The sequence below is a fragment of the Zingiber officinale genome, chromosome 1A (genome assembly GCF_018446385.1).
Source record: "Zingiber officinale cultivar Zhangliang chromosome 1A, Zo_v1.1, whole genome shotgun sequence".
Taxonomy (NCBI): Eukaryota; Viridiplantae; Streptophyta; class Magnoliopsida; order Zingiberales; family Zingiberaceae; genus Zingiber; species Zingiber officinale.
In genome coordinates, this window is record NC_055987.1 from 141,921,889 (window position 1) to 142,061,607 (window position 139,719).

Here is a 139,719-nt window from a genome sequence, read left to right on the forward strand (position 1 = left end):
CCTTTATTGTTAATTTTAGAGTAATCTCAGAGGGCTACAAAAAAAAGAGATTAGAGTTGGCAGAATGTGTTTGCCTAACCGAATTAATCAAAACTAAATAAATTAAATTTTTTTCAAACTAATTGAAATGGTCAAACTTTTTTAATAAAAATTGAACAAATCAAATCGAAAAAATATCGATTAATTCGATTAAAAATTGAATTACCCAACTTAATCACTACAAAAAAACATAAATTTGGGGACAAATATTTGGAACGAAAATTATTCGTCCCAAAATTGCGACAAATTTAGGGTCGAAAACAAATTTCGACCCAAATAACCAACGAAAATTGCAACAAAAAAAATTTGTTTCAAATTTGCAACAAGAAACAATTTCGTTGCTAAATTCGTCGCCAAATCTGGAACGAATTCAGAATTCGTCCCAGATTTTGGGACAAATACTGCATTCGTCCCAAAATCTGGGACGAATTCAGAATTTGTCCCAAAATCTGGGACGAATCCAGGATTTGTTCCAAAAATGGTATTATTTTTAAAAAAAGACAATCAAATATCGAAGGCTTATATTTTGACCTAGAGACATCAAAATTTGATGAAACAAGTTTCTATGCATTCGTATCATTAACTTGATCGTAAATATGTCACAAAACATATTTTTTTAAATAATATTTTAAGTAATTCAAATTTTTAATACCAAATTAGGTCAAATTGGAATTAAAAAATTCCAAAAAAATATATATTTGGTAAAAAATATTTTTATAGATATATTTACGATCAGGACAATGATACGAATGCATATAAATTTGTTTCATCAAATTCCGATGTCTCAAGGTCAAGATATAAGCTTTCGGTCTTTAATTTTATTTTTTAAAATTATTTTAAGTTTTGGGACGAATCCTGGATTCGTCCCAAAATTTGGGACGAATCCAAGAATTCGTCCCAAAGTTTGGGACGAATCTCTGGATTCGTCCCAAAATTTGGGACGAATCCAGAGATTCGTCCCAAAAATTTAAATATCTTTAAAAAAAAACAAAATGGGACGCCTTATATACGGACCTAGAGACATCGGAATTTGATGAAATAAATTTCTATACATTCGTATCATTGTCCTGATCGTAAATATATCCATAAAAATATTTTTTACCAAATATTTTTATTTTTGGAATTTTTTAATTCCAATTTGAACTAATTTGGTATTAAAAATTTGAATCACTTAAAATATTATTTAAAAAATATGTTTGGTGACATATTTACGATCATGGCAACGATACGAACGCATAGAAACTTGTTTCATCAAATTCGATGTCTATAGGTCAAGATATAAGCTTTCAGACACTAATTTACAACCGTTCACTACACAACACCTTTTTAGCTAATAGCAACCTATATATGTATTAAAAAATATCTACCTAGAGACATCAGAATTTGATGAAATAAATTTCTATGCGTTCGTATCATTGTCTTGATCGTAAATATATCCATAAAAATATTTTTTACCAAATATTTTTATTTTTGGAATTTTTTAATTCCAATTTGACCTAATTTGGTATTAAAAATTTGAATCACTTAAAATATTATTTAAAAAATATGTTTGGTGACATATTTACGATCAGGGCAACGATACGAACGCATAGAAACTTATTTCATCAAATTCCGATGTCTATAGGTCAAGATATAAGCTTTCAGACACTAATTTACAACCGTTCACTACACAACACCTTTTTAGCTAATAGCAACCTATATATGTATTAAAAAATATCTACCTAGAGACATCAGAATTTGATGAAATAAATTTCTATGCGTTCGTATCATTGTCTTGATCGTAAATATATCCATAAAAATATTTTTTACCAAATATTTTTATTTTTGGAATTTTTTAATTCCAATTTGACCTAATTTGGTATTAAAAATTTGAATCACTTAAAATATTATTTAAAAAATATGTTTGGTGACATATTTACGATCAGGGCAACAATACGAACGCATAGAAACTTATTTCATCAAATTCCGATGTCTATAGGTCAAGATATAAGCTTTCAGACACTAATTTACAACCGTTCACTACACAACACCTTTTTAGCTAATAGCAACCTATATATGTATTAAAAAATATCTACCTAGAGACATCAGAATTTGATGAAATAAATTTCTATGCGTTCGTATCATTGTCTTGATCGTAAATATATCCATAAAAATATTTTTTACCAAATATTTTTATTTTTGGAATTTTTTAATTCCAATTTGACCTAATTTGGTATTAAAAATTTGAATCACTTAAAATATTATTTAAAAAATATGTTTTGTGACATATTTACGATAAGGGCAATGATACGAATACATAGAAACTTGTTTCATCAAATTCCGATGTCTCTAGGTCAAGATATAAGCTTTCGGTCTTTGATTTAATTTTTTTAAAATTATTTTAAGTTTTGGGACGAATCCTGGATTCATCCCAAAATTTGGGACGAATCCAGGAATTTGTCCCAAAGTTTGGGACGAATCTCTGGATTCATCCCAAAATTTGGGACGAATCCAGAGATTTGTCCCAGAAATTTAAATATCTTTAAAAAAAAAAACAAAATGGGACGCCTTATATACGGACCTAGAGACATCGGAATTTGATGAAATAAATTTCTATGCATTCGTATCATTGTCATGATCGTAAATATATCCATAAAATATTTTTTACCAAATATTTTTATTTTTGGAATTTTTTAATTCCAATTTGAACTAATTTGGTATTAAAAATTTGAATCACTTAAAATATTATTTAAAAAATATGTTTTGTGACATATTTACGATTAGGGCAACGATACGAACGCATAGAAACATGTTTCATCAAATTCCGATGTCTATAGGTCAAGATATAAGCTTTCAGACACTAATTTACAATCGTTCACTACACAACACCTTTTTAGCTAATAGCAACCTATATATGTATTAAAAAATATCTACCTAGAGACATCAGAATTTGATAAAATAAATTTCTATGCGTTCGTATCATTGTCTTGATCGTAAATATATCCATAAAAATATTTTTTACCAAATATTTTTATTTTTGGAATTTTTTAATTCCAATTTGACCTAATTTGGTATTAAAAATTTGAATCACTTAAAATATTATTTAAAAAATATGTTTTGTGATATATTTACGATAAGGGCAATGATACGAACATATAGAAACTTGTTTCATCAAATTCCGATGTCTCTAGGTCAAGATATAAGCTTTCGGTCTTTGATTTAATTTTTTTTAAATTATTTTAAGTTTTGGGACGAATCCTGGATTCGTCCCAAAATTTGGGACGAATCCAGGAATTCGTCCCAAAGTTTGGGACGAATCTCTGGATTCATCCCAATATTTGGGACGAATCCAGAGATTTGTCCCAGAAATTTAAATATCTTTAAAAAAAAAAACAAAATGGGACGCCTTATATACAGACCTAGAGACATCGGAATTTGATGAAATAAATTTCTATGCATTCGTATCATTGTCCTGATCGTAAATATATCCATAAAATATTTTTTACCAAATATTTTTATTTTTGGAATTTTTTAATTCCAATTTGAACTAATTTGGTATTAAAAATTTGAATCACTTAAAATATTATTTAAAAAATATGTTTTGTGACATATTTACGATTAGGGCAACGATACGAACGCATAGAAACTTGTTTCATCAAATTCCGATGTCTATAGGTCAAGATATAAGCTTTCAGACACTAATTTACAACTGTTCACTACACAACACCTTTTTAGCTAATAGCAACCTATATATGTATTAAAAAATATCTACCTAGAGACATCAGAATTTGATGAAATAAATTTCTATGCGTTCGTATCATTGTCTTGATCGTAAATATATCCATAAAAATATTTTTTACCAAATATTTTTATTTTTGGAATTTTTTAATTCCAATTTGACCTAATTTGGTATTAAAAATTTGAATCACTTAAAATATTATTTAAAAAATATGTTTTGTGACATATTTATGATAAGGGAAATGATACGGACGCATAGAAACTTGTTTCATCAAATTCCGATGTCTCTAGGTCAAGATATAAGCTTTCGGTCTTTGATTTAATTTTTTTAAAATTATTTTAAGTTTTGGGACGAATCCTGGATTCGTCCCAAAATTTGGGACGAATCCAGGAATTCGTCCCAAAGTTTGGGACGAATCTCTAGACTCGTCCCAAAATTTGGGACGAATCCAGAGATTCGTCCCAAAAATTTAAATATCTTTAAAAAAAAAAACAAATGGGACGCCTTATATACGGACCTAGAGACATAGGAATTTGATGAAATAAATTTCTATGCATTCGTATTATTGTCCTGATCGTAAATATATCCATAAAAATAATTTTTACCAAATATTTTTATTTTTGGAATTTTTTAATTCCAATTTGACCTAATTTGGTATTAAAAATTTGAATCACTTAAAATATTATTTAAAAAATATGTTTGGTGACATATTTACTATCAGGGCAACAATACGAATGCATAGAAACTTGTTTTATCAAATTCCGATGTCTATAGGTCAAGATATAAGCTTTCAGACACTAATTTACAACCGTTCACTACACAACACCTTTTTAGCTAATAGCAACCTATATATGTATTAAAAAATATATACCTAGAGACATCAGAATTTGATGAAACAAATTTCTATGCGTTCGTATCATTGTCATGATCGTAAATATATCCATAAAAATATTTTTTACCAAATATTTTTATTTTTGGAATTTTTTAATTCCAATTTGACCTAATTTGGTATTAAAAATTTGAATCACTTAAAATATTATTTAAAAAATATGTTTTGTGACATATTTACGATCAGGGCAATGATACGAATGCATAGAAACTTGTTTCATCAAATTCCGATGTCTCTAGGTCAAGATATAAGCTTTCGGTCTTTGATTTAATTTTTTTTAATTATTTTAAGTTTTGGGACGAATCCTGGATTCGTCCCAAAATTTGGGACGAATCCAGGAATTCGTCCCAAAGTTTGGCACGAATCTCTGGATTCGTCTCAAAATTTGGGACGAATCCAGAGATTCGTCCCAAAAATTTAAATATCTTTTTAAAAAAAACCAAATGGGACGCCTTATATACGGACCTAGAGACATCGGAATTTGATGAAATAAATTTCTATGCATTCGTATCATTGTCCTGATCATAAATATATCCATAAAAATAATTTTTACCAAATATTTTTATTTTTGTAATTTTTTAATTCCAATTTGACCTAACTTGGTATTAAAAATTTGAATCACTTAAAATATTATTTAAAAAATATGTTTGGTGACATATTTATGATCAGGGCAATGATACGAACGCATAGAAACTTGTTTCATCAAATTCCAATGTCTATAGGTCAAGATATAAGCTTTCAGACACTAATTTACAACCGTTCACTACACAACACCTTTTTAGTTAATAGCAACCTATATATGTATTAAAAAATATATACCTAGAGACATCAGAATTTGATGAAACAAATTTCTATGCGTTCATATCATTGTCATGATCGTAAATATATCCATAAAAATATTTTTTACCAAATATTTTTATTTTTGGAATTTTTTAATTCCAATTTGACCTAATTTGGTATTAAAAATTTGAATCACTTAAAATATTATTTAAAAAATATGTTTTGTGACATATTTACGATCAGGGCAATGATACGAACGCATAGAAATTTGTTTCATCAAATTCCGATGTCTCTAGGTCAAGATATAAGCTTTCGGTCTTTGATTTAATTTTTTAAAATTATTTTAAGTTTTGGGACGAATCCTGGATTCGTCCCAAAATTTGGGACGAATCCAGGAATTTGTCCCAAAGTTTGAGACGAATCTCTGGATTCGTCCCAAAAGTTTAAATATCTTTTAAAAAAAAAACCAAATGGGACGCCTTATATACGGACCTAGAGACATCGGAATTTGATGAAATAAATTTCTATGCATTCGTATCATTGTCCTGATCGTAAATATATCTATAAAAATAATTTTTACCAAATATTTTTATTTTTGGAATTTTTTAATTCCAATTTGACCTAATTTGGTATTAAAAATTTGAATCACTTAAAATATTATTTAAAAAATATGTTTGGTGACATATTTACGATCAGGGCAACGATACGAACGCATAGAAACTTGTTTCATCAAATTCCGATGTCTATAGGTCAAGATATAAGCTTTCAGACACTAATTTACAACCGTTCACTACACAACACCTTTTTAGCTAATAGCAACCTATATATGTATTAAAAAATATATACCTAGAGACATCAGAATTTGATGAAACAAATTTCTATGCGTTCGTATCATTGTCATGATCGTAAATATATCCATAAAAATATTTTTTACCAAATATTTTTATTTTTGGAATTTTTTAATTCCAATTTGACCTAATTTGGTATTAAAAATTTGAATCACTTAAAATATTATTTAAAAAATATGTTTTGTGACATATTTACGATCAGGGCAATGATACAAACGCATAGAAACTTGTTTCATCAAATTTTGATGTCTCTAGGTCAAGATATAAGCTTTCGATCTTTGATTTAATTTTTTTAAATTATTTTAAGTTTTGGGACGAATCCTGGATTCGTCCCAAAATTTGGGACGAATCTAGAGATTCGTCCCAAAAATTTAAATATCTTTTAAAAAAAAAACCAAATGGGACGCCTTATATACGGACCTAGAGATATCGGAATTTGATGAAATAAATTTCTATGCATTCGTATCATTGTCCTGATCGTAAATATATCCATAAAAATATTTTTACCAAATATTTTTATTTTTGGAATTTTTTAATTCCAATTTGACCTAATTTGGTATTAAAAATTTGAATCAATTAAAATATTATTTAAAAAATATGTTTGGTGACATATTTACGATCAGGGCAACGATACGAACGCATAGAAACTTGTTTCATCAAATTCCGATATCTATAGGTCAAGATATAAGCTTTCAGACACTAATTTACAACCGTTCACTACACAACACCTTTTTAGTTAATAGCAACCTATATATGTATTAAAAAATATATACCTAGAGACATCAGAATTTGATGAAACAAATTTCTATGCGTTCGTATCATTGTCCTGATCGTAAATATATCCATAAAAATATTTTTTACCAAATATTTTTATTTTTGGAATTTTTTAATTCCAATTTGACCTAATTTGGTATTAAAAATTTGAATCACTTAAAATATTATTTAAAAAATATGTTTTGTGATATATTTACGTTCAGGGAAACGATACGAACGCATAGAAACTTGTTTCATCAAATTCCGATATCTCTAGGTCAAGATATAAGCTTTTGGTCTTTGATTTAATTTATTTTAAATTAATTTAAGTTTTGGGACGAATCTTGGATTCGTCCCAAAATTTGGGACGAATCCAGAAATTCGTCCAAATTTTAGGGACGAAATTGGGAACAAAAAATATTTGTTCCTAAAAACCCTAGATCTAATTCCCAACCCGATTCTTTTTCCCTTCTCTCTTTTCTTTCCTCTCTCTCCCCCGTTCCCCTTCTTCCCATCTGCGATTTCCAGGTTTCGGCCACATCTCCGACCGATGACGGCGTGATCTACGACGATCGGCGGTGGAAGGTTTTCGTTTGGTATGCAAAACGCTCTCAGATCTCTCTCTCTCGTCGCCGCCGGTCCCCGGCCGCCGCCATCGCCGCCGGTCCCCGGCCGCCGCCGCCGGTTGTCGGTTGTCGGTCTCCTCCCGTCGGTAGCCTCTGCCTGGCCTCCGGCAGTCCGCTGCCTGGCCGGCGTGTGGCTGCCCGCTGCCAGGCGATGGCTGGACGGCGTATGGCTACCGCTGTGCACCATTTTGGCAGTTGGCTGGACTGTTTATGGCTGCCGGAATTTGACCATTTTATCAGTTGTTTAAGTTAATATTCAAATATTACTGTCTGAATTGATAATGTTCTTTTGTGCAGGTCTCATTTTGGCGTGATCTCAGTGTAGTTGAAGACATATTTGTTGACTTCTTTTCGGTATTCTTAAGTTCTTTATTATGCATTTACTTTATATATAAAGTTAGCTTTAAATAATTTTATTATAGTTGATTAATTGCGTTCCGTCTTTTTGATTAGCTGTTGTTTTTTGTTTTGTCCTCAATGATAAGATTTATCTATAGTAACTTTTAATAATGTTTAACTAAACAGTTGAATTCAGGTAAAATGCAGAATGAGCGAAGTTGGATGTATAACAAAAATTTGTCTAATTGTCAGGGGTTAACTCCTGAGTTTATCACTGGATTGAGGTAATTTTTAAATTTTGCATCTACTCAAGTTATTCATATGAAATTGTCAACTAGTTAACACAATGAAATGAACAATTATTTTAAACATCCTTTAGTTTACATTAAATATCAACCAAAGACAAAACTATAAATTCAGCAAATTAAAATGAAAAATAAAGTTAACTAAGTGAGAAAATTTAAACCCTAATATCATACTTCACAATATCTCTCTCTCTTTTTCTCTATATGATGTGTCAATTATATTAGGTTGTATCGTAGTTACGATACATGTACTTAGCTTCAAAATAATTCTTATAATTTTATTTACCGTTGTTATGACATGGATGATTCATATCGTTGGTAAATATGACTTTTATTATAATTAGGGCTTTTATTAGAATGTTTAAGGAATTTCATATTTATGTTTTGTTTCCAATTATTCTTTTTACATGGCCATATCGTATAATATTTACAATCTTTCTTGTTAGACATGATCTAGTTTATTTGTTTGTTGTTATGTAGGCAAAGGAGATTTGATGGGGATCAAAGATTTTGTGGCACATGAAGATGACTATATGTATTCTTAGTGTTGTTGGTTGGATGATGGATTTATAAAACATTGGGTTGTTGAACTTTGTATCATATTTTCTAGTAGCTTGAACAAGATGGATATTGTAAACTTTGTTGCAAACTTTATACTTCTTGAATTATGAGTTGATCGATGTGTTGAATGTTAAATTTGTATGTGTTGAATGTTAAATTAGGATGTGTTGAATGCATATTATTTGTTATTTGAATTTGGTTTGTATGTATTTGGATTGTATTGTAGAAAGAAAATGAAGCTGGGAAAAATTATTTGAAATAGGGACTAATTTGGCAACGAAAATTATTTGTCCCAATTCTATCGTAATTTGGGACAAAATTATTTTCGTCCCAGAATTCGTCCCAGATTTTGGGACGAATTTTGGGACGAATCCACAAAATTCGTCCCAAATTTCGTCCCAGAATCTGGGACGAATTTGGATTCGTCCAAGAATCTGGGACGAATCCACAAATTTCGTCCCAGAATTTGGGACGAATTCTGGGACGAAAATTTATCTTGTGTGCAAGGAACTTGGCAAGTTTTTGTTGCGAAATTCGTTGCCAGTTTTGCAACAAATTTATTATTCGTTGCAAAATTAGGAACAAAGATGGCAACAAAAATAATTTTGTCACCGAATTTGTCCCCAAATTCGTTGTAATATTAGGGACAAACTTGGCAACAAAATATAATTTGTCACCGAATTCGTCCCCAAATTTGTTGCAAAAATCAAGACAATTTTGGCGGAAAATTTATGTAAATTCGTCCCTAAATTTGTTCTTAGGTTTGCAACAAAAACAGTTTTCGTTGCAAATTTCTATACTTTTTTGCAACGAATTTGGGGACGAAAATTTTTTTCGTCCCCAAATTTGCAACAATCCATAATTCGTTCCAAAAGTTGGCATCAACCATTTTGGGACGAAAAAATTTTCGTCCCAAATTTTGTCGCAAAAATTTTTGCAACGAATTTTTTTTCAAAATTCGTCCCCAATTTTGTCCCGAAATCCTTTATTTTTTGTAGTGAATTTAAATTTTCTAATTAGGGAGCTGAATTTTAATGAATTTTTCTAATCAAAATTTATCAAAATCACAGTATTTATGATTATAATTTTATCGATTTTTATTTTGATTTATTCGATTTAAAGGATTTTAAAATTTAACTTTAACCGAATTTACCCTATTTTTTTAGAAAAAAATTAAAATTCTAAAACAATTAAACTAAATTTTTAATTTTCATCAATTTGGTCCGTTTGTTCTATTTAACTAAATTTTTATTTTACCAGAGAAAAAATAGGGAGAAATAATATTAATAAATTAAAAAAATTAAATTTAAAATATTAAAATAATATAAATTTATAATTATCTAATAAATTTCTTTCTTGTTTATAAACATTTAAAACGGATTTTTTTTTGTGTAAAATTTTATAAATAGATTTTTTTGATAAATATAATTTCCTCTCATATTTTATTTATTATTTATAGTTATTTTTTTAAAAATTATTTATAAATTTATCTCAAATTTATTTTAAATTCCATCTTACTATATATATATATATATATATATATATATATATATAATGGATTAGTAATTTCTAACAAATTCGTCATTGATTTATCTGTTAGTATTAGCCCTAGTATCAATTATGAGATGATTACAAATGACTCATTTTATATCATATATCATTATTAATAAAAAGCAAAGTTGGTTATTATATTTATTTCAGTTGGGTGCCAATTGAATAAGTATAATAATGTCCTTAGCTAGTAGGTTCTTATCTACAACATATCAATTGGTTGAATTGATAATGAGATATTGTAGATATACATGGAACACTACTCTTAACTATTCCTAGCCAAGCATTAATATACAAGGACAATATTAATACGTTGAGACTAGCATGTAGGTCAACGGATAACTTAATCTCACAAGTCATGGATATAAGATATCAGGTTGACACATGGGTATATATTAGAGAATATATACTGAATGACCCGCCATGAGAATGTTTCATGGATTGTTATATGAATGTCATAAACATTCTTATGTGACTATTAGTATGAATAGTCCTTAGACCTGAAGTCACTATGGCTCCCTACATAAGGAGTTCTGTACTTTGGTATCGGCAAACGTCACTTGTAACAAGGTGGACAATAAAGTCGATCACTGGGTATGTAATGAATTATGCGGAGGGATGTGAGTGATGTAGATGGGATCTATCCCTTCCATATGACGGAAGCGATATATGTGGGCTCCTTGATTAGTAGAGCACAATAATGCATGACCATGCTTAAATGAGTCAATATGAGATATTGAGCTTATTTGATTGAGTGTGTATACTTAGAGATCAAGAAACACAAAGATTGATAAGAGGATGACATGTTCTATGCCTCATTGATCAATCTAGATATCAAAGATAGAAGGATTGAGTCATACAAGATAATAGACACGGAAAGGTTAGGTCAGATCTCGATATTCTTGTCACTTGGGTAGCAATGATGCATTGCTAGATGTCACTCATTGCTTATGTTTCTAAAATGGTTTTAGATACATTGTCAACGTTACGAGAGCCTATTGGGTCACACACAAAGAACATGTTGATTTGGAGATGGATTATGGGGTTAAGTTTAATCCAAATTATACATATTGAGTTAGACTCGAATGAATTCAGATTAGACTTATTGAGTAATAGGTTAGACTCATTGGTTTATTGGGTTAATGGCTTATTGGGTTAATAGTTAATCTAATATTCTAAATCCAACTCGTTAAGATTAATGAATATTAATAGAGATTAATATATCATTAATTAAAAGGAAGATCAAGAGACAAAAATATTTTGTATTCATTGGATGAATACAAAAGTCATTTATAAAAGTAACCTTTAGGTGAAGTAACATTTTTGGTAAAATAACCTTTTTGGTGAAGTAATCTATTTGGTAAAGTAACCTTTTTATGAAGTCACCTTATATAGATGAAGTGACATTTTGGGTGATTATGCTCTTCTTGGTTTTTGCTCTTCTTCCTTCTTCCTTCTTCCGCTCTTAGCCAAAAAACTTCCACAAGAGGTTGCTAGCACAACCTTTGGTTGTTTCTTTCTCCATTTCGTGAGTTCGTGAGACGGACGGAGAACGTGTTCGTGTGGATACCATAGAGGTGCGGACGTGTTGATCGTGCTAAGACCTACATCCTAAAGAAACATTGTTATCAGGATTGTGAAGGGCATACAGCAAAGGTATATATGTTTTAACAAAACTTAGTATATGGTTTCCTTAGCATGAATCTTCTGGATAGGAGAATATTTTTCCACTGCACTTTTTGGCGTGTTTAGCGCTATAGTTCCTTACATTATCAAACTTTACATATATTTTAATTCCATCTTATAAATCAAGTCTTATTTCCTTATATGAAGTATACTAAAAAAATATACAACATTTTATCGAACCTTAGATAAGTTTTCAATAGTTTCAAAATTACCAAATTATATATCCATTTTTCATTTTATCCCTATCAATTGACTGATTTTTTATCAGTCGAATCGATTTTACTTTGTACCGAAACGTCAAAATTTTAAGAAAATCAAACAATTGTTTTTTTTTATCAAAATCAATTTTAGGCAAAATCAGTTGATAGAGCAAACGATCTCAGATTGACATGAAACTAGTTCCTATGTGTTCGGCTACCTCTTCTAATTATATTTATATCCTCAAACGTCGATTTGACTTAATATATTAAGAATGGTGATTTTTTAAACACAAATATATTTGAAAAAAAATCATTTATGTTCAAAAAATCATTGCTCTCAATATATTATATCAAATTAATATTTGAGAGTATGGATATAATTAAGAGAGGTAGACAAACATATAGAAACTAGTTTCATATTAATCCGAGATCATTTAGTCCATCAGTCAGTTTTGTCAAAAACTGGCTGATGGATCAAATAACCAAATTGACATAAAACTAGATTCTATGTGTTTGTCTACTTCTTCTGATTATATTTATGCCTTCAAATACTAGTTTGACCCAAAATCGACTGATGGACTAAATGACTTTGAATTAACATGAAACTAGTTCCTATGTGTTCGTCTACTTCTCCTAATTATATCCAATTCCTCAACATCATTTTGACTCAATATATTGAGAGCAATGATTTTTTTAAAACATGAATATATTTAAAAAATTTAATTCATGTTTAAAAAATTATTTCTCTCAGTATATCAATATATTGGGTCAAATTGATGTTTGAGGATATGGATATAATCAGAAGAGGTAGATGAACACATGGAACTAGTTTCATATCAATCTGAGATCATTTGGTCCATCAATCAGTTTTGGGCAAAATTAATTGATGGACCAAATAACCTCGGATCGACATGAAACTAGTTCATATATGTTCGTCTACTTCTCTTAATTATATTCATACCCTCAAATATCAATTTAATCCAATATATTGAGAGTAATAATTTTTTTTACATAAATTAAATTTTTCAAATATTTTTATGTTCAAAAAATCATTGCTCTTAATATATTAGGTCAAATTAATGTTTAAGATCATGGATATAATCAAGAGAGATAGACGATACTTCAAACTGAAATTTGAGGGAATGGATATAATCAAGAGAGGTAGATGAACATATAGGAACTAGTTTCATATCTATCCTAGGTTATTTGGTCCATCAACCAATTTTGGACAAAATCAACTAATGACCTCGGATTGACATGAAACTAGTTCTTATGTATTTGTCTACCTCTCTTGATTATATCTATGTCCTCAAATACTAAATTGACCCAAAATATTGAGAGCAATAATTTTTTGTACATGAATTAAATTTTTTAAACATATTCATGTTCAAAAAATCACTGCTCTTAATATATTGAGTCAAATTAATGTTTGAAAGCATGGATATAATCAGAAGAGGTAGCCGAACCATAGAAACTAGTTTCGTATCAATTCCAGGTCATTTGGTTTATCAACCAATTCTATCTAAATTTGACTTTGATTTGAAGGAAAAAAAGTAAATCAGTCGACTAATAAAAAAATTTGTCACAAAATTGATTTGACTGATAAAAAATCACATCTGGAGGTGTCACATGATTCACCTGGATTTGCGCACCCACGCGTAAGAGATAGACTCTCCCCATGCGTTTACTCACATCCTCAATGCATATGAATCAATATAAACCAACCTATTTGCCTTGGAGCTCTCAATGTGGGACAAAAGTCTCATTCACAATGGAGCTCCATGCCTCTTCCACCTCTTCTCCATTCACAAATCTCCAACACAAAGCAACAATTTTACCATTGCACCAAGGCTCCCCTTCAATTTGGTTATTTTAGAAAATTATTTTTTAAAAAAAATATTAATTATTTCAGATAATTTGATTCGATTTTTGTTGTAGAAATCTTAATTCGATTAATCTGAATAAATCGGATTGAACCGGAGCTACACCATTGTGGTATTGATTTTTGAAAACTAATATCACAGTTTGGTTAATTCTGTTTTCGACCGAATTAATTGATGTTCTATTAGTTTGATTTTTTTTTTATTTTTGTTAAAAAGATCAGTTAGTTGGATTAGTTCAAAAAAAAAATTTGGTTTGTTCTGTTTGGATTTAACGGTTTGGTCGGTTCAATTTTGAATTGATTCCTCGACCCTAGCTATGGTTTCGTAGTTGATATAATAGTTATAATAGTTACAATATAAATATTATTGAATAAGAAAAATATGTGTTGTAGCAGTTATAAAATCGTAATTGCTTTAATAGTGTAGCAAGTTTCGTAGCTACTATAATATAATAAATTGATATCCAAATGTGAATAAAAATTTGTGTTATAATAATTATGAAACCCTATAATATTATAGTAGCTATGCATTTGTAGCTGCTATAAATATTATTCAACATGTCAAATTTAAATCTATCTCTAATACTATTTTAATGTGGGTGGCAGAGAGATATTGAGGATAACTTTATCATTTGTAAGGGAGCCATGAGTGGATAACTTTGGCAAAGTGTCATACAATAATTTCATGATCATGTCCATTGGTGACGACCATTACTCATCATCAATTACTATAAGGTAGAAATTTACGATGATAAAAGGTGATTTGTTCGTCTAGCATCTCTATCAATTTATTTTTAAATCAACACGGAAGAGATAAATTACGAATGATTATTAGGACCTCGCATGGTGGGAGCTTTGTGCATCGGGCTGTCTTTTTTTTTTTATTAGCCTTGGATAATTGAATAACACATGGGGAGACGAACATCCGATTACTAGCCGGGATTTGATCCCCAGATCTTATGATGACCACACCACCATTTACTAGTCAATTGTCCATCCTGAGGGACGGTAAGATGGAAATTCGTTGCACAACATGTGGAGGTGGAGCTACTACTTGGCATCTCCACAACACACCAAACCACTCCTTGTGGTGGTCGTTCATCCATCAACATCTTCAAAAAAGGGAGCCTTCCTACTTTCCAAATCCTCTCACACTTGCTACTTGTCTCCTTCCATCCATTCATCTTGAGATACAAGACTTGCAGCAGAACCAAACAGACAATAATCAGGCCTGAAAACGAGCTTGTTCCCAGTAAATAGATATTCATTGATTTTCAATTAAGTATTGAGTTTCAGTACTATTGTTCTTTTCTTTAGTAAGTAAACATGAGTTCTCATGAAATGATTAACAAAGATAAGGGAAGATCAAGGGCAATCAGATGCGGCCTTACTGGTTCTCCATGCAGGAAACAATGAGAGCCCACCAACTCCAAGAAAAGTTGGTAGGTAAATCATGATTGGTGTACTATATTGTCTTATTATCACCTTATCTTCCAATATAGAATATGATGCCCCTCAAACCTTCATGGATAAGTCAAATGATGTGGCTTCCTATCCACCATTTACTGAATTTGTGTTTTATCTTTCCTTGGTTTCAAAATCTTTTCAGGATATCAAATAAAAATTCTCCTTTTGCCAGTTTATAGTTCAGTTCCGCTATAGTTTTGTGAACAAATATTAGTCATTTTTTGATAAGCACTCTCACAGTTCAGTGACTTTTTGATCCAATCGCAAGAATATTGCAACAGTAGTAGAAAAAGTTTGAGCAAAATAGGTTCTTTGTAACTATACATAAATATAGGAACTCTGAGATCATCAACAACAAAAATAAGTTCCCTCGATAATTTTCCACACAAACAATACTACTTATCATTTCAAAAAATGAAAAAGGAAAAACATTCATCTCCTTATCTGCAAGTATTGAATTAATCTAAAAGATCCAAAGGGGCCTTGTGTCAGTAACACTGACTAAGCTTCCATCTTTGTTGCAGTTTGCAGCATTCATGAAAATCCATTTAAGTAACTCTTATGGTACCAAAACATAGATTTCCAGTTGATGAGTTCTTCTGGTTCAACTTTGAGCTGGAAATTCTAAGCTCCAAATCGATATTTGAGAGCTGCCCATTGACCCTTTCAATCAGGCCAGCAGATGAGGGCAGATGGTCTGTTTCCTGCTCTTGGATCGATGAACTCAGATCTACTTTTGCAGTCTCAGAAGCATTTTGTTTTGCCATGGTAAGAGATAACAAGACTGGCTTGTAAGGATCAGTGTGTAGAACTGCCTTCTCACAAGTTGCAACCTGAAATGTAATGAGATGAAGAGTTGGATTGTAACTAGAACATGGCAAATGCAACGAAAAGCATAGATTGGTTGCATTACCACATCGAAGAGACTCGATCGGCGCTTCTTTTTGTTGAGGCTGTTTTGTCTCAGGAAGTACTTTTGAGCATGGCTTGCCACTTGTGTGGGAGTTCTTGTGTTGACAAAATTCCTCGAGATGCCTCTCCAATCTCCTTTTCCAAGCTTCTCAAGTCCTACAAGAAACTGCCTGTGCTCTTCCTCAGTCCATGAAACTCCTATCCATCACAAACACTGTTCTATGACAGTTGAAGATCACTAGCAATTCAAGCTCAAACAAAAACAATAATGGCTCACCCTTCTTCCTTTCTTGTTTTCTGAAACCAAGACCATCAGACAGATACCCATTAGTCGTCTTCTCAGTGGTTTCATCGACTGGGCCAAGAGAAGATGCGGATGAAGAAAACGAAGAGGAAGGAGCAAAAGGATGAGAGCAGGAGAGACACTCCATGCTGAAGCTTTTCTTGAGTGGCGAAGAAGCCATATGAAGCTGAACCCCAAATAGCTTCACTCCACCTCCTCCAGCCATGCCTCTTTGCCCATACAAGTCCTAGAGTTGTGGCCATATATATTATATAAACCTAATGCTTGTTGTTTGGTCTAATGGGAGCATTGATGGTAAAATTATTGTCATGTGATCCGGTGACACGGATTCGAATTGTAAAAATAGATTTTTACCATGCAGAATAAGATTACATGTAATAAATCTTTTCTTGACAGTATTAATGAGAGTTTCATGCCCTAAAGATATAAAAGAGGTTGTATTTGAAATGTTGTTTTGCTTTTGTCAATCATCTTTCTCAAGTGTTTTTCTTTTGATAATCCAAGTATCTAAAGTTTATAATCTGACTAATCCTCGAGCTGACTGATCTGGCCCGATGGAAGTTTTTCAGCGTCCATCAAAATAAATCGGAAAGTACAGATGAGTAGTGAAAGGTCTAACGTCATAATTTTTTCAAACTCCCCAAATATAATATGTCATAAGTGAAATTTGAACTCTCATTGCCTAGAGAGCTTATCCCATGAACCCATCTTTTGCCATCGCATCCTATCCCTGGGGGCTGATTCTCAAGTGCTTTGATATCGTAATGATTTGGATAAATCTATTTGGTGCCATTAGGTTAATTGCTTCCATTAGCACCAACATTAATGCTTAACACTTTCCTATGATAATACGAATCAAACATGCCCCCGTAGGTTAAAGTGGATCTATTTGATTTAACTAATGAATTTAGTAGAACTTCATCCAGTTCAATTACCAATTTAATTTTATCTTATGATAAAATTAAACTTATTAAATCTTCAACACGATAAAACATAGATAAAATTTCCTTTAAAATTCGAAGATATCACACACTTTAATAAACCTTAACCAAAATAAATGAATATATAAATCTAGCTAAAACTAGATCAAAATTTAAAAGTTGGATCAATTTAATTCAGTTTGAACGCTGAATTTGTCTTCAAATGTTAATTTCTAAATATTATTCGTAAAATATGAGTTTTGGGGGAAATGTATTTAAAAATAATATGCTAAAGAAAATCGTTATAATGTATACTTGCCCAACATAATTCTCAATAGTATACGATTTACCATTAAGAAATCAGCTTGCTTTAAATTGTTCCAGAATGAAATTTACTGTATTATGCTTAGTGACAGCAGAAAGAGATCACTGATCGCCCTGGAGATGGTTTGGCAGTATCAATGAAAGCTCATGAAAAGTGGTTATGAGAACTCAGTATCAAAAAATAAAGGTTCTTTGTTCAATGATAAAGGAAACAGAATTCTTTAAATGGAATTAAAATTTTTATGTGGTTATGAGAGCTCAGGATTAGGATTAATCTCTTCTTCCAGTTGTTTCTGTTTAGTTGTACACGGGATGGTAAAGCTTAAGCCAACTCAAAACATTCTTCACAAAGAAAATAACAACTACAACAAAAGATTGACCTTTCAGAAAACGTTCATACTCCAAACTCCAAAACATTAGCTAGCTGCAGCTGGTACGTACCAGCCATGATGAATTTCCACTGCTTTCTTCCGCCTTGAAAGCCTAGACTTGCGACGATCCCCAGTATTTCTGTGTAAAGTGCCTACCCTAACAGCTTTGTCGATCACAGAAAAGGCCTCTGCGATGAGTTTTTCAATTGGGAGTAGCTCCTCGGATTGTGCATCACTTTTCTTCCTCAGCTCATCGAGGGATTCCAGCACCTAAAAAAGAAAAAAGAAATCAATTTTTTTGAGTTATAATTGTTTCTCCTCACTGTATGCAATGACAATTTACATGAGATGGCCACTACGTGCAAAAGAACACTGAATGATTTACAATTTACCGTCCAAAGCTAAAAGTTACAGCACCGAATAATCAAACTGTAAACGATGCCAAATACCTTCTCTATTAGTCAATTACATGAGACAGCATCGACTGATTCGATGGTGGTGTTGCACCTAGGTGATCATTTTTGTCAGTGTTTATAATGGCATGCATTTACCGTATCACCTATAATTTCAGTGACACTGAAAATTACGCCTGCAAGATGCCCACCAAAGTCAGAATCGAGTCTGAAATAAGTCCAGACACAAGGTACCCAAACCACATTTAACAAGCACGTATCCTTAGTGAAGATCAGATTAAGGGTTTTAACGGGACACATACAGAAAATGTTTAGTAGTATTACAAGATGGCAACAGATTCACTATGCAACTGTTTCTTTTTGTTTGTTTGGTATAGTGTTGCTTTATTAAGCCAACGCATACATTCAGAACATTTTTTTAGTTATCTGATCTTTGAGATAATTAATTCTTGAAAGTTAAAATACATCTCACAACTTTGATGGTTTCAAAAGTTTTGTACTGCAAATAATACTAATATACAATGCATTGACCTGCCCTGACTCAAAAATGGTAAATTAATGTTTCAACAGGCAAACATTTTCCCAATCCCACTAGTTATATTACATATTTTAGACAATCAGCTGAACAATTGCCCTGCACATTGGCATAAAATTATCCCCACAAATTTTATGTTCCACTAAGATATTAATGGCTAACTTGTCACCAGATGATCATCAACTGATGCTCTAACCAGTTAATGCCTTTATAATTCATAAATTAGGGTTTACTATGTCTTTGAATGTTGATTAGTGATTATTATGAGAAAGGGCAAGGCAAGCATGAAGAGAGGTATTGAAAGAATATGTTTTCACTACTTAAGAATAATGATACAAGGTGTATTTATATATATCATAAAGAGATAAAGATAAGGAAACATATACAAATAAGCCCCCTCAAGATGGTGGGCTCATAGAGACACCAATCTTGGAACAAAGGAGACGAAGTCGAGCACTAGGAAGTGGTTTCATCAACGCATCAGCCAACTGGTCAGACGACGAGACATGAGAGACACGAACTTTACCACTCTTAACCAGTTCACGAACAAAATGATAATCCAAAGCAATGTGCTTCATGTGTGAGTGAAACACTAGATTTGCACAGAGATACGTAGCTCCAATGTTATCGCAATAGATAGAGGCTGCAAAGGCCACAGTGTCCACACCAAGTTCATTAAGAAAAGATCGAACCCATTGTAGTTCTGCAGTAGTAGAGGCAATGACACGATATTCAGCCTCAATAGACGACCGAGCAATAAAACCCTGCTTTTTGGAGCTCCAAGAAATTGGGTTGGAACCTAGGAACACAATAGAAGTACCAATGGACGTGCGATCATCAATATCACCAGCCCAATCTGCATCACAGTAGGCATGCAAAGAGGGAGAGGAGTGTCGCCGAAGAATCAGATTATAAGAGTGTGTACCATTAAGATAGCGCAGCAGACGCTTAACAGCCCAGTGAAGAGATGAGGGAGCATGCATAAACTGAAACAGTTTATTAACAGCAAAGGCAATATCTGGTTAAGTAAAAGAGAGATATTGCAGATTACTAATTGTTTGGCGATATAAAGTAGCGTCCGTAGGAGGGGAGCCATCAGAGAGGTGCAGAGATGCGGACATGGCCATAGGCGTTTGAACAGGTTTCGAATTCGCCATGTCGGTTTTAGTAAGAATATCAAGCAGATATTTCTTCTAAGAGAGACAAAAGCCCCCTGGAGAGGAAACAACTTCAACACCTAGAAAATAAGATAAAGTTCCCATATCTTTAATAGAGAACCGAACACCCAGCTGATTAATGAATCCCTGAAGGGCATCAGCATTATTCCCTGTAAGAATCAGATCATCGACATAGGCAAGTAGATACACAGTGATACCTCCAGAGTAGAAAATAAATAACGACGTATCAGCAAGAGAGGTCGTGAAGCCAACACTAATTAAAAATGATGAAGTGCAGTGTACCAAGTGTGTGGTGCCTGCTTAAGACCATAACTTGCTTTGTTCAATTTGCAAAATAAGATGGAAAATTAGAGTCAACAAACCTGAGCGGCTGAGTCATATAAACACAGTCACCTAACTGACCCTGAAGAAATGCATTATTCACATCCATCTAACAAAGAGCCCACCCTTTGAAAACAGCAAGGGACAAGAGAAAGCGGACAATAGTGGGTTTTGCCACAGGACTGAAAGTGTCAGTGTAATCAAGACTTGGGCGCTGATGGAATCCCTTAGCAACTAGACGAGCCTTGTAGCGGTCAACAGAGCCATCAAACTTTCGCTTAAGCCAAAACACCCACTTACAACCAATGACATTCTGATTGATATCAGACGGAACAAGATCCCAAGTTCCATTACGAAGGAGAGCATCGAACTCCTCAGACATGGCCGCACACCAGCGGGGATCCTTGAGAGCCACAGTATGTGTTGTAGGTTCAGACAGAGTAGTGTCAATGATAGCGGTGAGACCAAAGCGAGGATGAGGCTTGAAGACATTGTTTTTGGAATGTATCACCATAGGATGGGTGTTAGTGCTAGGAGCGGGCTGAATTGGAGGAGTAGGTGCGGGTGGAGCTATTGCTGCGGCTGGCACGGCAGGCGAAGGTTTAGCAAGGAGAGGTTCAGCAGTTGGAGATTCGGTAGGGACTGGCCGGTGAACAACCGGTGATACGAGGCATGGGTTAAAGGAGGAAATAGGTGAAGAATCAGCAACACGGGAATCCTCCAGAGGCATACTATGCAGTGCTTCAGGAAAGAGTCCAGCACTAAAACCACCACTAGCAAAAGGAAACTCAGACTCGACAAAAATCACATTACGAGAGATAAATTTTTCCAAAAGAGAAGTCATAGCACAAATAGACACTGCGTAAGAGAGTAACCAAGGAAGACACAGGGTGAAGAACGGTGTGCAAATTTATGTTTAGAGAAGCATAGGGACAAGGCTAGGGGTAACAGAGACAACCAAAAATACGTAAGTTTGGAGAGATTTGGCATGGAGGCAAAGAGACACTCAAAGGAAGATTTATAGGAAAGATTGTGTTTAGGTAATCGATTAATAAGATAGGTGGCAGTGGCAAAGGCAAAAGGCCAGAACTGAGTAGGAACAGATGTCTGATGAAGAAGCGCAAGACTGGTTTTGACAATATGGCAATGACCGCGTTCAGAGAAACCATTGTGTTCAGGAGTACGAGGAGTGGTCAGGTGAGAGATTCCGTGCAAACTAAGAAATTCTTTGAGTGCAAGAAACTCTCCACCATTATCAGTATATAAGGTGAGGATAGGACGATTAAACCATTTCTCAACAAGAGACTTAAAACATCATAATACAAAAAGGACATCCGATTTGCATTTTAAGGGATATAACCAAATACATTTACTATGATGATCAACAAATATAACATAATATTTATATCCATCACATGAGAGAACCGGAGAAGTCCAAACATCAGAAAATATTAGATCAAGCGGAAATTGCGAAGAGAGCAATGAGTCATGAAAAGGTAATTTATGACTCTTATTGCATTGACAAGAATTACAATAAAAATGACGAACTGAAGAAGCAGAGCAAGACAACGATTTAGACACGACTAACTGACGTAAGACTTGAGCAGACGGATGACCCAGACGACTATGCCAAACAGGAAGAGAAATGACAGAAGAAGAAAGCGCCAGTGGTAGAGAGAAATGGACGCAGACCAAAAATAGACATTGTCTTTAAGTTAGACCTTGATGGAGAATAGCCCCCATACGAGGATCCTTCACCTGAAAACCAGAGGAAGAGAAAATAACAATGACATCATTAGTTTTACAGAGTTGGGAGACGGACAAAAGGTTCTTATTAATTGATGGAACACAAAGGGCATTGGGAAACTTCAAAGAAGGGGTAGAGGGTGGTAAGAGACAACCTGTGTGAGTAATAGGAAGTCCAACGCCATCACCAACAACAACACCATCAGAACCAACATATGGAGCATGCAGAGAGAGGTTTGAGAGGTCAAAAGTCACATGATGGGTAGCGCCAAAGTCAATGATCCAATCAGACGAAGAGGGTGATGTCATAGTGTATGCAGCTGCCAACGAAGTAGACGGTCCATCGATAGCACGATATGAGCCAGTGAGAGGCATAGGGGTGGGAGCAGGTTGATACAAAAAATCAGGGCAGCGTCGAGCAGAATGACCTTGATGACTACACAACTGACAACGTCCAAGATAGGGACGTGAGACACACTGAACAACGCCCTACGTTAGAGAGTGCGGCTGCTGCTGCAGTTGAGAGGACCATGGACCAATGGGATGAGCACCATTGGGTGGATGAGCCGCAACAGGTGGATAAGGTTGTCCGCGTGAAGAGGGCGAAACAGGGTGAGCGGTTGCCAGGAGAGTGATTTGTGTATCCCTACGAGCAGCAAGATGAGCTTCATGATTGAGGAGCTTCTCATGGAGTTCCTCAAACAAGATTGCAGTGTCTCGAGAATGGCATGTGCGAGTTCCTTATAGTCATCATCAAGACCATGAAGAACTTTGATGGTGAGATCTTCAATGTCAAGAGGAGCATTCATGAGCGCCAATTCATCAAACTTAGATTTGATAAACTACATAAATTCAGTGATAGATTGAGAGCCTTTAACTGGATTGCGAAATTGTGTTTTGAGTTGTGTAATACGACCATGAGAGGGTGTGCCATAAGTGAAAGCAAGAGTGTTCCAGGCATCACAAGATGTGCGAGCAGCAATGAACGGAATTAAGGATGGAGAAAGAGATCCAATAATAACATTTGGTATAAGTTGATCTTGACAGATCCAAGCATGATATGCAAGATTAGGAGTCTGAATACCGTCGACGGTATGTAGTTTGTCTGGACAGGGGTGAGAACCATCAACAAAGCCAGGTAGATCATGACCAGTGAGGAGGGTCGTGAACTGTAGATGCCATGAAAGATAGTTGGATGAAGTCAGCTTCAAGGGCGCATGAGCAGCAACATTGAAGGAGATCGGGGCAGTCGCAGGTGCAGCCATAGTAGCAATTGCTTGAGAGAGAGGGTAGGCGGCAACAACGGAGACGGCGACGGAGATGACAACTACTACTAGGCGTGGATAGAGTTAGGGTTTGTGGCGTAGGCCTGAGGCTCTGATACCATGAAGAGAGGTATTGAAAGAATATGTTTTCACTACTTAAGAATAATGATACAAGGTGTATTTATATACATCATAAAGAGATAAAGATAAGGAAACATATACAAAGATAAGGAAACATATAAAAAGATATCCTAATATTTATGCACCATATATTCCAAGATATCCTAATAATTGCAAGATATCCATATATTCCAAGATATCCATATAAAGCAATCCAACCCCTTCCATAGTTTTCTCTAGTGAGTTAGCATTCAAATATGTCAGAGATTTGAGTAAGAAATGGAAAAGACAGTCAGTGTTTGATGAGTTCATTTTGCTGCAATGTGAAACTATTAACTGCAAGTAGTGAAATTTGCCTCAAGAAACCTTTCCGAGGAAGTACACAGGCCCTTAAACATGCAACATTCTATGACCAAGCTAACAGAGAGCATCATCAAAAATGGATTAATCCAAGAAAACATACGGCAATATGAGGAGAGCATCCAAGGAAAAAAAAAACTGCGAACGAGGGAACTGTAGTAGCAAGCTAAATTAGAAGTAAAGAAAACGAATATAGTCGCAGTAATACGATCCTTCATTCAATGTCGGATTTCATTGAAAACAGCACATAAAGTAAACAACACCATTCAAGTAAAGCAACAGATGGACCTTTTTCATTCGAGTCCGGATCTCGGATTTTCGGGCCTTGTTGTAGATCCGGCGCTTCTCGCCCTGACGAGCCCTCTTGGTCGCGGAGTCGTATTTCTTAGGCACCGCCTCGCAGACAACAGTGGGCCTCCCCGGCGGAGGCGCCCTGCGTTTCTCCACCGCGCTCAGAAGGCCTTGGGGACGATCACCGCAACCCTAAAAACCGTCAATCTCACTCGAACAAAGAAATACCAGAGATTCAGTGTAGCAAGGCGAAGAGAAAAAAGTTACCGGGAGGGAAAGCGGCGAGGGAGAGAGTAGAGGCGAAGGCGAGGGGGCACTTGGAGCGGCGTATAGACGTGCCGGCGCTTCTGCTGGTGATTAGGAAGGAGGAAGGGCAGGGTTGGAGCTTGTAAGGAAGAATAAGGCACGAAGAAGAAGCAGCAGCAGCCACCGCGGCCATGGCTTTCGTTCTGCTTTGCTTCCCTTACCAAAACGTCCCCTTGGTATCTTATTCTCTTATCTATCTACAAATTGCAGCATTTCATGTGGATAAAGAGGCACAAGAACACAATCAATCGCACCCGTCCAATCTGGAGATCGTGGCCAATGGACGACAGTGTTTTAAACCCGAATCTGCAAATGAACCAAGGATTCCGCCGGTTCGTGATTTTAATCATCTTACGTTGTGTTTACTCACCAAATAAAATAAAAATAAAATGGTTAATATTTATAATTCCGCCTTTAATTTTTCCCATTTATTTTGGCTGGGAAATAAAGAAAATATAATGTAAAATATCTAATAACCATAAGCAAACAATTAATATTTGATTCCATGCATGTAAATCAGAAAAAAAAAATTAAAAAAAAATCATTTACATATTATTTATTCATAAGACTAGCACGCGGCAATCAACCGTTCCAAATGCTTATTTATTCTCAAGATGTAACGGAGTTATCATATGCACACTTTCAAAGCAGTAGAGAATGTTCTGGAATACCATTAACTCCAAAAGAGCATCAAAGCCAAATAAAAGAAGAAAATGAAGGCAAGAAGAAAATACTAACAGTCATTACTTGATCAACGCAATTTGAAACTTGGGTCGTCATAATACTCACTGGCAACGGTACCGAATGCCAAGACACTTGGACATCACATGCATTTGACAAACGAAATAGAAGATGAACAACTACATGCAGCATATTACACACCCTCCTCGTAGACTTCTGATCACAGGTTGGATGCTGCTGGGCTGGGCATCCGTTATTTTTTGCCTCGGAGTTTTGTCCCGAGCACCCTTTCCAGTTTGGTAATGATCTGTTGATTTGGAATAGCCTTCCCGGACTCATAGTCTTGGATAATTTGGGGTTTCTCATTGATTAGCTGACACAAATAGGAATGACTCAGTTAGAAATGATAGAAACATTAAACTGATGTTTTGCATCGGTTCTAACCTGCCTTTGTAGAAATGGTGGCTTGCTTCGCAAAGAGAGCATACCTGTGCAAGTTGAGCCTGGGTCAACTTCTTGGCCAGACGAGCTTGCATGATGTTCTTCTTCAGTTCAGTCGACACACGCTCATCTTGTTGAATAGGAAAAAAAAGGTCAGGAGCCGGAATTGGGTCATGACAATAACAGTAGAATTCAATAATGTAACAGAATGAATGAGGAATCACTAACAAATCTCCACATGAAAAACCAACCAACTACTGACTTGAGACTAGATTTCTGGAATGTCATTATTACTCATATTTACTTTTTTATTTAGAAACAAAACTATTATCGAACGAATGAAGATCTCACAGATACAGACTGAAACGTTGTGCAGTAGCGCATCTTACATCTATAATGGATTGTTTACTTGGGTGAACTGAATGAATTAATAGAATAAGGAAAAGAAACACAGTAAAGCTCATAGGAGGTCATTTTTATATCCAAAGCCTATCAAACTAAGTAAACAAGCAATATACATTCATCCAAATCTTGTCAGCGACCCATTTGAATTTCAATGAGGACCAATATAAATCAACTTCCGGAACAATTTCACTAATCCAGGATGATCATTTTTCTTTGTATATGATAAATCAACTTCCGGAGCAATTTCACTAATCCAGGATGATCATTTTTCTTTGTATATGATAAATCAACTTCTGGTACAATTTGACTATCTGGGAAACCCCATATGTGTGTATAAAGTACATAAGCCACAGGAAAAAGCAAGCATATAATGAAATTATACCAGAAAAAAGTGGAATGCCTATTATTGAAAACATTGGTTAGCCACTAACAGTATAGAAAATCCCTGACAAACTGTATGTGTTTTATAGGAGGATCTAATGCTGATAGCAAACAAAGGAAGTGGGAAAACTTAATGGAAGTCAAGCTTATATGCTGTGACCAGCTATTGTTCGCATGATCCATACACTACCATGATGATCCAACAACTTAGGTTAACCCTAATCATTGCATGGACACAATGCCACACTTTAGTTGACTTACAGAATGAATGAAAACACAAAAAGTTAAGTTTCATGTGGAACTGAAGCATGCCTTTGAAACTAGTACAAGACTATTCAAAATGTTTTTAAGGTGGTGAATCAACATGAAAGTCCATTGATAGAAGAAAAAAAAGGAAGAAAAAAAATCAAAACCAAGATAAAGAATTAATGATTGTTTGATGTTAAAAATTTTACTTAGCTAAATACTCCTAAGCTGTAACTATGCAATTAAAACTTGCAAGTTTATGGGTTAGAAGAACAGACGAATGGTGCTGCCAAAAAGTTGCTTGTAAGTTTCAATTAGAGACTTAGAACCTGACAAATTCAAAATTATAATATCATGTCCGATTACATAAACTTTATAACCAATAATGACATGTTTGAAAATTTTAATCATTTCCACTATCCACGCATGCATCCAATTGTAAATCAGGAAATGAATTACTTGAATGGCTAAAAAGATGAAAAGAGGTCATCCACAGTTTAGATTCTACCCTTGAAAAATATCTTTAACTTCTATGTTACATACTGACTAGAATTTATGATTGAGGTTCCTCTAATAGAGGAAGGAAATGGATATGATTAATCAAACACAAATTAAACGCAAAAAAGTGAAGCGTACATGGGACAGTTGAGATTTTATTGCGCAGAACAAAGAACTTGAAGATTTCTCTTCCATAATCTAGAAAATGATCTTGAACATTACATTCATTCATGCTTATATGCTGTGGCCAGCTATGGCTCGCATGATCCTTTGACAGAGAAGACCAATATCTCTGCCCATTCAGGGCTTGGATTGCTTGACAAAGCTTGTAAAGATGCTAAATGACAATGGAAAGTTTGAAAAGCGAAACGAGTGCACAGTGAACCAAGACGAAACAAAAAAGAAATTGACAATCAGTATGGTTCCCCCACAATCTAATAAACTGCAGTCGATTATGTCCATCCAAGCCCAATTCTCGAGAGACCGACAACTATGGAAAGCTGGTTTCCAGCTACCAACGAAATCCTAATTATCCAACTTATAAATGAAGAAAAACATAAAAACCAGAATAAAAACAAGCCACTTCCGAAGACAAAGATCAAACATTAAAAACTCACGAGAAAGATTCTCTGTTTCATCGTCAAGTTTCCTCGTGTTCAGGGACGTGCCGCTAGAAGCAGCTTTGTTCGTACCAGCATTAGCTGCAAAATAACGTCCAAAAAAATTACCAAAACTCAAAAAAACCAATTAGTAAGGTCAGATGGATCTCAGCATCTCGTTCCCGCGAAGGGAAGCATACACTTCTTGACGGTCTCGATCTCAGCACCGCTTCGACGGGCGGCGTTGACGGCCTTCTCGTCCTTCTTTGCCGCAGCGGTGGGAGCCTTCTTGCGAATCACGACGGGCTCCCAATCCTGGGTGAACGGTCCAGTCCCGGACATCGATCCAATCTTCGCTCTTGCGAGCTCCTGAGAATGATTAGGGTGGAGCGGAAAAGGCAGGAAGGGTCGACGAAAAGGCGACTCGTAAAGATTCTAGGAATGGATACGTTCTTATCGTCCCGTGACTTATTGGTCTTGGATATTTATTGGGCCTCCGATAAATAACGCAGGGCCCAGAACAGACTTTCTTTCACCCCGCCATTTCTCTCCTGCGCCGACTCCGCCGACGCCGACGTCTCCCCCTGATCCACCAAACTCCGCTCCCCGTCCCATCCAGGCGTTTCTTTGATCCCCACTCCACCCTCCTGCTTTGCTTCTTAATTATCTATAAGATCCAAATTTTCATTCATAAACATTTCGATTCATCCAGTTTTTCAAACTACTATTCTTTCTCCTCGAAGCTCTGTTTTCAATCGATATCGAATCAGCTTTCGAAACATCAAGCTGCAAAAATAAAATTACACAAGGAAAAGCATTCCAGTGATACAAAACGAGATGTTATCGCACACCAAACCAAAGAGGCTCGAGTTCGAGATAATACAGAAATCTCCAGAAAAAATATAAAATAATAATAATATTTGAAACCTATTTCCCTAGTATCTTTCGAGCACGTTGATTAGCTCCTTTCACTCGAGAATTGAGCTCATCCACATCATCCTGCAACCCATCCAAAGCCTTGTTTTGTCTGTGTCATGCACACTCCATTAGCAAACAAAAGCTTGGGACAGGAAGAAGAAGAAGAAGACAAACTCTGAAATATATCTCTAACCTTTCGATCTCAGAACCCATGTCGACAGCCATGCCCTTCAGCTGCCCCAGGACATCGCTTAGATCATCAAGCCCATCGTCTTGTTTAGACTTTTCAATCTACAACAAAGACAGGCCTATTAATCCAACAGCGTTCCACGGCTGGAGAGCCACTTTCATGTGGAAATTGGAATCGAGTGAAACCACAAACCTGAACTTTGTCCATTGCCGATGTGGGTTCAGCATACTCTCGTGGTTTTGATTGTCCCTTTCCATTGGAAGACAAGCCTAACTTGTCCCGTTGTTCCTTGGTCGCCTTCGATGAATTATCTGAGCATTGAACTGACAACTTAAGAGCAAAGATCGAATGAAAGAATTCAAAGTCGAGTGCTGAATTAAGTACCTGCTGTGACTGCAGGGCCCTTGATCTCTTTGGTCTTTTTTGGCTTCCATGGCATCGAGAAAAAGCCCCCAAGGCTCCCTAGCAGTGACTCGCCCTACAAAACAAACATTCAAACAGTCTGTCTTAAGGCGGGAAATAGAAGTGTATGGTGATTGATGGCAATGCGAAGCAAAGAGGATACTCGACTAAGATCCTTATCGATGGTGACACAAATTTCATGCGTTCGGTTGATCTGATCTCCTTGTTGATGCAGCATAGTGAGCGTGTTGGACGCATCTTCCTTTATGATCTCCGCAATCTTGAGACAATCGTTAACTTTGCTTGTTGTTTCTTCGGCCTTGTAAGCGGCATACTTCTCGAGTTCCTGCACGGATTGGTTCTCGAACCCGCCGGTGTCGCTGAAGTCATTCTTGTACTTGTTTCTAGCATCCTTGGAAGGAGGTTTATAAAGTTCAGTATCTGAATCGGAATCAAAAGGATCGGCTGCGCGACCTTGCTTTGGAACTTTAGAGACTGGCATTTTGATCGGGTTGAATTTGAGAAAATTCGATATAAAAGAGGAGTAAGAAAAAAAATAGAATGTGGTGGAAAAAGAGGTCTTGCCTCCTCCCCTCTTCCACTTTATCCTCTTCCTCTGGCAATTGGATTTATAACAGAGAAGAAGGAAGAAGCATTGACTTGTTCAAGCCATTTTTTATGGAGGAAGAGTAAAATAGATGGCAAAATTGGGTATCAACTAATAAGAGACGTTGACAAAGTCGTAACAAATGGATTTGGTTTCCGTAAAATTTATGGATAAAATAGATTAATGCATCTTCCATATCCAATTGGTTTACTTCAATAATATGGGTTGGTGTAGTTGATATTTGCTTGAATATTTATTTTAAAAGGTTTTGAAGTTAATCTTCAGCATGTACAAAATGGCATAATACTTAATCGCTTAAGATGGGTGATATCACTTTTACTCTAAATTTTATTTTTCTTCCACTATTATTATTTTTTCTCTAGTATAACACGATATTTTTATCATTAGTCAAAGAGATGCAATACAGTTTTGCTCAATTTTGATTCATGCAATTGAACAAGTTAATTTGCTTAAACTATGCTGAACATATTTAGTTGGCTTCACAGATTCTATTCCTCGGATGAAAAATCTTGAGTGTTAACTGCCGTGCGAGAAGTTGAAGTTCCTCGCACTTCAATGTATCTTAAAAATTTTAATAAGATGATTGATCCTATTCGAAAGTCGATGAGATGAAAAATTGAGGATGTGACACTCTTATTAATCATCTGTTGATTCCACTCAGACCTGCAATACAGATTATGTCAGTGCTGATCCAGGAAAGGAGTCCCCAACGTTGGCCCTCCAACGCTCAAATCAGTCACCGGCGATGAAGTAGAAAGCGGAACAAAATGAACAATAGCGAAAAGTGTCTATTGCGGCTTGCATACCTCTGCCGATGCTTGGACCCCTTTTATATTGATCTCCTATAGCATGTGTGCACGCTTCCCGAGATGAGCACACTTCCCAAAGTTTTTCTGAAAAGACTTGTCAGTAAAGTGTCTCTGACACAGTACCCTAATGGGCCGAGCATATCTCTGAAGTAACAGTGGAAGTTTCCGTCGTACGATCTTCTGGTTGCCCATGCCCGATGTCAGCGGCACTTGTTGGAACCCCAAGGTTGTTTTAATGTGATCAACCAAGTTAGGTTAAGTCCTGTGGTGTGTTAACCTTGTGTCTAAGTGTGCAGGAGCTTAGGAACACAAGAAGTCGAGCAAAAGACGCAGCTAGCGAGAAAGACGGCACGGGAGAGAGCCGACGGGCTCGGTACGTCCGAGGGATGAGGTGCTGCGGAAGAATACGCAGGCGGACGAGAAGTAAGCGTGCGACGTTTCCGAGGGACGAGAAGCTGGAGCGGAAGGTTGCTCGAGAAGGCCGAATTTGGGTTTGGGTGAGCCTTATTTCGGTTGGTCGAAATCACCCAAGCGAGCGAAACTGGAGCGGAAGATCCGGACCAAGGCGAGCTAAACCGGAGCAAAAGGCCCGGACTAAAAAGGTCATTGGGGTTGACTTTGAGGTCCTAGCGCTCAGATCCATTCCGAGCACCCAGAAGTTCGGACGCCTGGAACCCTTCCGGGCGCTCGGAATGTGACTTTGACCAGATCGCTTTTGACCGCGATCCGTTGCGAAGAGGATAAAACTTTATCCTCCTCTAGGCGCCAGGTACCCTTCCAGGCGCCCCGACCAAGGCTATAAATACAGTCTTAGTCCAGAATCTTTTCAATCAACAGGCAATTATAATACAACACTTGTGCGCTCTTCATTATTAGTTTAGCTTCTCATTTTGTGCTTTCACTACTGTAAAAGGCTTCTCCGCCTAAAGGAGATACTTAGTGTGTTTACTTTCTTAGATTAACAACCTCCCCAGTTGTAACCAAGTAAAAGTTGTGAGTCTCTTCTTTTAGCTTATTTCTTTATTTCAATTTATGCAAGTGTTCTTTTAAAAAGTCCAAGAAGGGTGTTTTTTTTTTATTATGCAGGGTTATTCAACCCCTCTTCTAGCCGGCCAAATGATCCCAACAAGTGGTATCAGAGCCAGGACACTTCAGGAGGACTAACCGCCGATCAAAGCAAAAATGATGGTCGGACCAAGCATATACTCGCCGAAGTTCAAGGGGGAGTTTGCTAGCTGGAAAAAACGAATGTAGGTATTTTTTAAAACTGATTTCGATTTACTTTTAATAATGGAATTCAGTCTTATAGCACCGGAAGGTAAAGAAAATTACCAGTGGACGAAAAAGGAGCATGTCGACTACGTGGCAAACGGCAAAGCAGAGTTCCATCTGCTAAGCGTCCTTCCGCCACAAGAAGTCAACCGGATCGGCAATTATGACTCAGCAAAGGAGCTTTAGGAGAAGTTTCTTTAGCCACACGAAGGGATGTCCGAAGCCAAGCTCGCGAGACGGGACTTACTTCGCAACTAGCTCACCAACCTGCGATTTGAAGAAGACGAAATGATTGTACACCTTCATCCGAGAATCAAGGAGCTTATCACTGGACTTTCGAATCTCGGAGAAAAGGTAAATAACCGAGATTCGCTAAGATACACACTCAATGCATTCCCTAGGAATACAAAATGGGCATCACTAGTAGATGTCTTCTATATCTCTAAGGAATTCGAATCTATTACCTTAGAAGAATTGTTTTCAACACTTGAAGTGCATGAATCGAGATGTGCAGGTACGAAGGAGTCAAAGCACAACATCGCCCTCAAGGCATTGAGAGATGAACATGAGTCAAAATCTTCTCTCGACGACGAGAAAATGATAATGATGGTAAGACACTTTAAAAAATTATTTAAATCAAGAAAATCTAACCATCCGTAGGGTAGAAAGAAAATGACGATCAGATGTTATCACTGTAACGAAGAAGGGTACGTTAAAGACAACTGCCCCAAGCTAAGGAACAAGGACAAAGGAAAGAAGCATGTCCAAACAAACAAGTTAAAGATACTAAAAGCGACGTGGGACGATACGTCGTCCGAATTGAAAGTTGAGACCTTCTTTGGACTTGCATTAATGGCAAGTCATTAAGACGAGAACTACGATTCAAGCTCGTTGGAAATGAGCATCGAGAGCATCGATGAAGGGCTCCACGGATAACGAGATCGACAATGTAAGTCAGGTACGATCTTTTTCCTCCTGATAAATTATTTAAATTTGTTAAACTATTAACTAAAGATTACTGCAAATTGGGAAAAAAATTGAAATTTGAAAATAATTCTAGCAAATATTATCCATTAGAAGAATTTGACAAAATAAAAGCAGAAAATGAGATTTTACAAAAAGAAATAAATAACTTAAAAATTCATGTGTGCTCATCTAATACAAGTTTTAGAAAATTTAATAATCTAAATTGGTATTTTAGATATCACAATGGACAAATTAGAAATATTTCAAGGAAATATGTCCCTAAAAAATATCTAATTAATCAAGTTGGTTGGAACCTATATTGGGTTCCGAAGTCTTGTTTTGTAACACCCCACCCTCCTCACTACTGGACTGTGAGGGCGGAGCGCTACTGGACTACTAACTTTCCTTAACTATCCTTGTTCACATGTTGATAGAAATTCCTAAAACTCTCCGAGAACTCAAAACATACAATTAACTAGCAGCGGAAGACTAAATGGCTCATCTAATACATTCTACTCAACTCTTTGTTAATAAATTCTTATGCTAAATCCCAAGGCTTCTATAGTCCAGGCATCACACATCCATCCGCACCTCCTTGTCGCCTTCCTTTACTATAGTTTTTCCTTTCCTTTATCTGCAGTAAGAGGAAATGCATCTATAAGCAAAACTACTTAGTAAGCGCTATCTAACTCACAAAACTTGAGTATGCATGTAAGCTGAAAGAAATCTAGAAACTGAATGCGCATCTAATAGCAAATGAAACATAGCATACTGAAATACTAAACATGTAAGCAAATCTAAACAACATGTCAGTATATAAGAAAGCTAAACTTGCTGAATTTTAAACTTATGTGAAGCTTATTTCTTTTGTTTGAAAACTTATACTTTAATACTTCAAAAAATAATAATCAACTTTCTTCTTGGGCCCGGCAACTGTACTTGCTATACGCGCATCCCTAACTAGACCCGAGATAGCTGGTCCCGAATCTAGTAGGGTTTACTAGGTTATCTAAACCTAGGAACGACTATGGGAGCCCAGCCCAAGGACAACTGAGAGTCCTGCATACTAGGTTATCTAAACCTAGGGACGACTATGGGAGCCCAACCCAAGGACAACTGAGAGTCCAGTACAGTGTCACTGATAAAAGTAAAATACTTGTTATCTTTTAATACTTCTAATATATAATTGATCCGGTAGTAAGAGCGGGCCCCCCCCCTGCAAAGTCAACGTCAAGGGGAAGTCACCGGAGCAGCCGCCCATCCGGGGGAGAGTGTGGTCCGACCGGACGGACGGCCGTAGACGGTCGGTCCGACCGGACTGCCTGCGGGCTCGCACTTATGGTTGGAAGGCACCCTGTCAAATCGGGGTTCCGACGCTCAGTTCAAAAGGTCATGGACCGAGCTGACCTTTTGACCGACCAAAGTCATAAAGCACCCCTGTTTATTAGTCTCCACAAAGCACAAGTAAACCACTGCGGATGTCCGGCCGGATGTTGAGGGAGCTGTCCGCCCGGACGACAAGTTTGGAGCAAGGGAAAAGGACAGGGGACTCCTTTCTCTGACAACCGGTAGGTTTCACGTGTGTGCCATGCTCCAAATCTTGTGACAGGGGATTCTGCTGTCCCATCAAGGGCATGCTTTGACTGTAGCGATATGGGTCAGGTAAGCTTTCTGACGGACAGATGACACGTACGCACCTCGGTACACGTGCCCAAACCCTTCACAGCTCTATATAAAGAGCCTCAGACTTCGCTGGAGGGAGATTTTTCGAGAGGTATTCTGAGACTTTGGGAGCCACCTTGTTCATCGTAATTTACCTGACTTGAGCGTCGGAGGGTCGCCGCCGGGAACCCCCTTCCCGACCCGACTTCTGTGCAGGTTAGCCGGAGCATCGCGCCACCGGTTGGAGATCTACATCAGCGAGCCGGAGAGCGCCACGTGCCCAGCGTCTGTTGACTTCTGGTTCGGACAGGATCAATAATGCCTCGACATTTTAACGAGCACCTTGTGTGTCAAAATCCCTAAAGTCTTGACTTTGGGATCTACTTAAGGTCTTGGCCTTTTTCTTTCTTTTCTTTATCTTTCTTATACTTGTTAATACCTCTAATAAAAGAATGCTTCTTTAAAAACTGAAATGTTTAAACAAATTCTAACTTTGAAATGCATAAACAAAAATCTGCATACTATGCTAATCAAAATTCTGCATATTATTCTAATCAAGATTCTGCATTCTATGATACACTATTTCTGCATACTATGCAAACATAAAATCTGCACTATAAGCTTAATTAAAATCTGCACTATAAGCTTAATTAAAATCTGTACTATAGACTTAATTAAAAATCTACACTATAAGCGCTTAATTAAAATCTGCAACATAAGCTCTACATAAAAATTTGCATTATAAACTTAATTAAAATCTGCACTATAGGCTTAATTAAAAATCTGCACTATAAGCGCTTAATTAAAATCTGCATTATAAGCTTAATTAAAATCTGTACTATAGGCTTAATTAAAAATCTGCATTATAAGCACTTCTCATGCTTCGAATTCAAGAAGAACAAAGGTTCGAAACTACTCCTACTGCAGGTGAGAAGCACTTACTTTGCTTCTTGGACTCACAACCGAACAAAAAGGGCTTCTAGGACCTTGGGCGGCCGCCGGAGATGATGCCCTAACTCCCTTTCGTTTTCTGCCCGAGCTCCACCATCGTACGCAGAAGAGAAGGAGAGAATGGTTTAAGTCACGGGAAAACAAAGCATCAACTTATCCCTTTTTATAACTTAATATTTCTGTTAACTCCTTAAATAAATTCGCTACCTTTTCTAAACAAACAAATCCAACATCAACTTATCCCTTGTATAATCCAATATTCTGTTAACTTATCTTAAATAAATTCGCTACCTTTTCTAAACAAACAAATCCAACATCAACTTATCCCTTTTATAATATTCTGTTAACTATCTTAAATAAATTCGCTACCTTTTCTAAACAAACAAATTCAAGATCAACTTATCCCTTTTATAATCCAATATTCTGTTAGCTATCTTAAATAAATTCGCTACCTTTTCTAAATAGAAAAATCTGTTTGCCCACTTGGTCAGTTGGGTTTTGACCGAGTCAAAGGTCGTGGGTTCAATTCTCGGCTTGGATAATTTTTTGTTAAAACTTCCTTCGTTTAGTAAAAATACCAAACGACCTCCAAAAATTACATAAAAATACTCTAAAAATCTCTAAAATATTTCTAAAATATTTATAAATATTTTTAAGAACTTTTAGAACTCCTAATGAGGAAAATTGGGTCGTTACGTGTTTAACTTGAACCTTAATTTAGATTTAGCGCTTTCAGCAAAAAAATTAAACGTTTAATTTTTGTATGAGGCTTTGTCTAAAAGTGGTTGATGATCCAATAACCAAGAAGACCTAGTGCCTCGCCACAGCTTGGAAGCCAAAATATTGAAATAAAAATGTTTAATTGACTGACTAATAAAGCATTAAATTCGAATTAGTTAATGTTTTAAAAAAATTCAATATTTTTCTTACTTGAAAATGTCTCAAAAATATTTTACAAAATATCTAACTTAGATTTTTTTCCTCTTAGAAAATTCTCAAAAATATTTTTTTTTGCTTGCAAAAACTTAGCAAAATTTCTCAAATTTTTTTGGATTTAAATAATTAGTCAAAAAAATATTTTTCTGCTTGAAATTTCTTACTTAGAAATTTTTACAAATTTTTCAGAATTTTCAAAGTTTTCAAAATTTAATAAAGGTATTTCAAAAATTTATTACCCTTAGATTTTTTGGTACCTCATTTTTATGTGATCTAAGGAGGAGAAGAAAAAGATTAAGTCCAAGAGGAGGTTGATTCAAATTTTTTTATTTTTGCACTTTATTGCAGAATTTATTATTTTAACTTTATGTCTCTTTACTCTAACTTAATTTGGGTTGCTCACATCAAAAAAGAGGAGATTGTTGGAATCCCAAGGTTGTTTTGATATGATCAACCAAGTTAGGTTAGGTCCTGTGGTATTTTAACCTTGTGTCTAAGTGTACAGGAGCTTAGGAACACAAGAAGTCGAGCAAAAGACGCAGCTAACGAGAAGGACGACACGGGAGAGAGCTGACAAGCTCGGTACGTTCGAGGGACGAAGTGCTGCGGAAGAGTACGCGGGCAGACGAGAACGAAGCGCGCAGTATTTCCGAGGGACGAGAAGCTGGAGCGAAAGGTTACTCGAGAAGGTCGAAATTGGGTTCAGGTGAACCTTATTTTGGTTGGCCGAAATCACCCAAGCGAGCGGAGCTGGAGCGGAAGATTCGGACCGAGGCGAGTTGAACCGGAGCAGAAGGCCCGGACCGAAAAAGGTCAACGGGGTTGACTTTGAGGTCCAGATGCTCGAACCCCTTTTGAGCGCCCGGAATGTGACTTTGACCGGATCGCGTTTGACCACGATCCGTTGCGAAGGGGATAAAACTTTATCCCCCTCTAGGCGCCTAGAACCCCTCTAGGCGCCTAGAACCCCTCTAGGCGCCTGGAACCCTTCTAGGCGCCCTGACCAAAGCTATAAATACAATCTTGGTCCAAAAGCTTTTCAATCAACAAGCAATTGTAATACAACACTTGTGCGCTCTTGATTATTTGTTTAACTTCTCATTTTGTGCTTTTACTGCTGTAAGAGGCTTCTTCACCTAAAGGAGATATTTAGTGTGTTTACTTTCTTGGATTAACAACCTCCCCAATTGTAACCAAGTAAAAATTATGAGCCTCTTCTTTTAGCTTATTTCTTTATTTCAATTTATGCAAGTGTTCTTTTAAAAAGTCTGAGAAGGGTATTTATTTTTATATTGTGCAGGGCTATTCAACACCCCTTCTAGCCAGCCCAACGATCCCAACAACACTAATTCCAAAAAAGATGTCGATGGATACCAGAGAGAGTATGCTGCTAGGCCGAGCGAGTTGGCCGCTTGGCCGGAGCTTTGTTGTTCCTATGTCCCGTCCGCTCGGTCGGAACTCCACTATGTTTGTCGCGTCCGATCGGCCGGAATTCCATGGTACTTGTGTCACGTCCACTCGGCCGAAGTTCCGCTCTGTCAATGTCGAGTCCTACTACCTGGTCAAGCGGGTCACTCGACCAGTCGGGTAGCCGCTCGGCCCGACTTTTGCTCATCGTCTCCTCCGTCCAACGTCTGATACTTTATTGAGTCGATCATTTGATACCTCCCCGTGTCGAAGGCGGGGTCGAACCGGGACCTTCTCCTCCCCCGATCGGGACATGCTCGCTCGATCGGCCGTACTATCTGCACGTTGACCGCATTGACTTTGACATCTATCGTAACAGCTATCCTCCGTGGATGACCTTTACTCATCACCGCATCGATGATTGTCTTTGGGATTAAATGAAAATTTATAATAAGATGATTATATTCCGGATTAATTGGTTCGAGAAGAGCTGAATATATGAATTTAAAAAAAAAAAAAAAAAACCCTATTCCTCCATCTCCCCTATTGATTCTCTGACGGAATTGAGGATTTTGTTGGTGGATTTCCAACTGCATCAAAAGTAATGGCGTAGTCAGGACTTGGCGCCCAGTGCTGTCCAGCAATTTCATCACGAGTGTAGTCCAACCATTGCATCATTTTTATGATGAAAAAAAGGAGTTCACAGGTGAACCGACTAAGGCTGCACTGGCCTCTTTGTTCCTTTTTCTTTGGCTGAGAAGTACGGTGTTTATTGGCGCTAATTGCCTTGAGGTCTTTTCAACGCCAACTATGAACTATTCATAATTTAGCCAAGATAGTTGAAAAGCCTAACTGTGTCATTGTTCAAAACTGCACAAGGAGTCTGAATCCAGTGGATCTTGTCGTAGAGACTTAGATTCTTACATATAGGGATTTGTGTGACTCCTATAACACCACATCAATATAAAATAAAAAATTTCACTCATCTCTCAATTATAAAAAAATCTTTCAACCACTTTTTTTTTAATTTATATTTTACATTATATATATAGATAATATATTATTTATATTTTAGGTAGAATATGCATTTAGTATATTATTATTTAGATTTATATATATTTTTAAAAATAATAATTGATAAAATATAATTAAAATATTATAAAATTTTAAAAGAATGAATAGAGCGTTAAGCAGCAATGAATTCTTACAAATTATTAATACAACCTAACCTAACCTAACCTAAGATAATTAAATATATCCAAATTAATAATTTTTTATATTTTATTATTATTTTAAGAAAAGTCATTATCAAATTATAAAATAAATAAGATAATTAAATATATCAAAATTAATAAATTTTATATTTTATTATTATTTAAAAAAGTCATTATCAAATTATAAAATAAATTTATTAAAAAAAACATGGGTAAATTAGCAAAGGTAAGTTTCTGAAGTATCTAAATTTCGTATTTTAATTTTAAAATCATTAAATCACGTATTCAATATTAAATTTTGCCTCTGTTATTATTTCCCACTCGATTCAGGATATTACAGTAACATTCCTAATGTAGCAATCAATTAAAAAAATGTATTTTGTATTGAAAAAAAAAATCACTCTTATTATAATATGTCAAATTAATATTTATAGATATAGATATAATCAAAAGAGCTAAACGATCACATAGGATCTGATTTCATATCATTTCGAGTTTTCTATATTTATTAGTCGATTTTGACTCAAATTTAGTTGAGATTGACTGATTGATCTAAAGAGTGCGGAATAACATAGAATCAAATCTTATGTGTTCATCTAATTCTTTTGATTATGTTCATATCCTTGAATATTAATTTGACACATTATATTAGTATGAGTGCTTTTTTAAATACGAATTAAAATTTTTAATCATTAAAAAAATTATAGCAATAGATTAAAATCTATCTATAAAAAAATTAAACGGTAGACATTTATATAATTAGGAGAATTGACAAATATAAATTTGCTTCTATCTTATTATGAGTTCTGATTATATTTATATTCTTAAATATTAATTTGATGGAGAGTAATTTTTTTTAACACAAATCATGTTTTTAAGTAGGGTTATAAACAAGTCAAGCCGAGTCGAGCTTTGGGATGCTCAAGCTGTTGGTGCAATTGACCTCTAAGGTCTCGATGTTTGACAATATGACCAAGGGTTGACCCAAACAGGACTTGATATTTGGGAGAAAGAAGTCTAGTCAGAACTAAATGACTAGCAAAGGTAAGTCCTAACCAAAGCTTAGGCATAGTAAAAGTCCCAGTGAGTGAAGTCAGACCCTAGTGAGTGAAGCTAGGTGGTGGAAGTTCTGGTGAGTGAAGTCAGGCCCTAGTGAGTGAAGCTAGGTGGTGGAAGTCCCGGTGAGTGAAGCTAGGCCCTAGTGAGTGAAGCTAGGTGGAGGAAGTCCTGGTGAGTGAAGTCAGACCCTAGTGAGTGAAGCTAGGTGGAGGAAGTCTTGGTGAGTGAAGTCAGGCAATGGAAATCCTAGTGAGTGAAGCTAGACAACCCTAGGTTATACTTGAATTCTGTTAATATTATGCTAACTCAGTGTTGCAGGGAAGCTCAACAAGGTCGACGGGCTGACCAGGTAGCTTACACGAAATCTAATTACTACTCTATTCTTTAACTGTGCTAACACTTTATTTTACAGGGTAGTTTGCATTTTGCCTCAGACTAACTCTTTTTTGCAGGTTGATGAAAAGTGGAGGTCTGGGCGCCCGAAATGTAAAATCTATCCCCAACGAGCTTCGCCATGTGGAGCGCCCTGGTTGGCTCGGCTACATCATATTCAGGGCGCCCGAAGGGATCCAGATGCTCGAAGGGATCCAGGTGCCCCGAACCTCCTATATAAGGAGGGTAAAGGCTGGAGTCAAAGTACAACTACAACAAGATCCTTCAACGCTAGCCGTAGTGCTCTGTTATGCTCCTGCGACTCCACGACCGACAGAGTGCTTTTCCGTTTCCTTATTTACATTGTCGGTATTATTTTTTTTGCATTCCTGTAATTTAATTTGTAATCAATCTTCCGAATTGCTAGTGGATTGCCCAACAAAAGCAGTCGACGAGTGCGGGCCTTGGAGTAGGAGTCGTCGAAGGCTCCGAACCAAGTAAAAAATACTTGTGTTAGCATTGTTATGTTTTTCGCTTATTCCGCTGTGTGCTTATGTAAACGACCACCCTCCTTACTACTACTCTCTAAGGGTGGACGCTACTTAACTACTCATTCTACTTAACTGATATTGCTTACTCTAAAGATAGTAACACTTAACCCCCTTTAACTGATCCGGAAAATAAGAACAGAACATGTAACTTACAGTAACTAATGCATGCAATTCAAGTGTAATGACTGTATCATATTAAAATTTTCAGGCAACCTTAGCTAACAATAAGGAAAATAGTTAACCCATCAATGAATCCCCTAGCAGCACGAAATAGAAAATCCGATTCCAAAATTTTCTTATCAACTTAAATAAGGAATTAATCTTAATAAATTCTTTAGCAAGGTCCTAAGGCTTCCATAGTTCAGACATCACACATCCATCCCACACCTCCTTGTCGCCTTCCTTCACTGTAGCTTTCCTTTTCCTTTATCTGCAGTAAGAGGAAATGCAACTATAAGCGGATGCTTAGTAAGCGCTATCTAACTCGCAAAACTGGGATATGCACATGTACAAAAAGGAATCTAGAAACTAAATGCTTTAAAAGAAAAGCTGCTCATGCTCATCTAATAGCAAAGGAACCGAAATCAAAGAAATCAATACTACAAAACTAAAGGACCGGCTGGTCATACCTGTCAAGCTAACAGAGGAATCAAAACAGACTGAAATGTTAAACATGTAAGGCTGCTCATGCTTGCAAATAACAGTAAGAAAGTCTAAACAGCATGCTAGAATAAAAGAGCTAAACTTCATGGTTTTTAAACCTATGTGAAGCTTATTTCATTTATTCCCAAACTTATACTCTTATATTTCAAAATAATAATCTCTTGGGCCCAGGCTTAGTACTATTGCGCGCTCCCTAATAGAAACCGAGGTAGCGAGCTACCAGTCCTAGGAGGGTAAAGACCTCGGTCTTACCAGGGCCAAGACCTCGGAATTGGTCAACTGGATTTATTTAACGATAACCTCGGAAGTCAGGTACTAGCCTTTTCAAATAAAATACATATTATCTTTAAATACTCCTAAAATGAAGTGCCTCGGCATTTCTTCAAACACTTGGTGTACGTTTGATCTCAAATTCTGGAATTTGGGATTAAATTAAATCCTTGGTCTTTTCTTAATTATAACTACTCAAATATGTGATCTGTTCATGCTCAATAACTCAACACGAACTAAAAACAAGCAAACTGAGATGCTAAAGGAACATCTAAAACACAGGTTCAAGCAAACTACATGCTGGAGCGTAGGTAAGGCCGTCCGTACTAATTGAAAAGCAGAAAAGGTCTAAACGACATGGTTCAAGTAAAACTGTTCTTATTCATTGCAGTAACAGAGCAAACCAACATGGTATATTTAAAACACAGGTTGTTCATACTCCCTAAATCAGTAACAAAACTAAAAACTGAAATACTAACATGCACAATCAAGAAAGCAAGGAAACTCAACTAACGTGCTAAGGGTAAGGGGTTGTTCGTACCCCATAAATAGCAAAAGAAAATCTAAACTTGCTGGAATTAGACTTCTATTAATTGTCTGTTGAAAAACTCAAACTAAAGAAGGAAACAAAGATCCGAAAACTACTCCTACTGCAGGCGAGAGCACTTACCTATGTGTTCTTGAACTTACAGCCGAGAAGAGAAGCTTCTAGGGTTTCAGAGGGCTTGAAATCTCGGCCTCTTCTTTGTGCCTACGAGTTCTCCTCGACGAGAGAGTCTCGAATCTGTGAAGATCTCACGGAATTACCCCTTGGTCGTCCGCCGGAGACGAAGCCCTAGCTTCGGCTTCGTTTTCGCCCGAGCAGCGCCGTCGCACGCGAGAGAGGAGAGGATGAGAGGGTTTTGGTCGTGAGGAAATAACCCGATTCCTTTTTATACCAATAGGTATTCTCGGTTTCAGTTATTACTTAAATTTATTTCGCCATTACTTTAATCACGAAACACCTGCTTGAGCACTTGGCTATTGCGCGCTTAAGTTATGGATCGAGTCGCAGGTCGGGTTCGAATCTCTTTATTTTTTGCAACTTCTTTCTTTTGGTAAAAATACCAAACGAACTCCGAAAATTTCATAAAAATACTCTAAAAATTCCTAAAAATCTCTAGAATATTCCTAAAGCATTTCTAAACATTTATAAGCACTTTTAGAACTCCAAACAATGAAATTTGGGGTGTTACAACTTACTCGATAGTTTTTTAAAAAAAATCGATATTCATCCCCCTCTAGCGAAACTCATCGATCCAACACAAGCTTGTTTGATAAGGTAACCAAGCCGAGTTGAACCGAGCTTAAAATGAACCAAGTTTTTGAAATGAGTGTTCAAGCTTGGCTTGATTTATTTTTTTTTACGAGTTTGAGCTTGTTTGAAGCTTGGCTTAAGCTTGATTCGTTTAGATGTTATCAAGCTCTCAATTCAAAATGGTAGATCCACTACCTTAGCGGCCCCCCTAGTGTCGGCCCCACGGATACGGAGGGAGGTTCATGCAGGTACACAAGCCATAGGCGTATTGCAGGGTAAACCCCAGGTCGTCAGTTCCCGAGAATCGACCCCTGGCCATTACGCCAGAGATACCATGCGCCCACAGTCTGTGCTACGCCCTGGGGCATCAAACTCTCAATTCAAGCTTGGCTTGAGCTTGGTTCGTTTAGATGTTATCAAACTCTCAATTCAACCTTGTTTGATTGTTTGAAACTTTTAGTTGTTTAAATAGTTATTGAGTTTGATAATTTAAATTTATTTATTTTATTTTATTATTTATTTAACATATTGAAAAGAGTTTTATTAATAAATATGATTTGTAAACATTGTTCACGAACATTAACAAGCTGAACACATATGTGTTCAAATTTATTTGTTTAGATTAACGAGTTGTTCAAGTTTGTTTGTTTAATTAATCTTCTGTATATTGAATGAACATAAATAAGTTCTTATTAAAGCGAATATCAAACTTGTTCACGAACGCTTGATTCATTTATAACCTTATTTTTAAGCAATAGCATAGTGTAACAATCTATTAGGATGTATTATGCTGTAAATAGGGTAAAAATGATATTGGGTATGATAATTTAAAAATTAAGGTGATTTGAATATTTTAAAATTTTAGCTACACCGTAATTTACCTACAAATGTAAATAAAAAGGAGTGGCCCCATGTTAATCAATGACTTTGTAATTCGGAGGTACATGTAACAGATAACTTTTTTACCTTTCGTATCTCCGTTAATTCGCCCTAGATTAATATAAAGAAGATAAATAACTATTAATTATTAATATAAATGACCAAAGTACAAAGAAAAACTCGGACACGTCAAATTTCAATCCAACATCTCATAATTTGGAGACATGACAGTAGGACCGCGTGGCCAGTCATGTACAGGTCCTCGATGTCTTTATACTACTGGCAGCAAAACACGAAAGCGCACCATCTCTCGATTCCCACTTCCGCCATTTCCCCTTCAGAGAAGCTAGCCATGGAGAATCGCAGTCTCAGCCAGTCGAGGATTTCCAAGGCCGCACGCTGCACATCTTGCTTCGCTTCTCCATTTGATCGTTCTATATATTTCTGCAATCTGTTGGATGAGCCATGACTGTTAACTGATCTGTGCAGAGGTAAGCAGCATGGAGTGGGAGTTCATCGACATGTCAGAGCAAGAGAAAGACCTCGTTCACAGGATGTATAGACTCGTCGGAGACAGGTAAAGATCTCGGCTACCTCGTCATCGAGTTCATCGACTGTTTTTTTTTAGTTATGATACTAAATCATGGATCCTCGGTTTCTTTCTCTTTTATTTATCGCATTGATTTTTCCCATTCAAACTGCATGAATATCAGGAGCACGCAATTCCGATGCCTGTAAAAACAAAGATATATATATCATTCTACAAAGACCATTCTCTTACTGCATTCAGGCATGTTAAAATATTGAGCACCCGAAGCTCTTGGCAGATCGCTTAAATGCCCGGTGATTGTGTGTAGGTGGTCACTGATAGCCGCTCGAATCCCCGGGCGTACGCCTGAAGCAATAGAACGGTTCTGGAAAATGGCTTACGATGCTTGTTTCGCTGAAAGGAGGCTAAAGAGAAGAACGAGAACGTCAAGCGACCATGGAAATGGAGACGCAAGGCAGACAGATGCCCCACCTGAAACGAATGTTCAGCTACCACTGAATAACATTAAATAAGAGGGACCAAACTCATTAACGCACTGGGAGGAGGTGAAGGAAGGAGTAAGAAATTTGAAATATTGTTTGGGAAGGAGTGAGTTAAGTAAAAGAAAGGTTAACCTTATTTACCTATCAAATAAAAGAATTTCTAACATACCGTTTTGGATGTAAGTAAAGGCAAGAAGAATTAAAAAATATATATATATTCTAATTTTACTCGTATTTTATTATATTAATTATAAAAAGTTATTATTTTAGATATTCTATGTGTCACGATTAAAAAATTGCTCGCACCACTCGGTTCTCATCGTCCGATGCTCACATTATGTCGTCGTCGACGTGGACATTGACGTTGACATTGACACAGATTTTGACATCGACTTTAATACCGACTTTGATGTCGATGTCGATTTTAACATTGACATCGACTTCGATGCCGATATTGACATTGACGTCAACTTTAATAAATGACCTACAAATATTTTAATATATAAATTTTAATCAATAAATACATACAAGATACATTAGATTCTTGAACGCATAAATTTTTAATAAAAATAAAAATATTTTAAAATTTTATATATTTAATTTTCATTATCCTTATTTTCCTTTTAAATACAGTGAAATAAAAAAAAAAAAGATAAATACTTCATATCCTCTCTCTTTTCCTTCCTAATAATAAATCTTTACTTAGGGTTAAGATGCTATTTTTTAAAAAATATTTTACAAACAAAGGCAACTGCCCAAATGCTTGAATCGAGCGAAAGGTTTTTATTTTGTCTTTTATTCCAATGGCAATTCCCCACTTAACACTTCAGTTATAATTATTGTAATAATGATAATTTCCGTGTAATTTGAATACCCTATTAAATCATTTTTATATATTAATTTTTTTCAAACTCACTAATTTAATTAATCTATTTTTTAATTATATATATTTTTAATATAATATTTATTTTTGTTGAAATGATAATTAGAAGGAGAGGAGATGTTTAAGAGCATCTACCGTGGTTTGACCTCTTTCAGAGTTTTTTCATTATTATATTCATGTCACATCAAAAATAAAAATTCACACATATATCTCCCCACTGTATATAAAAAAAAAAACTTCTGAATAATTTTTTTTATGAATTCCATTTTTTTTTTAAACTTCAACATCATATATCTTTTTTCTAATTAAAAAATAGTTTTAGTATTATATTTAAATTTAAAAATTATATTAACTAAAAAATAAAAAGTGAATGAGTCATTGTTGATTTTTTTTTTTTAAGCTGCCAGTTAACAATGGATTGTTCTAATATATGTAGATGCTCTAATAAAAGTGGCATGACACTGGCACACGGTTGTTTTGGCCGAGTGAACGTAGCAAGAGTGTAGAGTAGTTCCGGTCGAGCAGACGCACACAACGAAGTCCTGATCGAGCAGACGGGACATAAGGACAGAGGAGTCCCGATCGAGCGGCCTGCCCGCTCAGCCGAACAACATACTCTCTCTGTTATCCATCGACCTCCTTTTAGGAGTAAGTGACACTTACACCTGACATGGTCAATTGTCACTTCAGAGATATGCTCGGCCTATTAAGGTACTGTGTGAGGAACACTTTAATGACAAGTCTTTTCAGAGGAAATTTTGAGAAGCGTGCTCACCTTGGGGAGCGTGCACACGTGCTACAAGAGCTCTATATAAAGGGGGTCCAAGCATCAGCGGAGGTATGCAATATTCACTATTTGCGCTACAGTTCTTGTTACTCTGCCTTATACTTCATCGTCGGTGACTGACTTGAGCGTCGGAGGGTCAATGCTGGAGACCCCTTCCCTTGCTCGGTACTGACATCATCTGTGTTGTAGGTCGGAGCGGAGTTTACAAATGGTCAGCAGGAACGCCTAGGGCTGTAAATGAACCAAGCGTTCGTGAATAAGTTTGGTGTTCGGCTTGGTAAGAGTTTGTTTATGTTCATTCAATATACATAAGATTAATTAAACAAACAAGCTTGAACAGCTCGTTAAACTAAACAAATAAGCTTGAACACATATGTGTTCAGCTCGTTAACGTTCGTGAACAATATTCACGAACTATATTTATTAATAAAACCTTTTTCAATATGCTAAATAAATAATAAAATAAAATAAATAAATTTAAATTATCAATCTTAATAACCAATCAAACAATTAAAAGTTTCAAACAATCAAACAAGCTTGAATTGAGAGCATGATAACATCTAAATGAATCAAGCTCAAGTCAAGCTCGAACCAAGCTCAAGCCAAGCTTGAATTGACAACTTGATAACATCTAAAGGAACTAAGCTCAAGCCAAGCTTGAATTGACAGCTTGATAACATCTAAACGAACCAAGCTCAAGTCAAGCTCCAAACAAGCTCAAGCTCATAAAAAATAAACCAAGCCAAGCTTGAACACTCATTTTAAAAGTTTGGTTCATTTTAAGCTCGGCTCGGCTCAGTTCGGTTATTTTATCAAACAAGTTGAACACCCCAAACGCAGCTAGCGAGAAGGATGACACGGGAAAGAGTCGACAGGCTCGGTGCGTCTGAGGGACGAGGTGCTATGAAAGAGTACGCGGACAAACGAGAAGGAGGCACACAACGTTTCCGAAGGCGCGAGAAACCAGGAGCAGAAGTTTGCTTGACAAGGCCAGAAGTTGGGTTCGGGTGAGTGTTATTTCAAATGGCCGAGATCACCAAAGCAAGAGAAACCGGAGTGGAAGACCCGGACCGAGGCGAGCGAAACCAGAGCGGAAGGCCTAGATTGGAAAAAGTCAACTTGGTTGACTTTCCTGAGTCTGGTCAGTTCGAGCGCCTGGACTCCTGGCGCCTGGAACCCTTCCGGGCGCTCGGAAGCGGATTTTATCTGAATCACGTTTAACCGTGATTCATTGCGAAGAGGATAAAATTTTATCCCCCTCCAAGCTCCTGGAACTCTTTCAGGCGCCCCGAGCAGGGCTATATAAGTAGCCCTGCTCCCAAAGCTAAAGCACAACCAGAAATATCCAAACAACACTTGTGCGCTTTTCTTTTTCTGTTTTAGCTTTGTCGTATTGTGCGTTCATTACTGTAAAGAAGCTTCTCCGCCTGAAGGAGATTTTTTTAATGCGCTTTAACTTTCTTGGATTAACAACCTCCTTGGTTGTAACCAAGTAACTTCTCGGTACCTCTTTCTTTTTAATTTCTTTATTACTCTTTTATGCAAGTGTTATATTAAGTCATAAGTTCGAGGAAAGTATTTTTTGTTTGTTGTTGTGCCGGGGCTATTCACTTCCCTCTAGCCGGCCGCCAAGGGTCCTAACAGGTGATATCAAAGCAAGGATGTTTCAGGAATCGAATCGATGGCCGGACCGAGCATATACCCATTGAAGTTCGAGGGGGAATTCACGAGCTGGAAAAAGAGAATGCAGCTATTCTTTAAAATCAATTTTGAATTGCTTTTAATAATGAAGTTAGTTTTGTAGCGCCCGAAGGAAAGGAAGAATACCAGTGGATGAAGAAAGAGCAGGCTGACTACATGGTAAACGATAAAGCAGAGTTCTATCTGCTGAGCGTCCTTCTATCACAAAAAGTCAACTGGATCGGCGCCTACGACTCAGCAAAGGAGCTTTGGGAGAAATTTCTTGAGCTACACAAAGGGACGTCCGAAACTAAGCTCGTAAGACGGGATCTGCTAAGCAACCAGTTAAGTAACATCAAATTGGAAGCAGAAGAAACCGTTGCACATCTTCACTCGAGAATGAATAAACTCATCACCAGACTCACAAATCTCGGAGAAAATGTAAGCAACTGAGATTCGCTAAGGTACGCGCTTAATGCATTTCCTAAAACTACAGAGTGGACATCATTAATAGATGCTTACTATATATCTAAAGATTTAGAATCTATTACCTTAGAAGAAATGTTTTTAATATTTGAAGTCCATGAAATGAGATGTGTAAATCCGAAGGAGCCAAAGCACAACGTTGACTTTAAGGCAAGGATGGACGAACAAGATTCAGAATCCTCTCTTGACGACGAAGAAACGATGATGATGGTAAGGCGATTTAAAAAATTAGTTAAATTAGAAAAACTAACAATTTGCAGGGTAGAAAGAAAAGACGATCAGATGCTACCACTGCAATGAAAAAGAGTATGTTAAAGACAACTGCCCTACGTTAAAGATCAAGGACAAGGACAAAGGAAATAACAAAAAGCCTATCCAATCCAACAAATACAAGATTCTAAAGGCGACGTGGGACGAACGTCGTCCGAATTGTAAATTGAAGCCATCGTCGGACTTGCGTTAGTGGCAAGTCATCAAGAAGATGAAAACAAAGCAAGCTCGTTTGAAATGACCATCGAGAGTATCGATGAAGGAGGAGCGACATCGAAAGAAAGCAGTAGTTCGGGGAGCTACGGATAACGAGATCGACAAGGTAAGTCAGGTACGATCTCTTCCTCCCGATAAGTTATTTAAATTTGTTAAATTATTATCTAAAGACAGTGCCAAAATAGAAAAAGAAAATAAAAAAATAAAATTAATTCTAGTCAAATCTTGTCCATTAGAAGAATATGATAAATTAAAAATAGAAAATGATAAAATGAAAGTACAAATAGAAAACTTGAAAAATTGTGCATGCTTAAATGTTAAAAATCAAAATAATAGAAAATATAGTTTGAACTGGTATTTTAATTACCACAAGGTACAAATTAGAAAAATTTCTCAGAAATATATTTTTAAGAGATTTTTAATTAATCCAATTGGAAGGAACTTATATTGGGTTCCAAAATCTTATATAAGTTAAAATTATAATTGGAATTAACGCTTTCAGCGAGAAAATTAAATGTTTGATTTCCTTAAGAGACTTTGTCTAGAAAGTGGTTGTTGCTCCAATAACACAGTCTGTAAGCCAATTAATGAAATAAAATATTTAACTGACTAATTGACAAAAACATTTAAATGTAATTAAATAATGCTTTAAATAGTTACTCAAACATTTTGCAGTGTTTTTAACTTTGGATTTCTTTTTGAAAATTTTTATTTTTTTGCAAAACTTAAAGTTTTTTCTAAAATTATTACAAATTTTTCTAAGTGATGTCAAAATAATTTTCAATATTTTTTAAAGTTTTTTAAAAAAGAGTTACCCTTAGATTTTTTTTTGGGTACTCTATTTTTTATGCGATCAAAGGGGAGAAGGGAAGATTAAGTCTAGGGGGGTAGTTTAACCTTTTTCAAATTTTTGCACTTTTATTGCAAAATTTATCTCTTTTACTTTATGTTAGTTTACCCTAGCTTAACTTGAGTTGTTCACATAAAAAAAAAAGGAGTTTGATAGTATCCCAAGGTTATTTTGATGTGATCAAATAAATTAGGTTGTGTCCTGCTGTGTTTAATCCTGTGTTTAAGTGTGCAGAAACTTAGGAGCACAGGATGTTGAGCAAAAGACGCAGCTAGCAAGAAGGACGACACAGGAGAGAGCTGACGGGCTTGGTGCGTCTGAGGGACGAGGTGCTGTGGAAGAGTACGCAGGCGAACGAGAAGGAGGCGCACAGTATTTCCAAGAGACGAGAAACTAAAAACGGCAGCTTGCTCGAGAAGGCCGGAAGTTGGGTTCGGATGAGCCCTATTCTGGGTGGCCGAGATCGCCTAAGCAAGAGGAACCGGAGCGAAGTCTCGGACCAAGACGAGTGAAACCGGAGCGGAAGGCTCGGATTGGAAAAAGTCAACTTGGTTGACTTTCCTGAGTTCGGTCAGTCCGGGCGCCCGAACTCCTGGCGCCTGGAACCCTTCCGAGCGCTCGGAAGCGAATTTTATCTGGATCACATTTGACCATGATCCGTTGTGTAGGGGATACAATTTTATTCTCCTCTAGGCGTCTGGAATCCTTCCAGACACCCTGAATAGGACTATATAAACAACCCTACTCTCAAAACTAAAACACAACAAGAAATATCCAAAGGCATTCAAAGCTTTGAAGCTCTTTCTCATATTAAAGGATACTGTCTTCCTGATAATTGAATCAAACCAAGCAGCATTTCATGTGGGGATGAGTTGGCTGATTTTGTCTACTGGGCTTGCAACAATTCAATACCAGTATTTGATAATATTTTAGACGAGATGAATAAATCAGAAGTAAACATTGTTCGATTGCTAGATTGCTAGAGATGTGGTGAAGTGTAAAAAATATTGGAGTTGGAGTGACTCTAATGTCAATGGAAGTATTGGAAGAGTTTGTGAATGTTGTTCATTTATGCTAAAGACCTGTATGAACTCTAGATTTATCTTATAATGCTGTAAATATCTGTAAAAAAATTAGTTGAATAACCTCTTAATCTTGCCTCACACAATAAATTGTTACAGTCCATTTATACTAGGTGAGACCATTACATTCTTATTCATTAGGTACACTGGATCAATCATTATGTTTTTCTTTTGGATCAGACATTGTTCATGCAATCACACTTATAAGAACATCCACACCAGTTTTTCTATTACTATATGATCATGTCCGAGCGCTGAGTCGACGGACACTTAGGACGTGGCACTCTCCGCTGTCTTCGACTGGTGGTATGGATCTACGACGGACCTGCAAAGAAGCCGAGCCGAGAGGGGTTTCCCGGCGACGACCCTCCGACGCTCACGTCAGGCAACGAAGAAGAAGAAGAACAAGGCAATGTTACTGTGGCTACAGTGATGAGAATTCCATACCTCCGTCGAAGTCTAGGGGTCCTTATATAGGACCCCGGGGAGGCGCGGGCACGCTTCTCAATGCGTGCACGCTTATCAATACGTGCACGCTTCCCCAAACATACCTCGGTAGGGTTGTGTCAGAAAAGCATGTCTGACGTCATTCCGTAATCGTCTGAGCATATATATCCCGGATGTGACGGTGGAAACTTCCACCGTACTATACTCTATCCGCTCCGGCCACCGACCATGCTGTTTGTCGGCGGCAGATGTCTCGAGGACGAAGTTACCAGTTGTCCTTTTTGTCTCCTAGCGCTCTTGTCTGTTCCCGGGCCGAGCGTACTAGTCGCTCGACGCTCATGGCCTCCGGGAATGTGCATACCTCGGCCCGGGCGGGGAAGTCCTGCTCATGTGCTCGGATGGAATTGCACCTTATCGTCCTGCGGCCCGGCCGAGCGGCCTATCCGCTCGGCCCATAGACTCTTTTTACCTGAGCATCGGGAACCCGACCCCTGGTAGGGCTGTCTTTCGTCCGGTCCGGGAAACCCCTAGCCGAATGTCCGGTCGGCTAGACCTTTGTCCGTTCGGCACGACCTTGGAGTTGACCTTCTTGACCATTGACCTCCACGTGTCGTTGACCTCCCGCCAAGGAGCGTCCCCCGTCCTTACCACCGGATCACTATATCTAAAATTTATAATAAATGACTCACTTTATTAAATTTAGATAATTACTTTTCATTACACATTCCATCAAATACCCTAAAATTTTCATCATCCTTAATTTTTTTTTATTATTTTCTTCTCTTTCTTCTATTTTTTATTATTATATTTATAAAATGAGTGGAAGGAGAGAGATTGAAAAGATTGAGTGGAAGGAGCGAGATTAAAAGAAATATTATTTTATTTTTAGGGTAGAGGATTCATTCCCTAAATTTAGAGAATCACTATTCATCAAATCTAAATTTAGGGAATAAATAGGGTAACTGATGCAGAGAGTTTTTAGTTACTTTATCCAAAATTTAAGAAAAAATCTTTGGATAGGGTAGCTGATATGAATGTTCTAAATTGTTACGTAGCATAACCTGATTCATTAAATTAACTGGTTTTACTAACTTATCTCCAATTATTGAGTCATCTTTGTAGCAGAAAGGATCATATTACCTTCATTTGGCTCAAAGATTTTTTTGATCTGAGCTCAATAGTTTGTTTACTACTTTACTTCAGACTGATAATGGTGAATTTCTACAGGATGAAACTTGCATGACACTTGTTCAGATTCCAGGCATATTATGGGTTGATATTCAAGCCCTTATTCTTCACAGTGCTAGGAGTACAAAGTAATGCATCAACCTATAGTGAGAACAACTTGCTTTGCGGAGGAACTTTTGTATTTATTGGTGATGCCCTTGGCACACTCGATTCATAATAGCTTACCAGTGAGTGATACTTAACCAATTCTCTCTTGATGTTATTTTTCTTGATATTTGATATCGCGGTTCCTTCCTAATTACTTTGCCTTTAGGCAAAAAAATTTCTGTCTTCCAGAATATTTTCTATAAATTTCCATTTATAGGGCGAACTGTATCAGATAGATTAGATTACTGGGGGCAAAGGCCATATTCCTTCAGATATCTACTTTTCTTGGTGCTCTCGACTCTTGATCTCTATTAGCTGTGTAAGATATTTTTTGGTTTAATATTCAGGAGAACTCTTGTAGTTGCCTTGCTTTGAAACTTTAGAGACTGGCATTTTGATCGTGTTGAATTTGAGAAAATTCTATAAAAAAGAGGAGTAAAAAAAAAAATAGAATGTGGGTCTTGCCTCCTCCCTTCTTCCACTTAATCCTCTTCGTCTTCCTCTGACAATTGGATTTATAACAGAGAAGGAAGAAGCATTGACTTGTTCAAGTCCTTTTTCATGGAGGAAGAGGAAAATAGATGGCAAAATTGGGTATCAACTAATAAGAGACGTTGGCGAAGTCGTATCAAATGGATCTTGAAGGAGGTTTCCATAAAATTTATGGATACAGTAGATTAATGCAATAATATAAATTGTATATGATATTATATAAAATAATAGTTCTAGGGAAACCTTATTTTTCTTCTACTATTAATTGTCCGTCAATATAACTCTATCAATTTTATACGGTAAATTAGAAAAAAATCCCCAATGGTAATCATAACTTTGCATGCAATCTCCATGTCTAAAAAACTTTGTTTCCACTCCCTACATGCAAAGTATTACTTGTTTCAACTCCCTCATGCAAATATTGATATCTAAATTGCCCCTCAGATTTTTTAGGTACAAAAAATCCAAAACTGAGTACAAAAAGTCTGAAAACGAGTATATTTTTTCTTAAAGTCAGTACTTTATATTAAAAATCGAGTATATTTTCTATCAAAATTATCTCTCTTATTTTTTAGATATCAAAAGTCTAAAAATAAGTATAATTCCTGTTAAATTCAGCACTTTACACTATAATCCAGCACTCTATACTAGGATCAAGTATATTTTTCTATTGAAATTAACCCATATTTTTTAGGTACAAAAAGTCAAAAATTGAGTACAAAAAGTCCGAAAATGAGTATAATACTTCTTAAAATCAGTACTTTATATTAAAAATCGAGTATATTTTCTATTAAATTTAGCACATTAAATTAAAATCGAGTATATTTTGAGGTGAAAAAAGAACCGTACTCAATTTAATAGAAAATATACTAGATTTTAATTTAATATACTGAATTTAAGAGGATTTATACTGATTTTTAGATTTTTTTGTACATAAAAATATCATGGGCAATTAGATAAATATGTTTGACTGGGGAGTAAAAAAAAAATTTTTCATGGATGAGAACTATATGTAAAATTGTATTTATCAATGGAGAGTGCATACAAATTTATCCAATTTTATATGGCTTTCACAAATTCTATTCCTCCCAGCTCCCATATTGATTCTCTGACCATACTGAGGACTTTGTAGGTGGATTTCCAGACAAAATCTTTAAAAAATACAGATAAGGACATTAGGGCGAGCAAATCCTCACAGGGAGCCGGACCCGGAGTCCAAGTGTGATCCACGCTAGATCTTGTGTAGATTCTTACGCGTACAAGTTCGTAATTTTGATATCTGATAGTAGGCCCACGTGGGCCGAATCATGTACGGGTCTCGATGTCTGACATACTGGTAGCTAAACACGAATGCCCACCATCTCTATTCTTTATTCCCACCCCCGCCACTTCCCCTTTCAGAGAAGCTAGCCATGGAGAAGCGCAGTCTCAGCGAGTTGAGGACTTTGGACGACGATTTCCAAGGTCGCACGCGACACATCTTGCTTCGCTTCTCCATTTGATCGTTCTATATGCAAGACTGTTAAATTGATCTGTGCAGAGGTGAGCAGCACGGAGTGGGAGTTCATCGACATGTCAGAGCAAGAGGAAGACCTTGTTCGCAGGATGTATAGACTCGTCGGAGACAGGTAAAGATCTCTCCTATACCTCGTCATCAAGCTGATTCGAGTTAATTTTCTACACGCACTCAGCTGTTTTAATTTGTTAGTAATGATACTAAAAAAATCATCCATCCTCGGGTTCTTTCTCTTTTTATTATCCCATTCAAAAGAATCAGCGACGGGTGCTCTACCATCAGAAGCACTCAATTCCAATGCCTGTAAAAACACAAAGATCACATTAAAGGAGGAGAAGATGGTTGATTGGGCACGATCTTCCATGTCAAAAGGAGTATTAGTAAGTGGCTCAAGAAAAGAGTTTTAATGTTGGTACTCGGACATTCAAGTAAATTAACAGTACCAACTACCAGTAGTATAGTTGTATTGTTCTCCCTTATCTGCTGCATTCATTGGTTAAATATTGAGCAGGTCAGGCTGTTGCCAGATCATTGAATACACGTTGAATGTCTGCAGGTGGGCGCTGATAGCCGCTCGAATCCCTGGGCGCACGCCCGAAGCAATCGAAAGGTTCTGGAAAATGGCTTACGATCCTTGTTTCGCGGAAAGGAGGCTGAAGAGAAGAAAGAGAACTTCAAGCAATCATGGAAATGGAGACGCAAGGCAACAGCAGATGCCTACTGAATAACATTAAATAAGAAGGACCAAACTCATTAAATAAGATGCCACTTTTTTAATTATATTTTCAGAGAGAACAATCGTGTGAAAGGAGTGTTGATGTTGGATTGGCAAAGAATAATCTCGATCGCGTGACGTGTCCGAATCTTGTGTAAAGGAGTCTGCCGCTCTTGGAATGGTAAGGAACATGTTGTTTATTATGTGGCTGAGATTAATGCTAAGAAAGCTTCCCTTCAATTAGAGGGGAGGTGAGGTGATGGGAGGGTCCTTTGATAATTACTGAAATAGAAACTCTGGTTTATGGATTTTTTTTTCAACAATTTTATTCGGTGTTATCAATTCTAAGTACTTAACTTTTATAATTTAAAAAACAGGTAGCATATTTTTATTATTTTCATGGAAAGGAGGGGTATAACGAGAACGTCTGGTGTTTTTAGAATTATGAAAATTAATTATGTGAAAATGGATCCCTATTTTTAGTAGTTAGTATCTAACTACTAACTATGAATTAGAAGCTCTTAATTATTAGGATCTTGCAACAAAAAAAATGTCTTTTTAAAAAATATATATTTTTTTATTTAGAATAAAGGAGCATTCAGTAATCTAGAATACTAGAGTTTAACATAAAAAGTTTCCGTTAATATAAAAATATACGAAGGGCAATTATATATATGATTGTAAATAAACTAAGTATTTATAAATAAGTTTGGTGTTTAATTGGGTAAAGTTTTATTTTCGTTCAATATATATAAGATTAATTAAATAAATAAATTTTAATAATTCGTTAAATTAAATAAACAAGTTTGAACGTATATGTGTTCAACTTACTAACGTTTGTGAATAATATTTATTAGCAATGTTTGTGAACATATTTATAAATCATATTTATTAATTAATTTTTATTAATATATTAAATAAATAATAAAAAAATAAAATAAAAATAAATAAATAACTTTAAATTAACAAATTCAATTTTCAATCGAACAATTAAACAAGCTTAAATTAAGAACTCGATAATATCTAAATGAACCAAGTTCGAATCAAACTTAAGTCAAGCTTAAATTGAGAGCTCAATAATATCTAAACGAACCAAGTTTAATAGTTCATAAAAAAAAAAATTAAGCTAAACTTGATCAATCATTTCAAAGTCTTAGTTTATTTTAAACTCATTTCGACTTGACTCGATTACCTTATTAAATAAATTTAAACACTTTAAAATTCAACCTAATTATACGTAGTGTTACTGTTTTACAAGTGATCGTTTTCAAAGACTTCAACCTGTGATTTTTAAATCACATAAAATAATTTTACCACTCTAAGGCTCAACTTAATTAAATGATTTTAATTAAGTTGATAAAAATACTTTTAATATATAATTTTTATATATAATATTTTTAATTAAATTAAATCGATTTATTTTAATGTGTCATGTTAAGATGCTGTTTTAAGGTTTTTTTTTTTTAAAGCAAACGGTGCCCAGAAATAACTTTGCGTATTAGGTTTATCGAGGGCGGATCTTCTGGACCCATTTTTAAAGCCCTAGCCTCTCTCGACGAGAAAAAGCCCTAGCCTCCCTCCAGCTACCTCCACCGTCGCCTGCGACACCTCCCTCCGACGTTGTGTCCCTCCAGCGTCGCCGACCTTCCGCGGCGACATCCCTCCCGCGGCCTCCTCCTCCAACGTCGTCTCCCTCCCTGCTGCGTCGCCGACCTCCAGGGACCTCCAGGGACCTCCAACGACTTCCCTCACCTCCAGTCGCGTCCCTCCCGCGGCCTCCTCCTCCAACGTCGTCTCCCTCCCTGCTGTGTCGCCGACCTCCAGTGGCTCCAGCATCGCGCCGACCTCCCTCGTGCGACCTCCAGCCGCCTCCCTCCGACTTCCCTCACCTCCAGCCGCCCCCTCCCTGGACTAGGTAATAGTGGCTGAAAACTTCTCATATCAGTTAATTGCAAACCTGAATTTTGTTTGCTTGGATGAAACTGTCTCCCTCCCGGGGCCAATTTAATGAATTTTTTGATGAAGCTGTCCAAATCTTTCACTCTATCTCGGAGACAAGTACTAAGCCCGGCCCAATTTGTCTGGCCCGTTAAAAGGGATGGTTCGAGACTTGAATCATCGATGTGACGGTTGACACTCGAAGGTCTCACAGCGGCGGCATCCAATCCGGCGACGACTGTGGCGACCTTTCCCCGTCCTCTCTGCTGTTTCGCCTGATAATATTTATGGCCATCAATCGGCCCAGGAGGCGAGGTCGGCCACAGACCGTCCTTCCTCTTCATAGCAGCTCTACCCGTAGCGGCGTCTCCTGCTGGTATAGTCACTCTTTTTTGTCTCGCCTTCGGTTTGCTACGCGTGCGTCAGTTGTTTCTTGCCTTGTTAATATATTTCCTAGTACTCTTTTTTTTTTTCTAGAACAATTTGTTTAGTGCTCTGCGACATGCGCTTTACCTTATGACGTATTACTTGCCCATGGTATCTAGGTATTGCGATTTCAAGATTCATACATTCAATGAGGCATTGTTTTCTCTTGGTCGTCGGTACTCCAGGTATGACTGATTTGTTAGTCATGTCTGAGTTTCGACTTTGTTTTCCTCTCACGGCCGTATGAACTGATTACTGGAGTATCAAACCCTGAGCTGATCCTTGTTGTTTAAAGGCCCTGGGTGAAACTATTAATAATGCCCTAATTTTATCCTTCCATCAACCTAAATAATAATTATTTTAATCTATAAAATTTTGTTTCGTGAAATGGGATAAGGAATCTTTTTAATTGTAAGATGATTTTTTACATAAGATGGTTGTTCCTTTTTTATTTATGTATAAATTTCTACCATTCTAACATAGAAATGAAGAATGAAGCACCAATTCCAAAACTATGGATATAAATTCTTTTTCCATTCCTACACTATTAGATTATCCAAGAATAATAATTTTATTTGTAATCAATTTTATTCAGAATGCAAGAGGTATTTACAAAAAAACAATTACTTGAATTCTTAGTAAAAGAACACTAACGGAGAGAAAAATTTGTAATCAATTTTTATCAGTCTCAGTTCAAATCATTTACCTTTTTTTCCTTGGGTCAAAGAAGAAAAAAAAAGGATAGTCTGAAAGAGTTGCGTCACCAATTCCTTCATAACACTGGTTTCAAGTTACAACTTCAACTAATCAATTGAAACAACTCATAGATTCAAATGTAAACAAATAAGGACGTGATATAAATGAAACACGAAAGAATGAAAGCTACTTAAAACTTTCTTTTAACTCAAAAGCATTTTATTATTTGGCCCAATTAATGTATATACTTGCCACATATGATATCCTACAAAAGGATAAGTGCCACCAAATGGCACTCATTTACCATAAAATCAAATTTGAGTTGCACGATCTCAATATGGTGTTGAAATAAGTGAGTAACTAATCATAGATCTTCTGCTTATATAGATTAAAGATTTGTGATCTAACACGATCAAGTAGAATATTTGGTTTCAGAATTAACAAAACCACCAGACAAGATGATGTTAACGACATCACAAAGGTCTAACTAACATAAGAGTAAAGAATTGCAGTATTGATCCAAAATTAATAATGTTTAGATGAGGCAACAACCCGTAATAGGTAAATAAAATTGTTACCATAGCAAATTAATTTCCCGTTAGAAGTGAACAGGACAGTATTCTGTTGACATGGAGTTCTGTTCTGAAAATTAGCAAAATCGAACAATTCACACCTGAAACAATAAAGATCAAACGCAAACAAGGTCAAAAGGCTTGCATGATACATATGCGACAACTCTACATTGTGACCTTCATCAAATATTTAGTAGCTTACAGGTGAGAGTAGTTGGAGTTGGTTGAAAATTATGAGATGAATCTATAAACCACAGCTTTTGAATTACGTTCCACATCCAATCACTTTCTCTCTTTTTATATATTCATCTAAATGAACTACTGCACACTCTCTGATCTAAAAAATACTGAACCTAGAGTGAAATTATCAATTTCCCTCAAATTACAGACATTAACTAAGTAGCAAGAACACTAGGCAGCACAGGATCTGAAGTTCATAGCACGCAAGCAAAGGGCTCGAATAATCTTCTAAAATGCAAATTTTTAAAAATTGAAAATACTCAGATGTCATATCCCAGATCAAAATAAGTAATTGAAAAGGCGTTAGAGTTCTTACGTAATATTATTTACTCAAACACTGCAACCAAATCCCTAATCTGGAGCAACAATAAGAGAAACGATGGAAAAAGAATAGTAAAAATTGATGCAATAACTGGATTAATATGGTGAAAATTGATCGCTTAAAGTGACCAATTGAATGAAAAGGGCCAATTAAGACCTAAAAACGAGTGGAACAAAAACTACCAATTTGTGTAGAAACAAAACATGATTAACAAGAAAATAAAAAGCATGAGCATTACCGACAACGACAAGGGAGCTTCGTCGTGGCAAGGGAGGGTCGGGCACAGCGGGGAAAATCAACAACAGAAGAGAGAGTCTTGTCTCATCGATGTAGGGCGCCTTTGAGAGAGGGCTCATAGTTATCGTGGTGAGGGAGGGAAGGCGCGGCGAGGGAAGGCTTCAACAAGGAGAATCACGAGGGCGAGAGAGCTGGGGCTTCGCCGCTTCGGCAAGGGGCGAGGGGAGGGCTTTGGCGAAGAGAATCGCGAGAGCGAGAGAGAAGGGCTTCGCCGAGGAAAAGAGAAAAAGTTGATTTTAGAAAAAAAAATGTTTATATATATATATATATATATATATATATATATATATTAAAAATGGGTCCTGAGTATTTTTGGGCCTTGGACAGGAGCCCTAATAGCCTTGGCCTAGGGCCGGCTCTAATCGAGCCGATGGTTGACTTCGTCAGATTTTTGTTTCTTTCCGACTTATTGTTCTTAATTAATGGAACTGAGAATTATCGCGTTAATAATCTAAAGAAGAGTTGGCTTTTTTAACAGTTATTGAATGAGATGCTTTTGCTGTTATAGTACATTGTAACATGCTGACTGGTTTTTCTCCTAAACAGTTTGTTTTTTCATCAATGACAAATCTCTGGTTCTAGATTCTAATGCTAACTTATGGTTGTACAGATTCATAAAGATGTGGTTTACAGTGGGCGCTGCTTTCAGTTTGGTCACTCTGACTGGAGTTTCATTGGTCTGTAAAGTTCCATATTTTTCTAAAATGAATGTAAAAGTGTGGGTGTTATCTGTTATATGGAGTTGTTATTTGCAATGGATCTGTATGTTTTAATCTTCTACAGTTGGGGTGTCATTACAGATTATTAAGATTTTAGTGATATGAGATCTTAGGAGGTTGGCCTTATAAGAAACTTATAAATCTTAAATTGCCTGCTTTCTATCAAATTATTTATGTCACTGTAGTCCTTGGAATTGCTACTTTTTTGATCCTACATTTTAATAGTTGAAATCCTACTACTATAGACAGCAGTAGAATGGATGATAACTACAACTGATTTGGTAAGCTCTGGAGTCCATCACACTATTAATAGGATGCCAAAGGTTAACAGTTAGAGATTTAGATTTTAAGGTTTCCACTAAAGTCTAGCGTATCCAAGAACGAATATTTGAACTTCCTATCTTATTTGACCTTGCTTCTATTGTTTTATATTTGTTGCTTATCAGATGTTTTGTTCCTTTTGCAATTACTATGTTGTTCATTTGGATTCATTCTTAATTTGTATCATCAGATTTTTTTTTTGATTTTTTTTATTTCATTATTCTCTCATTATCACATATTGGCTATTTGACATTTCATATATCTGTTCTTGTATGACCAGATGCTTTTGTGGGATTCAACCGATGCTCTCACTCTTCCTCTAAGGACTTCTGGAGTTAATGGTCTTTTGCAGAGATGGTTGTTTGGAACCACTTTTTTGGTTAGTGTTACTTTGATAAAAAATTTCCTAGCAAATGGATAGATGAATGATTGTTAAAAATATATATGAATGTAGTTTCCTCGGAGTGTATCAATCCTTGATGCTAGCTCTATGATCATTTCAACAATGTTGTCAGTTGGTGTTCATGAATTTGGACATGGAATTGCTGCTGCAAGGTCAGTATCAAGTGACATTTTATTGACATTTCAACAATGTTACTTGGTGCTACTCATCGTTCATTACTCCATTTATGCAGCTGCAATTATAGAATATTGGCCTTTAGAGCACATTTAAAGTTTAAGATTATGTTTTTATGATAGCTTAGCTAGTCAAACACAACCTATATTTGTTGATCAGCAGTTGCCCGATTTGCAAGATACCACCATTTATGTTCAAAGTAACTTATTTTAGAATCATTTTGTTGGAATAATAGTTTAAGATGAATTTCATAATATACTCTGAATGCTGAGTTAGATGTAGCTGTGGCAGATGATAAAATGATGGGAAAATAGGTAAACACAATACAACACATGTTCAAGGATGATCTTTAAATTCCATTACACGAGTTGATTTTATTAAAGTTAGTGTGAAGGTGAAGAGACAAAAGAAACTCCATTATAACAAGCCATGAATTTTGACTCATTAGGGGGTTGTTGGTTAAAATTGATCTCATCATTGAATTTTTTGCAAGACTGTATCTCATATTTAGCTTTTTAAATCACTTGTAAATATGATAAATAGAATGACTTTTCTGATCACTATATTCCTCTCATCTTCTAGTTGGTTCATCTTGTGAAATTATAGAATCTGTTTGTTGTCTATGAACATATTCATACCATCTTAATACATTTTTGATTTTTTACAATTTAATTATATTGAAGTTACATCTAATTTCTATCAGATAATAATATTTTCATTTTATCTTTTCTTGTATCTACTTTTATTGTCCTGTCTTATATCCTAACTGCTTCTGGGCAATCTGAATATTGGCCATTGCACTCTCGTCTTAGAAATTTATTATACATGTTCTTTCCTTCTTATCCAACACTTTGTCTCATAAAGTATTGATAATTATAACACAATCTTATAAAAGTTTTCTTTTTGTCTGAATTGTCAGTAGGTGATCACAGATGACTTCAAAAGCTTGTTTCAATGTTAACAACTTTTTCCTTTTCATATTAATGATATATTCATCAATATCTCCTTGTTGAATAATAGATCCCATATGTCTAAGACTCTTTCATGAATTTCTTCTTCATCCGTCTCCGTGGTTTATGTTGGGGCCTTGATCATCGGCTAAACAGGGTTTGGGGGGGGGGGGGGGGGTTGAATAGATGGTCACTCACTTCATTTGCTTTCCTATACTTAGCGCAGCGGAAATACACAACCAAATATGAAAGCTAACCCTAGAGACAAGAAGAAAGAAAACAAATCCTAACACGTTTGTTTACGTGGTTTGAAGATGATGCTCTTATTCCACGACTGTTCGTAGGGTGGACGATCCCTCAATCCGTCGGTGGATTAGTCCCCGGAACTTCGGTTAGCTCAATCCTCCCTGTCAATGGAGAAAACTTACCACAAACTCGATCAAGAACTCTTGGATTGCTCTGAGCTTAGAGGCTCTATTAGGGGTTAACCACCTCTAATTTGGTCACCAAAGTTAGCCTATCTGAGTGCCATTATATAGAGTTTGGGAGGAAACACTTAAGCTGTGTTTTCACCACCAATCGATTGACATACTTACCAATCAACTAGCCTATGTGGAATTCGACCGTTACAAGCTAATGACTCGACTCCAGTCGACTGATCACCATGGATCAGTCAGGCTGTTTCTGTTCACTTTCAATTGACTGCCCAGTCAATTGCACTAGTTGAATTGTAACCCCACAAATCTTGAAATTTCATTCCGGATTTGCTGGTTCTCAACCACCAGTCAAATATATACCGGTCGATTGGTAAACCTTAACTTAGGGTTTTATCCCCGAGTACAATTATTCATGCACTTGTCCTCGTCCGCATAACCTTGACTTGCCTTTTAACCTCCTCCATCTGCCTTGCATCATTCGGATGCTTCTCCATCCTTTATGTCTTGCCTTCAAGAGCTTTTTCGGTCTTGTTCTTGTTGCCGGGTCTTCCTTTGCTAAGTGTCTCGGTCTTCATCCTTGTCAAGAAGCTCCTCGCTCTCGAAACTTCACTTGCTAAGAGCTTCTCACTCCGGGACTTCATCCTTGCCAAGAGCCACTCGCTCTAGGTCTTCACCTTGCCAAGTCACACTTGGACTTACACAGTCAAGCCTCAAGCTTGGACTTACACCACCAAGACTCCCATGATTGGATTCCACCTTTGTCAAGATCACACTTGGACTTTCCTTTGCACCTGCCACCTGCACACTCAATAGCGCATATCAAATACAAATGAAAACCCTAACTTAAACCCTTTGCCAAAATATCAAAACCGAAGGGTACACCGATTGCTCCAACAGTTTATTTCACTTCTTTTCTTATCATTCAAACGAATTCTATGTTTGTAATTTAGTTTTATTTAAAATATCTAAAATTTTAAAATTTCTTCCCATAACATAAGTGTCAAGTTTATTTTATTCACATCCATTGTCTGTCTTCAGCTCATAAAAATAAATTTGAGGGATATGTTCAGCATTACATAGATTGTGTCAGAATTCCTGGGCATGAATCTTACAATTCAACATTATATAATTAGAAGTGATGTGAAAGAATTAAGTTTTTTAAATGTTGAAGAGTCCAGAGGTGGATAATTTCGTATGGCTGACCCTAAATGGTTGGGAACTTGGGAGCCATGGCCTGTGATTGTTGCATTTGGTCTCCATTGAATTTGTTTAGGATTTTCTGTGGACATTTCATATGGTTAACTTGTATTCAATTTAGTTCAATTTAATTAAAAAAGCATCAATGCAAGCACCAGACTGTGAAGGAAAAGGTTAACATATGCAAATCTTAACATGGATCTTAAAGAGACTCAAGAAACACCATGTAACATATTTAAATTACAAATATTACAAGCTATATAGATTCCCATGTATGGTAAATAAGATATCAATAAAAATTCATGTTGAATTTTTTATTTAGTTCTACACCGAGTTTATTACTATGATGACAGTGAAGGCCTGCGAATTGAGTATATTGCAGTATTTCTAGCCATCTGTTTTCCTGGAGCCTTGGTTGCATTCGACTATGATTGGTTGCAAAGTTTGCCTCAATCTTCTGCCCTACGGATATACTGCGCTGGCATATGGCATAATATTACAGTAAGCTATATGTCAATTTAAATTTCCAGTAAGAGTGTGCACTTTTTTTGGGCGATATAGAAGTAAATTTGGGTTCTACTGGTTTAAGTTAGTTAGATCAATTGAGTTTCAAGATATATTTTGTGACATCTTGCAAGTTATCTATATACAAATTTATATATTGGGGGCTTTCTAGAGAATGTCTTTATTGCTATGTACTACAAACCACTTGTGCTAATACACCTTCATCTTTCAGTTTTCTGCAGCATGTTTCTTGACATTGATCTCACTTCCAGTGATCTTGCATCCCTTTTACCTATATGGTCAAGGTCCTCTTGTAAGTGTTTATGAAATTCCACAATGTGATTATGAATCATCTGATCTTCCTTTTTAATTTTTAAGTATTGAGCAGGTATTAGCGGTGCCTAAAGTATCTCCCTTATATGGGTATTTATCTCCTTATGATGTTATTGTGTCAGTCGATGGATCAAATATAAAAAGCCCTCATGAATGGATCAATATCATGGCCAATTATGACTCGCAAATTCTTCCTGAACCTTCTGTAACAAAAGGTATTCAAACCTTTGAAGCTCTTTCTCATATTAAAGGATACTGTGTTCCTGATAATTGGATCAAAGCAAGCAGCACTTCATGTGGGGATGAGTTGGCTGATTTTGTCTACTGGCCTTGCAACAATTCAAGACCAGTATTTGATAATATTAGAGATGAGATGAATAAATCAGAAAGTAAACATTGTTTGATTGCTAGAGATGTGGTGAAGTGTAAAAAATGTTGGAGTCGGAGTGACTCTAATTTCAATGGAAGTATTGGAAGAGTTTGTGATTGTTTGGAGGTATGAAATTCTTTCCTGTGTTCATTTATGCTGTAGACCTGTATGAACTCTAGATTCATCTTATAATGCTGTAGATATCTGTAAAAAATATAGTTGAATAACCTCTTAATCTTGCCTCACGCAGTAAATTGTTACAGTCCATATATACTTGGTGAGACCATTGCATTCTTGTTCATTAGGTACACTGAATCAATCATTATGTTTTTCTTTTGGATCAAACATTGTTCATGCAATCACACTTATAAATTGTTACATTGCATAACCTGATTCGTTAAATAACTGGTTTTACTCACTTTTCTCCAATTATTGAGTCATCTTTGTAGCAGAAAACGTCATATTACCTTCATTTGGCTGAAAGATTTTTTGATCTTAGTTCAATAGTTTGTTTACTACTTTACTTCAGACTGTTATGGTTAATTTCTACAGGATGAAACTTGCATGACACCTGTTCAAATTCCAGGCATGTCATGGGTTGAAGTTACATATTCAAGCCCTTATTCTTCACAGTGCTCTGAGTACAGAAGTAATGCATCAACGTATAGTGAGAATTTTGGTTTTGATTCAACGTTTTGTGGAGGGACTTTTGTATTTATTGGTGATGCCCTTTCCTTGGCACACTCAATTCATTTGTCTGCATATCAGCCCCGATGGATATTTACAGCTTACATGGCACATATGCCAGATGTGCTTGAAAAGTTTCTAGCTTGTTGTTTTCGCATTTCTGCTTCATTGGCTTTAGTTAATAGCTTACCGGTGAGTGATACTTAACCAATTCTCTCTTGATGTTCTGTTTCTTGATATTTGATATTGAGTTTCCTTCCTACTTTACCTTTTGGCTATTTTTTTTGTCTTCCAGAATATTTTCTATAAATTTCCATTTATATGGGCAATTGTATCAAATAAGATTAGATAACTGGTGGCAATGGTCATATTCTTTCAGATATCTATCTTCTGTAGACATTATGACAATTTTCAGACATTTATTCTGTAATGAAGAGGTTGCCCAACGATTTAGCATTGTGTATATAAATCTTGGTGCTCTTGATTCTTGATCTCTATTAGCTCTGTGTAAGATAATTTTTGGTTTAATATTCAGGAGATCTCTTTTAGTTGAACTAAGAGTTTCCATATACTGCATTTGAGAAATATTTAATTCTTCTTTACTCTTTCTGAGCACTTAGTAATATCAACTCAGATGCTTTAACAAAAAACATTTATAATTTCTATTGTCTGCAAATACTGTATTTTATCTTTGGTCTCCTGTTTGAAATTGCTATCTTTTGTAGGTATTCTTTCTGGATGGTGAATCTATCTTAGAAATTGTTCTTTGCTATTTCACCTTTCTTAAACGAAGGCCACGACTTAGATTCTTGCGGTTTTGCCTTGTCGGAGGAACAATCTTGTCCATCATTTCCTTTTCCCGACTACTCTACTTCATGATAGTAGCCCGCGAATAGCATTTATTCACAACTTGTCTATTCTGTAAGTATCAATGTGATTATCAAAGACTAAATTAGCAATTATGGGCTCAATTATGTGTGAGAACCTATTTTTGGAATATGGACAAGTGAAAATTCAGTGTGATGATGCCAATATAATGAAGACTCCACCTCAAGAACATAAGGCTTTCAGTAAGTGTACCTCCAAAGGTTTTGGTATTCTTATAATGCAATCTGCTTTGTATACAGTTTCCCTCGAATAAAAGTTTTGAGCGTGCCCTAGCTTTTTCTGGCTCTGTCAATACACTGATATCATTATGACTTTTTGTTTTATTTGGCAGCTTCGGCTAATTCATTAAGCCAACAACTTCGATCTTGTTACCATCAAGGTTAGAGACAGGCACCTCCGGTTCATCACAAATCAGTAATGAAATTTGGCATCTGAAGGATTTATTCATCGTCTTCAGGCTTGCTTGAATTCTTTATATGGTGTCAGAATCAGAATACAGTTCAAATTTGATCATCAGAAGAGAAATGTTCATACTTTTAAGAGGTTCACGAGCTCTTACATCAGTGCTCTGTGACATCTGATATATTAACAGCTACCGAATCTGCTTCTTCCATGCTCAGGCATTCCCACTGTAAAGATTAGGATGTCCATAGGGACGATAGCATCAGGTGAGAAGACGAATTGGAGACAAGGTTAGAGGATCTTCCAGCAATGATGATTCATGGTGAGTTCTAGTGGATTGTATGAATCCGGTCAATTTAATTTGTTCTAGATGTAAATTCCTTAAAATGATATCATAACTTTGATCAACAAAGTATTTTTATATCTCCATACGAAGGGTGTTGTGTTAGGATAAAATATTTTAGTGATTTATCTATTCATATCTTGTCGTGGGACCGATGATATTGGACTGTTTGGGATTAGCGATATTCCTTTTTTCTCCAACAAAGTATTTTTATAGCCTCATGGCTAAGGTGAGATGGATTCCAAATCTCACTCAAGGCCTATTACATTCAGGGAGTTTGAAAAACTTGTGACGTTTGACTGTTCATATTTATTTTTTAAATTTATCCTGGTTATTGGGAAATTTTTGTAGGATTGGGTTGGACATCTTCAGGTTTATACATATCAAGAGTTTCCTGCTTGAACTATCCTAGTATAATGAAGACGTGGTCTTTCATTTTTACTTTGTTTGGTTTTTTAGTTAGTATTTGGTATTCAGTTGTTTGAATTGATTAATTTTGAGATTATTTGTTTGATTCTATAAAAGTTTTTTATTAGGACTGAGTTATATTACTCTTTTCTCTAACAAAGTATTTTTATAGTCCCATGGCTAAGGTGCGATGGTAAAGGATGTGGACTCCAAATCTCACCCAATGCCTATTACAGTAAGAGAGTTTTAAAACACTTGTGACGTGTGATCGTCTGTTAGGATCCATTTGTTTTTTTTAATTTATCTTGATGGTTGGAAAAGTTTTGTAGAATTGGGTTGGATATCTTTCGAATCGTCTCTCTTTTTATTTATATATATATATATATTTTGAATGGTCATAGTTTAAATGAAGACGTGGTCTTTCATTCTATGAAGTGATTAATTCTGATATTCGATTTTATAAAAGTTTTTTTTAATCTGAGTATTTGGTTAAAATTAAATTAAACAATTTAAAAAATAAATAAATTTATTTTTTAAAAAAATAATTAAATTAATTAAATTTTCTTATTAAATTTGAATAAATTGAATTAATTAAATATTGATTAATTTGATTTTCGATTTTTAACTGAATTATCTAAAATTTAAAAATAAATTTATTAAATTTAAATTTTATTTAATTAATTATATTCTTAAATAAAAAATAATTAAATTAATATTTTTATTCAATTTAATTGAATTATATTAATTTTTAAATTTGATATGATTTTACAGAATTTTTGCTTGTCAAGATACATATAAACACAACATTATTGATATTGGGTAAAAATGTAAAATATAGTCATGAAAAAATTTAAGATAAATTTGGTTGCAACATGACATCGCTTAGTTTACTCTTTTAATTGTTAAATTTAATAATTTTTTTGAGTACATTCTATTTTATAACAGAGTTAACATCTTATTAGTCTAATATATCATGTAATACTAAAATTAATTAATAGAAATATTAATAGATCAATATGTTAATTGGTATAAACAAGTTTTGTATATTGTGTTGGTTTTATAACTAAATATTAGTCTTGAATTAATATAAGTATTTCAATAACATTTATATGCATATTAAAGATATAATAAAAAAATCATTTTTTATTAATTTAAATCTAATTTATAAAATGTTTAAAAATTATAAATTTTATTGAGTTTGTATAATAATATCTAATTTCTGGAATTTTGTATTCAATTTTATAAAAAATAATTTTTTATCGATAAAATATATTTATTTAATTTATTAAAAGATTTTATATTTTTCTGATAGTTATACATGAAAGAGAAAGTAAATAAAGTTGTTATTAAGATGTTAAAAGTATTTTTTTTTTTGAAAAATCTGCATTATAATTAATAAAAAAAACGAGAACCTTGATATTTTTAGTGGTTCAGCGTTGCAAAATATTAAAGCCTTCAATCCTCAGCATATTTAACGCAAGGTATTTTTAACGCCTCTTTGCATTATAATCTCTCTTGTTCTACTCTGGAGTTAGGGTTTTGCGCCGCTCCCAAGCGAGGCGATTGATCCATGGATCCTTCCTCCAAGAAGCGCAAGGCCGACGAGAACGGCAACCTCGCTACCACAATCCCTCTAGCGGATCTCTCTCACGACGACGGCCGTAAGATCATCGACGCCTTCTCTCTAGAACAGCTCCGTGACATCGTCGCTGCCGCTGTGTGCCGTGGTGAACCCGGGGTCCTTGCCGATGTGCGCACAATCGCCGACCGCGACCAAAGCCAGCGCAAACTCTTCATCCGCGGCCTCGGCCTGGATACCACCACTGACGTTGTCCGCTCCCTCTTCTCCGCCTACGGCGAGATCGAGGAGGCCGCTGTCATAGTCGATAGAGTCAGTGGGAAGAGCAGGGGCTATGGATTCATCACCTTCCGTCACGTCGACGGTGCTCTTCTCGCCCTCAAGGAGCCCTCGAAGAAAATTGACGGCCGAATGACCGTCACCCAGCTCGCTTCTGCTGGGAACACGGGATCCGGTGCCGCTACTTCTGTTGACGTCTCTCTTCGCAAGATCTACGTGGCGAACGTTCCTGTTGAAATGCCCTCGGATCGCTTGCTCGCTCATTTTTCCCAATATGGAGAGATCGAGGAGGGGCCATTAGGGTTTGACAAGATGACTGGGAAATTCAAGGGCTTTGCTCTTTTTGTTTACAAGACGGCAGATGGAGCAAGGAATTCTCTTTTGGAGCCTAACAAAAACGTTGATGGGCATAACTTGGTCTGCAAGCTCGCTATTGAGGGGAAGAAAGGGAAACCAGGTGCCTCAGCCCCAGGTGTTGCAGCTGTTGGTGGGATGCCAGGCCAGCCTTTGGGTACTGGTGCTGACGTTGGTCCGGATGGGCTTGGATCGGGTGTGCAAAGTTCGCTCACAAGCCAATATGGTGGCACTGGTGGCCGTTATGGTTCATATACTGGGTACTCTGGTAGTGCGCTGCCTGTTGCTGCTGGACTGAGTCTCCCTCATAATTTGAACTCATCTTTGCCAACATCGATCGGTGCAGTTGTTCCAGGGCTGTCAGTTGGAAATCAGATGCCTTCCTCGCATGGAAGTGGAGGTTATGGTGGAGGTTTGGGTGGTCCTCTTGGGTCATCTTCTCAGTATGGTGCTCCTGGCTCTGGTGGTTATGGAGGTTATGGTATAGGTTCATATCGTGTGCCACCAAACTCTGGCGGAACACCTTCAGGTGGTTATCCTGATGGTGGACTCTATAACCTATCATCATCAGCATACCAGAACCAGAATCAGCAGCCAACAGGTTCATCTCCTGGGCAGAGGCATCCTGGTGGAGGGGTTTATCCAAATGCCCCACATTACTATTAAGGTAATATATTGCCTCTAACACCACCTTTAGTTTATTGTCTTTTTTAATTTACTTTGATTTCATCCTTTGTGTGCTATTTTTATTATTCACAGTCCTTGTCTTCTGCTATCATTCCTGGTATTACGAACCCTATTATCATGGACTTGATTTTAGTACCACTCGTGCAATATTTAGACAATTTATCCCCGAAAGTTGCTAAGTAAGCCTAACTTGCTAAAGACCCACACAACAGAAGTTCAGAGATTGAGAGTGCTTGCTTCAAAAACCGTATATTGAATGCATCTGGTTAACTAAGTTGCATAATCATGCATTTAAGTTTTGATGAGCAAATAAAATTTATGTTGATTCAATGGCTTATTTGTTAAATTATAAATAATGGACATGGAAGGAGAAGAATGGATTATAGGGTGGAAAAGGAAATGGAATTAAGATTCCATTATATCATTCCTCTTATGTTACAGGCATCTCAAACAAATGAAAGCAATTACATTTCTTTACTCTGTCTTTCAGTCTGGATAAAGCTTAAGGCGTACACATTTTATCTTGTGTGCTATTTATTTGCTCGTCTAGATCATGTTGTGGAGTGATTTATTTTTAATTATTCTTATGATGGTTTGGTTGCTACTATTGGATTCGAGATTCAATTAGAGTTGTAAATGGGTTTTTATAATTCCAAGTTGTATTTTAACATACTATATTAATAGCATGCATCATGAATGCTTTAATCCTTTTTCTAAAAGTTGATCATTATTTTTTCATTGATGGGAATGTTCGTTGAGTTATTGACTTGGTTGATTTTTCATGAATTGCCCTAAAATGGCTCTTTTCCTTCTAGATTCATATTTAATTCTAACCACAGTTTTTATATGGTTTCATGATTATGCTAATTGCCTTTGTATTTTTGTTTTTATTGTTCATTTTAAGTTTGATTTTGTCTCTGTGTGCTTGGTTAAAAAAGTAGGCATGTCTACTTCCATCTTGATTAGTTTGTCACTGTTAATGGTCAGTTTTGTTTGTCTTGTCGTTGTCACTGATATTCTATGTATGGATAGATTTCTTCATATGAGTTAAAGAATAAGATCTATCCCATTTGTTCTTATTGTGGTGTTGGTTTGCTAAACTGGCCAGTGCAGAATGTTTGATTAGTAGAAAAAGATGTGATGGTGTGAGTAGCAATCATATTAGGATACCTATTGTATATATGATTGTAAATGTAAATAAATCCTAGCCAAACCACAAAAGTTCTTAGCTTTTCTGCTAGGTGTGGGTTTTATTTAGTTTTTCAATATAATGATGAAAACCGATAGTAAATCCAAATATTTCAATTTCAAAAATCCAAACTGAAACTGAACTGAATTAATTTTGAGTTTGGTTTTTGTTTGGTTTGAAACCATTACTTAAATAAATAAATATAGATTAATCAAAAACCAATTAGAAACTAGTTTCCAAATAACAATATTATTGTGTTTCATGATAAAAGTTATTGTAATTTAAGGTTAATGTTGATCATGGAACATCAAAAGTAAATTAAGATAAGAAAACTATATTAATTACCACACTTGTTATTCTATATATACATATATAACGTTATAAAAACCTTAACAGTTTGTTTCATGTTTAAGTGTTGGTACAAGTTCAATTTGAAACCAAAATGAATCCCATAAATTTACCTAGTATCCGGACCAAACTGATATACTCAAAAATCAAAATTTTCAGTTAATATTGGTTTAGTGCAGTTTGGTTGGTTTATCATTTTCTCTACACTTGCTGCTTGCTTTCTCTTATTTATTCATTTTACATTTTGTTGGTATCTGTTGTATTGCCTGTAGCAGGATTTTGCCTTCTTTGGTTAGTCTTAATAAACAATATGTAAATACAATAAAAATGTATTAAAAAGTCACTTGGCATGAATCTAAGCACTGATCAGGCACTGAGATGTATGGACCTTGTCGCATGTATGCAGGCTTGGGTGACACATATAACATTGATAAACAACATTAAAATGTCTATAACAGTTCCATCAAGGCATCAACCGTTTTTGGTCATATCATCTTCAATCAAGACTTCTCTATCTTTCTTTATAAAATTTCATCTAACTACTTCGGATCTGCTTGCTTGACTAGTTTTATTTTAGCTTTCAACATATCCTAATAACTATTTGTTTTGCTTGTTTCATATTTGGAGTTCAATGTATTATGAAATCTACTTGCTTGATTTTTCGGTTTTTGCTTCATACAAATTTGTTTACTTTTGCATTTGTATTTTTCTTCTGCTTTTTTGAATTGATTTTTGGGCATAATTTTCCGAACTTTTAGTTCCCTTGCTCCCTGTCTATTCATATTATATTCCGGGACCTAATAGCATTCTCATGTTAGCACATTTTTTTTAATCCTATTATGTTTTAATCCATAGGGTGGAAACTTCCTCAACAACTTCTTAATATGTATAGTATCTGAATTTTACAATGGAATTTGTTTATTTATTTTGTACATTTAAGTCCTCTATGCACAGCTTTTTGGGTGATTTTATGGTATTTGAACATCATGTCGACTCAAAAGGTTCATAAACATATTTCTTCATTTTATGCATGTGATTCTGGAAGAATTTCTTTGGCCTTTTAGTTGTTTTACTTCTGTGTTTTCCTTGCGTTCTGGTGGTTTTATTTGGAATTATTACTACATTTGTTTGTACGTCTTTGACTCTTTGGGTTGTTGACCATCTGATTCTTTGTCTATGCATCACTTTTATCTGAAGTTATATTCATTTAATTTGGTTCAATATGGTCTTTCATATTTTAATATCATGTCAATGAGGTTCATAAACATCTGTTCATTTATCACATGTGATTCTGGGTGTTGTTCTTTGATTTTGGTTGTTCATAAACATGGAATGAACTTTATGTTATGTATGAATTCTAGTGCTGAGAAACCAGGGGTTTGAATATTTGCTTGTTGTGTTGCCAAATATTGTTCGTGAAATTTAAATTCTTCTGATATTGCTGCTGTTTGATGAATATGTTTTTTGATGGATGTGTCGTCAGGTGTATGGCAACTTGGAGCATTGATTTGAATGGTTGTGCTGAATTCAGATTTGTTGTCTGCTTTGATGCATGGTTTCAAAGTTTTGTGGCTTCTCTGCTCCTCTGCTCTGGAATGCTCTTTCTTTTCAGAATGTTAGCTATTGAGATATAATAGATCTAGCTAAGGATATAATACTTTAAGCTCTATGAATGTTGAAATTCTATTATTATCTTTGTATTCTGATTATGTTTACTTAGAATGGAACTTGATGCTTGTTCTTGAATTTTAATCTTTGGTGCTTGCTTAATATATATATATATATATATATATATATTGGAACCATTTCCTTGGGCTCATCTCCTAGAAATGCTTCTTTATCATACTCTTTCTTCTTGCAGTATGTCCACACTTAGATTCTGTTTTTGTTTATTTTTTCCTGTTTCTTTGGCTACTTCCTAATTTGCTTCCTGATTACTGAAAATAGCTGGTTTTATGAAAATTAGTTGCATGATGCTGGTTTGAAATGTTTACAAAGTGAGTTATGATGTTTGTATGCTGCACTGTTGTTCAAAATATATTTCTGAGCCAGGGCAACTCAATCCTTGGTCGTAATGAAATTGTGCCGATGTGCCAGCACATGGACACTTGCCACTGGCATTGGCTAGGATGATGGAGCTTAGAAGAATTGGCTTACCTGTTCAAATTCATAGACAAGACATGCCACTGGCATTGGCTAGGAGGACAGAGCTGAGAAGAATTTGCTTGCCTTTTCAAATCCATAGGCAAGACAGTACCCTAACATGGCAGACGATTTTGACCTCATCTTTTGCTCTCTGCTAAACTCACTGAAGCCACGTGGCCTTACTCAAGCTTTATCATTCTTTTGCAAGAATCCTCGAGTTGCATGCTATTCTAGTCTCCCTTCTCCCCTCACCACCTGACGTGGCTTATGGAATCTTCATGGTTCGTGCCCTGGCCTCCTAATGTTTCTAATCTTGACCTTGTTCTACATGTTGCTCAGTGGCCAGTATCATAAGCTGCACCTGTGCTAAACTGGAAATATTTTTCCATTTTATCCACTAATTTTTTGTATTTATTTATACATAAATTTTTAGTTTACAGATGCTACCCCCATGATTGTACTTGCACTTTCATTTTTGGTTTGGATTGCCATTTTTTCTATATATGGTGAAATTCAAGATGTTTTAGGTTTTTTAGCTATTTTTGTTTGGATATGTCATTATTCTATATATGGTGACATTCATGACGTTTTAGATTTTTTTAATTATTAGCACTTTGCTTTCGTGCTCATTGTATTGAGACATGATGATGGTCATCTTCTTTGGAATTTTTAACATTAGATATGCTGTTATGAAATATTAATGAACCTCAAGAGTGTTATATTCGATGATTACAATTGTTTCTTGCTTCATTGCATGCTCCTTTCATTAGTTTTGTGTCTTGGAAGTTCTGCTATTATTCTTCCCCTTTTGTTTTGTTTGTGTTTCAGATGGCCAACACACTAGGTGCACCTAGCATCTTATCACTTGTAATTGAATCCATGCTAGTAGAAGTTTAGTAGTTTTTTTGCTTGGATTTTGAGTTGGTTTGTAAAATTGATCTTATCACTTGTAATCGTAGCAGCCAGCTGTAACTCCTTTTTGTTGATTTCTGAAGTTGGAGATTATTTGTCGAACGTTCTTAATGCGTGCAATTCTTATTGCGTTCCATTCTACTGGTTTCCCAACCTTTGCAACAGTGGACCCGTTTATAGGATGTCTATGCGCTCGTTGTTACATGCATGTGGAGACTACAAAAGTGGATTTTGAGTGTGCAAATTCTTTATCTATCTGCCAATTCGTGAACAGGCTAAATTTTTTCCTCCCAGTCTTTTATGATTTTCCACATCAAAAATTTGGGAATGAACCAAGGTAATGTATTGATGTTTGGAATGCACTGCTTCTAATAGGCACATGCTCCATTCTTTTCTGCAATTATGAAGGCGACATTAGTAACTAAAATGATGAAAAGTGAAATTTTGAATTTTTTTTTGTTGTATGTGAAATCATACCTTAAAAAGATAAAAAGCAAATCTAAGAGGTGAAGATGACGCTCTTCTTTAATGAACATCCTTTGAAGTTGCGATATATTAAAACTACAGTATGTGATTGTGTACTGTTTATCATGCTGGTTGTCTTCCCAAGAACAGTGGAGATATCTAATATATTTAACGCCTAGATGATAGTACGTTTCAACTGATTTTCTTGTGATCCAATAACACCGTATAACAGAATTGTATTTATTCAGAATGAGATGTAAAGCATCCGGCTAATTTTATGATTACCAGTTCATTTATAATCCATTGTCTCCCAGAATGATGTGAATTTAACCATAACCAAGTAAACATCAAGGATTGGATAAACCTTTGTTTGCAGTAGGATGGCTTCTATTCCTGGCCCGCTGCTCTTTTGGCCTTTGGGAGCTTGTGAAGAACAATGCTCTCTGAAGCAATTTGATAAGGGCACTGCCAACGTGCAGTTCAACAAGGAGCTCAACAACCTCTGAAATGTGTTTTCTGACAGGTATTCTGGTAAATTAATTGACCTTTCTTCTGATCACCACTTAACTATTTTACTGCATTTTGTTGCTTTCCGCACTTTATCTGAATTTAACTAATATTAAACTGAGTAAATATCAGGATCGGCAAACAAGATGCTAGTTATTATTCAGCCAGGAGACCAGGATCTTGCAGTGTTTCACACAACTAAGATGTAGAAGCGGAATAAGCCCTCTAGCTTGCACTAGCAAACTCTTGCGGAAAAATAAAGAGTTGTTTTGGACAAGCTACGATATCCAAAATTGTTTGGAACTCAAGACCATTATGATTTTATTATTTTGTGCGAACTGCAAAATAATTTTTTCTTGAGGAAAATTTTTCTAAAATTGCAATTTAGTTGGTAATATATTTAAGTATTTAATATTTGTGGTGCATGAGACTTTTGCATCCTACGATATCAATAAAAGCTAATCTGTTAGTTTATTCTCTCGCGTTTTAAGCCTATTGTTTGATGATATCAACTGCTCTGATTGATTGATTTCCCCCCCTTTTTTCACAGACTAAATTATTTATCAATACTTCAATAGATTGCTCAGTTATTTTGCAATTCATCTAATTTTCTTTCCATTTTCTTGTGATTATTCTTCCATCATTTGCTGTCTCTTCCAATGACAGTTTGAGTTCCTAGTGTTTTCCCTTTGTTCTAACTACGTTTCAGTGTTTAAGGCTATTGGAAAGATATAACTATGTTGATCTGTAACATGCTAGAAGAATCTTTCATTTAATTGGTCCTTCAATGAAGTAGTCTGGTTCCGCGTGCCTTCAGTGCCCTCTTTTCCTTTTATTTTTTTATTAAATTCTATTACCCTCACCCTCTATTAGCCCTTGTTTCCTTTTATTTTTTATTTAATTCTATTGTCCTCACCCTCTATTTGGGAAAGGGAGGAAAGGAGAAGGGGAACTTTTGAAGGAAGGAGTGAGTTAAGAAGATGAAAGGGAAGGAAGGGTAAGTCTTAATCTTATAAGGGGGAAAAGAGGTTGAATGTTTTATATCTCAAATTGAAGTGTAAGGAAGGAAAGGGGAAACGTAAATAATATTTGTCAATAATATTTTTTTAAAATATAATCCTCGAGCTTGAGGAGTAGATGATTAGGGCTCTCTTGACGAGCAACAAAAATGGAGGTGACGTGTAACGGTGAGAGCGTGCTCGAGGAGGCGGCGTTGACGGTGAGGAGGCATCGTCGTTTATTGTACTTCTACTGTTTAATGGAGAAGAGGGGGGCAACAATGGTGGAGTAGATGCATGGCGGTGAGAGTGTGCTCGAGGAGGTGGTTCTGGTGGCGAGGAGACGTCGACGGCTATTGTTCTCTACTTGATGGGGAAGAGGGGAATAGACAATGAGTGGGCTGCGCAGGTGAGAGGAGTGTGTCGTGCGCGAGGGGAGAGGAGAGCATGATAAAGTTAGGTTTTTGATTAAAACTTTAATTAATTAATTATTTCAATTAATTTCTAATTTAAATGAGATATATAAATTTATTTTAAAATGATAAAATTTAAAAAAAATATTTTTTATTATATATATTTTTATATTATTATTAATAATATCATTACTATTATTATTAATAATTTAATTTATTCTAAAATAAATTTACTATGATTTATTCATGGGGATAATTTTGTAATTTTATATGTTTAACCTTTATTTCCTTCCCTTTCCTCCCAAATAAAATATTATAATTTTCTCTCTCTCTTAAATAAAAGAAAACTAAGAGCATCTCCAGTGCGAGATCCTCCCATTATGGGAGGGAGGTTCGTTCCTCAAATGACGGAGTGGCTCCGCAAATGGGGAGCTATTTTGTCGTTAGTATTTTTTTTGTTATTAAAAAAATGCACACAGTTGGTTGAAGAAGAAATTGAGCATTGATGATAAACGTTAAACAACGGCTAATTTGATAATCGTTGTTTAACGTTCAACTCTTTTTTTCATTCATCTTTTCATTCTTTATTTTTTTCATCCTTTTATTCTCTATTTGCATTCGAGATTGATGAAAATTTCAATACTTCTTTTACAAATCTTTTGAATTCTTCAAATGCGAAAGAAAATACATTTTCTCAAAATATCCGCATTTCTCTAAATCATGATACCAAATATTCTTAATTTTTCTCACATGTAATACCATCTAAATTTTTAAAATATTTTATATATTCCATAAGGTCTTCTAAAAAATTTTCCCTTCCCTTTTGAGAGTAATGAGGCCCCAACTTCGTTTGGTTTGTATTCATATCAAGATTGGTTAGCCATGAGCAACCAATTGGGATGCCTTCTCTGTCTTTCATATTTTCACCTCCTCAACCATCAGTTATGTTTTCGAATGAAGTAAGAAGGGCTACTATCGATCCATCTATTAGCAACAAAGAACCTTTAACACCATTGTCTGTTCCAACATTTCAGTGGTCATTGCGCTCATCACAAAAAGAGTGTGAAGTTGAACTGGAGAAAGATGATTCGAAACGAAGATTTTGGTCTCAGCACCGACGCAGTCATTGGTAATGACCAGAAGGATCAAGCTGTTTGGAAACGTATAGCCGATTACTACAAGCATTGATCCATTGGAACTATGAAAAGAAGTTATTAGGTGTTAAAATCACATTATTATAAGTTTACGTTGATGGTAAATGAATTTTCTACAACCTATAATAATTTGTATACTCATCGTCAAAGTGGATGGAGTGACGATAATGTGTTTGAGAATGCACTGAAGATGTTAAAATCCAACAATAAAATAAGGATTTCAAGTATATGCATGTATTAAAAATTTTCAAAGAGTAAGAAATATACTCCACAATCAGTTGCTCATTCTTCTAACAAGAAGACAAGGATATACAAATCAAGGGGAACACTTCAATATCAAATCCAAATATAGATACGAGTGTTGATATGGATGACTCTGAAGGCCACATTCATCCGATAAGGCAAAAGGCAGTGAAGAGGAAGAGCAAATCTAAAGTCAAAGGGCGTGACACAATGGAACAAATCCTCGACAAAGAATGACAAGATATTAAAGAATATCAAATGGAAAAAATGACTTTGCAAAAAGTTAAAATCTTTCATAAAGATTATGAAATTCTTATGAAGGATACTAGTGAGATGACACTAGCTATATTGGATATATGAGAAAATGGTTGAAAAAATTAAACAAAACATGACTTGGAGTAGATGTGTTTAAGTGTCTTTTTATTTGATGGATGGTAATATTTATGTATTTTTTAATTATTAATGTTATTTCATGTGTTAGCAATTTATAGATTTATATTTTATAAAAATTTAATTATATATATGGTAACATATAAATGAGAGATAAGAAAATATATAATGAAAAATGTGAGATAATAAGAAGAAGTTGAGAGATTTTTTTTATAGTGGAGAGAAATGTATATGTTTTTTTATTTTTGACATGACGTTGATGTGACATTGAAGGATCTCCTTGAGGGTATCCATGACCGTGGATGCTCTAAATACTTTACTTTCCTTTCCCTTGATTTTCCTCCCTTTTCCTTCCGTTAATGAACTTTTTCTCACCTTATCTAAACATAGGAAGTCATTTCACGTTTGAAGGTTGTGTTTTTAAAAGACATATCATTGACGAAAGATTTATATGCATAGTCAAGTTGATATTTAGATGATAGATTGTTATATGAGAATAAGGATCGAATCTTGGAGGAATAATTTTTTAGGAAATAAAATTTTTTCCATCTAAAGAGATGTTGTTCGGTCATTGTGATTTACCTTTCTTCAAAATGCTTTGGGATTGGCGTGGAGGGGTATCTAGGATGAGTGCATTACCTTTTTGCCACAAGATTATCGTTATCAAGAGTTATCCTGCCACCCTCTTATCAGCTCATCACTGCTCTTAGGCTGTCATCTTTCTTAATTTTTTTTCTCTCTATATAGATCCTTCTAACCTTTGTTGTTGCCCTAATGATTCTCTCTCAATACTCTTGAAACCTGAAAGTTATGAGCAATGATTTCCAGTGACACCAATATCTTGAAACCGGAATGTTATTAGTTGTTGCTCCTTTTTTTTGATATCTTGGTTATTTTTTATTCTAATGTTTATGCGGGAAAAATTGCACTTTGAAATCTGTGAACCTTCAAACACTTTCCATGACTATGAGGGTGACAAACCACAGACTGTAAGCGAGACCGATAACCTTTCACCTCAACTGGAAGAACATTTAGAGCCAAGTTTAAATTGAAACAGGGTCGATATTGAAACTCTCGTACATGCACATAGAATTATACTATTACGGTACCTATAAGATAATGCATAAGTTCATATGTTGTGCTAAAGCTTCTTTCACGAACCATTGAAATTGACAAGCAAATTGAACTCGATCGCTGAATTGATCATGGGTCGTGCTGCTACCTCTCTTCCTGAATTGATTGGAAAATCCTCGCTGCTGACTCGGTAGCAGACCTAGCATTGTGAGGCACAACTTTAATAATGCGTGTTTGGCTATCCTTGCTAGCTGCCGGAGCAGCAGGCAAAGGAGGGACTGGACATCTATTTTCTGGATTTGCCTTCTCAGAGGGACTACTTGCTGTACTTCCTTGCAACTCACTCTTCTTAGATAGCTGAAACTTCCTAGGATTGCCAACAAGTGCATCCTTCCTCAAATGATGAAGCATGTTATGTGAGCGTCGAGAGAGCTGACCGGTCTTCCCATTTACTTGGGAACTAGACAGATTACTAGCCTGCTCAACTGTAGAACTTGTGATGATTGGGTTGGAAGGTGGGAAGCTGTAAGGGATGGGAAAATAGGGAGATGACATTGTGGGCTGTCCAGGCAGAACCATGTTTGGCAGTTGATGAGATACTGGAACAGCATGAGCAGCGTTTATAAAGTCTCTGCTCGGAGGAGAGACTCCAAGAGGATTGCAGCCTCCATAAAGAGGAGGCATGAAGCCATTAGGAGGTGGACAATGTCTGGAGTAGGGTTTGTAAACGAGCCCATCTGATTGTGACATAACTGGAACTAACCATCGGTTTGCCAAGGGAGAAAAACACCAAGGATTTGTCATCTGGTCAGAAGAAATTTGCACAGCTGAAGGCATAACAGAGTGTGCTCTGATATTTGGGACTTGATCTTGAGGACCCCTTTTGGATCCATCCACACATGCAGGGAGAACTGGGACTCCAGATATTCCATCCTCCATTGGCTGCTCCACATTATGGTTCGTTTTACAAAGCTCATCTAGTCTCTTAAATTCCACTGACTGTGAATTTCTGTTGTATTGAAGTGATTTAGTATCGTGCCGAGTTTTTACTGAAGGTTTGCTCAAAGAAGAATTGGCTTCAAGAAGTAAATGAGGAGATGCAGCTATCAACTTCTGAACCTGTTTCAGGTAGAATATTATGGATTGTCCGTTTATAAACTAAACGGAAAAGATGATCAATAAATAGCACAGGCTGCTAAAGCTGACCTTTATTAATCTGTGAAGCTCAGAAACTTGTATTCCTAACACCCTCTGCTGACTGAAAAGAAAAAGGCACAATTGAAGCAAAACATACAAAGATAAACTCACCAAAATGATATAGCAAAATTTAAAAAGTATTGTGGGCACAGAATAAAAGCCCAATCATCAATATCAAATGGAGGTAATGACTTTTGAAGCTTAAATTGATTCTCGTATCATCTTCACAGTTCACCTACATTAAGAAACATATAAAAAAGTGTACTTGGTTATGGCATAGCTCCTTGTAATTTGCGGTGAACAAAAAATATTTGACAACTTTATTTCCCTAGGCAATCTTGTATATATTGAGATTAATGCAAGGAAATACAATTCAAAGTTTTCACAAACCCATGCATCTTTCAAGACAACTTCATCTATTCACAATTTGACATAGAATGGGCTAATTCATTGAATATGTGCTATTAGTAAAATGAGGAATCAGTTCTAATAAATATGACAGCAACCTCTGTTTATTAACCTGTGCCAATTTGATTGCAGACAAAATTAAGCTACAGAAATATAGATTTAGAGTCAATCTAGTTATACAGGGCATAGGAGATTAGCAAATAACAATCGCATTCACACATCATATCAGATTGAAAATAGTTATTTACACCCAAGATATGCTTGTACGCCTGTTTTATACTTGAATTGCATAAAGAGTTGATTCTTAATGCAGTAGTTATGTCTGTGTAGAATTTATCAATATTTTAAAAGGAATTTCATATGAGAATGTGGAGAAACTACCCCACTACTTTTCGTATGTTCACTTAAGTATGTGTAATTGTACTTGACTTATAATTTTAATTGACTTGAACTAAGACTAATTTATTAGTTCAGTCCAACTTGATACCACAGTAATAGACTAGTGAAAAAGATGATTGGTTAGTTTTTCATTAATTAAATCCAGACATAAAGAACAACAAAATGAGGAGAGATGACTAAAGACATGATGACAGCAAAAAATTGTATAAGGTTTTGCATATTAGTGATCGTTAAACAATATTTGCGAATTTCACTGATCAATATGTTTTAAATATGTTATTTAGTTTTTATTTTGATAAAACTTTTACAATTATTTAAATATTATAATTGTTTGTTATTTTTAATAATAATCATATATGGATCTGCACATGCGCTAGCATAGTGCATAATCACTGTGGCAATCCAAATGGATGCTACCTACGCATTGCTTTTTATAAAAGCAGTGTAAGTCTTTTCAAGGGATGAGCTAGCTTCATGCATTAATTTCTCCTCAAGGCTACGACTTTAATTGGAATATAATGAGCTTGCTTAACTAAATTATGAACTAGGCATGCTAATTCTACCAAAAACGAGTATATCTCCATGGTTGCCACAAAATTCCATGACTACTAAAAATGATAGATCCATCTGCATGGTTACTAATGATGTGTTTTTGGCCAGAGGTTGAACGAATCTCATTGGACGAATAGCCAATTGACTCATTAATTCAATTGTATCGGACAAGACAAACCCATCACAAAGACGCTTAAAATAGCACCTATTATGATTCACAGGGTGACAGTTTGACAGGGGAGGAGTATCTAACTTATTCAGGATGGATCACAAGGACAAGTTTGGTTGAATAGATAATCAGTCTCAGAAAAGAGTTAACTCTTCAAAAAAAATTTCTAGGTGACCCTAAAGTTTGATTATGTTATCACTTCAATTGTCCTCACGGGCATAATCTAGTTGGTACTTAGATGGTAAATTGCTACATGAGAGAGATCGAATCCCCGGGAGAATAATTCCTTCAAAAATAAAAGCCTTCCTACCTAAAGAATTCATTTGGTCATCATGATTTACTCTCTTCATCTCACTGTGGGCCAGTGGTGAGGGGCGTTTGGGATGAGCAAGTCACCTTTGATATGCTGCTCACCTTATGTCACACACCTTGTATTGGTTTGAAAATTTTTGTGTGTTTAATACTATAACTCAACCCCTAAATTCTAAAGACAAAATCTTAAATGGATTAACCGCAAGCTAAAAAAATAAAGAAAAAAATTATAAAGAAAAAGAAAGAACCCGTGCTTCGCACAGTCACGCACAGTTGTGCAGTGTGTGGTGCACAAGATAACATTACAATATATATAGATATAGATTTGATATGCTGCGAACCGGGCTTCTGGCTTGCGCTGCAGACTTGAGTGAGTCGAGATGCTCGGAAGTGATCCAGGCGCCCCGAGTGAGTTAGAGTCGAGGCGCTTGGATCACTTTCGGGCCTCGACTCTCGAGTCCACGACGCAGGTCCGTACGACCCGATCCGTAGCATATAAAACCTCTCTCTATATATGTATATATATTTCAGTTTAATGTAATCCATATGACCAAATTGAATGAAGTTTTTTTAAGATCAAGAGTGGCTTAAACACCTAAATGCACCATTTCAAAACATATAAATTGGATTTCACTAATGAGCTGGAAAAATAAACACCAAATTAACCAATTAGCAAAGTAAATTCCAATGGAGAATATGGATACCCAGAATATATTATCGATAAAGATTGTCATATAATGTGAACGTTGAGCAAATAGTAACAAAGAAAAGGGTATACATACTTGACAATAGCTCTTCGGGCCTTAACAAAGGGCTTTGTGCCAATTACTGCAATAATATCATATGGGGAAATATCCAAGCTTGATTCTGTCCCTGCCATTGAGGGTTCATATGCATCATCATCATCATCTTGCCTCTCTACATCATCGAATACCAGTGACCCTTTTTTCTTGGGATTGTCCTCATTAAAACAGTTCTTAGACAAATTAGAAGTTCTAGGATTTTTTCTAGGTGACAAATTGAGATATAGCTCGCTTTTGGCCTCTGAAGATTTACCACCATTACAAATAGCAATGCCATTTAAAGTATGGAAATTGCCTTGATCGCCATTTTCTTGACATAATCCCGTTTTCTCATTCATAAATTTCTCAACTAAATGAAAATTATTTGTGTCAATTCTAACTGCAGAGTCTTTCGAACTGTTTCGTAGGTCAGTCATTTCATTGCATGGAGACTTTTGTTTTGTTTCCTTTGTTTTTTCAATTGGTGAAGTTTCTTTAAGATCTTTCATGTGAGTACTTTGAGAACAACTAACTTCAGCAATATATGTTTCTTCCAAAGGTTTCTGATCCAAATTAAGGCCTCGATATAAATAATTATCAGATGTAAGACTCTTCTGCAGTTTGTGGGAAATGGAGGCAGTTAACATTGGACTTGTCATATGTGTATCCTTTTTCAAGAATGCAACACTTTCCAACTGATCGAAGGTACGAACATCAGTATCCTCTGCATCATCTAAAACATTCTCACAAGGAATTTTCATACTAGGGTCTTCTTGTCTTTGTGATCTATATTCAGCAACTAATCCTGTGCCAAATAGATTCTCAGAACTAACTTGCTTAATGGATTTCCTGTACAATTCCATCCTTTTCCCAACCAGGTTCATTCCATCAGATGTTCCAGCCTTTTCTGCAGCATGAACAGGCATTTGAGAGGTCATTCGAAAAGGAGAAAGCATCTTCCTCTGCTGACCGCATCCCTAAAAGTTAAATGCTAGTTAATAATCAACAATGATCAATGTTTGACATATTCTGAAAATACAAGGAACATGAGAAAAAGGTCCAACTTTATACCATAGATTGGAAACAATGGAAAGTAAGATTTTTGGCATTCTACAAAAGAGAGAGAATATCTCACTAAATTGAGAGAGATTTCTTTGCAGGTTCAAAATCAATTTTGTTGCTTAGGATATACTATCTACTAATCAAATTCTTTGGTTGGCCTAATACCTATATTGATATGACATGACCTTGGAATACCAATGAAAAGTCTCAATAATAAGAGAGGTGAGAACAAGCAATTAACCAAGTCGGAAGACATAGGTTCTCTCGGCTCTAAGAGGTGACCGTCACCTAACAATGAAGAGCATAGGCACTAGCTGAGATACTTGAACTCGTCATTTATCCCCATTGTATCCATGTCAGATATTGACACTAGGCAACCACACTGAGAGTGGACATCCTATGTCCTTGTTAATAGTGTGTAACACTTTTCGAGAATAGTCATTGGATGCACACGCATATTGGGTACTCATACCCGAATCTTACTAACACATGACTCTAGAAGGGAGGGTGAGAATGGCTTAATCAGAGTTGCTGCAAGATATAGAACTTCATCAGTGTTGATGATTTGTCAAGTTGGCCGCAACAAGATTTTTTTTTAAAAAAATCTAGTTATACATTTCTTATAATCCGACTAATCCTGGAGGTGACCAATCTGACCCTACAGAAGTTACCCACTGACTATTAAAATAAATCAGGAAATGCAAATGAGTCATGTCGGATAGCCCAGCGTCATAAGTTTTTCAAACTTCCGTGGTGAAATGTGCCTTGGATGAGATTTGAACCCTCGTTATCTAGAGAGCTTGTCCCACTTCTTACCATCACCATGGCCCTAGGGACAGCGAGATATCTCTGATAGATGTGATGAATGCACGATGCCAACTGTGATAAACTCATTGAAAGATTGCAAAAGTTGGGTGTTACAAGGTAGCAACAAACTTGTATGCATGAGGAACAAATGCGAGGCAAAGCAGCACCTGTTACAAAAATGAGGATGGGTCTCCCATGGTGGCTTTATGAAAATCTTAATTCTGAGATGAGAAGCAATCCAAGACTTTGCAGGGCGATGAAGCCGTCAAGTGCTGTTGTTGTTACTTTGCAAACTCACACTTGTGTTTGGACAAGAACCAAAGTTAAACAACTTCGCTTAGGCGAGAACAAAAACCTGAGCAACATGGGATTTTGGTGCCTTGACATGCTTACCGACATCAATAACAATAGCACGCACAGCAACAAGAGAATTAAATGGAAGAGTTTATAAAGTCTTATAACGATCAAGTGTAAATATACACCTATGATTGATTGGCCCAAATATCAGATTTAGGTTTATAGTTGTTATGGTTTAAAGAGTGATAAATTTAGGCAGGTGCTAGCTAAACTTATTATATGTGAGTGCATATGAGAAGAAAACTCATGATTATTTATTTCTGATGTAAGGATGCTTATTCTTCTCCCTTCCTATTCATTCAATAACATAATCCAAGGAAATTGATTTCCTCCCTCCCTCATGTTGTCATGATAATCATCCGTGAAGGCAAGGTCATTATCCTCCTTATAGTTATCATGGAATAAGTTTGTAGTTCGTTTAGATCAAGAAGAATGAGAGCATGATATTTGACAATGTGCATAGACATTAATTTCCACCTGAAATTTCAAACACAATAAATTTTAAAATCATATGCAATTATTAGTTTCTTCTCAAGGTCTGAGTTCATTTTGAACAAATGTGAAAATTCCAGCTGCATGCATTTCAACTTCTAATGGAAACAATCTAATTAATTTCCAGCATTACACAGATGCGTAATTTAAACAAGGAAACACGCACAGGAATAGATGCATCATAGCAGGAAAATAAGCAGTTCAACAAACAGAACAGGTTAGAAGGTGGCTGAAAGCCGAAGTTAATTGTTCCAACCTGACTCGAGGAAAGGGAAGGGACCGAATTGTTGAAGTGGCAAGGAGGAAATGGCATGGTGGAGGAGCTCGAGTTGAACCTTTGAGAAGGAATGCTGAGCTGCTCGTATAACACCATTTTGTTCCTTGGGGCAGCCTTCGGACCCCCTTTATGAGTGTCATTAACATGGAGCCTCGGAAAGAGAGGCCCTGTGATCTTATCCTCCTCCACCCCTTTCATAGCACTCGATTCCCCCAAATCTTATACACCCAATAAACCTTGCTGAATCAACGCATCGCCGTCAGAGAAACCCTAGTTAATCGACTGAGAAGAAGCAATCGTCAACAATAGCTGCGAACAACTGCAGATCGACAACCAATCTCCCAACAAAACCAGCTAATTCCGGTCAAGAAAATCCCAACTTTTGGACAGCACGCGTCAGTGGAGAAGGTAAAGAGTACCTGGAGCATCAAATCTGGTAGTCAAAATCCACATTGGAAACGGATTGGGCAATCTGGAGAAGGGTATCCAGACGAGGAAGATCTGCAACAGCGATCCGACAATTGGTGGGGAAGTCGTAAGCCGTAACGCAATCCAAAAGGGAGAGACAAGAGAGTTCATAAGGGCCGGGAAAGCAAGTTTCCGGAAAGGGCGTGTGCGCGCTCTGGATCTTCAACTCTGTTAATAGAAGTAGGCAAATTCAGTCAGGCAAAGTATGCGAGGTAAATTTGAAAATTACAAATAATAAATTTAAATTATATAATAATATTACTAGGATGGACAAATCTATTTCATATTTAATATAATGAGGAAAAATACGTTTCTCAACAAATTTCAGGGTCTTTTGACCTTCCATTATTATAGGGTGGTATAAGACGATTTGATCGCCTAGTATTTTTATCAATCTATCCTTAATTTAATATAGAAAAGATAAATTATTAATGACTATTAATTTTAACCTTTCATTAATATATAAACAAGAGAAGAAAGTTCTTTTTAATCATCAAATGACATCCTATTTATTTTTTTAATTAAAAAAGTGAGTCTCATCTCATGTACAATCAACTATCTTTCGATATAGTATTTGTTCTTGAGACATGTATCTTTCATCTAAATTATGAATTAGTCAGATATCTATAAAATCGTAATGATTAGTTATAAGGTATAGTTATGATTATAACAATTATGAATATAAGTATTATAATTATAACAACTACAAATTATATTATTATAATACTATTTGGAATTAAAATATAGATTCACTATATTAATGACCTAATACTAAAATTAAAATTTAGATGGGAGATGGAGGTGTGAAAAACATATATGTGTTAGAAGCGAGGATATTTATATCATTTTCTAAAGAGTGAGATTTTTTTTTTTACTTTTGCCCTTAATATATTTCATTTTATTGCTAAAATATATATATTTTAAAATAAAATACAAAATAGTAAAGACGGTAAAGTTATAATTTGTATTCTGCATTTTTCCATTAATTCATTTCTCGAGTGAGTCAAGGGTTCCGTTTGGGGTTCACCCTCTATCACCGCCGTCGGCACTCGGCAGTGCACCTCCTTTTCCTCCTCTGTCTCGCTCATCCCTTCTCCGGTCGTCGGCACAAGCTTCTCAACAACTCTATCGAACCACCAGTTTAACCATGGCTTGGAGGCGCGTCCTCGCGAAGGTAACATCTAAGGTTCCCTACGCGGATTGACTTTCCTCGTTGTATCCGAGGGTCGCTCCAGATTTTTTTCTTAGTGAAAACTCCAGATTTGTTTTCTATTTTGTGTGATCCTCTTGGTCCTTTGGGAGTTTAGTGTGATTGCATCTCTAGATTGGGGCTCCCCTTTTTTTAGATCGAAGAAATTTCAGAATGTTAAGGGTACTTGGTTTTGGATGTTTAACTGTTCGGGTCAAGTGCCTTGTATTATAGACCAACTGAAGGTGGTTGGGGGCTTTTGACAACTGAAGGTGTCTTACAACTTATGTCTCGTTCCTCTTGTGTGGCCTTATTTTCTTTTCGATCAAGGAGCAAATCCTAACAGGATTGACTTTAGTTACTATCATGGACTCCTAATCTTCAAGTATGTTGCCTTAATGTTTTTGACCCAACACTATGGATTAGGACCTAGTTAGACATTAATAGATTGTTTTATTTTGTCTTGTGATGCTTCATCATATGCTGTTCAGTTGAACTAACAGTTTTTGTTAATATTACTCTAATATATTGTCGTGACTTCTTTTTCCATGGTTTTTTAAGCATTCTCTGCTGTGCGTCAATTAGAATGTTTTGTTGCTATTGCTTCTCGAGCGTTATCATAAAAGTTGTTTCTATGCTGACACCATTAATATCCTAGGTGGATAATATTGAGGTATGTGTTTTTGTTTTTATTTTTTTTCTTATAATCTTGGTTGTTGCTGGTTGCAACAGCTTGGAAAACAACAATTGTTGGGGCGTTCACATGTTTATGGAAGATCTCAATCTCATCGTGTGACAGACAAGATTGAAGCTGGTATTGGTATGTGATTCATATTGCCTTATTAAATCCAGGAGAAATCTTAGTACAATCTATGATTCTCCGTTTATTTTTTAAATATTGGCTTAGAAGCATGGCACTGCAATAACTAGGTACTGGACTATTCAAAAAGGAACCAGTATTTACTCTCTTATCTGTCCCTCTACCGGCTAGTTGTGTCTCTCTGTTTTTATTAATGAATTGACCTTCTCGAAGACTCAATTCATTGAAAAACCTCAACCACTATCAAGATCATGATTCAGGCCCAGGTGCAATTGTTCAATTCACGTATATAGAGACTGAGATTTTGTTCCTGGTCGAATGGTTAGTCAAATGTTAGAATTTGCTCATGCAATTCAATGCTCTTCTTTCCTTCCTTTTGAACAGTTCAACCAATCCCCACATGCAAACCTAATATTTTCACCTATTTTCCCTTGCAAACCCTAATTGTTCTTTTCTTTTTCAGTTTCCATGCAATATCATCATCCACGCAAGCTATGGTCTATCCTTTTATTGCCTTCTCTCTCCTTCTTTCTTGTTCCTCTCCCACACTGTCTCCCTTTCCATCTATATTCTCTCTTCTCTCTCCAAATCATCTTTTTCGTAGTGCTTCTGCTCTCCCACATTTTGTCTCCCTTCCTATCCATGTTCTGTTTTCTCTCTCCTTCATTCCTTTTATTTTTGATGAATAGAAATCATCTTCCTTGTGCTTCTTCCTGAAATTTAATTAACCTCATTGTGTCCTGACACACCATAGACCTCCTTTTTATTGAATTTTTCTTGCTTTGATCTTGCTCTTTACGCTCCCACTCTTATCAATTACTTTTTGCACTTTGAATCTGAAGAAATGCAACTTATAACAAAATAAACTCAGACTGTAAATTAGCATATTCTCAAGTTAGAAAATTAACTTTGTGGTTAAATAAGTTGACAAATTAAATAAGAAAACAATAAAATCAAAATTTTCCCACTGTACAATTGAACGTGAATGCTGTTATGGAACAATTTGAACTCATTAATGAACAATGAGAATTTACTGCATTTCACAGTATTTTAGAATAATTATTGCGTAGTGTAATTTTATTCCTATTGTTGACATGTCTCCTGTATTAGCTCAGAAGGACTATTAGTATAGTGGCAAGTAGCAATCTCACTTTAGTGGCAAGTAGTAAACAAAGAAATCAGCTCTCTAGGCTGATGAGCTTTCAAATTGTGAATAAATAGAAAAGTACATGTGTCGGTGGAAGTTTTAATTGATTTGCCAATTTTTAAACTGATGTTTTGGTTCTTAAATCATGATGTTCATTTTGTTCAATTTCTTCTTTTGGCTTCTATAGGTAACAAAAGTGAGTTATGATTTGTGAGTTTAAACCCTGTTAGGCATCATGTTGATGCTAATTGTTCTGTAAAGTGGTCAACTTAGTGAGAGGTTAATCTAAGGTTGCATTATGAAGGGAAATGAATTAATTTGCATTAATCGACTACCCAAAAAAGATCAATTACCAAACAATTCAAATTGTTCCCAACCTGATAAAATTGACTTCGAAATTTAAAATTTAAATTTATTCCCAATCTACATTATTTGCTCTCATGAGATTGTGATTATGCTATTTTAAGAAAACAATTGCAGTCGACCTTGTTCCTTACGTGGCTTATTGAAAAAACATAATTTGATATGCACAGATTTTCACAATTTCCTAAAAAAATTGTTGAGAGCAATATATACACAGGATTTCTTCCAAGCATCATTGATCTTAATCTTAGATATCTGAATGCAAAGACATAGTATACTTCATTGGATGTTTTTTTGATTTTGTAAATTAGACTACTTGGCTGAACTACCATGTCTGTGAACCAATTGGCCAATGGTATCTTATGCTTCTCACTCAAAAGGCGTTCTAGCCATTGTTTACTCTTGGATAAAACTGAAAATAATAAATCAAAGGCCAGAAAGCAAGGGGCACAATATAGCTTCAGCTGTGTCAGATGCAAATGGATGGTTTTATCTGATCATAAATATTTCTCATGTTTGTTATCTATATCATACTAATATCAGTAAAGACAAGTAGAATATCTTCAACTTTATTCTTATACAAATTGAATTGTAGTATTTCAGTTGCAAGTTAACTTGCTATTTTCAGTTACATTTCTGAGTTTTTTCTGTCATTTTCTTCTTGCAGATGACCGAATTGGAAACTTCCATGAAAGGTTCCAGTCGAGTTATGCTGGAAATTTTGCTCGAAGAGTAAGAGATACTGATGGCATGAATGATGTAACATTGCTTAAAGAGCTATACAAAAATGATCCAGAAAGAGTTATTAGACTCTTTGAAAGTCAGCCATCACTGCACTCAAACCCTTCTGCACTTGCTGAGTATGTTAAGGCATTAGTGAAAGTTGATAGGTTGGACCAAAGTACATTGCTGGAAACTTTACAAAGAGGTAAGAAGAATAATATCCAGTTACTATTATCATAATTATATTTATATCTGATCAACAAGAATTAAAAAAAATATTGTAAGTTGATTTGCAATCTTGCCCTGTAAGTCATTGATGAACACAAGTGTGAGCATGATATAGACTTCATAAAGTTCAACTGATGGTTAAGATCTGTGTAGCAGGATTCGAATAGTTAGGACTAACACAATTGCTTGATGATGATGAACACAATTTGACATTTGTCTTAAATATGAAACCAGATCACAGAACTTAATGATTTTCTCTCCTTTAAAATTGCAAAAGTAACATAAGATGGTAGTTCTTAAAAAAAAAAAAAGAAGAAATTGTGGATAGGGGAAAAAGAAACTGGATCATTGTGTGCAAGAGCATAAGAAAAAGGTTAGCTTGGGCCACATCTTCATCTTAGATATGAACCCTATGTGATGAATTGGCAATAACTTTCTGGAAATCTTGAAAGATGTTGAAAGGTAGATTGAGATAGATAGCGAAAATAAGGAGATCTGTGACATAAGGAGATAGGTTCTGAATATAAGATTCTCTGAAAATGATGTAAGGAGAAATTTTGTAGAATTTGAATTTTTTATATTTGTCTCATGATAGAAAAATCTACTTGAGATTTATCTTGTGATAGATAAGTCTTATCTATCATGGAATAAAATATCTTTTCTTTTATTTTTAATAATGAGTTGAGTTTAGTTTATTGGTGGACCCCAACTAGTAATATAGCTTTGGATGGGAGCTTAATTGAGGAATGAAATTCATATAGATGATCCCAACTAGTCAGGACGAATTCTACAATGATGATCACCATGTAGATTAATTATTTTCATATATAAAATTGTGGATGCAAACTTAAATATTTTATCGTAATATCATTGTGTACTCTTACTGATATAATTAAGTTTTAAATCTGTAGAATATAAATCACACATACACCATGCAATGGTTCGACTGGATGCTGTTGTGTACACTTTTTAAAGTCTGCTGGAAGTTAAAAAGGATTCGCGTATAACTGAATGTCTCTATTTGAAGCCAATTGTCTAAGTTGTACGAATGTCACTTTAAAGTTCCCATATGAACCAAAATATATTCCCTTAAGTTTGTCAGGATTTAGGTAAGTTCTTGGAATGATGAGGGCTGTAGTTCTCTCTGACCCCTATCCCATTTCAAACCTAATTTGGGTTCGCATCGTCTAGGAAAATTCTGGTTGCAAGATAGTTGGTTTCTACAGTCTGGATTATAATCTTGATAATCATGTTTGAGATACATGTTATGCTTTTCCAGAAACATATATGCTATAATGTACAGGAATTTTTAGTGTATATTAATTTACATAAGTGACATCACAAATAAGTATATGCACATTTTGTTGGAATTTATAAGTTTTAGCTTTCAATATTTTCTTTTTTTTTTTAAAAAAAATCCTCTTTGTTATTGTTAATCATTGGATTTTCAGCCATAAACTAAAACAGCTGAATTCTAGCCTATGATCATCCTGTTCTATTTTGCCTAGTCATAAATTACAACTAAAAGTTAATCCCTCTCATTGTGTGGTCAATTTTTTAGTCTAAAAGGATTTTTTTTACTGGAGAATGGATGGAGAGAATTTTCTATTCATGCTCTTGTTTTTATCCTTCTTGTTGGGGCTGGATTTTATTAACTAATCATAGGTGTAGGCATTGCTAACTCAGCAAGGGAGGAGGAGCTCTTAACCAACTATAACAGTATCCCAGCATTAAAGAATGCTGGCCTATCAACAAAGGATGGTATTCTTGGGACTGCAAATGCCCCCATACATATGGTGACTGCAGAATCCAGCAATTTTAAAGAGCAGTTATGGCGTACATTTCGGACTCTTGCAGTCTCATTTCTGGTAATATCTGGTGTTGGAGCACTTATTGAGGATAGGGGAATCAGTAAAGGTTTGGTTACTTTAAAGTTAAAGCTGTTGTTTTGTTATGTGGAAGATGAAAATTTTTTTGTTCCAGTTTAGTGGATAAAACACTTCGTTTGGGTTGTAAACCTCAGCAGGCCTCGGTCTACATGAAGAGGTTCAACCAAGCATGGATTCTAGCACAAAATTTAGTGATGTAAAAGGCGTTGATGAGGCCAAAGCTGAACTAGAGGAAATTGTCCATTACCTTCGTGATCCTAAGGTCTGCTGCTTAATTGAAATTCTATGCCTTTGAAGTTTAGTTGTATTTTTTATTTTTCTATAAAGTTCCTTTTCTATTTATGTGCATGTTTCTTGTACGTTTTGGAGATGTCAATTATGATTTTCTGATAACATTTATTTCCAAAATAGTCTGGGATTTTTTTAGCTGAAGACCTTATTAACAGAAGGTGAGGAAAGGTGCTCATTTTGGGTAACCACAAATATCAAAACCTACTAAGGTAAAAGATATAACAAAAAAACAGGGAGATGAAGGAAAAGATGAGAAAATGGCAAGACATAGGATGACAAAAGAATACAATTGGGCAAAACAATAAATTCATGATTTTAATTTTTAACCATTTGTGTGGCTTGCACGCACGTGTAGCTAATCATTCAACTTGTAGTGCGCCTTTCAAATAATTACATACATTGTGAAGAATTTATGTAAATATGATGGAAGATTACTCCATGCATGCAAAAAAATTGTTGTTTTATGTACATCACAAGGGGAAATGCCAATATCATTGTTCTTGTGAATACAACAAAGATTTTTTTTTTTTCTGTAATTTTTGTCAACTTCCATCTCTTCACGCTTATCGTTTTATTGAATTGAAACCTTTTTTTTTTTGGTTATTTATGGTGCTTGCTTTAGCGTTTCACCCGTCTTGGTGGGAAGCTTCCAAAAGGTGTGTTGCTGGTTGGTCCCCCTGGCACAGGGAAGACAATGCTAGCAAGGGCTATCGCAGGGGAAGCCAGTGTCCCTTTTTTCTCATGCAGTGGCAGCGAGTTTGAAGAAATGTTTGTTGGTGTGGGAGCTAGGAGAGTTCGGGATCTTTTTGCTGCTGCAAAGAAAAGATCTCCCTGTATTATATTCATTGATGAGATTGATGCAATTGGTGGGAGCCGCAACCCCAAGGATCAACAGTACATGAAAATGACACTGAATCAATTACTTGTTGAACTGGATGGTTTTAAGCAGAACGAAGGCATTATTGTCATTGCAGCAACCAACTTCCCAGAGTCATTAGACAAAGCTCTTGTGAGGCCTGGTCGTTTTGATCGCCATATTGTTGTTCCCAATCCAGATGTTGAGGGAAGAAGACAGATTTTAGAATCCCACATGTCAAAGGTATACATATCTCCCTATTAGTACTTTACAGGCATTAGCACATTTTACTGTCCTCAACTTTTTAAGATCTCATCTAGGGATCTTTTCTACCTGTTGTTTACGCCTAAATTGAATTCCTGCAGATAAAGTATTTGAAATGACTAAAAGAGACGAGAGACAATATCTCATTAGCCTTCCCCAGCAGTGCATATCTAATTGTTTAGCTTTGTTCTGTTGCAGGTCTTGAAGGCAGAAGATGTGGATCTGATGATAATTGCCAGGGGTACACCAGGGTTCTCAGGTGCGGATCTTGCAAATTTGGTTAATGTTGCTGCCCTTAAGGCTGCTATGGATGGAGCAATAGCTGTTACAATGGCTGACCTGGAGTATGCAAAAGACAAGATAATGATGGGCAGCGAAAGGAAATCAGCAGTTATTTCTGAAGAATCCAAGAAGCTGACAGCTTATCATGAAGGTGGTCATGCTCTTGTTGCTGTCCACACTGATGGTGCCCTTCCAGTCCACAAAGCTACAATTGTGCCCCGAGGGATGTCCCTTGGTATGGTTGCCCAGTTGCCAGAGAAGGATGAGACAAGCATCTCTAAGAAACAAATGCTGGCAAGACTTGATGTGTGCATGGGTGGCCGGGTAGCCGAAGAGCTAATATTTGGGGAGAATGAAGTGACTTCTGGTGCTTCATCAGATCTGCAACAGGCAACTAAACTTGCAAGAGCAATGGTCACAAAATATGGAATGAGTAAGCTGGTTGGTTTTGTTTCACACAACTATGATGATAATGGCAGGAGCATGAGCACCGAAACAAGGCTATTGATTGAGGAGGAGATCAAGGTTTTTCTGGAAAGGGCGTACAATAATGCAAAAACTATATTGACAACCCACAACAAAGAGCTGCATGCTCTTGCCAATGCACTTCTTGAGCACGAAACACTTTCTGGTGCACAGATCAAGAACTTACTTGCTCAAGTAAATAGTCACACGCAGCAGCAACATCAGGAAGTGGCACCTGCTCAAGTGAATTCCCCAGCAGCACCTACAATGCCTCCCTCAGCAGCCGCATCAGCTGCTGCAGCTGCAGCCGCTGCCGCAGCCCAAGCAGCAGCTAAGGCTAAGGGAGTTGCTCAGCCTGCAGTTGGGTCTTAGTCACAAATTATGTTCTACATTTCAGCATGTATAGTTTTTTATGCTGCAGGTTATTTATACCATCAGAAAGCACAAACAGGATGGCCACAGAAAGAGATGACGTTAAAAATTCAATTATGGACAGCTTAACTTGTGTGTGTATGTGTAACATTCATTTGCTGCTTCACTGATTAACACAAGAACACAACTAGAACTTTGGTGTTCTGAATATTTCCAAATTTTGAATTGGTACCTGTCTACTGTAATACTAATAATGTTCAGTACCTTTAAATTATAATTATAATTCATGTTCTGTTGTCTCTTAGAACTCCTGCTACAAAGAATATTATATGGTGACTATGGTCTGATGTTGGATTGCACAAGGGCAAAATGTCGACCCACAATAGTTTGCAATCATAGTATTATCTTAAAAATGGAACTTTACAATGCCGTGATAGACGTTATCGTATATTATACAAATCTATTGCATTTATTGAAACTGTTAAAATATATCTCATAACCATCATAATTATCTATCTCAATTCCATGTAATAAATACTTAACAAATAGATTGAAAAATGGAGATAAAAGATCACCATGATGTTTGCCCATAATTTTCCATTTATGGCAATAACCGATTCTTTGAAGAAAAGGATTAAGATCGAGTTGATCCAAAAGTAGGAGGAGACAGCGAGCCGTTCGTTAAAACTGTGCCGCCCCGCACCTGTTCGAACAATTGACGAGCCGAAACGAGCGAAGCTCCCTATCACCACAAAACCCCGTAACCCCGCCCCAAACCCTAATTCAACTCCCCGTCCTCTTTATGCCGCCCTTGCCGCCTTGTCTCCGCCGGTCAAATGCGTCGCCGATTACCACAGATGCTGCTGCTCTGTTATATTCTGACAGTCAGGTCCGTGCTCTTCCTTCTCGCAGTTCTCTTCTCTTTGTATTTCTTCTCTGCGACTGCTACTGCCACTACGCCCCATTTCGCTCTTTTTTTCTTTTCTCCTGACCACCATGACCCATGTTGGAACCACAAGTTCTTCCTACTGCCCAGTAGGTGGCAGCTACACTTGTAAAGAGTAGAGGCCAGGAAGTTTTCGTCTTTATCTTTTTGCTCAAAAGTCTTTGTTTCTTGGAAGAAAACTATCCTCTCAAGTAAGTCTGCAGCATTAGAGGGGGTTTTCCCCCCTTCTTTTGCGCGTATTTCATTGAGAATTGTAGGCAATTCAAGTTCTTAGCTAGATTGCTGAAATAATTCGTCTCTTGTTTGGTAGATAATATCACAATATAATCGAAACCTTGTGCTTTCATGCCCTTCCATAGTTTTTATTTCTCTCTCTTTTTTTTTTACCGTATGTGTATGTGTGTAATACAAGGTGTTTGGACTTTGAAAGTTTCTTGTAATGATTGTTTGTATACTATTTAGAATCCTCTGAATTCAAGGAACAAGTTCATCTTTGGTTTGCATTTTCGGATATTAATACATTCTTCCTACAGGTTGTTGTATAGAGCTTGACGATAGGAGTGAGAAAATGGAGATAAAATATTCAATTGATGATATCGTGGTCCAGGATCCTCCGACAGAGGAGTTCTCTGCCTCTGACCTTACATGGACCAAGTATGAAAGCTTTGAGCATCATGTGGATGATGTTGCACTCATTCCTTATGAACGAGTTGAAGCCTTTATCAATGGAGAATGCTCAATTGCTGAACACCCTACTCGATTCCACATTGAAAGAGGAAGAAAGAGAGAGAAGGGCAGCCTGAAGGAAAACAAAAGTGATGAATACCTTCTATACAGGCTGTAAGTTCCTTGTGTTGATTTGCTTTGTAGCATTACTAGTCCTTGTAGAATCATATGATTTGATTCTAATTTTTCTTTGTCAATTACACTGACAACTGAAGGTACTGGTGTTCTTTTGGTCCTGAGAATTATGGAGAGGGGGGAACTATATTGCCTAGCAGAAGATATAGACTTAACACAAGAAATCGTGCTGCTCGGCCACAATCCATGCGTGGTTGCACTTGCCATTTTGCCATCAAATGCTTGTATGCACGACCATCAGTTGCTCTTATCATATATCATGAGAGGAGACATGTGAACAAATCTGGTTTCATATGCCATGGTCCTCTTGATCGAGATGCAATTGGCCCAGGTGCTAAGAAAGTCCCCTACATATGCAGTGAAATCCAACAACAGACCATGTCCTTGATTTATCTTGGTATTCCTGAAGAAAATATATTGCAAACTCATATAGAGGGTGTCCAACGTTATTGTGGTCCAAATGCAAGTGACAATAGTCTTGCTTCTCAGTATGTCCAGAAGCTTGGAATGATCATCAAGAGATCCACACACGAGCTAGATTTGGATGACCAAGCTAGTATTCGCATGTGGGTGGAGAAAAATAAGAAATCCGTGTTCTTCTACCAGGATTCTTCAGAGACTGATCCATTCATATTAGGAATTCAAACAGAGTGGCAGTTGCAGCAGATGATTAGGTTCTGTCATCAAAGCATTGTAGCATGTGACTCATCATTCGGCATAAGTAAGCTCAAGGTATTTAAATGATAATTTATTGTTAAATTTCTTATCATGCTTATCTTTTGTTTCTGGTATATTTAACTTATTGAAACATGAAATTTTTGTTTGAATTGTAAAATAAATATAGCTTCATCCTGACAATTTCTAATATGTAACTATGACTTATTGTGTTTGAATTCTGGCATACATTTATAATTAGGCACCTTGGTAACCATTTATTACAGATTGATAAGAATACAACTGTACATGACAATCAAATGGATGCATTTCATCATTGTAAGCAAAGACAGTTTTTGCCTTTTCATCCAACTATGTTGGTAGCTACTGAGAATTTACATCTCTATACATTACTGCACTTATCAGTGGATGTTGGGAATTGAGCCTGCCTGATTTGCTGCTATTGTGCATATTTCTAAATGATAAATCTTAAAGATGTGAACATTGTTGTAAAATTAGAGTATTTATACCTAATTCCTTTATCAACTAAAACCTTACGAGATGAGCCTCTTTGGTCTTGCAGTATCCATTATATACACTCCTTGCTTTTGACTCTAGGCAACATGCTTTACCTGTTGCTTGGGTCATAACCCGAACTATCACTAAGCAGGATGTTGCTAAATGGATGAAAGCTCTCATGGACAGGATTCACGCTGTTGATTCTTTTTGGGGAATTGGTGGGTTTATTATCGATGATCCAGCTTTAGAGATGGACCCTATTAGGCAAGTTGGCAGTTATGACTTGTTTTTGAGTAATTTATTAGAATAATCACCTCGTGAAAATAATTAATGCTCTACAGGGAAATTTTTTGCTCTCCCATTCTCTTCTCACTATGGAGAATTCGTAAATCATGGCTCAAGAATGTTGTAAAGAAATGTGGTCACATTGAAGTTCAGCGAGAACTATTCAAACGTTTGGGCAAGATAATGTACAGCATATGGACCAAAGATAATCCTATGGATATCATGGAAGAATTATTTCAGGATTTCATTGATCAAACCGCCTTCCTTCAGTATTTCAAAGCATTTTGGGTTCCAAAAATTGGTGAGTTTCTTTATTTTATTATATAGTCATGGTCTATATTGTTAAATTATCGTTAATTTATTTTCAATCATGTTAGAGATGTGGCTTGGAACTATTAAGAGTCTACCACTTTCTAGCCAGGAGTCCTGTGGCGCCATTGAAGGATATCATACAAAGCTGAAGCTGAAAGTCTATGATGATTCTCATCTTGGTGCGCTCCAGCGGGTGGATTGGTTAGTTCACAAGCTAACAACTGAAATTCATTCTGGTTATTGGCTTGACCTCTATGCTGATGAAAGCGGGTCCTTCCAATCAGTCAAAGAGGAATACATATTTTCCACTTCGTGGCACAGGGCCAAGCTGATTTCAGATGATGCTGTTATATTTGATGATAAAGAGCACCATTTTGCTAAGGTTCAAAGCAAGAAGCATTGTGGTCAAGAATACGTGGTCTGGAATCCGGGATCAGAATTTGCTCTCTGCGATTGTTCGTGGTCAATGCAAGGCAACCTATGCAAGCATATTATAAAGGTTAACTTGCTCTGCCAACACAGAAAACAGCACCTGCCTTCAATGTCATTCCTCTCATTTCAGGATGTCTTGCTTGATCATTTGAAGAGACCAATGGATGACTCACTCGCACTTGATCTATCCATGGCATGGGCTAGCCAAATGCAACACAAGATACAAAGAATTGTGGAACTTACTACTACTGGTGATATCGCCACAGTGACTCAGAAATTGCTCTTAAAATGGGCTTGTAGGAAAGGAAGGACATCAGCCGGTAAGCCATCGACTACTATTGCTCTTTCTACCACAACCAACGGGAAAATTACAAAGAGAGTTACAGCTAAGAGGAAGAGCCGCAAGCGCAAGAGAATCTAGGGTCAAGTAGTTCCGTTGAATTTTACATTTCTTCAAAGTGATTGTCAATATGTTGGCCATGGCTTAAACCGGAAAGTTAGCTGTGGAGATTTTTCTCCAGATTTTTTTCTTCTTTTGATTATTTTAGCTGATTGAATATACGGAAGATTCAGTTGAAATTCTTTATAAAATTATTGCCTCAAGCTATATATCTTTATTACTATTGCATCTATGGTTTCTGTGAACTTTCATATACGAAGATGGGGATGCAGAATAATGAATCTATCTACAGCGGTATCAAACATGGAGGCAGGAAACGATCAAACAGCTTCCAGTAATATATCCAACTAGAAAATTCATATATATATATATGCTACAAAATTGTGATAAAAGGTGAATACGTTCGTCCCCGTCAATCCGTCCCAAGGTCAACACGGAGGAGGTAAATCACAGGCGACTGCTAGCTTTTGGAATAGTGATTAGCACATAAGGGAAGTATTTACTTCGACTTTGTCGAGATTCAAACTCCAGACCTCATTATATGTGCTACAAAATTGATCCTTAGAAGGTTGGTGGGAGATTTCTCGATTGCGAACAGCAATCACAAATAATATGGTGCTTCCACAGGACTTGTATATACATTACTCGGTGTAATTCAATTCCACTCGAAATGTCACAAATACAGGCCAAAGCCATGGAAAGAAACATAGATACAACCAAGAGTATGAGTTGCTGACAGAAACAGCAGGTTGCACTCCATTTTCATAGTGTTGGTGACAGCGATATATAGTTATCCAACTTGAGTTTATTTACTCCACCAAGTGAGGATAGATGATAGATTTTCCCTCTTTACCTTTAGACATTGCGTTTGCATCCTCTTCTTGTATAGCAAATATCTTTGATCTTGGAATTTCAAAGTTAGATCTGAAACAACTCTGACACCATGCAGCGTTATTCTTCCATCGATCTGTGCTGGATTTCATTTTGAACAAATCTCGCGTCGGGGGAGGATGCTCCTCTGAACATGAACGATGACTATCACATATTTTCTATCTCGTATCTCCTGAGCAACATGATGAAACAACTGCCTTCGTATCAGAAGCACTTCTCATAGACGTTTTACCTGGAACAGCTTTTGCCTTGCTGTGGCTCTGCTTTCTAACCAACATTTTCTTCAGCTTGACAAGGATTTTTGTACCAAATGGAGCATGATGTTGTGACCTAATAACTAGTCGCGAAGAGCTGTCAGATGCCTGACAATCATTCAAGTAGTTGTTCTTCTGATCTATACCGAAACTTCCATGTTGAATCGCAATTAGTTCATGCTTTTTCTCTGTCTCAGCACTCAAGTTTTCACTTGGACAATTTTCTTCAGCTTTCTCAACGAAAGTCTGAGAACTCATTTGCTAACACTTTGACGCTTTGCTGGTTTTTGGTGGATCGTACAAGTCATTCAAGTACTTGTTCTTCTGCCCAATGTTGGAATCTGCATGTTGAATTGCCATCTCTTCTGGCTTCTTCTCTGCTATAGTGCACAAGCTCTCACTTGAAGAAATTTCTGTTGTTTTCTCACTGGATGCCGCAGAATTCCATTGCTCACACTCAAACAAAGTATTTATCTGCCCAGATTGCACCATGTTTGCAAATTCTGCATCATTGTAACAAATCTGACACCCTCTGGCCAATGCAAATTCTGCATCATGATCGTATGATAGTTGTACATTTTCCATTTCTTCTTGGTTTGCTTCTACTAAGCAATTTGCCACCAAGTCTTCATAATTCTGGTGTCAAAATAAAAGGGTGAACAATGGACAGGATTTCAAAACAATTGACTGACAAGGAAAACAAGTCTAGGCGAAGTACATATTTTCCACAAGTTGGGAGAAAAAAGGCACAATTCTCGTGCATATCTTACTAAATTAGTAAAAAAAAACACAAAGTGAACTATAGATGGGACTTACCTCAAGATTGTTTGGAGAGCAATTGGCGGCAGCCAGATTTTCTGTAACCTCCAACTTGTCAACGAGCTTTACAATTTTGGATTCTGAGCTCCTAAGTTTTGTCTTCTCATTTTTCATCTCTACCGTCTTTGAACGGTCCTCAATCTTGGCATCACCTTGTTGTTTGTCTTCAATTTTATTATCCATCACGGTGATTCTTTTTGGCTCCAAAGCTGCCATCTTATGACTCAAGTGCCACCAATCTGATTTCAATGCCCTTATCAGACAGTCTACGACTATTATCACAGACTCAAACTCCCTGATCATTTCCCAATAGTCTGGGTTCCAAATCCTAAGATGATGATGTTCTTCGTCTTGTGAATAAATTTTTATATACAGGTATTTAGCCTTAAATATATTAATTCTTAGCTGCTCCTCAATTTCTCTCATCAAATTCTGCTGATTATTCATAATACAACAATCACGACAACGACATTTCTCGTGTTCTTGAATTTCTGCAATTTTTTGCTCCATCTCCACTTTCTTGGCTTCTGATTCAGTATAAGTCAATCGCTTAATAATACTATCTCGGTATAGTGGAAACTGTTTGACTGGTGGCAAGTGGCAACCCTCTTCAACCCAGCTCTTGATGATGTTTGCAGAAGTCCCCTTAATGGCACTGATGGCCATGGTGGAATTTGTGATATCTGAAGTGCCATGGATGATGTTTGCCAAGACTCCTTCCTTCACATGCAAAATCTCCCTATCAATACACAATCTTCAAGAAATAACAACTAAATATTAGCCTTTTCAAAATGTACAACCATAAATCTAGAAATTTGCATTCTTTCATGACAATGCTTTCAGAATAATTCTTCCAACCATTCAAATACGTCTCTAAGTCCTTACAGCTAGTTTGGAACCATTGAGTTTGACGGAATTAGAATTTTATTTCTAACATTGTATCAAATTGGTCAAATATACACTTCTAGATACCATAAGGCTAAAGAGGGGATTGTAGGCCAAATGGGTTTCCACCATGAAATCTTGAAAACTTCAGCAAAAAGAAACAGAAAGCATCTAGGACAATCTCCCAACTTAGGAATCCAATACTGCTCATACAGCTGACACTCATCAAGTTATGCTTGATATGGTTTATTTCACTTTCTTTATGCTAATTTATGAACTTTTCTGCAATCTTGCGACAACTCCAACCTAATGGTTGTTTGATCTCGAAACATTATCATGTTTAGGGATGGCTTGCCAGTAGTCAGGTACCCACATCTTATGGTACTATCCAAACCTGAATCCAATCAATTACCCTACTTGAAGCCAAATTAAATTACTGCTACATGCATATGCCAAAGAAGTAGCCAAGCCCGGCGGAGCCTGCCTGTACCGACTAAATATGTTTAATATGTGAGTAGCTATAAGCTGAAGAAAACTCTAGTCCAATTTGTCTATATAATGTCAATTAGGCACAGATACTTTACAAACTATTACCCATTTCCATCCCTAATCAGGTTGGGTAATAGTTTATATCATTATCATATGAATGTAAAAACTAGAAATAGAATTCCAATATCATTTCCAGAGAGAAAAACTGGAATGATAATTCTTTCGAATTCTTTTCTATAGCGTGAATGATCTTGTTTGGATGCGGAGAAGATGGCGTGCTGGGTAGGTGGCTCTGGTATTGACTGTGTGTGAAGACTCAAAGCTAGAAAAGATGACTCTGAATGATCCTACGTGTCCAAAGGAGCATTAGCAACCGGATAAGAGAGCGCATGCACTCTAACGCTCAAGTCGGTGATCCAGCTGAAGGCGACCAACAGTAAAATGAATAGTAGGATGAACAGTGGCTATGAGTATGTAAAATTGTGTAGCGTCGAATTATTGTGTCAGTAGATGGAGATTCCCTTTTATAGTGTTACTGTTTGTCTGTGCACGAATCTCAAAGTATTTCCAAAAAAAAGCTAGATTGTAAAGATGCTCTAATACCTTTCTCAAAATAGACCCATAATCTCTGCATTTGACAAGATGAAAGTTTCAAGTGTACACATTGCATATGGAATATTCTCTATCATCCATGGCACAAAATGCCAAAAAAGAATGTTGAGTTGATGAACCATTAATGTGTTGTGATGATAGGCCAATTAAGTCCTCTCCATCGTCCGATCGGACCTTGCTTTCAGAGGGAGTTGACTCTGATAAAGGATGTAGACCACCATGGGAACTTGGCTCGGCTAGGAAGAGTCGTCAGCTTGGAACAACCAGGAAGAGTGGCGGATCTGCTAGGAACAGTGGAGGATCGAACAGAGTGGCGAATCGACCATTGGCGGATCAACTAGGAAGAGTGGTGGGTTGGCTAGAGTGGTGGATCGATTAGGAAGAGTGGCAAGTCGTCAAAGTGGTGGATCGGCTAGGAAGTGTGGCAGATTGGCTTGAGTGGTGGATTGACCAAGAAGAGTGACGGGTAGAGTGACGGATCGGTCAGGGAGAGTGATGGATTGACCAAAGTGGCGGATTGGCCATGAAAAGTAGCGGTTTGACTTTGGCGAATCGGCTAATCGGGTCAGTTGGGAAAGATGGTCATTGACCTCTCTTGATTTTATCACAACTCAACTTGTTAATTTGACCTTCTTGCTCTCGTGGCCGCTCTTCCTATTCTCCGTATCAGTGGCCGAAAGTTCTTTTCCTACTAGGGTTAGCTTGAGAATATCGATCTTGGCTAGTAGGTTGCAACTTGTTTCATAATCCATGTTTAATTCAACATGTAGATTTATAAATTCAGATCATGCTTTTAACAAAACTTGCCTCTTATCGCAATCACTTACACTTTCTTGGATATGAAGCTCATCTTTGAAGTTTCTGCCAGCCACAGACGATGCACGGATAACAAATTTGCCAGCACCGCCTACTTCGGAGCTTGCTATGGTTGGATCATCAAAGCACACGAGAACATTATTAAGAAATAGAGTCAAGATCAAAGCAGCAAAAGGCGGCGCAGGAAGATTTAAGTTTTGTTGGTAAAAAAAAAAAGACCTGAAGAGGAAGAACTCGCTTGATTGGAGTTGACCACGAGATAGCCAGCGATGGGAAGAGAGACAGCAAACCCTAGCTTTGAGAGCAGCAACCTCACGTCCACCTCTTTGCTTTTCTCAAACAAACCTCTCATCGTCTGTGCCGACGCATGGAACAAGAAGAAATCGCCTATCCAGTTGACGCATGGGAGGTCGATCTAATCCATCCGTGCCTCCCTTTGCTTCACTTTGCGATCCTCAGCATTTCAACTGGGAGAGGAATCGAGACCCCAGGAGATATTATCATATTATAGAAATCTATACAAGGAACTCCAAAAGGAGAAAACTTTAAAAATTGATTGATCAGCTTTGTCAAATTGACCCATAATTGAAATAGAGTATAATTTGCTCGGAGACCGTAAAAAAAAAACAAAAAAGTAACCAGTTCAACATTCTGCTAATACCGTTAGGGTGCGTTTTGAATCAATAGAATTAAATAATAAATAATATAATTTTAAAATAAATAATTAAAATTATCATTAATAACTGATGTGGTGATAAAAAGGAGGTCACTGATCATGAGTCAAGGGTGAAGACAACAACTGATGTGGAGGTCAAAGTCAGGAAAGTCAACACTAGAGGACCCACGTGCTCACCAAAAGTGGGCTGAGCGAAATACGACGCCAATTGTAGATCGGGCTCGAAGTGTTTGATTGGCCAATAGGTTCATTGGAGTAGATAGTTCGTTCGAACGGGATCAGTACAACCGGAACATCATATGCTCGCAAATGATTAAGCGAATGCTAGGCCTACCGAGCCCATGTCCAGTTGGGTCCGAAACGATCTGCCGAACTGAGTCACCATGAAGAAGAGCAGCTGAGGTTGACTGGGTGGGGAGTCCCGACTGAGCAGCCACCTCGCTCGGTCAAATAGTGGGCCCCTTCTATATCTCTTAATATCCCTCTGGGAGGTAATACCACTCACAACAGAACATGGTCAATTGGTAAATCGTACGATGGAAGCTTCTACTGTCTTGTCAGGGATTGACATGCCCTGTTAAGGCAATAATGTCAGAGATGCTTTTTTGACATGTCCTTTCATAGGACGATTGGGAAACCGTGCCCATGCCTCGAGGAGTGTGCACGCTGCCTACTGTAGCACTATATAAAGGGGGGATCCATGCACTAACGGAGGTATGTGACATCTATTATTTGTACTTGTGCTCTCACTATTGCTACATTGCTCCACTTTCTTTCCACTATTCCGGTTACTGACTTGAGCGTCGGAGAGCCAATGTCAAGGAATCCTTCCCTGACCTGGTACTGACGTTTCTTGTGTTGCAGATCGGAGCGGAGTTTACTTCTATGACAATGATCTAGGTACACATGCCAAGTAATAAATCTAGGTACACATGTCAAGTATATCTAGAAGCTAGACTTGTACCCGGTAATGCCTTGTATGTCACTACTTCTATGAACATAAGTACACATGGCAAGAATCAAGAGGATATAAGCATAAATGCATAATGGATAACAATATAGGCATACTACGGGTATCAAGTAGTGACATAGTAAGGTAGATATAAACATAACCATTAAATACTAGCTAATCTACTATGCATATCAGAATGACAATATCAAAAGAGATAAGTTAAAGGTACCCACCTCAAAAATAAGATCGTATCAGATAAAGTCCACATCGTGATGCCGTCTCAAACAGATCCTGCATCAAAGTATTTTATTTAACTAAGTTTCCTTTGAATTAAATAGCTAAATAAAATCTTCAAAACTAGTTAGGGAAAACCCTAATCGATATGATCATTAATTAATACTAACTTAATGATCAACTTTAATTAATCTAATCCATAAATCCTTTAAAATCTTCCCATCATAATCTCATCAACTAGAAATCTATCATGAACCAAACATACTTAATTCATCTCAATAAGAACTAACTAATGTCAACCCATAAACCATCACAACCACATTAGAAAAGATATTCATAATTCTTCCACAACTAAATTGCATTAGATGAAACTAGGTAGTATGAAAATTCTAGTGAGTGAAGCTAGGTGAAGGCCCTGGTGAGTGAAGCCAGACACGTGAAAATCCAGGTGGGTCAAGGTTGACCAGACACCTGGTATTGAGAAGTCCAAGTAGGTTAAAGGATTGATCGAATACTTGGCACGAGGAGAAAAGTCCAAGTGGGTCAAAGGGATTGATCGGACACTTGATGAGGAAGTCCTAGCAGGTCAAGGATGACCAGATGTTAGGCATGATGTCCCAACAGGTCATGATTGACCGGATGTTGGTTTTAGGGACTTCGGACTTGATTTGGCAAGTCACAAGTGAGCCGAATCGATAAACCGATCGATTGACTCATGCCCAATCGATCGGTTGATTGATTTGGTGAGATGCCGCGACAAAACTTCTCCCAATCGATCAGTGGATAGATTGGTGAGAATCACCGTTCGCACAGAAGTCCTCCCAATCGATCGGGTGATCGATTGGGAGGCTGGAAAATCGCGAGAAGCCTTGAATTGGTCGAGCAATCGATTCAGGTGATTTTCAGATAGCACAGAGGTGCTCTGGATCGATTAATCGATTGATCCAAAGCCTCTCTAATCAATTGAGAGAAATTCAATCGATTGGGATTCGACCGTTGGCGTTGGATAAAGCCGTTGCGAGCGTCTTCTTCAGCACTTCTTTGCCTGATTCTTCTCCAATCTACACAGTGACTTCTCTGAGCTTTCACCGCCAGTTCTTGAAGGTTCTTGGAGGCAAGTGTTGGTGCACGTCCAAGTCAAGAGGCGATCTACAATAAGAAGAAGAAGTTAGGATTAGGGTTTTCAGTGTAAATCTTATAAGATTTCAATTGGATTTGCTTCCCTTTCTTTCTTCTTATACTGAGAGTGTTGTAGGGCTTCTCCGCCTTCGGTAGTTACCGTAAAGGAGTGTTTTCATAGTGGAAAGTGCTCGTGTGTGTGGATCCTTAGATTAGTCACCTCTTCTTGAGGTGGATACCAAGTAAATCCTTGTATTAGCGTTGTATTTTTGTCTCTTGTACATTCCGCTGCATATCATCACCAAGAAGTAAGCAACGACGAGCGCGACGAGCTATTCAACCCCCCCTCCCCCCCCTCTAGCACATTTCAACCCTACCAAGTGGTATCAGAGCGAGGTCGCTTTTCACCGGAATCATCACTGGAAGGGGCAACAAGGTTAGAAGGTGAAGAAGTTGGAGCAAAATTCTTCAAGTCAAAGATTTCATCAAGCTCAACTTTAAATGGAATTCGGAGATGGATTCGGATTCGACATGAGGGTGCCTCCACCATTTGTATCCACAAGCTTAGATCTTTGGAGATCAAGGATCAAAAATTTTCTTATGATAGAGATAAAACACTGGTTTGCTCTAATGGGAGGTTTTGAAGCTCCAACAAATTCAAAGGGAAAAACTCTCAAGAGGAGCAAGTGGAGCCAAGAGCAAATTCAAAGGAGTGAGACAAATGACAAAGTGACCAAGCTATTGGTCAATTTGTTGCCAAGCAATATTTTGGCTCAAGTTGGAGAATTCAAGGATGCCAAGGAGCTTTGGAGCAAATTGGCAAAAATTCATGAGATCTCCTCTACTGTACCAAATCAAGAAGAATCCAAAGAGGGTGACTCAGTGGATTAAGATCAAGAGCAAGAGAGCTCCGAAGTTGAGAGATGCTCAACTTTCGAAGAAGAAGTCCAAGAAGCCTCATCTTCAAAGGAATGCAATGAAAAGGGCAAGGAGGGAACATACTTCTTGTCCCATATACAAGATGAAGATGAAGAAGCCTCTACCTCTAGGATTGAGGGGGAGCGACCTTCGTTGACACCGGATCAAGAAGAAGGAGAAGCTTCTACATCCGGGTCAAACGGAGAAGAAGATGATGCATCCTCCAAAAATCAAGAGACATTAAATAGAGGATCAAGTGTCATCCCTACATGTGAAGGTAAAAATATTTCAATTAAAAATAAAAATCATATTATATGTTTTGAGTGTAGGGAACATGGACACTACAAGAGTAAGTGCCCTAAACTAATCAAGAAGAAGGACCAAGTGGTACCAAAGGGCAAGGAGAAGTCTAAGGAGATCACCCTTGTTAGAGTATATACTAAAAGCCTAGTTTTTGTAAACATTTATTTTTGAAATAAAGGAATCACATTGGTCAATATCTACATTTATTTGTTAAATGTAATTGTTCAATTAATTTATATAGTAGACAACATGGCGTGTGTTGTCACACACAGAAGATCATGTTGACGGTTCTTTATAAATTATAAACAGTTGCTCACGACTAAGATGGAAAGGAACAAACCATCGGAATAGTCGTAGTGTAATTAAGTATTAGTTTATCTTGATTAATAAATTACACTGGTACACTCTAAGTGTATTGAGTAAGACCATTTAGGTAAGTTTTTTTTGTACTGACTTAATAAAAGAACTAAACTTTGGTTATTATGGAAGTGTGTGCTCTTAATCCTAATATAATAATAAGTATATATATTTAATATTTATTTCTTTGACTTATCAAAGGGTGAGGGGTGAGGTTTAGCTCGATAAATCAATATGCCCGATAAGTTGGGAAATAATATTACTTATAGTGTGTGTTGTTGATTATAGAAGGAATCTGTGTCTTAGTTATCTAGGTTGAAAATGTCTCCAAGAGAAGCTCATAAGGATTGCCATGTTAAACCCTGCAGGTGGACTTAGTCCGACATGATAATGAAGTTGAGTGATACTACTCTTGGAGCTAGATATTAATTAAGTGAGTTGTCAGTAACTTACTTAATTAGTGGACATTTGTTATCTTAAACACAGGGAGACTAACACACTCATGATAAGAAGGAGCCCATAATGTAATTTGGGATTGGTGCGGTAGTGCGATAATAACTCTCTAGTGGAATGAGTTATTATCGATGAACTTGAGTTGTGTGTTCGGGGTGAACACGGGATACACAAGCTCATCGGAAGGCCAAAATCAATTTCTCCTCTAGGGCCCTATCGTAGCCTCATTAAAGCCTCAAGTCCATCCAAATATAAGCTCATCTTGGTGTCCAAGAAGGGGGCCGGCCTAATGCTTGATGACCAAGCAAGGGCCGACCACATCCTCATCTATAGGGGCCGGCCCTATTGCTTGGTGTCCAAACATGTAGGGGCCGACCACAATATTCAAACAAGGAGGGTTGTTTTTGAATTTTTAAAATATTCTCTTTGTAGAAAACTATAAATTTTAAAAGAGAGATTTTAATTTTAAAAACTTTATTTATTTGAATTAGGCCACATGTTTTAATAGAGAGTTTTAAAAGTTTTGAAACTTTCTTTTTTTTTTAACCATGCTCATGGTTTAAGAAAAAAAAGGAAAATAAGTTTTAAAATTTAAATTTTCTATCATCATGTTAAAAAAGGAAATTTTATAAGAGAAATTTTAAATTTTAAAACATGGTTTTAATTTTTTAAACTTTCCTTTTTTACCTCCCGCTTTAGGAAATTAGGAGAGAGATTGTAAAATTTTATAATGGCTTTTAAAATTTTATAATGGCTTTTAAAATTTTATTAAAAATTTATTTTTCCATTTTTCTCTTGATGAGGTGGCCGGCCACCTTGCTTGGTGCCCAAGCAAGGAGCCGACCATAATTAAAATAAAAAAAAAATCATCACAAAATTAATGTTGGTGATTGATTCAATCAAGAGGAAAGAAAAGGAAAAATAAAAAGGGAAAATGAAAAACTAGAGGATGATTTTATTTTTTGTTAAAAGTTTTTCTTTATTTGCCTTGGGCAAGTAATATAAAAGAAGGGGTGAGGAGGCCTCATGGGACATAACTCTTATTCTATTGTTTGGAGGTTCTCTTGGTGTGGTCGGCCCTCTCCCTTTTCTTTTCCCTTTTGCTCTCTTCTCCTTGATGGTGGTGGTGGCCGGATTTTAGAAGAAGAGGAAGAAGCTTTTGGGTGGTGTTCATCTTGGAGGATCATCGCCCACACGACGTTCAAGGCGAGGCGAGGAATATGGCAGAAGATCTTGAGGTCGTTAGCTTACATAGAGAAGGTATAACTAGTAATTTTCTTCCACATCATACTAATTTTCTTTGTAAAAATTCTAAATACAAGAGGCAATTAGATATAATTTATCGAATTTATTTTTCGAGTTTGTGTTTTCTTCTTTTTCGAATTTGTGATTCGATTGTTCCTTTTGGTTAACCTAGAGTTATTTAAGGAAATTAAATATTAACTTTCCTTAAAAGGCTTTGTCTAGGCGGTGGTGGTTGCTCCCATATCCAAGAAGGCCATGTGCCTCGCTATACAGTCCTGGAAGCTAATTTTGGAAATTAATATTTAATGGAATTAATAATATAGGTGGATTTGAATCAATAGTGTTAAGTTCCGCTTGCGATTCAAATCTAAACCATTAAGAACAGATAAGTTAAATTTGGAATCAATGATGTTAAGTTCCGTCTGCGATTCCTAATTTAACTTCTAAAGTACACAATAGGTTATTTAAGGAAAGGTTCGACACTTGTACAAAATTTTTATACAGTGGAACTGGTACGATTTTCCTAAGACTAACCAACAATTGATATCAGAGCTAGAGTTTGCCTCTGTGTATTTAGAATTCAAATAGGTTATGCACATGTCATACATAATTTAGGCAGGATAATAGTAGGATGTGCTAACTCTTTGGTTGCAGGCTCCAACTATTATGGCTTATAGATGTTGTGTGTGATTGGACTCTTGGACATGTCAAGGGCAATATTTTGTGTGTGCATGATTGTATGTAACTAATACAGCAGGAGCTGTATTAGCCCTAGGATTTTAGAATTTTATTTTCGATCTATATTACATGTACATTCCCTCGTGGAATATATGATCGATATATGTAAAATTCTATTTTTTTCGCGGATCAGATTCTTGCGAGACGTGGTACTTTTGAAGCACAGAGGCGTAGCGGAATAAGAAGCAAGATGGATGCGACAACTCGACCTGATGGCGGTGGCTAAAGATGACAGCAGCTAGGGTTGGAGCACATGGAGGGCAGTAACAGAAAAAGACCATAATAGTTGAAAAATAATTTCTATATTTATTGCTTTTATTTACTGTGATGTGTGTGTATGCATGTGATGTATGCTAGGATAATTTAAAATTCCTCACTTTAAATAACTAAGTGGGAGAGAGATTTATTTTAATAAATTCAACGGTCTCTATTACTGGTTTGTAAGTGATGCAAACAAACTTGCGTGTTGCCTTTGAATGTCTTCCTCCATATCGGATGAGTTTGTTTGCGGATCACTAGATCAGACTTCCATTTTGGATGACTATAGGAAATTAATTAAGAGCGTGTGATCTTCACCATCGGAAGGGGCACAATCTTATTAATGGACTTAGTGTCAAGTAATGGTATACACTTAGGCACGTCTAATAGTATCCTCCCCATCAGAGTCACTGCTATTATTTGTGTGACCAAAGGAAAACCAACTATTAATTTTATTTGTCATAAAGTTAGGTTGACAAGAATAAAATTAATGGGTAAAACCTCCTCTTACAAATGTTTGATTTTGTATACGTCTACACTATCGTGGCATGCAAAATTCACGGTGATTTGAGGTGTTGGTTAATTTAAAATAGTATTGTTTGAGGAATCAATATTATTCTAAATTTAGAGTCTTGACCAAAGTTTATTTTTGTGATTCTTAAGATGACTTTCAACCCACTAGTCATTATACTGAAAGAGAACAAACTTACTGATCCCAACTATATTGATTGGAAAAGAAACCTGGACATTGCTCTTACTGCTGAAAGCTATAAGTTTGTACTGACTGAGGCTTGCCCTGATGCACCCGACGGTGACTCTACCCCAGAGGAGATTGAGTATCATAAGAAATGAGTAAAAGCTGATGAGATGGCGCGGTGTTAAATTTTGGCATCAATGTCAAATGTATTGCAACATCAGCATCAAGATTTATCAACAACTTATGATATAATGAACAATCTCAAAGAACTCTTTGGGCACCAAAATCGGACTGCTAGGCAAGAGGCAATGAGAAAATTAATGACAACCACCATGTCTGAGGGAACACCCGTAAGGGATCATATCCTCAAAATGATGGCCTATCTGAACGAAATACAAGTTCTTGGAGGAGAAATCGATGGGGAAACCCAGGTCGATATAATTCTCCAAACGCTATCCAGAAGTTTTGAGCAGTTCCGCCTGAAATATAACATGAACAAAAGAGAGTATACGTTGGCGGAACTTCTGACAGAACTACAAGCAGTAGAAGGTATATTTCGTCAAAGTTCTCAGATTCACTATGCTGAAAATGATTCTACTTCTAAGCCGAAAGGCAAGAAGAAGAAGAAATAGGTCTTTTCAGCAAAGAGAGTGAATAAACCTCAGGGACATAAAGTTGGAATGAAGAAGCCGAAGGGCAAGTGCTTCATCTGCAAGCAGTCAGGACATTGGAAGGCGGACTGTCCTCGTAGGAATCAGAACAATAAAGGTATATCTCATGCTCTAGTAGTTGAAACATATTTAGCGGTGTTATCCACCAGCACCTGGTGTGTAAATACGGGAGCCACTGATCATGTCTGCAATTCTTTGCTGGGGTTCCAGGAAACCCGACGACTATTTAAAGGAGAGATTACCGTCTATATGGGCAATGCTACTAAGGTGGCAGCTGTTGCAGTGGGAGACACCTACTTATCTTTTGATAGGAATAGAAAATTGGTTTTAAGAAATTATCTTTATGTACCCAGTTTTAGAAAGAATTTAATTTCAGTTTCTAAACTGTATTTGGATGGATATTCTGTTTCCTTTAATAACAATGTGGTTATAAAGAGAAATAGGGTTATTATCTGTTCTGGTGCATTGGTTGACAATTTATATACTTTAAATCCAATTTCTCCCACAAAGCAACAAATGAAAATTAATAACACATCTTCTAATTACAATAAGAGAAAAGAACCTTCGGAGATGAACCAAGCGTATCTTTGACATCTAAGGCTTGGTCATATTAACTTAAGTAAGATTCAAAGGCTTATAGCTGATGGATTCTTGGGTTCATTAGAGTTGGAAAATTTTCTAACTTGTGAATCTTGCTTGGAAGGTAAAATGACCAAGAGGCCTTTTAAGGCCAAGGGGTATATAGCCAAAGAAGCGTTAGAATTGGTTCATTCTGATTTGTGTGGTCCTATATCTATCCAGGTTAGAGGTGGTTTTGAATATTTTGTCTCTCTTTTATAGACGATTATTCAAGATACAGATACATTTACCTGATGCGCCGCAAGTCTGAATGCTTTGATAAGTTCAAAGAGTACAAGGCTGATGTGGAGAAACGTTTTGGTAAAAGTATCAAGACACTACGGTTTGATCGTGGTGGCGAATACCTCTTAGGAGAGTTTAGGAATTACTTATCAGAGGTCGGGATTCAATCCCAATTGTCTGCACCTGGTACACCCCAATAGAATGGTGTGGCAGAACGAAGGAATAGGACTCTTATGAAGATGGTTAGATCGATGATAAGTTATTCAGAATTACCAAATTCGTTTTGGAATATGCTCTGGAAACGACAACGCATATTCTGAACTTAGTACCTTCTAAATCAGTATCTTCTACTCCCACAAAATTGTGGAATGGGCGAAAGCCTAGTCTAAGACATATTCGGATTTGGGGTAGTCCAGCACATGTGCTGAAACAGACGCTGATAAGTTAGAATCTCATACAAAAGTTCGTGTGTTTGTAGGTTATCCCAGAGGAACAAAAGGTGGTTTATTTTATAGTCCTAAAGACCAGAAGGTTATTGTTAGCACTAATGCCCAGTTTTTAGAAGAAGACTATATAATAGATCACAAGCCCAGTAGCAAAATTGTTCTAGAAGAACTTAGAGAAGACACATCTACTTTAGTACCAACGGTACAAGATGAAGTACCATAAGAGACTGCAACACGTGTCACACATGATACACAACCACAGACAGTGCCTCGTCGTAATGGGAGGATTGTGAGGCAACCAAAAGAGATTCATGTTTTTGGGAGAGTCTTCGGACTTGATCCCGGGTAAACATGAACCTGATCCCCGGACATATGACGAAGCACTACAAGATATAGATGCAGTATCTTGGCAAAAAGCAATGAATTCTGAAATAGAATCCATGTATTCTAATAAGGTCTGGGAGCTTGTAGAACCACCAGATGGTGTAAAAGCCGTTGGATGCAAATGGATCTATAAAAAGAAAAGAGGGACAGACGGGAAGGTAGAACCCTTCAAAGCAAGACTTGTTGCGAAAGGGTACACTCAGAAGAGGGAATCGATTATGAGGAGACTTTTTCGTAGGTAGCTATGCTTAAGTCTATCCGGATACTCTTATCCATTGCAGCTCATATGGATTATGAGATTTGGCACATGGATGTCAAGACAGCTTTCCTTAACGGAAGTCTTGAAGAAAACATCTATATGAATCAACTAGAAGGGTTTATTGAAAAGGGCAAAGAGCATCTAGTGTGCAAGCTCAATCGGTCCATTTATGGACTGAAGTAAGCTTCAAGATCTTGGAACATCTGGTTTAATGAAGTAATCCAGTCATATGGATTTTCAGTGTCCGTATGAGTCTTGTGTATACAAGAAGTGTAAAGGAAACGTGGTGGTATTTCTTGTACTATACGTAGATGATATTTTGTTAATTGACAATAATGTCAAGGTATTATCGGACATAAGGGTATGATTGTCCAAACAATTTGATATGAAGGACTTAGGAGAATGTGCACACATTCTTGGGATCAAAGTTATAAGAGATTGCAAGAAAAGAATGTTATGTCTATCTCAAACTTCATATATAGATACGATCCTCAAAAAGGGTTTCTTACCTTTTAGGCATGGAGTACCTTTATCTAAAGAGATGTCTCCGAAGACATCAAAGGAGATAAAGGACTGTTGGTTGCTACTCGGAAAACCTAATGGTTCCACTGTACAAAAATTTTGTACAAAGGTCTGAACCTTTTCCTAACTACCATGTGTTCTTTTAAATTAAACTTGGATTGCCTGCGGAACTTAACACGTTTGATCCAAAGTTTAATCTATTTGTTCTTTTAGGTTTAGACTCGGATCTCCTGCGGAACTTAACACGTTCGATCCAAATCACCTAGGTTATTAATTTCATTAAATATTAGTTTCCAAAATTGGCTCCCAGTACTGACGTGGCGAGGCACATGACCTTCTTGGATATGGGAACAACCACCACCGACTAGACAAAGCCTTTTAAGGAAAGTTAATATTTAATTTCCTTAAATAACTTTAGGTCAACCGAAAAGAACAATCAAATCACAAGGAAAAGAAAAAACAAAAGAACACAACATCGAAAACAAATTCAAAATACTAGAATCGTATGCCTCTTGTATTTGGTATTATTTCCAAAAATAACTAGTATGATGCGGAAAGGAAAAATACTAGTTATACCTTTTAGAAAAACCTCTTGATCTTCTACCGTATTCCTCTTCTAACCTCAGACGTTGTGTGGGCAACGATCTTCCGAGATGAGAAACCACCAAAGCACCTTCTTCTCCTTTCTTCAAGTTTCGGCCAAGCACAAAGCTTCCAAAAGATGAAGATCTTTTTCCACCAACCAAGCTCCAAGGGATGCAAGAAACAAGACTTCTTTCTCTCCTTTTCTCCAAGCTAGATCCGACCACTTCTATGCCTCCAAGAGATGATGAAGTCTCGGCCACAAGAAGGAGAAGAGAGAAGGAGAAGGGGAACCTCTAGGGGCCGGCCACACCAAGGAAGAAAAGAGAGGAAGAAAAAGAATATAATTGTTCACCATGAAGCCACCTCTACCCCTTCTTTTATAATCCTTAGTCTTGGCAAATAAGGAAATTTAAATAAAAACTTCCTTAATTCTTTTGCCATGAAAAGGAAAATTTATTTAATTAAAAATAATTTTCTCTTCTCCAATTTATTTGGCTGGCCACCTCTTTTCCCAAAACAAGGAGAGTTTTAATTAAAACAAAAATTAAAACTTCCTAATTTGTTTCTAGAAATTTATAAAAATTTCTTCAATAATTTTAATCCCTTTATGATTGGTTAATAAAAAGAAATTTTATAAATTAAAATCTTTCTTTTAAACATGTGGATACTTTCCAAAAAGGAATGTTATCTCTAAAAATTAAAATCTCCTTTCAATCTACAAATAAGGAAAGATATTAAATCTTTTCTTAATCTTTTGTAGAAACTAATAAAAGAGAATTTTTAATTTTTAAACCTTCTTTTAAATCATGAACATAATTAAAAGGAAAATTTTTACCAAAATTAAAATCAACCTTTTAATCTACAAATAAGGAAAGAGATTTTAACTCTTCTCTTAATCTTTTGTAGAATCTTATAAAAGGAAAGATTTAAATTTTTAAACTCTCTTTTAAATTATGTTATCCACATAAGAAAAATTTTTAAAATTAAAATTCCTTTTTATTTTAATAGGGCCGGCCACCTAAGCTTGAGTTCAAGCTAGGGCCGACCACATGAATTCACCCATGAACCTACCCATGGCCGGCCCTAGCTTGGTCTCCAAGCTAGCTTGGCTGGCCCCTATAGGATGGGTAAGAAGGTGGGTATAGGTGGGTATAAATCTCTATATACAAGAGGCTACGATAGGGACCGAGAGGAGGAATTGGTTTTGGTCTCCCGATGAAATTAAGCATCCCGTGTTCGCCCCAAACACATAACTTAATTTCATCAATAATAATTCATTCCACTAAAGAATTATTATTGAACTACCGCACCAATCCCAAATTACATTTTTGGGCTCCTTCTTATTATGAGTGTGTTAGTCTCCCTGTGTTTAAGATGTCGAATGTCCATTAATTAAGTGAGTTACTGACAACTCATTTAATTAATATCTTAGTCCAAGAGTAGTACCACTCAACTTCATCGTCATGTCGGACTAAGTCCACCTGCAGGGTTTAACATGATAATCCTTATGAGCTCCTCTTGGGGACATTCTCAACCTAGATCACTAGGACACAGTTTCCTTCTATAATCAACAACACACACTATAAGTGATATCATTTCCCAACTTATCGGGCTTATTGATTTATCGAACTAAATCTCACCCATTGATAAATTAAAGAAATAAATATCAAATATATGTGCTTATTATTATATTAGGATTAAGAGCACACACTTCCATAATAACTGAGGTCTTTGTTCCTTTATAAAGTCAGTATAAAAGAAATGACCTCTAATGGTCCTACTCAATATACTTTAAGTGTACTAGTGTAATTATATAGTTAAGATAAACTAATACCTAATTACACTACGACCTTCCAATGGTTTGTTCCTTTCCATCATGGTCGTGAGCTACTGTTTATAATTTATAAACTACTGATAACATGATCCTCTGTGTGTGACACCACACACCATGTTATCTACAATATAAATTAATTGAACAACTACATTTATCATAAATGTAGACATTTGACCAATGTGATTCTTATTTCTAGATAAATGTTTATACTAAAAGCTAGGCTTTTAGTATACATCCTAACAATCTCCCACTTATACTAAAAGACTAAGCTACTATATCTGTTGTCATACATCTGATTCCCAACCCTTCAACATGCCCATCAAAAGCTCTTGTCTTAAGGACCTTAGTGAAAGGATCTATAGGTCATCACCTGATGCAATCTAGGCAGCAACAACTTCTCCTCGTTTATACGATTTATCGTATTGGGTGGTACTTGCGCTCTATTGTGTTTACTTGCCTTATAGACTTATGGTTTCTTCGAGTTTGCTACTGCACCAATATTATTACAATAAATTGTAATAATCTTTGGACAAACCAGAAATCATATCTAAGTCTATCTTGAGGTTATTGAGTCATTCAGCTTTTATGGCTACCTCAGAGGCTTGCCATATACTAAGCTTCTATGGTGGAGTCCAGAAAAACACCTATGCTTATCACTCTTCCATAGTTATGACTTTACCTCCTAAAGTAAACACAAAACCCCGAGGTTGACTTACTATTGTCCCTTTCCGATTGGATGTTAAAATCCATGCAACCCATAGGGAACAAATTATCTGCCTTATAAGCTAGCATATAATCTCTAGTGCCTCTAAGGTACTTCAATATATGCTTTACCGCAGATCAATGTCCTTGTCCAGAGTTGCTTTGATATCTACTAACTATGCCCACGGTAAAATAGATATCCAGTCTCCTACACAGCATTGCATACATTAGGCTTCCCACAGCCGAAGCATAAGGAACTGCCTTCATGTTCTTTATCTCCTTTGATATCTACGGAGACATTTCTTTAGATAAAGTTACTCCATGCTAAAAAGGTAAGAAACCTTTCTTGGAGTTTTGCATGCTTAAAACGAGCAAGGATTTTTTTTTCTCGATATATGAAGCTTGGGATAATTAAAAGATTCTTTTCTTGCGATCCCTTATTACTTTGATCCCAAGAATATATTCATTCTCCCAAGTCCTTCATATCGAATTGTTTGGACAATCATACCCTTACTTCTGACAACATTTTGATATTGTTTCCAACTACCAAAAATGTTATCTACGTATAGTATAAGAAATATCACCACGTTTCCATCACACCTTTTGTATACACAAGACTTATCCGGTTACTAAATAAATCCATAAGTCAGGATTCCTTTGATAAACCGGATGTTCCAAGACCTTGAAGCTTTGCCTCAGTTCATAGACTGATTGAGCTTACGCACAAAATGCTCTTTGCCTTTTGCAATGAACCCTTCTGGTTGCTTTGTATGGATGCTTTTTTCAAGACTTCCATTATGGAACGCTGTCTTGACATCCACTTGCTAAATAGATAAAAGAATCTGGATAGACTTAAGCATGACTACCAGTGAAAAAGTTTCCTTTTTCATCAAGCCTTGCTTTGAAAGTTTCCACCTTCCTGTCTATCCATCTTTTCCTATTGTAGACATATTTTCACCCAATGGTTTTTATACCATTTGGTGGTTCTTCAAACTTCCAGATTTTATTAGAATATATATTCTATTATTCATTACTCTTTGCCAAGATGCTACATCTTTATCTTGGAGTGCTTCGTCATATGTCCGGAGATCAGGTTCATGTCCTCCAAGGATCGAGTCCAAAAACTCTCCCAAAACATGAATCTTTTTAGGTTGCCTAACAACCCTCCCACTACAACGAGGCACTTTCTGCAATTGTGTATCATTTGTGATACGTGTTGCAGTTTCCTTGTGGTATCTAATCTTGTACAGTTGGTACTAGATTAGACATGTCTTTTATTATTTCCGTAAGAACAAATTTACTTATGGGCTTGTGGTTTGTTACATAGTCATTTTCTAAAAATCGATCATTGATGCTAACAATGACCTTATGATTTTTAAGACTATAAACCTACTTTCATTTCTCTAGGATAACTTACAAACAAGTGAATTCTTATCCAACTTATCATTGTCTCTCTTCAGCATATGTGCTGGACTACCCGAATCTGAATATGTTTCAAAATAGGCTTATGCCTATTTAGCAATTCTATATGAGTAGAGGGTTCTGACTTTGGAAGGTACTATGTTCACTTCCGTTTCCAGAGTATATCCTTAAAATGAATTTGGTAATAACTCATCATCAATCTTCTTATTTCCATAAGAGTCCTATACCTTCCTAAATTGTCTCAAGAGGTACTTGCCACTACGATCTTACCATAGTGACTTGATACTTTTACTTTAACATTTCTCCGCATCAGCCTTGTACTCTTTGAACTAATCAAAACACTTAGTCTTGCGGCACATCAAGTAAATGTATTTGTATCTTGAATAGTTGTCTATAAAATAGATGAAATATTCGATACTACCTCTTGTCTGGATAGTCATAGGATCACACAAGTCAGAATGAACCAATTCCAATATATCTTTGGCTCCATACCCCTTAGACTTAAAAGCTTCTTGGTTATTTTTCCTTCCAAGTAAGACTCGCAGGTTGGAAAAATTTCCTCTACTAATGAACCCAAAAGTTCATCAGCTACCAATGAATCCTACTCAAGTTAATATAACCTAGCCTTAGATGCCAAAGATATAAATGGTTAATTTCCGAAGGTTGCTTTCTCTTAAAATTAGAAGATGTGTTACTAATTTCCATTTGTTGCATCGTGGGATTTATAAATTGCCAACCAACGTACCAGAATAGATATTTTTCCTATTTTCTCGATAACAACTTTGTTATCAAAATAGACACAATATTTATTCTTTAGAAATTAAAATAAATTTCTTTATAAACTTGGTACTTAAAAGCAATTTCTTAAAATCCATGTTTTATTCCTATCAAAGGATAAACATCTTCCACTGCAACAACTGCTACTTTTACAGCAATGCCCATGTGAACGGTGATTTATTTTCATTTAGTTGTCAGGTTTCCTGGAACCCTGCAATGAATTGCGGACATGATTAATGGCATCTGTATCTACACTTCAGGTTCTGGTAGATAACACCACTAAACATGTTTCAACTAATGAATTAAATACACCTATATTGTTCTTAGTTCTAAGAAGACAGACTACCTTAATGTCCAAGTCCTATTTTCAATCATTACAATTGGGACTACTAAGTCTTTTCTATAGTATAACAACTAGGGGATTGACAAACATTCTAAATCCTAAGAATCACAAAAATATTTGGTCAAGATCAATTCCTTAAATCCCCATGAATTTTGTATGCCACGATAGTGTGGACGTATACAAAAACAAAGAGGAGATTTTATCCATTAATTTTATTATCTCGTCAACTTTACTTTATGACGAATAAAATTAATAGTTGATCTATCTTTGATCAAATATTTGGTCAAAACTTTTGAATTTAAAATAACATTGATTCCTCAAACAATATTATTTAACTTCACCAACACCTCAAACACCGTGAATTTTGTATGCCACGATAGTGTGGACGTATACAAAATTTAAACATTTGTAAGAGGAGGGTTTTACCCATTAATTATCTTGTCAATAAGTCTTTATGACAAAATAAAATTACCTCAAACACCGTGAATTTTGTATGCCACGATAGTGTGGACGTATACAAAATCAAACATTTGTAAGCGGAGTTTTTATTATCTTGTCAACCTATTTATTTGACAAATTAATAGTTGGTTTTCTTCGGTCACACAAATAATAGCAGTGACTCCGATGGGGAGGATACTATTAGACGTGCCTAAGTGTATACCATTACTTGACACTAAGTCCATTAATAAGATTGTGCCCCTTCCGATGGGGAAGATCACACGCTCTTAATTAACTTCCTATAGTCATCCAAAATGGAAGTTGAAGCTAGTGATCCGCAAACAAGCTCATCCGATATGGAGGAAGGCACTCAGAGCCAACGCGCAAGCTTGTTGCATCACTTATAAACCAGTAATGGAGACCGTGGAGTTTATTTAAAAATAAATCCCTCTCCCACTTAGTTATTTAAAGTGAGGAATTTTGACTATGCTAGCCTACTTAGCATGCATACTAACAAGCACACACAACACAGCATAAAAAGCAATAAATAGAAAAACTAATTTTCAACTATTATGGCTTTTATCTATTGCTGTCCTCCGTGTGTCGCCAACCCTAGCTGCTGCCATCTTTGGCCACCGCCACCGGGTCTAGTTGTCGCATCCATCTTGCTCCTTGTTCTGCTGCGCCTCTGGTCCTCAAAAGGTTCCACGCCTTGCAAGATTCGATCCACGACATAAATAGAATTTTACATTTTTCGATCCTATATTCCTTGAAGGAATGTACATGTAAACTAGATCGAACAAAAAATAAAATCCTAATAAAACTAAATACATCTCATGCTGTATTTTATAATACAATCATGCACACACAATAAAATGCCCTTGACATGTCCAAGGGTCCAATCACACACATAATAACTATAAGCCATAATAGTTGGATCCTGCATCCACAAAGTTAGCACATCCTACTATTATCCTGCCTAAATTATGTATGACATGTGCATAATTAAACTAATACCAAATACACAGAGGCAAAACCCTAGCTCTGATACCAATTGTTGGTTGCTACTCGGAAAACCTAATGGTTCCACTGTACAAAAATTTTGTACAAAGGTCTGAACCTTTTCCTAGCTACCATGTGTTCTTTTAAATTAAACTTGGATCGCCTGCGGAACTTAACACGTTTGATCCAAAGTTTAATCTATTTGTTCTTTTAGGTTTAGACTCGGATCTCCTGCGGAACTTAATACGTTCGATCCAAATCACTATTAATTTAATTAAATATTAGTTTCCAAAATTGGCTCCCAGTACTGACGTGGTGAGGCATATGACCTTCTTGGATATGGGAACAACCACCACCGACTAGACAAAGCCTTTTAAGGAAAGTTAATATTTAATTTCCTTAAATAACTTTAGGTCAACCGAAAAGAACAATCAAATCACAAGGAAAAGAAAAAACAAAAGAACACAACATCGAAAATAAATTCGAAATACTAGAATCGTATGCCTCTTGTATTTGGTATTATTTCCAAAAATAACTAGTATGATGCGGAAAGGAAAAATACTAGTTATACCTTTTAGAAAAACCTCTTGATCTTCTACCGTATTCCTCTTCTAACCTCAGACGTTGTGTGGGCAACGATCTTCCGAGATGAGAAACCACCAAAGCACCTTCTTCTCCTTTCTTCAAGTTTCGGCCAAGCACAAAGCTTCCAAAAGATGAAGATCTTTTTCCACCAACCAAGCTCCAAGGGATGCAAGAAACAAGACTTCTTTCTCTCCTTTTCTCCAAGCTAGATCCGACCACTTCTATGCCTCCAAGAGATGATGAAGTCTCGGCCACAAGAAGGAGAAGAGAGAAGGAGAAGGGGAACCTCTAGGGCCGGCCACACCAAGGAAGAAAAGAGAGGAAGAAAAAGAATAGAATTGTTCACCATGAAGCCTCCTCTACCCCCTCTTTTATAATCCTTAGTCTTGGCAAATAAGGAAATTTAAATAAAAACTTCCTTAATTCTTTTTCCATGAAAAGGAAAATTTATTTAATTAAAAATAATTTTCTCTTCTCCAATTTATTTGGCCGGCCACCTCTTTCCCCAAAACAAGGAGAGTTTTAATTAAAACAAAAATTAAAACTTCCTAATTTGTTTCTAGAAATTTATAAAAATTTCTCCAATAATTTTAATCCCTTCATGATTGGTTAATAAAAAGAAATTTTATAAATTAAAATCTTTCTTTTAAACATGTGGATACTTTCCAAAAAGGAAAGTTATCTCTAAAAATTAAAATCTCCTTTCAATCTACAAATAAGGAAAGATATTAAATCTTTTCTTAATCTTTTGTAGAAACTAATAAAAGAGAATTTTTAATTTTTAAACCTTCTTTTAAATCATGAACATAATTAAAAGGAAAATTTTTACCAAAATTAAAATCAACCTTTTAATCTACAAATAAGGAAAGAGATTTTAACTCTTCTCTTAATCTTTTGTAGAATCTTATAAAAGGAAAGATTTAAATTTTTAAACTCTCTTTTAAATTATGTTATTCACATAAGAAAAATTTTTAAAATTAAAATTCCTTTTTATTTTAATAGGGTCGGCCACCTAAGCTTGAGTTCAAGCTAGGGCCGGTCACATGAATTCACCCATGAACCTACCCATGGCCGGCCCTAGCTTGGTCTCCAAGCTAGCTTGGCCGGCCCCTATAGGATGGGTAAGAAGGTGGGTATAGGTGGGTATAAATCTCTATATACAAGAGGCTACGATAGGGACCGAGAGGAGGAATTGGTTTTGGTCTCCCGATGAAATTAAGCATCCCGTGTTCGCTCCAAACACACAACTTAATTTCATCAATAATAATTCATTCCACTAAAGAATTATTATTGAACTACCGCACCAATCCCAAATTACATTTTTGAGCTCCTTCTTATTATGAGTGTGTTAGTCTCCCTGTGTTTAAGATGTCGAATGTCCATTAATTAAGTGAGTTACTGACAACTCATTTAATTAATATCTTAGTCCAAGAGTAGTACCACTCAACTTCATCGTCATGTCGGACTAAGTCCACCTGCAGGGTTTAACATGACAATCCTTATAAGCTCCTCTTGGGGACATTCTCAACCTAGATCACTAGGACACCGTTTCCTTCTATAATCAACAACACACACTATAAGTGATATCATTTCCCAACTTATCGGGCTTATTGATTTATCGAACTAAATCTCACCCATTGATAAATTAAAGAAATAAATATCAAATATATGTGCTTGTTATTATATTAGGATTAAGAGCACACACTTCCATAATAACTGAGGTCTTTGTTCCTTTATAAAGTCAGTATAAAAGAAATGACCTCTAATGGTCCTACTCAATATACTTTAAGTGTACTAGTGTAATTATATAGTTAAGATAAACTAATACCTAATTACACTACGACCTTCCAATGGTTTGTTCCTTTCCATCATGGTCGTGAGCTACTGTTTATAATTTATAAGGTACTGATAACATGATCCTCTGTGTGTGACACCACACACCATGTTATCTACAATATAAATTAATTGAACAACTACATTTATCATAAATATAGACATTTGACCAATGTGATTCTTATTTCTAGATAAATGTTTATACTAAAAGCTAGGCTTTTAGTATACATCCTAACAAGGACATGAAGGCAGTTCCTTATGCCTCGGCTGTAGGAAGCCTTATGTATACAATGCTGTGTACGAGACCTGATATCTGTTTTGCCGTGGGCATGGTTAGCAGATATCAGAGTAACCCTGGACAAGGAAATTGGACTGCTGTAAAGCATATATTAAAGTACCTGAGAAGGACTAGAGATTATATGCTAGTTTACCAAGCAGACGATTTGCTCCCTGTGGGTTACACAGATTCAGATTTCCAATCAGATAGGGACAATAGTAAGTCTACGTCAGGCTATGTGTTTACTCTAGGAGGTGGAACCATTACATGGAAGAGTGTTAAGTAGAAATGCGTCTCAGACTCAACCATGGAAGCTGAGTATGTGGCAGCCTCTGAGGTAGCCAAAGAAGCTGTATGGCTCAGGAACTTTCTAATGGACTTAGATGTGATTCCTGGTTTGCCCAAGATCATCATAATTTATTGTGATAATAGCGGTGCAGTTACAAACTCGAAGGAACCACGAGCCCATAAGACAAGTAAACATATAGAGCGCAAGTACCACCTGATACGAGACATCGTCAAGCGAGGAGAAGTTGTCGTCGCCAAGATTACATCAACGGATAACCTGGCAGATCCTTTCACTAAGGCCCTTCCGACGAAAGCTTTTGATCGACATGTGGAGGGGATGGGAATCAGATGTATGGCAACAGATATGACAGCTTAGTCTTTTAATATAAGTGGGAGATTGTTAGAGTGTATACTAAAAGCCTAGCTTTTGTAAACATTTATTTTTGAAATAAAGGAATCACATTGGCCAATATCTACATTTATTTGTTAAATGTAATTGTTCAATTAATTTATATAGTAGACAACATGGCGTGTGTTGTCACACACAGAAGATCATGTTGACGGTTCTTTATAAATTATAAACAGTTGCTCACGACTAAGATGGAAAGGAACAAACCATCGGAATAGTCGTAGTGTAATTAAGTATTAGTTTATCTTGATTAATAAATTACACTGGTACACTCTAAGTGTATTGAGTAAGACCATTTAGGTAAGTTTTTTTTGTACTGACTTAATAAAAGAACTAAACTTTGGTTATTATGGAAGTGTGTGCTCTTAATCCTAATATAATAATAAGTATATATATTTAATATTTATTTCTTTGACTTATCAAAGGGTGAGGGGTGAGGTTTAGCTCGATAAATCAATATGCCCGATAAGTTGGGAAATAATATTACTTATAGTGTGTGTTGTTGATTATAGAAGGAATCTGTGTCTTAGTTATCTAGGTTGAAAATGTCTCCAAGAGAAGCTCATAAGGATTGCCATGTTAAACCCTGGAGGTGGACTTAGTCCGACATGATAATGAAGTTGAGTGATACTACTCTTGGAGCTAGATATTAATTAAGTGAGTTGTCAGTAACTTACTTAATTAGTGGACATTTGTTATCTTAAACACAGGGAGACTAACACACTCATGATAAGAAGGAGCCCATAATGTAATTTGGGATTGGTGCGGTAGTGCGATAATAACTCTCTAGTGGAATGAGTTATTATCGATGAACTTGAGTTGTGTGTTCGGGGCGAACACGGGATACACAAGTTCATCGGAAGGCCAAAATCAATTTCTCCTCTAGGTCCCTGTCGTAGCCTCATTAAAGCCGCAAGTCCATCCAAATATAAGCTCATCTTGGTGTCTAAGAAGGGGGTCGGTCCAATGCTTGGTGACCAAGCAAGGGCCGACCACATCCTCATCTATAGGGGCCGACCCTATTGCTTGGTGTCCAAGCATGTAGGGGCTGACCACAATATTCAAACAAGGAGGGTTGTTTTTGAATTTTTAAAATATTCTCTTTGTAGAAAACTATAAGTTTTAAAAGAGAGATTTTAATATTAAAAACTTTCCTTATTTGAATTAGGCCACATGTTTTAATAGAGAGTTTTAAAAGTTTTGAAACTTTCTTTTTTTTTAACCATGCTCATGGTTTAAGAAAAAAAAGGAAAATAAGTTTTAAAATTTAAATTTTCTATCATCATGTTAAAAAAGGAAATTTTGTAAGAGAAATTTTAAATTTTAAAACATGGTTTTAATTTTTTAAACTTTCCTTTTTTACCTCCCGCTTTAGGAAATTAGGAGAGAGATTGTAAAATTTTATAATGGCTTTTAAAATTTTATAATGGCTTTTAAAATTTTATTAAAAATTTATTTTTCCATTTTTCTCTTGATGAGGTGGCCGGCCACCTTGCTTGGTGCCCAAGCAAGGAGCCGACCATAATTAAAATAAAAAAAAAAATCATCACAAAATTAATGTTGGTGATTGATTCAATCAAGAGGAAAGAAAAGGAAAAATAAAAAGGGAAAATGAAAAACTAGAGGATGATTTTATTTTTTGTTAAAAGTTTTTCCTTATTTGCCTTGGGCAAGTAATATAAAAGAAGGGATGAGGAGGCCTCATGGGACATAACTCTTATTCTATTGTTTGGAGGTTCTCTTGGTGTGGTCGACCCTCTCCCTTTTCTTTTCCCTTTTGCTCTCTTCTCCTTGATGGTGGTGGTGGCCAGATTTTAGAAGAAGAGGAAGAAGCTTTTGGGTGGTGTTCATCTTGGAGGATCGTCACCCACACGACGTTCAAGGCGAGGCGAGGAATACGGCAGAAGATCTTGAGGTCGTTAGCTTACAAAGAGAAGGTATAACTAGTAATTTTCTTCCACATCATACTAGTTATTTTCTTTGTAAAAATTCTAAATACAAGAGGCAATTAGATCTAATTTATCGAATTTATTTTTCGAGTTTGTGTTTTCTTCTTTTTCGAATTTGTGATTCGATTGTTCCTTTTGGTTAACCTAGAGTTATTTAAGGAAATTAAATATTAGCTTTCCTTAAAAGGCTTTGTCTAGGCGGTGGTGGTTGCTCCCATATCCAAGAAGGCCATGTGCCTCGCTATACAGTCCTGGAAGCTAATTTTGGAAATTAATATTTAATGGAATTAATAATATAGGTGGATTTGAATCAATAGTGTTAAGTTCCGCTTGCGATTCAAATCTAAACCATTAAGAACAGATAAATTAAATTTGGAATCAATGATGTTAAGTTCCGCCTACGATTCCTAATTTAACTTCTAAAGAACACAATAGGTTATTTAAGGAAATGTTCGACACTTGTATAAAATTTTTGTACAGTGGAACTGGTACGATTTTTCTAAGACTAACCAACAACCCCCACAACTAAGAAGAGCAAGGAGCACATTGTGTGCTTCTTGTGTAATTAAAAAGGACATTATTAGAGCCAATGTCCAAAGGGGAAGAAAACGGTCAAAGCTAAAGGAGGAAGCACAAGTCAAGGGGGAGCTTCCAAGGTAAACCCCAAGGTATCATTTATTGAGCCTACCCTTTAAATAATGGTAAAAAGCATGCTAGCTCTAATTTATTTCATTTTAATGCTATTTACCATAAAAATAGAAAGCATGATAGCATTAAGGAAAAACATGTAGCTCTTCATGCTAAAATTACCACACCTAAGGTTAGGAAGATAGATAAGAATTTAGGCAAGAACTCTAAGGATTTTAGTTATAAGCCTAAAAATAAAAATGCTCAAGGATTCAATGAAAAACTAAAATCTAAGGATTTATGGGAAGAAAATCAAGTCTTGAGGTCAAGGCTTGATAAAATTGAAAAGACCCTAAAAAGGATGGAAAATATCCTAAAAGGGCAAAAAGAACTTAAAATAGGTCTAGGAGCACATAAGTCATCCAATGGTCATAGGGGTTTGGGATACAAACCTAAAACCAAGAAAGATGTGTCTTCTTATCATAGGGTTCCATATAGCTATGGAACAAATCCTAGGTCTAGCGGTCAAGTTAAGGATACAAGGGAAGTTATTCCTAGGAGTATCTTTGCAACAACAAATGTGACTAAGACTTCTAAGAGGTCTAAGAATGTCACAAGGGAAGCAATCCCTAGAGTTGACCTAGAAAAGGTGACCTAGGCTTCTAAGAAGCCTAACAAGGTCATTAGGAAGGTATCTAGGGAAGTTATCCCTAGTGAGTACCTAGAGCATCCAAGGAGCACCAATAGGTTTTGGGTTCCTAACAGCATTTTCTCTACCCCTTAGATGGGTTAGAGAGTGTCAACTCTAATTGGAAGGGTAGTTAACCCAACTTTGATAAAGTTGACACTCGGAGAGCATTTTCAAGGTTATTATTAATCTTTGAAAATTAAGTGGATTTTCATTTACTCTGAAGAAGAGCAAAATATTCCATAATTTGAGGTAATTTTTAAATTGGCACAAGAAATCAAGTGTAAAGAAATGTCAAGTTGGGATTTTGGCATTTTATTGAGGAATTAAAGGCAAATCTAGGCCTTAATTTAATTGTTTACTCTTTGGAAGAGTAAAACATGCCAAAATTTGAGGAAATATGCTTAATTTTAATTGGCGCAAATTTAAATCAAGAGTTAAATAAATTCCAAGTTGGGTTTGGGCATCTTCTTGAGAAATCATGGGAAATCTAGGATTTAAAATTTTAAGTTAGCTAAGGTTTAAGAATACTTAGATAGGTAATCTAGGTATATTTTATTTATGCTAACTTACCATGATTGTTTGTCCTTCATATGCCATGACATCATATGTTGCGTTCATGTTTCATTATGAAAAATACAAAAATACCATGTCATGCCATACATGCATCATGTAGTTCTAACGAATTTTCTTTTAAAAATTATTTATTTTGATGTATGTCATAGCACATCATGCATTATTTTTAATTCCTTGTAATTAAGGAAAATGACATTTACTAGCAAGTAACATCCTAGGTGGATGTTTATAATTTCAAAATGCCTAGGTAGATATGCATGATCCCTAGTTTAGAGTAAAAACTAAATTTTACATCTCACAAAAAACTATAAGGTGACTTGTATGTGTTTTAGTACACATTAAATATAAGTGAGATGTTAGGATGATGAACAAAACTCAAGATGTTGATTTAGTGCATCTAGTTGAGTTTTGGATTTATCAAAACACATAATTATGTGTTTTCCAATCATTGGGAAAGCTAATGTACAAGTCATGTACATTGAGCCCAAAGAACATGATTGGATATTTGCTTTGAAAATGATTTTAAATACATTTTGGAAAATCTTGGTGAAGACTATCTTTTGATAGTAATCATCATTGAAAAGTTAGACACAAACTAGAGGAGAACATTAAAGATTTTACAAGTTTTCAAGTTTGTGTTAATCTTTGAAAATAGGAATTATTTTCATAGAAAACCATTTTTCCTTGATAGTATATACCTTAAATAATGTCTACAATGATTTTCATGATTTTTAGAATTTTGTAGAATTTTTGGGGAGTTTATGAAATTCACTGAAATTGAATTTTAGGTTTTCAGTGCTCCAATCGATCACCCGATCGATTTGAGAGCCTCAATCGATCGGATGATCGATTGAGAAGGTTGTTATCGCGAGCAGAAGCTCGCTAGATTGATCCACCGATCGATCCACACTGCTTGAATCGATCCATTGATCGATTGAAGTGCTGATTTCGACTGAGAGAGCTTAATTTCAACATTTTAGACCATTTTTAGTCTAGGTAACCATTCATAACCTCTTGAAACCTACTTGTATACATTTAGGGGAAGTTTTCATGATGAAAATAAGATTGGATTGGTTAAGGAAGACTAAGTAAAAGTTTAGGTGGAGGTTTGGTTTCCTTATTGAATTTTTGAACCTCAAAACTTCTAAATTTTGGGTTTCCTAAAGATTTACGGATTCCAAGTCATTGTTGATGCAATGACAGAAGTTTGAAGCATGTCTTTAGGGGGAGTCACTTTTTAAGGACATGAAACTTATTTTCTAAAACCATTGAAGGTGGTTAAACCTTCGTTTAGAAAAATAATGCTTAAGGTTGAGCGTTGAAAAATAATGGAGAGTGGATATCTTCATTGTGGGGTTATGGATGCTCTAGGATGAGCATCATAATGTGGAATAATGCTCCAGGGAGAGCATTTAATATAGGGAAGGGTATGAGACTTTCATTGTTGGATTGGTTAACGCTCAAGGGTGAGCGTTGAAGATAATGAAAGGTATGATACTTTCATTATGGTGTTGTGAACAATGAGTGAAGTTGTGAACAACGGTGAGTAACTCTTTAGGGGGAGAGTTCTTTTTGATGTGTACCAATAGGGGGAGAATGTAGGGTTTAAGTTAGGCCTTCATTACCTAAAGAGGGAGTTTACCCTTTAGGAAATGGGGAGAATGAAGGAAACCCTCATTCATACTTTGACAGGAAAGGAAGTTGAGGTTATGAGATTAACCTAACTTAAAGGTATTGTCAAATATCAAAAAGGGGGAGATTGTTGGTGCAATATCCCTTGGGTCAAGGTTGACCGATTTGACTAAGCTTGAGCTGACTCAAGCTTGAGTCTTGTTGTTTGGGTTTCAATATTTGACAATACATGGAGACTGACAAGATATGGAGATTATAGATGCAATCGTTCATTTGGGAAGATTGTTGGTATAATTTTCCTCTGGTCAAGGTTGACCAGTTAGATGTGAAGAAGAGTCAAGTAGGTCAAGGCTGACTGGATACTTGACTGGGAAGTCCTGGTGAGTGAAGCCAGACAGTTGGAAAATCTTGGTGAGTGAAGCCAGGTGAAAGACCTAGTGAGTGAAGCTAGGCAGAGGAGAAGTCCTGGTGAGTGAAGGCAGGCAGTTGGGAAATCCTGGTGAGTGAAGCCAGGTGAAAGACCTAGTGAGTGAAACTAGGCAGTATGAAAATCCTAGTGAGTGAAGCTAGGTGAAGGCCCTGGTGAGTGAAGCCAGGCACGTGGAAATCCAGGTGGGTCAAGGTTGACCGGACACCTGGTATTGAAAAGTCCAAGTAGGTCAAAGGATTGATCGGATACTTGACACGAGGAGAAAAGTCCAAATAGGTCAAAGAGATTGAACAGACACTTGGTGAGAAAGTCCTAGCAGGTCGAGGGTGACCGGATGCTAGGCATGATGTCCCAACAGGTCATGGTTGATCGGATGTTGGTTTTAAGGACTTCGAACTTGATTTAGCAAGTCACAAGTGAGCCGAATCGACCAACTGATCGATTGACTCATGCCCAATCGATCGGTTGATCAATTGGGTGAGATGCCGCGACAAAACTTCTCCCAATCGATCAGTAGATCGATTGGTGAGAATCGCCGTTCGCACAGAAGTTCTCCCAATCGATCAGCCGATTCCCAATCGATTGCTCGATTTAACTAAGCTTGAGCTGACTCAAGCTTGAGTCTTTGCCTCTTTATTTTATTAGTTGCTAAATCGCTTTAAGTTAATTGTGTTACTAATCTTGTTTGAAAAATCGAGAAAGACCCATTTTAAATTTACAAGCAATTCACCCCATCCCCCCTCTTATCAGCTGCATGGGTCCTAACACTATATGCAAGTTGTACATTAGAAGCTTGAACCCTACCAAACGTAGGAATTGCGGGCCCAATTTGGGAAGGTGTCAGAGCATCTTTATGGTATACTCTTTTTTGAAAATACTTTGAGATTCGTGCATAGATAAACAATAACACTATAAAAGGAGATCTCCATCTACAAGCACAGATATACAATGCTACACAATTTTACATACTCATAGTCATTGTTCATCCTACTGTTCATTTATTGTTCATCACCTTCAACTGAATCACTGACTTGAGCGTCAGAGTTCCTGCGCCGGGGACTCCTTCCTTGACTCGGGCTAATGCTCCTTTAGACACGCAGGACTGTTCAGAGTCTTTCTAACTTAGAGTCTTCACACAGTCAACACCAAAGCCACCTAACCAGCACGTCATCTCCACCGATTTCATATAGGATCATATTTGGTATCATCTATGGGAACTATGCCTACATCTGAAACGTGAAGATGGACGAGACTGGATGACTCACTATAGTAACTTTGTCGTAAGAAGATTTGGAATTGCTCATAGTTGCCCGAGCAGCTAAATTGGTGCAACAATAACAAGCAATGACTGGGTGTCCTCTTCATAATGACCCGGCTGTATCTACGATTGGTCCTCAAACCAAATGAAGGACCCGAGTGGAGGGCCTGACCGAGTTCTAGTCGATCCATCCTCCCCCTGTCGCCTTCCCACAAGCACCAGCACATCCAACCAGCCTCCCGTCGTGCCTTTATTGCTGATCACATATCACCGGACGTTATTCTGTACGCCTCTTGATGATATGGGCCAAGCGGAAAGGCCCTAGGGATCATCTTCTGAAGATGCACCTGCCCATAACCTGAGGAAAGGTAAAGTTTTGATGGACAACAACTCTCCTGAGCGAATGAGTATGTCGTTCTCCCAAGAAATCTTAGAAGATAAATTGCTGAGTCATTTTTGACCCATGTCGATAGGAGAATATGGAGGAGCGATCGACCTGAAGGACCATTTGCTCAAATTCAAAAATGCAGCTATCCTCTATCAATACACGGATGGAGTCAAGCGCCAAGTGTTCTTCACCACCCCTTCTGGCTTGGCACAAAGATGGTTCAACCAGCTCCCGACCTAGTCCATTTGCTGCTTCAAAGATTTTTGCAAGGCATTCCTTTATCACTTCGCCAGCAGCTGATGTTAACATAAGACGATGCTGAGCTCATTTTCCCTCAAACAATGGTCTATGGGGACGCTAAGAGCCTACATTAAAAAGTTCAATCAAGTGTTCATGGATGTTACCTCGGCTACCCTGAAAATTCTACTGAGTGATTTGTCCCAAGGGCTCACTGATGACGAATTCTTCAGATCCCTCATTAAGAAGCCTCCGAGAGCCTTCGATCATCTGCTCGGATGAGCCACCAAGTACATCAAAGTAGAAGAAGTTCAGTCTGCTCGAAAGAGGGAGGTTGCTCCTTCTGCTCCCACCTCTACTCTCGAGAGCCAAGCACTCCCTCCTATCGTGCAGCCTAAAGGGCCCCTACCGAGTCACCCATCGCATCACCATGAACAAAGGCCAAATGCATTTCATCATGTAGAGGTTGAGTGGACACGATTCCCCGAGTCCTGCCGATGGACTCTGATGTTTTGTACCTACCACCGGTTGGGAACGCGCAACACGGATGATTATTATCATTATAATCAAGAAATACGTTGATGGGCTAATCAGGGGTTTTTCCAACGATATCCTTCTCCTAGTCTTCAATGTCATCGTCAGCTGAATGGACCACCAAGGTGAATCCCTGAGAGGGCCGATCGGAACCAACAAAGGGCCCATAAAAGAAATAACCGAGTACCAACTCGGACCTTTGGATAACAGCCTCGCCAGTAGACTCGAGAAGAAGAAAATCGTAACAATGCTTCTCAGGGCAATATTGGTATGATAGCGGGCGACTCGATCGATGGTGATTCCAATCGGGCCAAAAAGTCAGACGCTCGTCGACTGAAGATTCATGCAGTCGGGTGTAGTCAAGAGAAAACACAGGGGTCCGAGTCCTAAAAACTTGGAGGGGGTGGAGATACCCCATGATAATGTTTTAATTATTAAGGTTGTAATAGCCAACTATAATATTCATCGTACTTTTATTGACATAGGCAGCTCAGTCAATATCATTTTCAAGAAGGCGTTCGAGCAACTTCAGATAGATAAGAGCGAGCTCCAGCTAATGGCAATGCCTCTGTACGGGTTCATTGGTAACGAGGTGTAGCCGACTCAACAAATTTGATTGACTATCTCTCTTGGGAAGGAGCCCCTTATGAGGACTCCTCGGTCAAACTTCATCGTGGTAGGTGCACCTTCAGCCTATAATGTAATTTTAGGTTGACCGGCACTGAACTAATTCTGAGTCATTGTATTTATATTCTGTTAGAAGATAAAATTTCTAGTAGATGACTCGGTAGGCAAGGTAAAAGGAGATCAGCTGCGTCACGAAAGTTCTACGTGGAGGTGGTGAAGATTGATGCTCACGCCGCTCAAAAAACTCAGCGGGTAGAGGTTAATGCTATTCAAGAATCTCCCTCGACTTTAGTTTATGAAGAAAATGAGGAAATGCAAATCCATCTTAGCCGACCGGAGGCCGTCACTCAAGTATCAGCTGATCTAAGCACGGAGAACAAATCAGAGTTGATCGCTTGCTTAACGTGCAATAATGACATCTTCACTTGGACGCCTTAGAAGCTCACGGGTATCTCACCAACAGTAATGGAGCATGTTCTTCACGTCCTCCTGGATGCTCGACCGGTTAAACAGAGGAAGAGAGATTTCGAAGTCAAGCAAAACTAAATTATCTGAGAGAAGGTGGACAAACTACTTGAAGCCGGGCATATCTGTGAAGTATAATTCCCGAGCTGGTTAGCAAATATGGTGTTAGTATCTAAGCCTGGGAACAAGCGACAAGTGTGCGTGGATTTCAGAGATCTAAACAAGGCATGCTCGAATGATTACTACCATCTACCACGCGTCGATCAGGTGGTAGACTCAATTGTTGGCTGCGAGTTGATATACATGTTGGATGCATATTAGGACTACCATTAGGTCCCTCTGGCTAAAGAAGACAAAAAAAAGGTTAGCTTCATTATTGCTAAAGGAACATACTGTTATAATGTTATGCTATTTTGACTAAAGAATGTAGAAGCAACATGTTGGTGCAGTTTGTACTAACAGTCTAATTTAGGTTTTGATGAATGACAAGTAAGTTAAGTTAGATATTGCTATGATTTAACCATCTTATCAAGTATGCAAGAGATTAACCAGATAGGTCAACGAGCCAACCAAATATCTTGTACGAAGTCCATATAGGTCAACGGGCCAACCAGATATCTGACAAGAAGTTCAGCTAGGTCAACGGGCCGACCGGATAGCTAGTACGAAGTTTAGCTAAGTCGACGGGCCGACCGGATAGCTAGTATGAAGTTCAGCTAGGTCGATGGACCGATCGGATAGCTGGTGCGAAGTTCAGCTAGGTCGATGAGCTAACAGGATAGTTAATACGAAATCCAGATAGGTCGATGGGCTAACCAGATATCTAGCAAGGAAGTCTAGTTGAGTCTGTGGATCAGACAACTGATAAGTTAAGGTAAGTCACTGGAAAAGAGTGACCTTATGAGGACGTGGCCCGGTTGAGGGACTGTAGGTATTGGTCCAAGTTAGGTTTATTTTGGATCCCTAATCTGAGACCTTGACTAGTTCCTGGCCCTGGGAGGACAGAAACTAATTCATATTATTCATTATTATTGTGCTAACATTTGTCTTATAGGTTATTATTTTATTTATTGGACTAACATGATTTTGCAAGACAAAGGGGCAAAATTACCTTAGGATGAACAGTGTCCGAAGGCGCCTTCAAGCTTGATGGAAGGCGCCTTCGTACTATTTATAAAAGGCGCCTTCCACAGGATAAAAATTGACCTCTTCGGCGATAAGCGCAAAAAAAACTCAAGATCAAATTTGACCTATTGGAGGTGCCTTCAACAACTATGGAAGGCAGCTTCCAAGCTCTATTTAAGGCTGCTTGCCCAAAGCTTCTTCAACAACTCACATATAAGCTTTTACGCATCTGATTGAGGTTACGACTGCTCCGGCCTATTGTTGTGACTTTGCTACGACATTGTTGCACCCGACTACTGTCGAGGAACCGACCGACACCGAGCCTAAGTTGACAATCTTCAAAGGTGTTGGGTAACGAGCTGTAATTTATGTATTTAAGTATTTGCA

General features: G+C 36.6%; 12 protein-coding genes and 1 non-coding gene across 26 annotated transcripts; 7 read left to right on the forward strand and 6 right to left on the reverse strand.

Annotated features, from left to right (window-relative positions):
- Positions 1 to 15,992: 15,992 nt before the first annotated feature.
- LOC122010505 (transcription factor MYBS3-like) lies at positions 15,993 to 17,105 on the reverse strand. Its single transcript, XM_042567043.1, has 3 exons — positions 16,834 to 17,105; positions 16,558 to 16,754; positions 15,993 to 16,477 (listed from the first exon to the last, which is right to left on the reverse strand). Exons 1-3 carry the CDS (start codon positions 17,063 to 17,065, stop codon positions 16,193 to 16,195), a joined length of 714 nt encoding a protein of 237 aa, XP_042422977.1. The 5' UTR covers positions 17,066 to 17,105; the 3' UTR covers positions 15,993 to 16,192.
- A 1,263-nt stretch (positions 17,106 to 18,368) lies between these two features.
- Positions 18,369 to 25,230, reverse strand: LOC122036496 (30S ribosomal protein S20, chloroplastic-like). Its single transcript, XM_042595833.1, has 3 exons — positions 24,972 to 25,230; positions 24,702 to 24,874; positions 18,369 to 18,745 (listed from the first exon to the last, which is right to left on the reverse strand). Exons 1-3 carry the CDS (start codon positions 25,141 to 25,143, stop codon positions 18,521 to 18,523), a joined length of 570 nt encoding a protein of 189 aa, XP_042451767.1. The 5' UTR covers positions 25,144 to 25,230; the 3' UTR covers positions 18,369 to 18,520.
- A 494-nt stretch (positions 25,231 to 25,724) lies between these two features.
- On the reverse strand, positions 25,725 to 28,715 carry LOC122036504 (multiprotein-bridging factor 1b-like). The gene is made up of 4 exons (XM_042595846.1): positions 28,462 to 28,715; positions 28,280 to 28,363; positions 26,180 to 26,262; positions 25,725 to 26,064 (listed from the first exon to the last, which is right to left on the reverse strand). The coding sequence occupies exons 1-4, from the start codon at positions 28,601 to 28,603 to the stop codon at positions 25,945 to 25,947; spliced, it is 429 nt and encodes a 142-aa protein (XP_042451780.1). The 5' UTR covers positions 28,604 to 28,715; the 3' UTR covers positions 25,725 to 25,944.
- Positions 28,716 to 29,131: 416 nt separating this feature from the next.
- LOC122036488 (putative SNAP25 homologous protein SNAP30) lies at positions 29,132 to 30,273 on the reverse strand. Its single transcript, XM_042595821.1, has 5 exons — positions 29,935 to 30,273; positions 29,754 to 29,847; positions 29,562 to 29,680; positions 29,373 to 29,470; positions 29,132 to 29,288 (listed from the first exon to the last, which is right to left on the reverse strand). The coding sequence occupies exons 1-5, from the start codon at positions 30,271 to 30,273 to the stop codon at positions 29,189 to 29,191; spliced, it is 750 nt and encodes a 249-aa protein (XP_042451755.1). The 3' UTR covers positions 29,132 to 29,188.
- A 14,732-nt stretch (positions 30,274 to 45,005) lies between these two features.
- LOC122010515 (MYB-like transcription factor ETC3) lies at positions 45,006 to 45,956 on the forward strand. The gene is made up of 2 exons (XM_042567050.1): positions 45,006 to 45,284; positions 45,565 to 45,956. Exons 1-2 carry the CDS (start codon positions 45,208 to 45,210, stop codon positions 45,767 to 45,769), a joined length of 282 nt encoding a protein of 93 aa, XP_042422984.1. The 5' UTR covers positions 45,006 to 45,207; the 3' UTR covers positions 45,770 to 45,956.
- A 9,652-nt stretch (positions 45,957 to 55,608) lies between these two features.
- On the forward strand, positions 55,609 to 56,828 carry LOC122010525 (MYB-like transcription factor ETC3). Its single transcript, XM_042567058.1, has 3 exons — positions 55,609 to 55,731; positions 55,808 to 55,895; positions 56,340 to 56,828. The coding sequence occupies exons 1-3, from the start codon at positions 55,680 to 55,682 to the stop codon at positions 56,509 to 56,511; spliced, it is 312 nt and encodes a 103-aa protein (XP_042422992.1). The 5' UTR covers positions 55,609 to 55,679; the 3' UTR covers positions 56,512 to 56,828.
- A 1,150-nt stretch (positions 56,829 to 57,978) lies between these two features.
- On the forward strand, positions 57,979 to 68,870 carry LOC122036509 (membrane-bound transcription factor site-2 protease homolog). 4 transcript variants are annotated; one of them, XM_042595867.1, is made up of 13 exons: positions 57,979 to 58,413; positions 58,524 to 58,812; positions 58,982 to 59,047; positions 61,600 to 61,666; positions 62,310 to 62,408; positions 62,484 to 62,584; positions 65,544 to 65,691; positions 65,927 to 66,007; positions 66,083 to 66,523; positions 66,950 to 67,276; positions 67,810 to 68,154; positions 68,304 to 68,351; positions 68,430 to 68,870. In XM_042595867.1, exons 2-11 carry the CDS (start codon positions 58,724 to 58,726, stop codon positions 67,978 to 67,980), a joined length of 1,590 nt encoding a protein of 529 aa, XP_042451801.1. In that variant the 5' UTR covers positions 57,979 to 58,413; positions 58,524 to 58,723; the 3' UTR covers positions 67,981 to 68,154; positions 68,304 to 68,351; positions 68,430 to 68,870. The 4 variants fall into 4 exon arrangements, with proteins under 4 accessions (XP_042451801.1, XP_042451792.1, XP_042451807.1 ...); XM_042595858.1 differs by having other exon boundaries at positions 68,304 to 68,870; XM_042595873.1 differs by lacking the exon at positions 58,982 to 59,047 and having other exon boundaries at positions 68,304 to 68,870.
- A 1,728-nt stretch (positions 68,871 to 70,598) lies between these two features.
- Positions 70,599 to 78,004, forward strand: LOC122036535 (UBP1-associated protein 2C-like). Of its 4 annotated transcripts, XR_006127406.1 has the most exons (3): positions 70,599 to 72,004; positions 77,460 to 77,614; positions 77,723 to 78,004. XR_006127406.1 is itself a non-coding variant. In XM_042595894.1 (2 exons), the coding sequence occupies exon 1, from the start codon at positions 70,696 to 70,698 to the stop codon at positions 72,001 to 72,003; it is 1,308 nt and encodes a 435-aa protein (XP_042451828.1). In that variant the 5' UTR covers positions 70,599 to 70,695; the 3' UTR covers position 72,004; positions 77,460 to 78,004. The 4 variants fall into 4 exon arrangements, 3 of the variants coding, with proteins under 3 accessions (XP_042451828.1, XP_042451840.1, XP_042451822.1); XM_042595894.1 differs by having other exon boundaries at positions 77,460 to 78,004; XM_042595906.1 differs by lacking the exons at positions 77,460 to 77,614; positions 77,723 to 78,004 and adding an exon at positions 75,659 to 77,452.
- Positions 78,005 to 78,321: 317 nt separating this feature from the next.
- LOC122039355 lies at positions 78,322 to 78,413 on the forward strand. Its single transcript, XR_006128187.1, has one exon. It is a non-coding gene; the product is annotated as a small nucleolar RNA R24 (small nucleolar RNA).
- A 3,360-nt stretch (positions 78,414 to 81,773) lies between these two features.
- LOC122036559 (protein HEADING DATE 3B-like) lies at positions 81,774 to 89,319 on the reverse strand. The gene is made up of 4 exons (XM_042595919.1): positions 88,656 to 89,319; positions 85,682 to 86,658; positions 83,069 to 83,120; positions 81,774 to 82,981 (listed from the first exon to the last, which is right to left on the reverse strand). The coding sequence occupies exons 1-4, from the start codon at positions 88,872 to 88,874 to the stop codon at positions 82,007 to 82,009; spliced, it is 2,223 nt and encodes a 740-aa protein (XP_042451853.1). The 5' UTR covers positions 88,875 to 89,319; the 3' UTR covers positions 81,774 to 82,006.
- A 799-nt stretch (positions 89,320 to 90,118) lies between these two features.
- On the forward strand, positions 90,119 to 98,337 carry LOC122036567 (ATP-dependent zinc metalloprotease FTSH 5, mitochondrial-like). 4 transcript variants are annotated; one of them, XM_042595936.1, is made up of 7 exons: positions 90,119 to 90,318; positions 91,066 to 91,153; positions 93,331 to 93,591; positions 95,280 to 95,531; positions 95,641 to 95,765; positions 96,417 to 96,893; positions 97,113 to 98,337. In XM_042595936.1, exons 1-7 carry the CDS (start codon positions 90,292 to 90,294, stop codon positions 98,031 to 98,033), a joined length of 2,151 nt encoding a protein of 716 aa, XP_042451870.1. In that variant the 5' UTR covers positions 90,119 to 90,291; the 3' UTR covers positions 98,034 to 98,337. The 4 variants fall into 4 exon arrangements, with proteins under 4 accessions (XP_042451870.1, XP_042451887.1, XP_042451863.1 ...); XM_042595953.1 differs by having other exon boundaries at positions 95,286 to 95,531; XM_042595929.1 differs by having other exon boundaries at positions 90,120 to 90,318; positions 95,638 to 95,765.
- A 386-nt stretch (positions 98,338 to 98,723) lies between these two features.
- Positions 98,724 to 102,659, forward strand: LOC122036592. Of its 3 annotated transcripts, none has more exons than XM_042595983.1 (6): positions 98,724 to 98,922; positions 99,513 to 99,819; positions 99,921 to 100,572; positions 101,078 to 101,277; positions 101,355 to 101,599; positions 101,716 to 101,897. In XM_042595983.1, exons 2-6 carry the CDS (start codon positions 99,548 to 99,550, stop codon positions 101,757 to 101,759), a joined length of 1,413 nt encoding a protein of 470 aa, XP_042451917.1. In that variant the 5' UTR covers positions 98,724 to 98,922; positions 99,513 to 99,547; the 3' UTR covers positions 101,760 to 101,897. The 3 variants fall into 3 exon arrangements, with proteins under 3 accessions (XP_042451917.1, XP_042451899.1, XP_042451907.1); XM_042595965.1 differs by having other exon boundaries at positions 98,732 to 98,922; positions 101,676 to 102,659; XM_042595973.1 differs by having other exon boundaries at positions 98,733 to 98,922; positions 101,165 to 101,277; positions 101,676 to 102,659.
- Positions 102,660 to 102,897: 238 nt separating this feature from the next.
- On the reverse strand, positions 102,898 to 107,718 carry LOC122036608. Of its 3 annotated transcripts, none has more exons than XM_042595996.1 (4): positions 107,428 to 107,568; positions 107,220 to 107,314; positions 104,404 to 105,160; positions 102,898 to 104,223 (listed from the first exon to the last, which is right to left on the reverse strand). In XM_042595996.1, exons 2-4 carry the CDS (start codon positions 107,240 to 107,242, stop codon positions 103,849 to 103,851), a joined length of 1,155 nt encoding a protein of 384 aa, XP_042451930.1. In that variant the 5' UTR covers positions 107,243 to 107,314; positions 107,428 to 107,568; the 3' UTR covers positions 102,898 to 103,848. The 3 variants fall into 3 exon arrangements, with proteins under 3 accessions (XP_042451930.1, XP_042451927.1, XP_042451938.1); XM_042595993.1 differs by having other exon boundaries at positions 102,899 to 104,223; positions 104,404 to 105,126; positions 107,428 to 107,718; XM_042596004.1 differs by having other exon boundaries at positions 102,899 to 104,223; positions 104,404 to 105,145.
- Between the last annotated feature and the right edge of the window lie 32,001 nt (positions 107,719 to 139,719).

Coding starts and splice junctions, on each gene's coding strand:
- LOC122010505 (XM_042567043.1), bottom strand. CDS start 17,065: ATGGCTGGAGGAGGTGGAGTGAAGCTATTTGGGGTTCAGCTTCATATG. Junction 16,755..16,833: donor AAAACAAGAAAGGAAGAAGG/GTGAGCCATTAT, acceptor TGTGATGGATAG/GAGTTTCATGGACTGAGGAA. Junction 16,478..16,557: donor GATCGAGTCTCTTCGATGTG/GTAATGCAACCA, acceptor ATTACATTTCAG/GTTGCAACTTGTGAGAAGGC.
- LOC122036496 (XM_042595833.1), bottom strand. CDS start 25,143: ATGGCCGCGGTGGCTGCTGCTGCTTCTTCTTCGTGCCTTATTCTTCCT. Junction 24,875..24,971: donor CCTCGCCGCTTTCCCTCCCG/GTAACTTTTTTC, acceptor ATCGTCCCCAAG/GCCTTCTGAGCGCGGTGGAG. Junction 18,746..24,701: donor TCCGGACTCGAATGAAAAAG/GTCCATCTGTTG, acceptor TTTCTTTTTTAG/GTGCTGGAATCCCTCGATGA.
- LOC122036504 (XM_042595846.1), bottom strand. CDS start 28,603: ATGTCCGGGACTGGACCGTTCACCCAGGATTGGGAGCCCGTCGTGATT. Junction 28,364..28,461: donor GATCGAGACCGTCAAGAAGT/GTATGCTTCCCT, acceptor GTTATTTTGCAG/CTAATGCTGGTACGAACAAA. Junction 26,065..26,179: donor CCCAGGCTCAACTTGCACAG/GTATGCTCTCTT, acceptor TATTTGTGTCAG/CTAATCAATGAGAAACCCCA.
- LOC122036488 (XM_042595821.1), bottom strand. CDS start 30,273: ATGCCAGTCTCTAAAGTTCCAAAGCAAGGTCGCGCAGCCGATCCTTTT. Junction 29,471..29,561: donor CGGCAATGGACAAAGTTCAG/GTTTGTGGTTTC, acceptor TCTTTGTTGTAG/ATTGAAAAGTCTAAACAAGA. Junction 29,289..29,372: donor ATGGGTTCTGAGATCGAAAG/GTTAGAGATATA, acceptor TGCATGACACAG/ACAAAACAAGGCTTTGGATG.
- LOC122010515 (XM_042567050.1), top strand. CDS start 45,208: ATGGAGTGGGAGTTCATCGACATGTCAGAGCAAGAGAAAGACCTCGTT. Junction 45,285..45,564: donor TATAGACTCGTCGGAGACAG/GTAAAGATCTCG, acceptor GATTGTGTGTAG/GTGGTCACTGATAGCCGCTC.
- LOC122010525 (XM_042567058.1), top strand. CDS start 55,680: ATGGAGAAGCGCAGTCTCAGCGAGTTGAGGACTTTGGACGACGATTTC. Junction 55,732..55,807: donor TTTGGACGACGATTTCCAAG/GTCGCACGCGAC, acceptor TGATCTGTGCAG/AGGTGAGCAGCACGGAGTGG. Junction 55,896..56,339: donor TATAGACTCGTCGGAGACAG/GTAAAGATCTCT, acceptor GAATGTCTGCAG/GTGGGCGCTGATAGCCGCTC.
- LOC122036509 (XM_042595858.1), top strand. CDS start 58,724: ATGGCCATCAATCGGCCCAGGAGGCGAGGTCGGCCACAGACCGTCCTT. Junction 62,409..62,483: donor TGTTTGGAACCACTTTTTTG/GTTAGTGTTACT, acceptor ATATGAATGTAG/TTTCCTCGGAGTGTATCAAT. Junction 65,692..65,926: donor GCATATGGCATAATATTACA/GTAAGCTATATG, acceptor TTCATCTTTCAG/TTTTCTGCAGCATGTTTCTT.
- LOC122036535 (XM_042595894.1), top strand. CDS start 70,696: ATGGATCCTTCCTCCAAGAAGCGCAAGGCCGACGAGAACGGCAACCTC.
- LOC122036559 (XM_042595919.1), bottom strand. CDS start 88,874: ATGAAAGGGGTGGAGGAGGATAAGATCACAGGGCCTCTCTTTCCGAGG. Junction 83,121..85,681: donor GCCCGAAGAGCTATTGTCAA/GTATGTATACCC, acceptor TTTTCTTTTCAG/TCAGCAGAGGGTGTTAGGAA. Junction 82,982..83,068: donor AGCTTCACAGATTAATAAAG/GTCAGCTTTAGC, acceptor TACCTGAAACAG/GTTCAGAAGTTGATAGCTGC.
- LOC122036567 (XM_042595929.1), top strand. CDS start 90,292: ATGGCTTGGAGGCGCGTCCTCGCGAAG. Junction 95,766..96,416: donor ATTACCTTCGTGATCCTAAG/GTCTGCTGCTTA, acceptor TGCTTGCTTTAG/CGTTTCACCCGTCTTGGTGG. Junction 96,894..97,112: donor TAGAATCCCACATGTCAAAG/GTATACATATCT, acceptor GTTCTGTTGCAG/GTCTTGAAGGCAGAAGATGT.
- LOC122036592 (XM_042595965.1), top strand. CDS start 99,548: ATGGAGATAAAATATTCAATTGATGATATCGTGGTCCAGGATCCTCCG. Junction 100,573..101,077: donor TCGGCATAAGTAAGCTCAAG/GTATTTAAATGA, acceptor TTGGTCTTGCAG/TATCCATTATATACACTCCT. Junction 101,278..101,354: donor TTAGAGATGGACCCTATTAG/GCAAGTTGGCAG, acceptor AATGCTCTACAG/GGAAATTTTTTGCTCTCCCA.
- LOC122036608 (XM_042595993.1), bottom strand. CDS start 107,560: ATGAGAGGTTTGTTTGAGAAAAGCAAAGAGGTGGACGTGAGGTTGCTG. Junction 107,315..107,427: donor AGCGAGTTCTTCCTCTTCAG/GTCTTTTTTTTT, acceptor ATCCAACCATAG/CAAGCTCCGAAGTAGGCGGT. Junction 104,224..104,403: donor GCTCTCCAAACAATCTTGAG/GTAAGTCCCATC, acceptor TTTTGACACCAG/AATTATGAAGACTTGGTGGC.